Below are 144179 nucleotides of genomic sequence, written 5' to 3'. Positions count from 1 at the left end.
AAAGGTGCATTAATCAGTCTGAGAACCCAGTGGTCCGGTCGGACTTGACATTGCTCAACAATGTCATCATACACTGGTGGTTGCCTGTTGCTCACTCAATCACACTCTCTGGCTCTGAGTAGCAGCATACAAGTCATGACACCTCCCCCTGCTTGCTGCCTGCACCTTGGGGAGCCCCACTGCCCTTCACTTCCCCAGCTCCTGCTCATCTCCCCCACCCCACCCCACTCCTGAGTCAATGTACCCATTCTTGTTTTCTCTTGCACTCCCTGCTTTATGATGCCCCGGTTTCTGTTGCCAGTCCTGGTCTGTTGGTTTCCATTTCTCTCCCCCCAACCACCCCAGGACTCAATACCTCACTCTCAAACCCAGCAGACCTGCTCCTTCCCTCCATCTCTCTTTCATTTGCTTTGATTTGAACCAACTTTGATGCACATAACTGTTTAGGATGTTGCTGGTTTTGAAGTCACAGGCACTGTGATCATGGGGTGGATTATGTGCTGAGACCTCAGTGTAAAAGGTCACTGTGGAGATTACCCATGGTTGACTTGCTTTAGTTCTTCAGTCAATGGGTCTTTATTTAGTGTGAAGTGAAGCCAGCTCAGGAGAAAATCCAGCCTTGTAGAACTAAAGGCTGATCAGACATCAACAGCCCAAGTGTATCAGTGGTCAATGGTAGTACTGCAGTTTGGCCAAGAAGAAGACATGCAGTGATGGAGACAGATTGCCAGTTATTTCTGGGATGATGCTAAGACTGGCCTGAGAAATTTCAATGAGGCGTGTTGGGAGGCATGTTGAACAAAGTGGAAGTGAGGATCCTTTGATAGACTCTGACGTTCGGGAGAGCAGGCACCTCCTTCTCACTGATTAGTAGATCAAACATACCAAGCTGAGATTTGGGCACAGGCTTATCCTGCCACATGTTAAATCTGAGTGCTGGCAGCGTGAGGTCCTTGAATGGGCATTATTTGTCCACTTAAGGGCCTCAGCTCACGACATCCGCATTGCTTGTAAAATCACAATGGGCATGGGTAAATGGGATAGATGTTGGTGTGTTGTCAGTGGCATGGTGCGCTATTTTACAGGTCCACCCACCCGCTGTCCCCCAGTGGGTGATCTGTAAATGTGTGGAGAATGCTCCCTCTGCATTTGTAGCTTCACTAAAGTCAGCTGAATTTTATTCACTTCAATAAAGTCTCATTCCAGGCTTCTCTGCTCTAAAGAAAATAGCTCTACGTTGCCACATAACTAGAATTCCCAATCCAGCTGACGTTCTTGTAAATCACCTTAGAACCGTCTGTTGGTCAATCACGTTCTTCAGATAGTTCAGTGAACAAACGCTGCACACGATTCTCTAGCTGTGGCCTAACTTGTAATTTGGACAGTTCCAGCATTACCTCCTAGTTCTTAAATTCTATACCTCATCTAATAAAGGGACCTTGTCAGTGGATTCACACCATGAATTCCAAATAACTTAAACAGAAATGATGCCTTTGTCATTGGACAGATTTGCCTGCAGTACTTGCTCTGGTACAAGTATAAAATGCCAATTTACGTGGACCAAAAACACTGCTGCGGTGAAAATATCAATATTGAAGTGGCAACTGGAGATGAATCTGCATTTTTATCTCTCAGAAGGCTCTGTAACTATGACAACTCTTGTGAAAATACTAGTTTAAATTAAATAAGAGACATCTGTGGCTGCTAAGCATGATAATAATCAGATTATGAATCAGAAAGATTTTCTTTTGGTGTAGGGAAATCTACTAGCTTTTCATAGCCCTTTTGAAGATTACTCTGCACCCCACCCCCCACCCCAACCCCCCTTACTGTTTATTATGCTTTCAAGTTTTTGTGTCACCTCCAAATTTTAAAGTTGAGCCTGTACCTCCACATTGAAGTGTATCAAAAGTAGGAGTCGTCCCAGTAATGAACACTAAGGGGAATCACTGTATATATCCCTCCCATTCAAACAACACCCATTCATCACAAATCTCTTTTTGTACTCCTGAACATGTTCCCCTCCCCATTCATCAATAAGCTTAACCCTAAACTCTCAACTTTCTCTCATTTCTTTTCTATCTTCACTATGTCATCTTTGATCTCATCTTTGATGAAAACTACCTCAAGCTCTCTGGATTCTATTCCTACCTAACTGGTGACTAGCCAATTACTTTCAATCCTGGCTCCCTTATTAGATGGAATTATTAATGATTTTTTTCTTAGCAGATACTGTCCTTACTCCTTCAAATCTGCCATAATCCTCACTCTTCACAAAAATATATTCTTAACATCTTTGTGAACAAAAGGTTATATAGCAGGGTGGTTTATTTCCAGGAATTAGAACTTTTGAAAGACATTAAAATCAGAGGTAGGTGTTTAACTAAGCCTGGAGATCCTTATTTTTCATGTGTTACAAGCACCAAGAGAAAGTGAAGACTGCAGATAGAAACTGCAGACTTGCTGGTGAGTCAGAGTTGAAAAGTGTGGTGTTGGAAAAGCACAACGGGCCAGGCAGCGTCTGAGGAGCAAGAGAGTCGATGTTTCAGGCATAATCTTTTAGCAAACTGATAAACAAAAGTCAAAGCCGTATAATGAAAGGTGTCCGAACAAACAAGTAGTTGGAGTCATGCATATGATAATGAGATGGTTTCAGTGTTACCTTGTCAGAAACCATTTTCTTTTGTAGCTAACGTTTGAATTATTTGTGCCAATTCAAGCATAGTAGGTCTCTTTAATTCAGAACTAGCTGAGGCAGACATCCCATTTACTAACCCTTTGTGTTGTCTTGGCTGGAATATTTGTGCCATGCAAAGAATGTCACATTCTAGGGGTCGATGAGTTTGCTTTTGTTCTGGATATTTCTGGAAACAGCCATGTTTGATAGCTGCCATTTAAAACAAAAAACACAGCAACAGATTTTGAACAATTTTTTTTGTTTAGAAAGAACAAATCACAGAATCCCTCCTGTGTGGAAACAGGCTATTTGGCCCAACAAGTCCACACCGACCATCTGAAGAGTAACCCACTCAGACCCATTCTCCTACCCTATTACTATACATTTATCCCTAACTAATGCACCTGGACACTATGGGTAATTTAGCATGGCCAATTCACCTAAGCTGCACATCTTTGCATTGTGGGAGGAAACCAGAGCGCCTGGAGAAAACCCATGCAGACATGGGGAGAATGTGCAAACTTCACACAGACAGTCACCCGAGGTGGGAATCGAACCCAGGCCCCTGGTGCTGTGAGGCAGCAATGCGAACCATTGAGCCACCATGCCACCCCAGATCCAGGATCTCTTTCTTCCTGCCCTCTGGGCCTAGCTGTGAAAAGAAAAACAATTCCCCTTTGTCTTTCACAACATGTTTCCAATTTTTGGCATGTCTGACCCACGAAATTCTGCTCCAACACCTCGCCACCGTTGCTGGACTGCGTGGGCCAATGCTCACTCAGTTCAGCTAGAGGATCACCTGTAACCTCTACTCTTACTTTTATTTCTGGTGTCCTCCAAGGATCTATTCTCGGACTGCTTGTATTTCTCATGAGATGTTTTCTGTTAGCAACATCATCTGAACATCACTTTTCGGATATTTGTTGACAGTACCCAACACTCCTGCCTCTCTTGACCCCTCCACTGCTTCTGAACTCTTAGTCTGTTCTTCTACTGCTGGATAAGCAGAAATTTTCTTCAATGAAATATTAGGAAGACAGAACCCACTTACTTCAGTCCCTATCACAACCAAATCCCTCCTTCCGAATAACTGTCTGAGACCAACCTAGAGTTTTTCAATCTTGGTTCGATTTTTCGTATTCAAATGATATTTCTGCAACATATCTTCACTGTTACTAAAATGCCTTATTTCCATCATGCCTGACTCTACCTATGGTTTCAGCTCATTTGTTGCTGAAACCCTCAGCTCTGCATTTGTTACTATCAGATTTGTCTATTTCAAGACACTCCTGGTTGGTCTCCCACATTCTAGCCTCTTGTCAATATGAAGTCATTAAAGACTTGTATGTGTCCTAATTCACATCCAGCTTTGCTCAGTTATTTACCTTGTGCTCACTATGTTGGCTCCAGATTAAGCAACCCCTTGGTTTTAAAGTTCTCATCCCTCCATGGCCCCACTCATCTCAATCTTTAATCTTATTTGGGCATAGAAACCCCCAGAATGACTACAATCCACCAATTTTGGATTCTTGAGAATCTAGAATAATATGGACTCCACAATTACCCATCATGCCTTCTGCTTCCAAGATGCTCAGCTTTAGAATTGTGTAAATCTCTCCAAATTTCAATTTCTCTTTCCTCCTATTAACCTAGCTCTTTGGCTTAACTATTTGACTTAGAAATTCTTTGTGTGGCTCTGTGTTCAAACTCGTTCATCATCACTAGCAAAATACTTAAGGATGTTTTATTTAACTGAAAGCACTGTATAAAAGCAAGTTACTGTTTTTGAAATTAAATGTGTGATCCTCTAGTCCCCATGGTTTCCAGTCCAATTGCCTATAGCACGATACGGGTTAAACTAGTTTGCCAAACCAAGATCAAGAATGAGTATATTAGAAATTTTATTGTTTATTTTTCAAATTCTAACAAAAGCCATAACTGTAGACAATGCAGGTTCTGAGGTGAATGCTCAGAAACAAGCTACTGACTGCTTGTTATTCCAGAAGGAAATGGAGAAACTGATGAGGAATTGCATCTAATGTAAAATAATCTTGTGTCCATTAATGCTGGTCTCAATGGAATTAATTAGTAATTCAGACCTGGTAAAGGGCATGGAAAACAACAAACACTACTTCCTAGATACCATGTACATTTTACATTTTGTTCACTTAACACTTTATACAGATGGTAGAATTTAGAATTTATAGAATCCCTTCAGTTTGGAAACAGGTCCTTCAGGCCAATAAGTCCACACCGACCCTCCGGAGAGTAACCCACCCAGACCCATTCCCTTACCCTATTACTCTACATTAACCCCTGACTAATGCATCTAACCTACACATCCCTGAACACTCTGGGCAATTTAGCATGGCCAATTCACCTAACCTGTGCATGTTTGGATTGGTAATAGAGTAGGGTGCCCTGGGGCTTGTCTGGTCTGATTGCTTTTCTTTTAGTTTCTTTTCCTTTTTTTCTCCCTTTTCTCTTTCTTTTCTTCTCTTTCTGTTTTATTTTACTTGCTGCTTGTTGAAGAGCTTGGTCGTGGTGGTGGCCAGTAAGCCCAGCGTGAACTCATGACAGCAGAGGCGGGTTTGTGTTTCCAGAGGCTTCTGCATCGACTAGGCGCTCCTAGCACTGACTCAAGTTTGCTGCAGCAGAGGTGAGTTTGGGTTCGCAGTGGCTTCTGTGTCCAGCACAGATTCATGGAAGTGAGTTTGGGCCCACTGTGAGACCCTACAGCATTGGCAATGGCTGCATTGACGAGGTGGCCCTGAAGTGGACTTGTGTCGGTAGTGGAGTTAGTTTGGGCTGGTGCAGGACTCAGCAGTATCTGCATTGGCAAGGTACAGCAAGGATTCACAGTGATGAGGATGGAGGTGAGATTGTACTAAAGAGTGATGACAGTCTTTCCAACGGCGGCTGCACGGCAAAGGGAATTGTGGCCCAGCTCCAGATCCATGGCCCATGACTGAGCACTTAACAAGAAGGACTCGAAAGTTGAACACTTTTTCTTTCCTTTTTTGTATTTTTCTGTCTTTATGTTCCATGTTTTGGCTTATTGCTCTCTGTTTAAAATGGCGCCGGAGAGTGGCAACATGATACAGCACAAGGAGAACTAGCCAATTAAATACAGGTCTGGCTTGAAGGTAGAAGTCAGTGGGTGGTGGTGGAATGTTGCTTTTCAGACTGGAGGCATGTGATCAGTGGAGTGCCACAACGATTGATGCTGGGTCCACTGGTTTTTGTCATTTATATACATGATTTGGATGTGAACAAAGTAAGTTTGCAGATGACACCAAAATTGGAGGTGTAGTGAACAACAAAGATGGTTACCGCAGAGTACATCAGGACCTTGATCAGATGGGCCGAGGAGTGGCAGATGGAGTTTAATTTAGATAAGTGTGAGGTGTTGCATTTTGGAAAGGCAAATCAGGGCAGGACTTATACACTGAATGATAAGGGCCTGGGGAGTGTTGCTGAACAAAAGGACCTTAAAGTGCAGGTTCATAGTTTCTTAGAAGTCAAGTCGCAGGTTCGCAGGATAGTGAAGAAGGTATTTGGTACGCTTGCCTTTAATTGTCAGTGTACTGAATATAAGAGTTACTTTATTTTGGATTGGGAATAATCCTCGGCACAACATCATTGGCCAAAGGGCCTGTTCTGTGCTGTACTTTTCTATCTTCTATGTGTTGGGAGGTCATGTTGAGGCTGTACAGGACCTTGAAATACTGTGTACAATTCTATTCTCCCTGCTATAGGAAGGATATTGTGAAACTTGAAAGGGTCCAGAAAAGATTTACAAGAATGTTGCCAGATTTGGAGGGTCTGAGCTATAAGGCGATGTTGAATAGGCTGGGGATGTATTCCCTGGATCATCAGAGGCTGAGGGTCGACCTTATAGAAGTTTATATAATCATGAAGAGCATAGACAGGTTGAATGGCCAGGATCTTTTTTCCCCCAGGGTAGGGGAGTCTAAAACTAGAGTGCATAGGTTTAAGGTGAGAAGGGAAAGAGTTAAAAGCGACTTAAGGGGTAACCTTTTCACGCAGAGGGTGGTGCGTGTGTGGAATGAGGTGCCAGAGGAAGTGGTGGAGGTGAGTCTAATCATAGTATTCAAAGGACACCTGAATGGTTACATGAATAGGAAGGGTTTAGAGGGAAATGGGTCAAATTCTGACAAATAGGACTGATTAATTTAGGACATTTAGTTCGCATAGATGAAGTAGACTGATGGGTCTTTTTGCATGCTGTATAGCTCTATGATTCTATGACTCTAAGACTTTTCACTATATTTTGGAACAAAATACGCATGATAGAAATCGAAACAAATCAAGCACTTTACTTACTTATTTGACGGAAGCCCATCAGGAGAGCATATGATCAATGAACCAGGTTTGGAACCATATGTATAATGTGCTGAAAACCATAAAAAGAAAACGCACTGTTTCTTGGACAGTTTGTGAAAACAGATTCTGAATACAAGTACATAAGCATTTTGGCAGTGTACCTTTGAAGACTTTCATTTATGTAACACCATTCTTGATTGCCAACTTCCCAATGTGACACTTGTTGAAATATAGTCAATGTTATAATGTTTGAAACATATTAATCCGAATTGCCACAATTGGCAATGTGACAATGGCCAGATGATTATGTTTTTATGATATTGCTTGAGAGATAAGTGACGACCAGGGTGCCAGGGACAACTCCTCTGCTTTTCTTTAAAATAGTACCATGGGATCTTTTACATTGACCTCAGAAAGAAGACAGAGCCCCAGTTTAACATCCCAGACTAAAGGTGGTACCCCTGAAAGTCTAGCACTACTTTAGTACTGCATTGAAATGTCAGCCTTAATACTTCTGCTGAAGCCCTGGGTTAAGTCTTGAACTTACAAAGTTATGACTTTGAGAGGACAATGTACCTGTTATATGTAATTTTATGAAGCAAAAAGATCTGATGAAACATAGACACAGGAAGAACATGCAAACTCCATACAGGCATAACTAGCTGTCTCTGTGTACCTAATACACACAGCTAAACTGTCCATCTTAGGTGAGACTCTAATTCAGCACAAGTTAATATTATGTTTACAATGGGGAGACAAGTATAACAGCTCACTGACTTTGTGTAACCCATGCTACGAGACATCCATGAACCTTAGTCTTTCTTTTATAAATATAGTGCTTGCACCCTTGTTGAAAATAGCATTTTGTATTCTTGCTTGGAGAGGATCCCCTGGTGTGGACCATGAATAACCTTTTCAAAATGCAGAAACTGTCACAGGAGAGGCAGGCAGGTTTGTCGGAGACACTCAGCAAACTGGACCAAAGATTGGAAGAATCCATCAAAGTTATCCGTTCATTGCTGGCTGTAGCATGTGTGAATCTGGCTGTTTCAGTGTTTGTTTGGTAACTTCCACAAAGAGCCAGGTCCCGCACACTCCGTGTCTGCTGGATATGTGCAGAGACCTACACTCCATCATTGCAGGCCTTGGTGCTCAGGACCAATGTCAAGGTGACAGGAGAATGAAGGAAGGTGACCTCACTCCAGGTGTCCCTTTCTTACAAACAGTCAGAATGGTACTAATAAGCACCCAGCTAGAGCAGGAAACACATACCCCAGAGACCTCCTCTTGGGATACTCCAGAAATACAATCCCACCTGGCTATGATGCTCACCTCTCTGAAATGTCAAGCTGAGGAGGGTGAATCTGCAGCTAGTCAGGATGTTCTCAGCATATTTGGATCCTCTAGCCACCGTCACTTCGGAGGCTGCCAAAATTCCAAAACTAACCAGCTTCACTATTGGGCAAACTCCTTCCAGTCCAGCTGTGGGCCCTAGGTTACATCTGGATGTAGTGGGAGGGGAGATAAAGAAAACCTTCAGTGGATACCTAAGTGGCATCGGTAAAACTCCAGTTTAGCCGGACACTTTTCATTGTCAGCTGTGCGATCGATTATCATTTTAGGTGCGGCTACAGGAATGAAAGTAGGTAGCTAGCTATCCTTAGAGCCTCACAATTGTACACCTATGTCTGGAGGAAAGGTGTGCCACGAAAGCCCTAGGCAAAACTAAAGGCTAGCATGGAAACCAGTAACAGTGTCCAGTATGAAGATAAAACCAGTGACCAAGGCATTATTAATACCATGCTCTAATCCGGTTTTGTATTCAGTTGCCCTGGTTGCCATATTGACAATGGGGCAGAAGACAAGGTTTTGGGATGTGTAGATGCCCCCTTTGGGCAGGGGGTGGGGGCTGGGGTTAATTTTCCCTATTCAGTGCCATTGGCACTTTGTATTTTGTTTTGTTTTTTTGGTTCTTGTATATAGTTTCTGAAAGTTTTGAAGGTTTGTTAGTTATAGTTGTTTTAGTCTGTGTAGTTTTTATGTTTTGTGATTTGTGATGTGATTTGTGATTCTTCCTCTCTGAAGTCCAATGTTACGACAGAGTGTTATGGCTAATGACATGCTTCAATGGTGTATCTGGAATATCATGATAGTCAAGAGGAAAAAGGTACTTTCCAGTCTTAAAAGGGAGAGGGTGGATATTGCCCTACTGTAGAAGATGCAACTGGATGATACGGAACATTTGAAATTACAACAGAGTGGATTCGATCGCGTTTATTTCTCATCTTTTAATACGAGGAGTAGGGGAGTCAAAGAGTGTGGTGCTGGAAAGGCACAGCTGGTCAAGCAGCATCTGAGGAGCAGGGGAGTCACTGTTTCAGGCATAAGCTCTTCATGGAATGAGGCTTGTGGGCCAAGGGGGCTGAGAGATAAATGTGAGGAGGCTGGGACTGGGGGGGGGGGGGGGGGGGGGGTAGGTAGCTAGGAATCAGATGGGAAGATGAAGGTGGGTGTGGAAGTGATAGGTCAGAGAGGAGGGTGGAGCAGATAGGTGGGACCGCCTCCGTGATTGCTGGCCAGACAACCGCCTCCGCGACCGCTGCAAGATCCACCGCCACCAAAACCAACTCAAGGCCTAATCATCACATCACTTCAGCCCCTGTTGTTGCCACTGCCATAGCCACTTCCACACCACCAATATCACTCACCTAAACACATCCGACGACATAACCCAACGTGGTCTCCTCTACACTGGGGAGACAAGATGCCAAATTGTGGATTGTTTCAGTGGACACACTCACTTAGCAACCCTACCGCCCTGTGGCTGAACACTTTAACTCCCCCTCCCACTCCACCAAGGACATGCAGGTCCTGGGCCTCCTCCATCACCAAACCCTAACCACCTGATGCCTGCATGAAGAACACCTCATCTTTTGCCTTGGGACCCTCCGACCACATGGGATCAATATGGATTTCAACAGGTTCTCCATTTCCCCTTCCCCCACTTTTTCCCAGACCCAACCTTCCAACTCGGCACAGCCCTCTTGAAAGGTCCTGCCTATATTTAGGTATATTTATCACTCCTGTCTTTCATCAGCTATTTAAGGCTAACTTTGTCCATTTATTTAACAAAATCAAACAGAATCTCTGAAGATGGCAGGCGCTTCTAATTGCCTGGCTAGGCTGGATAGCCCTTACTAAAATGAAGATCTTCCTTCGCCTATTATACCCAATGCGAATGCTTCCTTTGATCCTCACTAGACAAACTTTCAGGAGACTGGCTGGTTCAGCTCTTTCAACTTGCACTGCAACCAAGCCCTTATCAAACTAACCAAATTGCAACCGCCTCACAGACTGGTGGGGAATGGGCTTCCCGGATATTAAAAACAACCAATTAAGCTCACTATTATCTTATGTGTGTGACTGGGCCTGCAGGGACTCTGCTTCAATATGGTTAGACATTGAAATTTCTCAGGCAAAGTGCCCCCTCATTAGTTGGCTGTTCCTAGACAAAATGAGGACAGTTAAGGAATATTACCATAATCCAATAAATATCAATACCATTAAGTTGTGGAGGGCAATGCAGCAGAGTGAGGGCAACATAGCCAAAACATCATTTCTTACCCCTATAATTGGTATACTGGGTTTCCAACCAGGTATAATGGATTCTGGGTTTAAACTCTGGGCAGCTAGAGGTGGGTCTTGCTTGGGTGACTTATTTGAGGGGGAAACAATGAATTAACTCGGAAATACGAACTACCTAGCAGAGACCTTTTCCATTTTTTTTCCAAACCAGGAATTTCATTCAAAAATGAACTCCATTGTAACCAACCCTTATAGAGCTGATATAGAGAAGAGGGAGCTTCGCGGTAAGAACACACTGTCTATCAGCACTCTTTATCACTTGTTGGGGGGGCTGGCCCTTCAGACGAGGATGAGCGGCTTTGTAAGGTCTGGAGGAGAGAGCTGGGAGTTGAGATCTCCTCTGAGACATGGGAGAATATTTGGGAAAACTCAAGAAAGATTTTGATTTGTAACAGGACCTATGTCCTACAGCTGAAGATTCTCCACAGGGTCCATCTGGCCCCAGATCACCTCTCAAAATTCAAAGTGGGAGTATCCTCAACATGTCCCAAATGCAAAGCGAGTATGAGCACTCTCACCCATTGTCTTTGCTCCTGCCACAGGCGCCAGACATACTGGAGCGCTGTGGTAAGTGCAATACAGAGGATCTTGGGGACAGAATTGGAGATGGATTCGGTCTCTCTTCTCCTGGGCCTGTTCAGAGTACTTCCTTTTGGTGCACAAAGGAAACAACTTTTCAATATCCTTACTTTTTGTGCAAGGAAAAATATTTTGTTATGTTGGGTGTCTTAAAACCCCCCTGGTGTGTCAGGGTTGTTGTGAGTTAGTCATGAAGTATATCCCTCTGGAGTTTCTTACAAGTACGGTACACCAAGAAACTGAGAATTTTTCCAAGGCATGGCAGCCCTTTGTGGATTACCTGGGCACAGCTTTATCTGCCACATTAATAAGAGCTTTTATATAGCCATAGTCATGTCTCATGAATCTAACAATCTGAGAGGAAGAACTTTGAACATATGAATATGTGCAAGTTAGTGCTCTGGATGATTGAAAGTTATTGTTTTGTCATGCTGAGCTGTATTATTTATTTGTTTGCTTGTTTATCTAGTTGTTTCTTTGTACGTGTATGCACATGAGTGCAATTCTGTTCTTTTTGCATTGTTTTGATTTGTATTTTTTTGGTTTAATGTAATATTTTAAAAATCTCTTTTATAATAAAGACATTTAGATATATACATGAATACGAAAGGTTGGGAGGGATATAGGCCAAGTGCAGGCAGGTAGGGCTAGTTTAGTTTGGGACTATGTTCGGCATGGATTCGTTGGACTGAAGGGTCTTTCTCTGTGCTATATGACCCTATGACTCGATGGCTGTCAAGATCTTTAAAAGTCAGCATAAGCAGCTGATTGCTGTGAAAAGGTGACATGGTTTACCTTCCTCTGTCACTTTCAAATGACAAAAAAACTGTTAAAGTGGAATCACGACCCTGCATTTCTGAGTGAGCCTTGAGCAGAATGGTCTCTTAGATGTGAGGAGCTCCCTCCTTTCATTAAAAAGAATCGAAGCTACTTGGATACTGCCTGAACTGCTGTGCTCTTCCAGCACCACTAATCCAGAATCTGGTTTCCAGCATCTGCAGTCATTGTTTTTACCTCATTAAAAAGAATCACCAGAGTGACAATCTGCATAAGAGTACAACTCTTCAGAAAATCTGACCCAATGTTTCCAGAATATTTGCATGTGGTGTGGCATTTTGATGTATGCCGTGTTAGCAGTTTAGAATCTGGAGTAGAACAAATATGCGGCAGATTTCAGGCTTTGCAAAAACAGATTTACAATTAAGATTAATAACATAGATTTCAAAATAGAAAACCTATCCAAGTTTACTGCTGACACAAAGATAAGGACATTGTAAACAGTACAGCTGGCAGTTCATAATTACCAGGAGATAGCATAGATTAGGTTGAAGGACAAAATTGTTGCAGATGGATTTCAATGCAGCCAAATGTGTCATCATCAGTTTCGGATGTAAAAGGGATAGAACAGAATTTTTTTTTAATTGTTGAAAAGGCAGAAAGTGGGTCCAAAAGAACTTTGGATCCATGTACATATCATGAAAGCATGTGTTTTAATATTTTTTTAACAAAAAAATTAAAGGTGCAAGCTGAATGCCGCCATTATATTGAAAGTTACAAGCGAGCATAAGATGGCTAGAACCTTACAGGGCTCTGGTTGGATCACACCTGGACTAGTGTCTAAAGAAACATCCTTGGCTGGTTTCAGGAGTATTAGACATGGAGAACCAGATACAATACGTGCAAATAGTAAACTTTATGAACTATGTACTGAAGCATAGCTAAACAGGACTTCATGAGAACCTTACTCACTCAGGACTTTGTTTCATATAATCTGTCGTCATCTGGCACCATTGGTCATACAGAGTAGATATTAGCCTATGGATGTTAATCCCACATAATGCAAGGCAAACAATTTGCTGTTAACCCCTATACTACACTGTGAGCAGATCATTGTTAACCCCATATACTGCACTGTGAGCAGACTACTGGTAACCCTAGATACTGTACTGTGAGCAGACTACTGGTAACCCTAGATACTGTACTGTGAGCAGACTACTGGTAACCCCATATACTGCACTGCAAGCAATTCACATATTTTGCACTGCCAGTGGTTCACTGCTAACCCCAGAGACTGAACTGTGAGCAGGTTGCTGTGAACGCCATATACTGCACTGTGAGCAGTTTTGGACACACCTTTGAAAGAACATAAAGTACTGGCTGAGAGTACAATGTGGATTTATTGGAATGATATTTGGATTACAGGTATTTTTTTTAATGTGCATCAGTAAAGTTTAACTTAGCATGTGGGAAATAATTAGATGCAGACTAAGTATGTTGCATTATATAAAATGTAATGTATAGACATGTGTAGTCCATGTCTATTTTTAAAAATGATGCATTCTTGTTCACATATTTTATTCTATGTGATTTGTTAAAAAATAAAAACAACAGCAATTTAGGAAGTAGAGAAGTTGAACAAAGGTAGGAATATTTAAAAATCTGTTCACAGGGTTTTCTGGATCATTATTTGTTACCCAGCTATAATTGTCCTTGAGAATGTGGTGGTGTTGCTTTCTGGAACATTTGTGGTTCATGTAGGTATCTACAATACCATTAGAGAGGGACATTCAGGATTTTACCTGTGACACTGAAGGAATGGCAATGTACTTCCATGTCAGGATGGTGAGTAGCTTGGAGCAGAACGTTTTGGTGGTGGCATTGTTTGACGGTATGTGCTTATGGGCACCTCAAAATCAAAGAGCTACAGCACACTAAAGGCAGCAAGATATATGTTCTAAGTGACAAATTTACAGAGGAGCACATGATAGTTTATAACAGGTTCATTGCCGCAAGATTCTAACAAAGCCCCTAACAAAAGGGAAGAAAGTTTTTCAGTTTTTTTTAGTGCATATAAATGTACACTTTTGAGTATCATATATAGATCTCCCTGGCATTAACTCAGAACAATGTGATGGGAAAGTTGTGAAAGCTAAGGAACACATTTTCCAAGAAATGTGCACTATGTACAAGATTTTAATAAAGTAAAAATACTAATTGACTTCATGTTGTACACTAAATCAGAGAATATAATCATTTAATCTGTCTTCACTGTTATCGTGTTACTATTTCCTTCTGTCTCAACTGTCCGGTTTCTTTTCTTCTGTTTTGCCTTTCCCCTTTTAATTTTCACTTTTCCTTCACTGTCCTCTACTTCTCTCTACCTTGTAATTTTTATACTTTCATGTGGGATGTAACGGGTAATATGGTATGGCATGCCAAGGAAATAGAATCACTAATTGCTGCTGTTGGACTGGCTGTTGTGGAAAGATGTGGCTATAAGTGGCTCCCATTTTATTCTTTCCTGCCCCAATCATGTTTTTTCCTGCTTCTTTGTTCTCAGTGTTTCTCCTACTCATTCCCCTATTACCCCTTACTTTCATCACTACCCCTTTCTCTTGTGCTTTGAACTGCCTGGTTGACCTCTCCGTCTCCAGCTCTGGGGACTGACACAACACAGGCACCTACTTCAAACCCACCGACTCCCACAGCTACATCTCTTCATGACCCATCTCCTGCAAAAACCTTATCCCTTACTCCCAATTCCTCCACCTCCACCGTATCTGCTCCCATGAGGAGTAATTCCACTCCAGGACATCCCAAATGGCCTCCTATTTTAAAGACCACAATTTCTCCTCCCACATGATCAACAATGCCCTTTAGTGCATCTCCTCCACTTCCCACACCTCCACCCTTGAACCCCACCCTTCCAACTACAAGGATGGAGCCCCCCGGTCCTCACCTTCCACCCCACAAATGTTTGGATGTAATGCATTATCTCTGCCATTTCTGTCACCTACAATCAGACCCCACAACTAGAAATATATTTCCCTCCCCACACATATTGGCATTTCGCAGAGATCATTCCCTCCGCGACTCCCTTGTTAGGGCCATGCTCACCAGCAACCCACGCTCCAGTCCCGACATCTTCCCTAGCCACCACAAGAGGTGTAAAACCTGCAGTCACACCGCCCCCTTCACCTCCATCCAAGGCCCCAAAGAATCCTTCCACATCTGGTAGAGATTTTCCTGCACATCCAAACACCTCATCTACTGTGTCCATTGCTCTCGATGTGGTCTCCTCTATACTGGGGAGACAGGATGCCAACTCGCGGAATGTTTCAGGAAACCTCTCTGGGACACACGTACCCGGCAACCCCACTGCCCTGTGGCTAACCCCTTCAACTCCCCCAAGGACATGCACGCCCTGGGCCACCTGCACCACCAAATCCAAGCCACCTGATGTCTAGAGGAAGAATGCCTTATCTTCCGTCTTGGGATCCTCCAACCACTTGGCATCAACGTTGACTTCACCAGCTTCCTCATCTCCCCTCCCCCCACCTCATCCAAGATCCAACCCTCCAACTCGGCACCGCCCTCTTGAACTGTCCCACCTGTCCATCTTCCTTGCCACCTATCCACTCCACCCTCTTCTCTGACCTATCACCATCACCCCTCAGCTACATCTACCTACAACCTCCCCAATCCCATTCCCACACTTCTACTTATCTCTCAGCCCTCTTCGTCACCTCCACCCCCCCACTACATTCCAATACATTCCTGATGAAGTGCTTATGCCCATAACGTTTACTCCCCTGCTCCTCAGATGCTGCCTGTCCTGCTGTGCTTTTCCAGTGCCACATTTTTCAGTAGTAAACATCGGTCTCCTGCACTCTACAATTATTTGTCTTAGCATTAAACCTTCCTTTTATCAGAGCTCAGTGATCTTGAACTCAACCAGATGCTTTCTGTTCCATCAATAGCACACACACACTTCCATCCTATTTTTCTTAATCAAACTGGCTTGCTTTCATAGATCAACTGATTTCTTTTTTAAAATCAAATTAGAATAAGAAATGGAACAGTCCTTTTCCTATGTTTGAAACATTCTCTCTTGGTTATTTTCCCTCACTTTGTTTCCTGACATTTTGTATCATTCTCTCTGTGTATTATTCTCTCCTTATGTTTTCCTCTCAACAAACACTGTTTCTTTTTTTGCGTGTTCGCTCTCTTTTTGTCTCTCACACAAACACACAAAGTGCAAACCATGACTGACGCCACCATTTTCTGTTAATACGATACGGATGGGAAAAATAATTTTCTTCAAAAATTAGCTTGTGTTCTTTTAGATCATTGAATTGTTGTTAATGTTAAAATGCTATTTCTCTCCATCTACCTCCCTGTCTCTCACTATTGAGCATACTTCGTGAGGTTTATAAAAGATAAACAAAAGCCACAAAAGGTGTTGAATTCATCCATGATCAGATTTCTTTCCTCTGTCCCATGAACATCTAGACCCGGTGACTTCCTATTTAGAAACACATTATCCATTTTATAACAAATCATTTAATATGTGTTTTATTCTTCAAAATTATTGAGAAACATTGGCTAGATAATCAGTGACAAATGAACAACACCAGCCTTCCATTACACTTACATTTGTGACAGACTTTCTATCAGCTTTTGCACTACCAGTTGTGCTAATTTGAGAAGCAGCAGACAGCGTGGAACATGCATAAATGGGATAGCTAATATATGTTCCACAGAGCAATGTAAGTTGAAGAATTTTTATCTAAATTTATTTTTAAATTTCCAAGATTACTCAAATGTTGAAGAAATGAGACGCCAGACAATGTTCTGAGGGAGGATCACTTGATCCGAAACCTTAATTCTGACGTCTCTACACAGATGTTACCAGACCTGCTAAGCTTTTCCAGCAATTTCTTTTTTTGTCTCTGAATTACACCATCCATAATTCTTTTGGTTTTTAATTGAAAATAAATGATCATTGCCAGAGTGTTTGTTTTTGCTGGTAATTAACATGCCATTAAAAATTCACATACGAGAATGGGCAAGCCTGATTTTTTTGCATGTGTGTCATGTATTTAACGGTGCATTACAGATCCCTTAGGATGCCCCTGTTTCTGTGGTAACACACTTTTTAAATGCATATTCTAATCTGGAGCTGTGGATATTAATAGTTGAGGCTTCAATTTCTTTCCATCACATGCTTAACCAGCTCTTGCTGCCTGCCATTGTTATGGTGTAGAAGGATTGGTTGGTTGATAATCATCCTGTTTTTCTTTATTTATTAATGTGATATGAGCATCACCGGCTAATTAACCCAACACTAATTGCAATTGCAAAGGTGGAGATGAACTGCCTTCTTGAACTTCTGCCATCTATTCTGGGTGTAGAGACACTCACAGTGCTCTTCAGAAGTGAGTTTCAGGATTTTGACCCAGCAACTGTAAATGAATGGCAATATATTTCCACATCAGGATGGTGAGTGGTTTCAAGGGGAACTTGCAGTTGGTGGTCTTCCCATACATCTACTGCCCTTGTCCTTCTAGGTCATAGACTGCATTTTTTTTGGAAGATGTTGTCTAAGGAGACTTGATGGGTTTTTACACTGCATCTTGTAGATGGCACATGTCATGCGACAGATCGTCAGTGGTGGAGGGTGTGATTATTCAAGCTGTTAGATGGGTACCAAGCAAACAGATTGCTTTGTTCTAGATGGCATTAACTTTCTGGTGTTGCACTAACGCAGGCAAGTGGAAAGTATTCCTCCACATTCCTGACTTGTGCCTTATCGATGGTTGATAGGCTTAAGGATGTCTGGAGATGAGATTTTTTTCATAGATTTCCTAGCCTCTGTCCTGTTCTTGCAGCAACAATATTTATATGGCTAATGCAGTTCAGTTTCTGGTTAATTGTCCCCTAGGTTAATGGTGATGGGGGTTCAGCAGCAATGGCAATAACAGTGAAGGTCAAGTGTGATGGTTAGATTCTCTTCTGAGGAATTGCTCATTGTCTGGATTTGCGTGGCATAACAGTTATTTGCCACTTTCAGCCCAAACCTGAACTTTCTTCAGGTCTGGCTCAATTTAGACCTGAACTACATCAGTATCTGGGAAGGTTGAACATTGCGCAGTCATGAGTGAACATTCCCACTTTGATCGAACAGCTGAAGATGGTTGGGACTAGGGCAGTACCCTGACCAATTCCTGCAGAGTTATTCTGGAGCTGAGATGAAAAATCTCCAACTACCACAAATATCTTCCTTTATTCTAGGAACGATACCAACTGATAGGGATTTACAAAGATGTTGCCAGGATTGGAGGGTTTGAGCTATAGGGAGAGGCTGAACAGGCTGGGGCTGTTTTCTCTGGAGCATCGGAGGCTGAGAGGTGACCTTATAGAGGTTTATAAAATCATGAGGGGCACAGATAGGATAAATAGACAAGGTCTTTTCCCTGGGGTGGGGGAGTCCAGAACTAGAAGGCATAGGTTTAGAGTGAGAGGGGAAAAATTTACAAGGGACCTAAAGGGCAACTTTTTCACACAGAGGATGGTATGTGTATGGAATGAGCTGCTAGAGGAAGTAGTGGACTCTAGTACAATTGCAACATTTAAAAGGATTGGTACATGAATAGGAAAGGTTTGGAGGGATATGGGCCTGGCAAATGGGACTAGATTACTTTAGGATATCTGATCGGCACATATGAGTGGGCTGAAGGGTCTGTTTTAGTGCTGTACATCTCTATGACTCTATGATAGAAGGTTTTCCCCCTGCATACCACTGACTCAATTTTTGTTGGCCACACATCAAATGCTGACTTGATGTAAGGGCAGTCACTCTCATCTCATCTGTGCGGTTTAGCTCTTTTGCTTAAAAATATGTTGCTGGAAAAGTGCAGCAGGTCATGCAGCATCAAAGGAGCAGGAGAATCAACGTTTCGGGCATAAGCCCTTCTTCAGGGATGAGGAGGGTGTGCCAAGCAGGCTAAGATAAAAAGTAGGGAGGAGGGATTGGGGGAGGGGTGTAGGAATATGATAGGTGGAAGGAGGTTAAGGTGAGGGTGATAGGCCGGAGTGGGGGTGGGGGCGGAGAGGTCGGGAAGAAGGCGGTGCTGGTTCTGACGAGGGAAATATATCCCTCCCCACCCCTATCAGTGTTCCGGAAAGACCACTCCCTCCGCGACTCCCTTGTCAGATCCACACCCTCCCACCAACCCAACCTCCATTCCTGGCACCTTCCCCTGCAACCACAAGAAATGCAAAACCTGCGCCCACGCCCCCCTCCTCACTTCCCTCCAAGGCCCCAAGGGATCCTTCCATATCCGTCACAAATTCACCTGCACCTCCACACATATCATTTACTGCATCCGCTGCACCCGATGTGGCCTCCTATACATTGGGGAGGAAGGCCGCCTACTTGCGGAACGTTTCGGAGAACACCTCTGGGACACCCGCACCAACCAACACAACCGCCCCGTGGCTGAACACTTTAACTCCCCCTCCCACTCTGCAAAGGACATGCAGGTCCTTGGCCTCCTCCATTGCTAGACCATGGCAATTCGACGCCTGGAGGAAGAGCGCCTCATCTTCTGCCTAGGAACCCTTCAACCACAAGGGATGAATGCAGATTTCTCCAGCATCCTCATTTCCCCTCCCCCCACCTTTTCTCAGTCCCAATCCTCAGACTCAGCACCGCCTTCTTGACCTGCAATCTTCTTCCCGACCTCTCCACCCCCACCCCCTCTCCGGCCTATCACCCTCACCTTAACCACCTTCCACCTATCGTATTCCCAACGCCCCTCCCCCAAGTCCCTCCTCCCTACCTTTTATCTTAGCCTGCTTGGCACACTTTCCTCATTCCTGAAGAAGGGCTTATGCCCGAAACGTCGATTCTCCTGTTCCTTTGATGCTGCCTGACCTGCTGCGCTTTTCCAGCAACACATTTTTAAGCTCTGATCTCCAGCATCTGTAGTCCTCACTTTCTCCTAGTTGGTTTAGCTCTTTTGTCCACATTGGGACCAAGATTGTAATGAGGTGAGGAGCTGAGAGTAGCCTGTTGGAACATGAACGGAATATGTTAGTGAGCAGGTTTTTGATGAGTAAGTGTTGCTTGATTCCCTGGATGACCTTTTCTATCACCTTCTGGTGATTAAGTGTAGACTGATGGGGTAGTAAATGACTTGGATTGAATTTATCCTGCTTTTTGCAGATAGGACATAACTGAGCAATTTCCGGCATTGCTGGACTGATGCTAATGTTATAACCATTCTGGAACAACTTGGTTAGAGAAGCAAATAGTTCTGGAGTACAAGTCTTCAGCAGTATTGGTGAAATACTGTCATGCCCCACAATCTTTGCAGTATTCAGTGTCTGCGTGGGTTTCCTCTGGATGCTCCGGTTTCCTCCCACAGTCCAAAAATGTGCAGGTTAGGTGATTTGGCCATGCTAAATTGCCTGTAGTGTCAGATGAAGGGGTAAATGTAGGGGAATGGGTCTGGATGGATTGCACTTCAGCGGGTCGATGTTGACATGTTGGGCCAAAGGGCCTGTTTCCACACTGTAAGTAATCTAATCTAAAAACAATTGACATCACATGGAGTGAATCAAATTGATTGAAGACTAGTGAAGAGGGAGATGGCATGGAGCAGGGAGACACGAGGCACACGGACACATAAGATGGCCACAGAGCCATCAGTTGGGCAACTTGACACACAAGATGGCTGCCAGGTAGCAGTATGGAGAGAAACAGCAGAGCAGATACACACACTGTCTGGAGCCACCAGAATGCCAGCACAATGCACTCACAACCCAGTTTTTTAAATTTTTATTTCAAAAATATACTCTATTCATAAAATATTTTGATGATCTGTACAATTGGTCATGCCATACATATGTATACATTCCATTTCTTTACATACAGAGATCGGAATTAATCATTCGTATATACAGGTCTGTACATTTACCATCCATACATTTAGCTGAGGCTTCAGTGGAGGCCACTTACTGAGTGGGCCTCCTGTTCTTCTTTGGCAGGCAGATGTTACACGGTGGTCTTTCCCCACCGTGCCTTGGAAGTAGCTGCCCCAAGCTTCAGCGTGTCCCTCAACACGTAGTCCTGGACCTTGGAATGTGCCAGTCCACAACACTCAGTCGGGGTCAGCTCCTTCAGCTGGAAGATCAACAGGTTTGGGACAGACCAAAGAGCATCTTTGACCGAGTTGATGATCCTCCAGGCACAGCTGATGTTTGTCTCAGTGTGCATCCCGGGGAACAGACCGTAGAGCACGGAGTCCCGCATCACGGCGCTGCTCGCACTCACAACTCAGTTGATTAGTTTAAGGCGGGTGGGGGTGACAATACACATGAGTAACGAACACTGCCCGCCGAAGTGTCTGGGTCCAGCCAACACCTCTTCTAGAAATGCCAACAGCTTGATACAGATTCAATACGAAATGCTAATAGCCAGGGCTGCAGTAATTGTCCTTCTCAGGAAGAGCGATTAGCGGCCATTACTACAGCAATTGACTTCTGTGCAGACATTGAAGCTGACTATGTCTGCACTGAAACTGACAAGAACCATGCGGAAATTCACAAAGGCTGTGCTGGAATTGACAATGACTGTATTGAAACTATCAACGATTCTGCAATGATTGCCATAAACAAACCATGTTAGAAAGACAATAATCTCATCGCTGACCTATTGCATCACAAGATGTATAAAAGTATGTTGACATATGGTCCAGGTCGAGAGAAGACTCACATCTGACCACTGTGCTGCTGCTGCTGTCTCTCTCTCCCCGGAGCTCCAGTATTTTCTTGTGCAATAAACTCTGTTGTTGAACCCCGACTCTGACTCCGAGACTGGTGTTCCTCCCCAAAACAATTGGCGTTGCGAGCAGGGTTCTGATTACTGGTGCCCTGGTCAAAGGCCACGATTGGGGAGCCAGGGTAAGAACCAATTTGTACCTGCAAATGGAAAGAGTCAGACAGGGCGAAGGAGACCGTTTAAAAGGTATACCGATTATAATGTCTAACTTGCCACAGTACTGAGTTAAAATTTTTTAAGTGCATGTCTGTGGAAAATAAGTGTTAACTGCTGTAAGAATCGGCTGTTTGTGTTGAAACAGCCAGAGCATAAGTAAGTGCCTGTCTCAAAAGCCCTGCCCTAAACTGGTTGTTAAGAGAGTAGCCCCCACCCCATTTGAAGGTTGGGATTTGAAGTGGGAATTGAGGCATCAAGGGCATGAGGAGCTGTGAAGCACAAGTGGCAAAGTTAGGTAACATTGGTCTCTGTGGGAGCGAACAACACAGAGTCCAGTTAGAGTTTAAGTTAAAAGTTCGGTTTTGTCTGTTCTTGTAACTTCCAGTGTGGTGAGCAAGAGGAGCTGAGAGCCAAATCTTTGTGGAGCGCATGTAACCAAGGTGGGGAGCATGGACACTGTGAGTAACCATGAAACTCTATCTGTCCATAGTAGAATGATGGAGCTTGAATAGTGGTGATGGCCTGGAGGGTAAAGAGTCCCACCGGTAGAGAGCACACTGGGCTAGAGATAGGTTTGTGGGCCTATCGGAAGGCGTTGAGTCAGTCGAGGTCGTCGGGAGGGTAAAGAGTCCCGCTGGTAGAGAGCACACCCTATTGAGCCAGCATTCCCAGCCAACTGGAAGGTACGACTAGTAGTGGTGGCCGGGAGGGTACAAAAGTCCCACCGCTAGAGAGCACACCTTGCTAGGAGGCTGCTATGGCTGTACGGATGGTGCTGGGACAGCATTTTTGGCTGGAGGTAGAGAAGTCCCTATGGGATTAGGAACTCTTTACTGTTGGTAGTATCTGGGGGTACACAATCTGCTAAATGGCAGATCAAAATTCGAAGGGGGATACTGCAGGTTCCTTTCTTGAGGGGTACAAGGCAGACAGACAAGGGCTGACAGAGCAAATGAAGAAAAGTGGTTGTGATCCATCCCAGACACTAGCACAACAGAGAGTGTGGGTAGATAAGCAGAAACGGAATAAAATTAAAAAGATAGGGGTAATGTTCGTATACCAGCCTAACTGAACAAGTGAGGTCGGTGGAGAAAGGACCAGGAGCAAGTTGGGGAACTGGAGGGCAGAATAAAAAATTTAGACTTCACCTTAGAAAAAATGTGAGAGGACAGAGAAATTGATTGTCTCCCCTCCAATGAAATTGTCCTGCAGGAGCCAACTGCTCCCTCTGTTGGACAAATCGTGCAGGAGTATAACTTAGCGCCCATTACCAGAGGAGGCACAGTCACAACCTAAAGTGAATTATAAACCCTTCACCCCAGGGGAGAGGCAGCAGATTATGGACTCCCTTAACAAATTATAGCCCTGGAGCACAAACAGCAGGTTCTGGGCAGAGCTGGATAGTGTATGGGTAGGACACCAACTATACCTGAGGGACATACAACAGCTGGTCCGGGCAGCTGGCCCAGCAGACAAGGGCAGGCAGGTAGCTGGCGGACCCAATGCCACAGCAGTCTGAGACTTTAGGGGAGGGTGGTGGTCACATGCCATTGCCCTCACCGCTGAGATAGATCCTTAGCAGGCCCCTTCACTGACTTTAAAGAAGAAATCCAGAGGGTGCTAGGAAATGCTCCCATGAACTGGAGCAAGATCATGACCTTTAGGCAACTTAAAGGGGAAGGAGCCTCTGAGTATGGGGAACGATTATTTAGGGTCTATCGGCAATGCTCAGGGCAAGCAAACCCAGATCAGGGGGACCAGGCATTCATCCAAGCTTTTAAAGATAGGTTCTCTAGCACCCACCAAGCCATCCTGAAATTGGGAGTAATAATGTCCAGGATTATGATGACCTAGTCAAGTGGGATAGCAGGGTGCAGGAGGCAGAAGCTGCTGCAATAAGGTAAGACCTGACAAAACAGCCAACTGGAATGGAGGCGAGAGTAAAGTAAAACTATCCTGCTACAACTGTGACCAGCAGGGACACTTTGCTACAGTGTGTAGTCTCCCATGAGCAGGAGATAGAGCAGGGAACAATGTAAAATACTCCAGCCACTGCAAAAGTACAGGACGCACAGAAGCAGTGTGCTGGGAAAAGCATGGGGCACACTGAAATACCACCCGGAACACTGCGGAACTGCGAGAGTCCCAAGGTCAGCAGAGCTGACAACCAGCTGCCCGCATCCGTGAAGGTAAGGGAGAGGGGAGAATTTACATACCTGCAGTAATAGGAGGGAGGAAATGTGAGATGCTAGCGGACACAGGAGCTGCTGTATCCATCACAAACCTACCCTTACTCCACACAAACAAAATGATTCACTTAACTGGGGTAGATGGGGATAAAAACCAGCTTGCTGAAGCGAAACTATCCTTGTAGAAATAAATAGCATATATATCCCCATGAGAATTTACGTATGCCAAAATAACAAGGGCACCATGATGGGTAATGACCTCATGAAAGAATATAATGTTCTAATTGATTGTGCAAAAGGGAAATTGATTTGGCCAAGACAGGACGGTCAGAAGACTGAGATTGGGAAACTTACAAGTCACCTTGAAACTATCAAAGTGGCTTCTGTCACCAGTAGGTACTGGAACCTTAAAAGGGGGGTTTCAAAGCCATTTGCACCTCCGTCCCCGGAGCTTGGGCTGAAACAAAGGTAGGTACACGTCTAGTTAACATAGACCTGATAAGTATAAGCCCCACTGGCAATACCGAATAAAACCCAAAGCAGAACAAGCAGTTGTGGAGATAGTGCATGGATTAGTGAAACAGGGAAACCTGAAAGAAACTGCAAGTACAACTAATTCCCCAACGAGGCCAGGACTAAAGCCTGATGGGAGTTACAGGCTCACCATTAATTATACAAGACTAAATAAGGTCACCCCCAAATTGCACCCCATTGTAGCAGACCCCTCCACCATTTTAAATGACTTGGCCCCAAGACTGTTTTAGACATAGCTAATGGTTTCTGGACTATCCCGTTACACCCTGAGTCCCAGAACAAATTCGCTTTTACAGTAAGGAACAGGCAGTACATGTGGACTCGCCTGTCACAAGGTTCCACAACAGCTCCACTATTTTTCACCGGGTGATGAGCGATATACTAAAGAGAGTAGATTTACCAGAGGGTAGATTAGATTAGATTACTTACAGTGTGGAAACAGGCCCTTCGGCCCAACAAGTCCACACCGCCCCGCCGAAGCGTAACCCACCCTTACCCCTACATCTACATCTACCCCTTACCTAACACTACAGGCAATTTAGTATGGCCAATTCACCTGACCTGCACATCTTTGGAGTGTGGGAGGAAACCGGAGCACCCGGAGGAAACCCACGCAGACACGGGGAGAACGTGCAAACTCCACACAGTCAGTGGCCTGAGGCGGGAATTGAACCCGGGTCCCTGGCGCTGTGAGGCAGCAGTGCTAATCACTGTGCCACCGTGCCGCCCATAGCACTGCCCTCCAACATGTAGATGATATCCTAATTGCCTCAGAGTCCGAGTCAGGACACCAGGAAGCTTTAGGGCTAGTGTTGCAGGAATTGGCAACCACAGGGTTAAAAGTTAGCCCCACAAAGGCACAGATTGGCAAAACACAACATTACCTGAGACACCTTATATCCCATGGACGCAAAGAAATGCCCAATGACCGTAAGAAGACACTCCAACAGATGCCACAATCTGCCTCTGTCAGGGGAGTCAGAAAGGTCTTGGGGCTATTCAACTACAGTCGGAGCTTTATATCCGAGTTCGCAAAATTGGTTGAACTGATCCAGAGATTAATTAAAGGAGGCAAGCCCACCTTAGAACCTGTAACCTGGTGGCCAGAACAGGAGGAGGCATACAGTCAGCTAAAAACTCGACTCATATCGGCCCTTGTGCTAGGGTTGCCAGATCCCAGCAAGGATTTTCACATCCGCTATAATAATGAGGGAGGGTTTTACTCCACAGTGTTCACCCAAGACTGCAGTAGCAGGAGAATGGCCCGTAGGGTACTACACAACTATAGAAGGGCCAGTAATCATCGGGTTTCCCAGATGCTTAGCTGCCTTAGACTGTGCTGCTTGGGCTGTTAGGGTTAGCGAGCCCATAGAAACGCCAGAGACTGTCATCCTCTGCACTAAACACACCCTAGTAGAGATGCTAAACACAGGGAAACTGAGGGCCATTTCCAATATGAGAAGGGCAAAGTGAGAGGCAGTTCTTTTACTCCCAAGTCAGTCCATGGTAATAGTCAGGGATATGGGAGAAAACCCAGCTGAAGGAATTCTAGACATAGGGGATGTAGATGGGGATGAGGATAGGGGGAGAATAAAGGATACCCCCTACATAAAGGAGACGCTCTTCGTGGATGAGTCACAAAAATATGTAGCAGGGTCGCCCCAAACTGGATGGGCTGTGGTAAGTGATAAGTTAGAAACAGTTATGTCCAGGAGGATTGATGGAAGTCAGTCCGCACAGGTAGCAGAACTGGTCGCACTCAGCAATGCACTGGAACTAGCAAAGGGAAAAAAACGTGAATATATATGTGGACAATCAATATGCCTTCAGTGTAGTCCATGACTACATGGTGGCATGGGGCAGAAGAGGGTTCACTACTGCAGGGGGAACCCCCTATCAGACACCAGTTAAGAATTCAGGCACTATTGCGTGCTAGTGAACAGCCAAAAGAGGCTGCAGTAATAAAAATAAAAGTCCATCAAAAGGAGCCAGCAAAAGAGAGCCCAGGTTGGCTAAAATTCAAAGGAAATCAGGCAGCAGACCAAGCTGCTAAGAAAGCCCTTGTACAGGAGTTCATTAACAAGACTGCAATAGCCACTACTGAATTAGGGAAAGACACTATCCAAATTCAGCACCTACAAGAGGACACCCCGCAGGAAGAGAAAGAACAATGGAAACTGCAGGGGGCGTTCAAAGGGGAGGATGGTATCTGGAAGTGAGCAGACAAGGTGGTATTCAGACCAGCATGTATACAGAACACATTGCTTGAACCATACCACAGGCTCTCCCATACAGGTAGAGAGGCCATGATAGCAAGCTGAGGGATAAAGTGGTGGTGGAAGGGAATGGGAGGAGATGCGGCCAAGTACTGCTGTAGGTGCATGATTTGTGCACAACATAACCCAGGGAGACCCATAAAAGTTAGGATGAGACACCAGCCTAGATCTAGGCCTTGGGAACACCTTCAGATAGATTTTACAGGGCCACCAACACCGTCCTATGGGAAAACGTACTGCCTGGTCATCATAGACCAATTCACCCGCTGGGCAGAAGCATTCCCAACCAAAAGCTGCACCACAACCACTGTAGCCAGAATATTAGCGGAGGAGGTAATCCCTAGAAGGGGGGTGCCCCCTCCAGATCGACTGCGATCAAGGGACACATTTTGCAGGAAAAGTCATGAAGACTGTATGCCAATTACTCAGCATTAGACAAAAACCCCACATGCCCTATCACCCCCAGAGCTCAGGGATGGTAGAGAGAATGAATAGAATGTTTAAAACTTCTTCACCCAAGGCTATACAAACCTCAGGCAGAACATGGGCTGAAGTGCTGCCAGCCATACTAATGAGATTAAGAGCCACCACAAATCAGGCAACCGGGCTAACACCATATGAATGAATGACAGTGAGCAATGCAATTGCCAGAGACAATAATCATAGGTGGCACCGTTGTGGGTCCACTAAAAGACAAAATTCGGTGATATGTTATAGAATTAAGTGCCCAATTGAAAGGGATGCAGAAATCTGGAATAGGACAAAAAGGACAAGGCAGGGGAACTCAAAATCTTCGCTGAGGTCTCAGCAGCAGGAAGCCGTGTCCTGGTACGAACACTGCCTGACAAACCAGGCTTTGCTGCAAAATGGAATGGGCCATATGACGTGGTAATAAGTGGGAACACCTGTGCATGCCTAGGCATTAAAGGAAAAGGTACATGGAAGTACAGGAGCCAACTAAAACCGTTTAAAGACTCTTATGACCAAAACAATATCATTGACCATTCCCCAGGTGCAAGCAGCAAAGGCGGATAAGACATTCATCCCGGGGAGAGTACTGAAAACACAACAGAACAAGGCACGACTGCACCTCCCAACCGGAACAAAGACTTGGACTGTTAACTCTATTTTAACTGCAACAGGTATATGCCTATCTTTGTATTTAAATGTCACAACTTGTCGGGAGCATGCCAGCTTTTGAGGATAACCCACCTAAGCTGGCACGGGAACCGAGCTGTCTGCAATCCACTGGCGTGATCAGTGGAATCACTATTTGTGGCTACCCCGGGGTGGACCCCTTGTGACCTGGATACAGTAGACACCTCAGGAGAACCATATATAGGGCAGATAGTAAAATACAAGTGGGGAGTCCAGGGTAGATGTGTGCAGGTGGACAGGATCACCAGCCCATGGGGCGGGGAACCCCAGCCAACGGAAGGGAAAACCCATTTAAAATCCGGTAATTACCCACTCTGTTTCACAGGGCAGGGATGGAGATGCGTTTATGCCCTGGTTCCCCAAAATGACTCATGCGTCCAGACACTTATCAGCACTGCACAGTCACCAGGGGACAGTTTACATGGAACTGCAGTGAGCAGGCAGGTTTGAATGTGACCGCTGGCAGATAGTGCATATGTGGTCAGTGTAATGGCATCCATGTCAGCTCTGCCACATGGACATACCCATTCGATACTTACCAGTGAGGGGGATCAGGGCGACATAGGTGGAGAGACAAACAGAAGAACAGGATAATGTCTGTTACCGAGTGGCAATGGGATTTGTTTTCCTATTTAGGGGATCTTACATGGCAGATACCCCAAACCTCCCAAACCTGTTCGCAGTAGGGACAATTGTGCCCCTTACTGTACCATGCCCCAGTAGGGGATATATTCGGAGAAGGATAGTGACCCACTCCATTAGTCCGGAGTTCTGTGCTAACTGGCAGGCCCCCACCACTTTGGGGTCATCACTGGGATATGGATTTCTGCGATCTCTACCTTTGAGTGGGGGGGGGGGGTGGGGGGAGGGGGGGCGCAGCAGGAGTCGTCAGTGCTAAAAACTGAACTTACCTTGTATGTGGCCTGACTATCTTAGGCAACAGTACCTTGAAAGCTCTGGAAGCAATTAACACAGAGCTGGCTGAACTCAGACCCTACACACAGCAGACACATTACACAGTGTATTATTAATTAGCACAGCCAAGGGGAGTTTGTACAATTATTGATGACGGTTATATTACCCATGTTATTGATGCCTCTTATAATATTACAGAAGCCATCAAGAATATCCGACATTTTTTGACAGGGAGCCACAATTACAGACAGCTGGCTAAATTGGTTGCTAAGTAAATCTTGGGGACTCTATTTGGCACACGGGATAGTTTTACTCATTGCACTCATGCTGGTATTCTGTGTGGGCCTCGGGTGTTTAAAACTCTGCTGTAAGGTGCTACTGATGAGAACTATGCCAGCAGTAAGCGTCACCACGGAAGAGCACCCAATGAAATTGGCACTCCATGATACCCCTCGGGAAGGGGAGATCCTAGAGATGACTTACCTCTACATTTAAATTGGGTGGTCTGTGGGAGATCTCCGAAGTCACTTCCTTGACCACAAAAGGGGGGAGTAAAGAGGGAGATGGCACGGGCAGGGTGACACTAGGCACACGGACACACAAGATGGCCGCTGAGCCATCAGTTGGCCAACTTGACACACAAGATGGCTACCGGATCATAATATGAAAAGAAACAGCAGAGCGGATACAGACACTGCCTGGGGCCACCAGAATGCCAGCACAATGCACTCACAACCCAGTTGATTAGTTTAAGGTGGTTGGGGGAGAAAATACACATGAGTAACATACACTGCCTGCCAAACTGTCTGGATCCAGTTTAAGCAAAGGACTACACCTCTTCCAGATAGAAATGCTAACAGCTTGATACAGACTCAATACGAAATACTAATATCCAGGGCTGCAGTAATTGTCCTTCTCAGAAAGAGCGATTAGCGGCCATTACGACAGCACTGGACTTCCGCACAGACAATTGAAACTGACAATGTCTACACTGAAACTGACAAGGACCACGTGGAAATTAACAAAGGTTGTGCTGGAACTGACAACAACTGTATCAAAACTATCAATGATTCTGCAATGATTGCCATAAACAAACCATGTTACAAAGACAATAACCTCATCACTGACCTGTTGTATCACAAGACGTATAAAAGTTTCTTGACATGTGGTCCAGGTCGAGAGAAGACTCGCAGCTGAGCACTGTGCTGTTGGTGTCTTTCTCTCCCCGGAACTCCAGTATTTCCTTGTACAATAAACTCTGTCATTGAACCCCAATTCTGACTCCGAGACTGGTGTTTTTCCCCACAACACTATCATCCATGATTCTGGGAACTCTGGAGGAGGCTGAGATACATCATCCACTTGGCCCTTCTGGCTGAAGGTAGTTTCAAATGTTTCAGCCTAGTCTTTTGTACTGTTATGCTGCGCTTCACCACAATCAAGGACGGCAATATTTGTGGAGCCTCCTCTTCCAGTAAGTTATTTAATTGCTCACCACTATTGACAACTGGATGTGTCAAGACTCCAGAATTTAGGAGCAGTGTTAGGCCATATTATAATCCCTCCTTCCTTGGCCATTAACATGGAGATGGCTCTCAAAACCAAGAGTTTCTGACTCAGATTCAGGAATGTTATCCAGTGTGCCATAAAATCTCCGGATGTATTGAATGATAAATCTTGCAAATTTACAACTTTTGCTGATATGAATGATGTTTTTCTGACAAGAGATCAATGAGCAGGACAGAGCAATAGTAACTCCTTAGTTTCCACGTCTAACTACACATCTGTAGGTGCTGGAGGTTGCAATGTAATTCTTCTCCTCAGTGCCACTGATAACCTCTCCATTATTTCTCTCTGTTGGCCGATATTGAGTAGAAATTTGAAGAATCAAAGTAAAATTGTTCCACGACTATAGCTGACTGAATAATACCGATGCACCCTGAGAAATTTGGCACACTGCACAGATTCAGATTGCACAGACCAAATCCAGATCAGCACGTCCCAGCTCCAGGCCAAACTATTAATTTCAGTTGCAGAAATCTGGAAGAGGTGTTGTCCTTTGCTTAAACTTTTTACTGCAAGTACATTTTACAATAATATCACAATGTGGAATTTTAAATGAAGGAAAGAAATATTATTATTTTAAATCTGTATTGCAATAGAACAAGAGATTTTTGCGAGGACAAGTACTCATTCTAGTCTTTTTAAAAATCCCTTTGACGTTTAATGAAGCTTGCTGGTTTGGTTGCCTCCAGCTGTTAACAGGAAATGATTGTGTCTCGTGGAAGTGCACAATTCTACATTCTAATAATAGGATGTTTTAAGCAGCCAGTAAGCAAAGCTGGGACACTGCAGGATTACTTACACACCAATGCTGTTTAACTGAGCTGAAAGGTTAGTCAGAGAATTGTAAGTGCATCATGTGACTGTTCCCCTACCAGGTGTCTGACTTTCCCAATTGTGCTTTGTTCATGATGCATTTGTTACTTGGTTACCATTCAATAATAAATAATTTGGTTGGTATTTTTACATTTCTTTAAAGACACATGATTAAATCCTCCCAGCATATTCCCTCATTGACGTAATGCATCCAGTATTCGCCAGGAACAATTTAATTCCTAAGTAGACAAAAAGGAGGCTGGAAGAACATAGCAAGCCAGACAACATCAGGAGGTGGAGAAGTCAATATTTTGGGTTTTAATCCTTCTTCAGGACTAGATATCGGGGTAGGGGGAGCGATGTTAAAGAGAGAGAGTGGGGTGTGGGGTGGGGAGAATAGCGGAATGGTGAGGTAGTGATTGGCGAACACAGGTAGAGGGTACGACCTGGTTGGTCAATGTAAATGATGAATCCGGATGGTAGCTGGAAGAAGGGTCAGTTGGTGAAATGGAAGAGAGGAGGTGGGGCTGGAAAGGGAGTGGAGGATGAGTGGGAAGGTCATTTGAAATTTAAAAACTCAATGTTAAGTCCTCTGGGCCGTCGGCTGCCCAGGCAGAAGATAAGGTGTTGTTCCTCCGATTTACCATCTGACTCACTGCAGCAGTGGAGGAGGCTGAGGACAGACATCTGGGAGTGGGAAGGGGAATCGAAATGGCAGTGACCGGGAGATCAGGCTGGCTGTTTCGTGCCAGACAAAGGTACGCAGTGAAACGGTCACCTGGTGCATGTTTGATCTCACTGATGCAAAGGAGACCACATTGGGAGCACTGGATGCAATGAACTAGATTAGATTAGATTCCCTACAGTGTGGAAACAGGGCCTTCGGCCCAACCAGTCCACACCGACCCTCCAAAGAGTAACCCACCCAGACCCATTTCCCTCTGACTAATGCACCTATCAATATAGGCAATTTAGCATGGTTAATTCATCTGATATGCACATCTTTAGACTGTGGGAGGAAACTGGAGCACCAGAAGGAAACCCACGCAGACACGGGGAGAATGTACAAATTCCACACAGACGGTCGCCTGAGCCTGGAATCGGACCTGAGACCCTGGTGCTGTGAGGCAGCAGTGCTAACCACTGAGCCACCGTGCCACCCAGAATTACTTTATAAACCTCTATAAGATCACCCCTCAACATCCTGCACTCCGGTGTAAAGGTTCCCGGCCTGCCCAGCCTCTCCTTATAACTCAAACCTTCCATTCCTGGCAACATTCTGGTAAATCTCTTCTGAACCCTTTCCTGCTTCATAATATCCTCATTTGACACAGTCCTCCAGAAGGGACCTCACCACTGTCATGTACAGCCTCGAGGTCCCAACTCCGAGGAAGAGGTTGGAGGAGATGCAGGTGAACCTCTGTCTCACCTGGAAAGACTGTTAGGGACCCTGGATGGTGGTGAGAGAAGTGGTGAACAAAGGGTGTAGCATCTTTTTTTGGCTACATGTGAAGGTACTGGGTGGGTTGGAAGGGTTGGTGTGGAGTGTGTGCGAACCAATGAGTTATGAAGGGAATGGTCCTTGTGGAAGGGAGAGAGGGGTAGGGAGACAAAGATGTTTTGGGTGGTAGGGTCTAAATGGAGTTGGCGGAAGTGTTTGAGGATGATATATTGGAAACCAAGGCTGGTGGGGCCCCTATCTTTATTATGTTTGGTGGAGTTGATTTAGAGCAGGGGAGCAGGGAATGGAGGAGGTGTGGTGGAGGCTGTCTGGATGATGGTGGGGGGGATAAACATTGTTTGAAATAGGAGGACATCTGGGATACTTGAGAGTGGAACACCTTCCTGTTCAGCTTTTAATAAATACTCCTGTAGAATCTTGAGGTATTTGAAACTTTTTCTCAGTTTAAACCCAGAAGGATCAGGGCTAAAGGTCACTGCCAACTTCCAATTGCCCCTCACCCTGGTCCATTTGTTTTCATTCACTATTCCTGTTCCTCATCTAAGGACTATCACTGGCAACACAGGTGACCTGAAATTCAGCCCACCTGAAAAATGGGTAGCAAAGTGCCAAAACAGGAATGGAGCATTGAATGAGCGATGCTGGGTCAGAGATAACTGGGAGGAGTGTAAAGCATGCATTCCTACACCACATTGATACATTTAATGAATGCAGTTTACGGCTGTTCAGTGTTTGAAATAAGGGAGTGAAGCATTTAAGGTAATTTGTACCTTGCATTTACAATCGATATCCTATAATTTGTGTATACTGTATATACTCGAACAATAATTGAATTTTTTAGACTACTTTTTAATGTTAATTTTATGTGGTCGCCTATTACATGGATATTACTTTTGAAGGGTTGAAATTCAGGCCCGTCAAAATTCATACCATATCATCAGCAAAGCCCAATTGATCTCTAAATTAATAAAGAAGAAAAAACAACAAATTACGGTAATTACCGAATAAAGACAATAGAAACAAAAATGAATTAACAGTTGTAAGTTTTTATGTGTACATACAAAAAGTGAAGTAGAAATATAATGTGTATTTAAATCACATTCACCAGTATGTTACACCTTAAATTAAACATGTCAAATACAAAAGTTCATTAACATCCTGCAAAGTCACATTGTTCAATATCATCAGCATCGAATAAAGTTTCACAATCATGAGGATGAATGATATTATCATTTGGAATCTCTTCATCCTTGCTGTCAGTAGTCAGCGGTAGCACATCACCTGCTTCTTCATCTATGTCATCCATAGGTGATCGTCATCTGTACCATTCAACGCATTCAAAATTCCACATTTCTTGAATGATTTGGAAATACTGTCGGCTTGTGTTTCCCTCCATGAATCTACAATCGATTCATAGGTCAGTGGCAGTGATGGAGTTTTCATCCTGCCTCCTTTCATACATGTTTTCTCTCCAAATACATCCAGTTATTCCACTTCTTTCTCATCAGGTTCTTGAATGGCTTATTCAATTGGCTGAAAAACACTTGTAAGTCCACCAGGAATTACAGCTGCATCAGTGTTATGTTATTGGGTGTTATCAACAACATTCTTTATTAGATGTGATCTAAACGGATCCCAGATGAGTAAATGTTTTTCCTTGCGTCGTCCACCATATTGTAAATTCCAAAATTCCTTTACCCATGTTTTCCATCCACCTTCATCCATCCAGCCTTGTGAATGCACATGAATAACAATTCCTTTTGGAAATTTCTTCTTTGGCAAAGTTTTTCTCTTAAAAACAGTCATCGGTTTTAACTTGGTGCCATCAGCTATACAAGAAAGACTGAAAGTAAACCTACTTTTCTCATAGTCAGGCAGCATCCGATGATCAAGAAAATCGACGTTTCGGGCAAAAGCTCTTCATCAGGAAGGGAGGCTTCCTGCCTCTATTCCTGATGAAGGGCTTTTGTCCAAAACGTCGATTTTCCTGCTCCTCGGATGTTGCCTGACCGGCTCTGCTTTTCCAGCACCACTCTAATCTAAATTCTGGTTTCCAGTATCTGCAGTCCTCACTTTTGGCCTACTTTTCTCATGGCCAATGGTTCACACCAATATTGTTTTTTCTCTTTTGGGTTCACAGGTCGATTCTCCAGCATGTCTAGAGTAATGGGCATTTCATCCATGTTTCCTATGCATGATAACTTATAGCCTTCCTTCTGCCGATTTCTGATTACAAACTGGTGAAATGTAATATCTTATCTTCGAGTTCAGCCGGCATGTTTTGTGCAATCTTTGTTCTCTGCCAAAGTACTAAGTCATGCCTTCTCATGAATCATGTGCACTATCCAGCACTTGCCTTAAAATCCAAATTTCCATCCTTCTTTGGTTTGTTTCGTGCATGGATTCAGATAGTGTCACGTCTAACACATTTTCTATTTTGACGATTTTTCCAGTCGTGTCCATTTGCTAGGTTTACCTCTGCTGGCACACTTTCATTTTAGCTTTGTCTGAAATTGGTTTGATATCTTTTTCCAGTCTCTCACAAGTTTCTCTGAAACACAAAATTCTCTTGCTCTACACTGTTATTTATCTTCTCTGCAACTTCAATAACTTTCAGTTTAAATGCTGCTGTCTACTTTATTTTTCTGGAGTGCATTTTTACACAAAATGATAAAGAAATTTCAAAACTTCAATTAGGTATATGACTGTATTTCACGAGGTTGGTTGTCACCTGACTCTTTCGCAATTAGTGTGAATTGTATATCAAATCACACAGCAGCATGAGAAAAAAAATCATTTCTTCATCTTAACATTTATGCACAGGATATTATCTTTACTCACAAATGGTGATCTGTTATCTGTGAAAAACTAGGGTCGACATTTACATGAGGTAAATGGAAAATTCCAGAATTTTTGCCAAAAATAGGGGGTTGACTTTGGCACAAGATTGATTATTACTCAAGTATGGAGGGAAGGTAATTTTAATCAACCTGTGTTATAAATTACCACTGGAGCAGTTGGGATTTAAATCAATGCTTTCCGACTCAAAGCTTGGGACATTACCACTGCACTACAACAGCCATCTAAATGACACGATGGATCCTATGTCCTTATCCAAACCCCACACACCAGGCCTTGTTATCACATAGTCTGCTATTACACACAATCCAATACTATACATTAACAGTCCTCACGAATAGCTATTCACCCTCCCAGCAGGTCAGGCAACATCCGAGGAGCAGGAGAGTCGGCATTTGAGGGCATAAGCCCTTCATCAGTTTGGAGTGAAGTACCATCCTTCCCTACAAAGGTAGCTGTTGGAAAAGATTTGCTAATCCATGATAGCCCACAAAACCAAAATTGGCCAAACTGCACCAGAACACCCAGAATTCCCAAGCAGCTCACAAGCCGAATCAGACAGCACGCAGACAAGGGAATACACTTTAAGCTCCCACGGACAATAATAGAGCATCACAAATATCTCAAAGCCCCAAGGGCAGTTTCACAATCCAACAATACCAAAGCCACACAAAGAGCAGGACAAACCGAGAGGCACCAGCAAGGACATGCTCCAGGAACAGGACAATGGAAGCACCTCACCACTTCAGAATATACATTAACACCTACCTGTGAAGAGGATTGGAACCGTGATAGTGTCAGGATGTTGCATGAAGAAACAGGACATTCATCTGATATTTGTTTTCCAATTAGCATCCTTGCAACTAAATTACTCCATTTCCCGGTATACATTGTCGTTTCCCATTTTTTAATCAGTGTCATTGTGCAGCATTACTATAAAACTGGTCTCACCCTCAGCTCTGGGAAGAGAAATTTGACCTACCTGTATAGACTGTCAATTCTGTGTCAGCTGGTCTGCTTTCTCTTCTAGCGATATCACTTGCAATAAACTGTCTATCAATTTCACTTCGAGCTGTGTTTTATGATCTCTAACCTATTGGGCAAATTTCTTCGACAGTAGCTATGCAGTACAGAATCATCAATTGTCATTAAAAACCTCTTTGATTCACAAATGATGTGTATGGCAGCAAGTCTGCCATCCTTATCTGATCTGTCCTGTATGTGACTCCAGGGCCACATTAATGTGGCTGGCACTTAGCTGCCCTCTGGCCAATGGGCAATAAATACTGACCTAGCTAATGATGCCCACATCCTGCGAACAAATAAAAAAAACCCTTGTCAGCACAGCTTTCCATTAATTTGTTACAATGTAATGAGGAAGGGCGATTGGCTCCTTTCTTTTTAACCACCTCTCTGCTCTTAGCAACAAATATGTATTTAAATCAAAACGTAATTAATTCATTCAAAATGAGGGAGTGAGATTACAAGGTTTTCTTGAGTGAATGAGAGAAGAATTTTATTATCTACTAATACTGAGAAAATAATAATTAAACACACACATAAACATAGATAATAAGCTTTTAAAAAGGGGTGGAGTCAAGTACTGGTAGGATGTAAAGCAATTCCAGTTTAAAGTTCTTTAAGTCTTTGAGTTGTGAGAGTGACCTGAATCCTGACTGTTCAACTGTCACTTTGATTCTTCAGTGGTGATGAAGTTTGCAGATTCCTGAATCCATGGTGAGTGAATGTTGCTTCAAGTTGTTTTTTTCACTGGGCACTGAATTTGAGGTTGGAGCAGAGAGAATCTCCCAGTTGTTGCTTACAAGTTTCCTTTTTTCTGCACTGCAACACAGAAGCAGCTGTTACTTTGTGCATGTTGATATCTCACATCATTAATTCTCAAAGCTAGAGAATCTGCAACTTCCATTCCAACGTGTCACTTCCAGAAAGGTGTGAATCAATTGGGAGATACTGATCTGAGGTTCAATGCTTTTCATAACAACATTAATTTTTGCTCAAACTAATCCTTCCTTACAAATGGCTTGATGACATTGGCACAAATACTTCAGGTGATTACAGCAACCATTTTAGGTCAGTATTTGTCATTTTTAAAAATTCATTTTTGACCATGAAAGGTTTCAGGTCTTAAAATCAGCTGATGAACATTGAATATCGATTGTTTATGTTTATCATTAACGTAACTCATTTCTAAAAAGATTTTCCTCATATCTCCTCTGGTCCTTATTCAACCACTTCCAAGTTGTGTTCTCTGGCATTTGCACTTTCAGACATGGAAACAGTTTCTAGTTCTCCACCTAAACCTTCTGTGATTTTAAATGCTTTTAGCAAATCTCCTCTTTGTCTTCTGAGCACTAAATAGAATAATCCCAGTTTCTGTAGCTGTAATCCCTCATCTCTGGAACCATTCCAATAAGTCTCGATGAAAGCCACTCTAAAATCTTCACATCACTCTTGACTTATGGTGCCCAGAATTAAACACAATTCTGCATGTTGGGTGAAATAATGTATATAAATATATAGTTTAAGTAAAGATAGTCCCCAGGTCGCAAATAAGTTATGTTCAGGAGTCCATTTGCAAATCTATTTGTATGCAAATCAGAAGACAATGTAGGGCCATATAATGGAGCCATTCAGAAATATAGGAAAAGTTTGTGTATCAGATTTTTAAAATCCCATCCTTGTACGAGAATATTTTCATAAGTATGAGCATTGCGAAGTCAGGTGTTTGTAAATCGAAGACCCCTGCAGATTTGTTTCAATCTGTCTACAGTAAGGGTCCCTAACTCGTTACAGTTCTGTGCTGACACCCCAAGAGGTCATTTTCCCAGGTGAGAATTAATGAACTCTCTCTACTTCTTTAATTAATCTCTCCCTCTCTTAGTTGTAACAAGATTAAGGTGAAAAAGATTCCTTTCCTTGTGCATACCTGTTCCAAATCCAAATATATTTGTTTTAAAAGGAGCCAATTTAAGGAAAATTTCTTGAGTTCAAGAAAGCCTGAGTCAATCAATTAAAAAGCAGAAAAATGCTAATAAAACATGAAATACATACATACAGATGAGAAAGGAGAAGTGACTCCAAAATGTAAAAGCAATTAAGGTTTGAATCAGCCTTTGGCTTGTCCATGATAAATAGATTGTGAAATTTTTCAGCTATTGAAGTGGGTGATTTCAGTAGCGTTGCCTTTGGCGGTTGGTGATTCTTGATTCTGTAGCGAGCTCATCATGTTCAGAGAAAGGAACAGAACCCACAGGAGATCATAGCCTATCTTTTTGAAGTCTTGCTGTCTGAAGTTGCCTTAATACTTCAGAGGTCTGACATTTTCTCTCATGTCTTAGTGCAATTCCCACCACGATTTCTGCCTGGCAGCATCTGTGGCGAGAAAGCAGAGTTAATGTTTCAAGTCCGGAAAACTTCCTTATTCTCATTTAATTTCCCAGCTTTCTTTTGGCTTTACATCCTTTTTCATAAAAAAAACCACAATGTACTTAAATGTTCAATGTCTGAAAGTAATTTAGGGTTTTAGTCTATGGCCATGACTCACTCCTGAATTGTGCTTTTCAAGTGGTATACAGGGGAGTTAGAAGGTGTGTTATATGCCACATTTGAAGCCTCTCACTTGATCTTGTAGCCACAGTATTTATGTCACTGGTCCAATTCCATTCTGTTCAGTGGTGACGCCTGACGTTGATAGTGGCTCATTGCCAACTGGATTGGTTAGGGCGATAAGCACTGGAGTTTGAAGAATCTCATAGAAACCTGTAAAATTCTAGCAGGAGTAGACTAGGCAAATGCAGGAAGGATGTTCCTGATGACCAGGGAGTTGAGAACCAAGAATCAAAGTCAAAGGATACAGGATAGTCCATATAAGACAGAGATGAGGCAGAGAGTGGTGAGCCTCTGGAATTCTCTGCCACAGGAAGCTGTTGAGGCCAAAATATTGAATGCTTTCAAGAAGGATTTATATATAGTTCCTAGTGCTAAAGGAATCAAAGGGAATGCGAGAAAATGGGAACAGGGTAGGATGATCAGCCATAGAATGGTGGAGCAGGCTCCAAGAACAGAATGACTTACACGTGTTTACTATGCCAATGTTTCCATGTTAATACATTAATATGTCAATGGAGATGGTTTGATTGCTTTTTGCTGGTGGTGGTCTTTGGCTGGCATTCGTGTGGCATGAATATTACTTATCAGCTCAGGCCAAGATGTTTCCCTGGTCTTGCTGCATGTGGACATGGACTGCTGAGGACTTGCAAGTGGTGCTGAAAACTGAGCAATCAACTACAAATATACACACTTTTAACCTTATAATGAATGGAGAGTCATTAATGAAGATGGTTGGGCCCAGGACATTACTCTGAAAACTCCCTGCAGCAAGGTTCTGTAACTGAGGTGATTAACCTCCAATATCCAGAACTATCATTCTCTCTGTTAGGTATAACTCCATTCAGTGGAGAGTTTACAACCAGATTTTCATTGTCTTTAGATTTCCCAGAGTTCCCTGATAACACACTTCATCAATTGCAGCCTCGATGGTAAAGACTGTTGCACCCATCTCACCTCTTAAATCCTGCATTTTTGCTCATATTTGGACCAAAGCATGAAATCAGGAGCTGAGTGGGCCTAGCAGAACCCAAATCCAAACTAAACCTTAGAGAGTAGGTTGTTGCTGTCTCAGTGCTACCTCCACCTCAATCACTTTCCTGATGATGAAGACATAATGGGTGGTAATTAGCTCGGTTGGATTTGTCCAGTGTTTCGTGGGCAGAAGATAACTGGGCAATTTTCTGCATTGCCAAGTAAATGCCAGTGCTGTAGCTGTATTGTGCGAGTTTGGCTATTAGTGCAGCTAGTTCTGGAGCACAGATCATCAGTATTACTGCTGGAATGTTTTCAGGTTCACAGCCTTTGGAATGTCTAGTGCTTTCAGCCATTTATTGGAATCACGTGTAGGGAAGTGAAATGGCAAAAGACTGCACCTAGGAATCTGGGGATTGCTGGACAATACTGGAGATGCATTGAAGGTTACTGAGGGAAGCAAAAATTAAAATAGCAAAGCCTCTGGCCACAATCCTGCAATCCTCCATAAATATAGGGTCAGTGTTAGACAACATTTCTGTTCAACAAATGTGCGAGGAATTAATAGGCAACTATGTACCTGTCAACCTAATGTTAATGATGGAAAACTTTTTACAGTCAATAATTTTGTCAAGGGAAATTAACATTTAGAAAGGTAAGGGCCAGTAAATGAAATTTAACAAGCTATATTAAGAACAAAAAATTCTAGGAAAAACTCCGCATGCCAGGTAGCATCTATGAAGAGAGAAGTGGAGTTAATGCTTCAGGTTATGTCTTTTAATCAGAACTAATGAATCTTCAGATGCTGCTGGGTCTGTTGAGTTTTTCCAGCATTTTCCAGCATCAGCAGTAATTTAATCTTGTTCAAAGAAAATTGTGGTTTTTACTAATTTGACTGAGTTCTATGATGATGAAGTAACTGGAAAGATTGATGATGGTATTAAAGTTGGCATTGTGTACATAGATTTTCAAAAGATATTTGTCAAAAGCACAACATAAACAATGTATTCATAACATTTAAACTCATGAGGTCCACGTGACAATGGAAATTTGGAATGAAAGTTCAGTATGGCAGAGCAAATAGAGAAGAATGATAACAGTTGTTTTCCAGACTGAAGAGCTGTTCTCCAGGGAGCAATATTAGAAAAATAGCTCTTTTGATATGTATTAATGATCCAAACCTGGATACAGAACATCATTTCAAAGTTTGCAGAAGAGACAAAATATATGAATAGGTGATTTCCTCAAATTCCAGAGGCAGCAATTATTGTATTATATGTTGTTGCATTGTTTTGGAACTTTGGGGAAAGGGTCAAAAAAGCAGCACTTCTAAAAGGGAGAAAAACAGATAAAAGGCAGCGACTGCATGGTCACTGAAGGAGAGAGAGAGAAAGAAACCTCCACTGCTAACTTGCACAGCAGTAAATCTGCACAGTTACTGCCTTGGCTGTTTGAGTTCATGTATCTCTGGACATCAAAGTGCACCTGGAATAATGAACAAACAACAAAATTCACAGCTGATCTTGGAGGAACCTGTGGGGGAGAGCTCACAACACAGGAACAGATAAGTGCATAGTTTTTAACGGGTAACCTTGCTGTAAGTCTGCAGTAGTGTGTAAACTGGGTACTTTCTTGATTATATGTTTTATTGAAATATATCTCTTCATTAAATTTTAAAAATATACAGAGGAACTTCAATTATCCGAATGACATGGGCAGGAAGTACTGTGTTTGGATAATTGAATGCTGGATAACACAGTTCAGCCGAGCATTGGGATCTTGCAATCTTGTTCAGATAATCTGAAATTTGGATAATTGAATGCTGGATTATCGAGGTTCCTCTGTAAACCATAATTGCTAAGATGGCCTGGAGCATTATTTTTTAGAGCAAAAAGATGGTGCTATTTTCTGACTCTGTAGATTGTGAGGGAGCAAAGATGGCCTTTAGTAGAGTGAAATGCTCATCCTGTCAGATGTGGGAGTTTAGGGAGAGTTTCCATGTTACTACTGATTATGTCTGCAGGAAGTGTCTTTGGTTGCAAATCCCATCAGATTGAATGGATCAGTTGAAGCAACATTTAGAGGCAATCAGGAATTTACAAGAGCTAGGGGATGTGATGAATGGCAGCTACAGGAAGGGAGAAAAGCTGCAGATATAGTCAGGTAGATTGGTTAACTCCAAAAAAGGTAGGAGGGGTAGGCAGGTAGTGCAGAAGTCTTCTGTGGCTACCCCTATTTCAAAGAAGTATGCTATTTTGGAAAATGTAGAGGGTGATGCACTCTCAGGGGAATGTAGCACGGAACAGCTAAGTGTCTGGTGTTAAGACTGGCTCTAGTGTAATGAGGGGTACGTTGGGTTCCAAGAGATTGGTTGTGATAGTGGATTCTCTAGTCAGAAGCACAGACAGATAGTTCTACAGCCAGCAACAAAAAATCAGAATGGTGTGTTGCCTCCCTGGTGCCAGGATCAAGAATATCTTGGAGAGAATGCAGAATATTCTCAAAGGGGAGAGAGACCAGCAGGGGGTCATTGCATACATTGGAACCAATGACATAGGGAGGGAAAAGGAAGAGATTGTGAAGGGAGAATATGTAAAATTAGGCAGCAATTTAAAAAGGTCTTCAAGGTTAGTAATATCAGGACTACTCCTGCAGCTATGAGCTAGTGAGGGTAGGAATAAGAGGATAGAGCAGATGAATGCGTGGCTGAGGAGATGGTGCAGGGGAGATTTTTAGATCATTGGAATCTCTTCTGGGAAAGACATGACCTGTACAAGAAAGGTAGATTGCACCTGAATTGGAAGAGGACTAATGTACTGGCAGGGAGATTTGCTAGAGTTGCTCGGGAGGATTTAAACTAGTAAGGTGGAGGTTGGTGTTATAGATGAGGGATAGCATTACTGCTGTACTTAGGGAGGATATTCCTGTGAATACATTCAAGGAGACTATTTCGGTGGAATTGAGAAATAAGAAAGGGATGATCACATTACTGGGATTATACTATAGACCCCCTAATAGTCAATGGAAAGAAACACATTTGTCAGGAGATTTCAGTTATCTGTAAAAATAATAGGGTGGTTACGGTACGGGATTTTAACTTTCCAAGCATAGACCGGGACTCCCATAGTGTTAGGGGATTAGATGGAGAGGAAATTACGAAGTGTGTATAAGAAAATTTTCTGATTCAGTCTGCAGATGTTCCTATGAGAGAATGTGCAAAACATGACCTACTCTTGGGAAATAAGGCAGGGCCGGTGACTGAAGTGTCAGTGGGGGAGCACTTTGGGGCCAGTGATGATGGATCCAACGAAAAGTTGAAATTCTAAATTGGAGGAAGGCTAATTTTGATGGAATTAGGCAAGAACTTTCAAAAGCTGATTGGGGGCAGATGTTCACAGATAAAGGGATGGCTGGAAAATGGGAAGCCTTCAGAAATGAGATAATGAGAGTCCAGAGACAGTACATTTCTGTTAGGGTGAAATGTAAGGCTGGTAGGTGTAGGGAATGCTGGATGACTAAAGAAATTGAGGGTTTGATGAAGAAAAAGAAGGAAGCATATGTCAGGTATAGACAGGAGAGATCGAGTGAATCCTTGGAAGAGTATAAAGGCAGTAGGAGTACACTTAAGAGGGAAATCAGGAGGCCAAAAGGAGGACATGAAATAGTTTTAGCAAATAGGGTTAAGGAGAATCCAAAGGGATTTTATAAATACATCAAGGACAAAAGGGTAACTAGGGAGAGAATAGGGCCCCTCAATGATCAGCAAGGCAGCCTACGTGTGGAGCCACAGGAGATGGGGGAGATGCTAAATGAGTATATTTCATCAGTATTTACAGTGGAAAATGACATTGAAGGTATAAAATGTGGGGAAATAGATGGTGGCATCTTGAAAAATGTCCATATTACAGAGGAGGAGGTGCTGGATATCATGAAACGCATGAAAGTGGATAAATCCTCATACCTGATCAGGTGTACCCTCGAACTCTGTGGGAAGCGAGGGAAGTGATTGCTGGGCCCCTTGCTAAGATACTTGTACCATTGTTAGTCACAGGTGAGGTGCTAGAAGACTAGAAGACATGGTGCCACTATTTAAGAAAGGTGGTAAGGAAAAGCCAGGGAATTATAAGTCGTGAGCCTGACTTTCTGAGGGACATGATTTGCAGTACTTGGAAAGGCAAGGACTGATTAGGATTAGTCAACATGGCTTTGTGCGTGAGAAATCATGTCTCACAAACTTGATTGAGTTTTTTGAAGAATTAACAAAGAAGATTGATGAGAGCAGAGCAGTAGATGTGATCTAAATGGACTTCAGTAAGGCATTCAACAAGGTCTGTCATGGGAGACATGGAGCAAGATTAGATCTCATGGAATACAGGGAGAACTAACCATTTGGATGTAGAACTGGCTCAAAGATAGAAGACAGAGGATGGTGGTAGAGGGTTGTTTTTCAGACTGGAGGCTTGTGACCACTGGTGTACCACAAGGAGCAGGCTGGGTCTACCACTTTTCATCATTTGTATAAATGATTTGGATATGAACATAGGAGGCATAGTTAGTGAGATTGCAGATGACAACAAAACTGAAGGTGTAGTGGAAAGCAAAGAACGTTACTTCCGAGTACAATGGGATCTTGATCAGATGGGCAATTGGGCTGAGGAGTGGCAGATGGAGTTTAATTTAGCTAAATGTGAGGTGCTGCATTTTGGAAAAGCAAATCAGAGCAGGATGTATATACTCAATGGTAATGTCTTGGGGAGTGTTGCTGAACAAAGAGACCTTGGTATGCAGGTTTTTAGTTCCTTGAGAATAGAATCGCAGGTAGATAGGATAGTGAAGAAGGCGTTTGGTATGCTTTCCTTCATTGGTCAGAGTATTGAGTACAGGAGTTGGAAGGTCATGTTGCAGCTGTACAGGACATTGGTTTGGCCACTTTTGGAATATTGCATGCAATTCTCACTTCCTTTGTTTCCGAAGGATGTTGTGAAACTTGATTTGGAGATGCCGGTGTTGGACTGGGGTGTACAAAGTTAAAAATCACACAACACCAGGTTATAGTCCAACAGGTTTATTTGGAAGCATTAGCTTTCAGAGTGCTGCTCCTTCATCAGATGGTTGTGGAGTATAAGATCATCAGACACAGAATTTATATCAAATGTTTACAGTGTGATGTAACTGAAATTATATATTGATTGTTTGTGAAGTCTCTCATTGTTTAGAATGGGTATGTTGGTTTCAGTTCTTTCATATGTAAATCACAGAACTTCCTTAAAGTTACACTCTCAAGTGAACTCTAACAATCGGTGCCACCTTGGCCCAGGTAATGCATTGAAGGTGTGAGGCTGTCTGTGCCCCAATGTTCAGACTGATTCTAATCTAAAAAAAGGATTTACAGAATCTTACAAGGATTAATGCAGTTTTTGAGCAAAATAAAATGTAATTCTACAAGCATAAATTCACCCCACAAACTTGCGTGTATGTGTGTGAGCATGAGTGTAAAGGGGTATAGGTTTGTGAGAGGGTGCATGTGTGAGTGTGGGAGTCTATGCATATACGTGTGAGCGTATGAGAGAGAGCTTGTGTATGAAAGAGAGTCTGTGTGAGTGTATGCATCTATAGGAGTGTGTGTGTGTATATATATATATATATATATATATAGGGGTCACCTGTAGTGTGACATGAACCCAAGGTCCCGGTTGAGACCATCCTCATGGGTACCAAACTTGGCTATCAGCCTCTGCTCGCCCACTTTGCATTATTGCCTGTCTCGAAGTCCGCCTTGGAGGATGGATACCCAAAGGTCCGAGGTCGAATGTCCCGGACCGCTGAAGTGTTCTCCGACTGAGAGGGAACATTCCTGTCTGCTGATTGTTGTGCAGTGTCCATTCATCCATTGCCGTAGCCTCTGCTCGGTCTCACCAATGTACCATGTCTCAGGGCATCCTTACCTGCAGTGTATGAGATAGACAACGTTAGCCCAGTCACTTGAGTACCCGCCACGTACATGGTGGGAGGTATCCCCATGCATAATGGTGGTATCCAGGTCGACGCTCTGACACGTCTTGCAGTGTCCACTGTGTCAAGCTTGTCTTGTGTTGTCCTGAAAGCCGGGCAGTTTGCTGTGAACAATGATCTGTTTGAAGTTTGGTGGCTGTTTAAAGGCGAGGAGTGGAGGTGTGGGGAAGGTCTTGGCGAGGTGCTCATCCTCATTGATAATGTGTTGCAGGCTGCAAAGAACATGGTGTAGTTTTTTGGCTCCTGGGAAATACTGAACAACAAAGGGTACCCTGTCAGTTGCAGCTCGTGTCTGTCTCCTGAGGAGGTCATTACGGATTCTCACTGTGGCACATCAGAATTGGCAGAACTTGTGAGAGCATCCATTCTTATGAGAGCATCCTTGAGTACTTCCAGGTGCCTGTCATGTTCCTCCTCATCTGAACAGATCCTGTGTATGCATAGGGCTTGTTCGTAGCAGATGGCTATTTTAATGTGTTTTGGGTAGAAGCTGGAGAAGTGTTGCATTGTGAGGTTATCCGTGTGTTTGTGGTAGAGTGAGGTGCTGAGGTGCCTATCCTTGATGGAGTTGCATGTGTCCAAGAAGGAGCTAGATACTAGAGAGTAGTCCACGGTAAGTCTGAGGGTGGGATGAAACTCGTTCATATCACTGTGTAGTTGTTTCAGTAACTCCTCGCCATGGGTCCAAAGGAAGAAAATATCGTCAATATACCTGGTGTATAGTGTTGGTTGGAGGTCCTGCGTAGAGAAGAAATCTTGTTTGAACCAGTGCATGAAAATGTTGGCATATTGGGGTGCAAATTTGGTCCCCGTGGTTGTTCTGTGTGTCTAGATGAAAACTGGTTGTCAAAGGTGAAAATGTTATGGTCGAGGATAAAGTGGATGAGTTGTAGCATGGTGCTCAGAGATTGGCAGTTGTTGGTATTGAGTACTGAGGCTGTTGCTGCGATGCCGTCATTGTGGGGAATGCTGGTATAGAGTGCTGAAACGTCCATTGTGACGAGGAATGTTCCCGGTTCGACTGCTCCATGGGTGCTAAGTTTCTGTAAGAAATCTGGAGTGTCGTGACAAAAGCTGGGGTTCCTCTGTACAATGGGTTTCAAGATGCCTTCGATACAGCCAAAAAGGTTCTCACACAGGGTCCCACTGCCTATTACGATGGGGTATCCTGGTGTGTTGGCATTGCGTATCTTTGGTAGGCAGTAGAAGTAGAAGCTGACGTGAGAAGTATGTGGGATGAGGGCGCATAGGGAACTCTGAAGGACTAGATCCAAAGTCCTGATTAATGTTTTTAGTTCACGAGTGTGCTCTTTGGTTGGATTGACCAGTCCTTGCCTATGCTGTTCCTGGTTGTTCAGGTGTCGGTACACTTCCTTGCAGTAATCTGTTCTATTCTGAATGATGATGGCTCGTCCTTTATCTGCTGGTTTGATGATTGGTTCGTTTTGTGATTGGTTTTGAGAGCATGGATAGTGTTGCATTGTGGTCGGGTGATGTTTTGCTCTACTTGTTGGTGCAGCTGATGAATCTGGCATTTACATATGCCCTGATGGTTTGAGCATACATGTCAAGCCCAGGGTAATGGCCTTCTGGTGGGGTCTAAGTTGGCTCCTTCTTTGGTTGTCCCTCTATAGATTCCTGATGACTGTTCTGGTTCCTCAGTGCACTCATTGGGATCACTGCTGGGATCTTGAAAGAATTCCCAGAGTCTCATTCATCTGATGAATTCCGCCATGCCTGCCCCAAGACCCATGGGGTCCATTTTGGTGGTGGGGTGAAAATTGAGACCCTTGCTTCAATCTCTTCCTGTTGAAGGGTGTGGTCCAAGGGTTCAGAAAAGACTTACAAGGATGTCGCCAGGTTGGAGGATTTGAGCTACAGGGAGAGGCTGATTAGGCTGGGGCTGTTTTCCCTGGAGGCTGGGGGATGACTTTATAGAGGTTTATAAAATCACGAGGGGCATGGATTGGATAAATAGACAAGGTCTTTCCCCTGGGATGGTCGATCCAGAACTAGAGGGCATAGGTTTAGATTGAGAGGCGAAAGATATAAAAGGGACCTAAGGAGCAACTTTTTCAGAGAGTGGTGTGTGTATGGAATGAGCTGCCAGAGGAAATGGTGGAGGGTGGTACAACTGCAGCTTTTAAAAAGGCATCTAGATGGGTATATGAATAGGAAGGGTTTAGAGAGATATGGGGTCCACGCCCCCAAACAACCCACCCTCCAATCCTGGCACTTTCCCCTGCCACCGCAGGAACTGTAAAACCTGCGCCCACACCTCCTCCCTCATCTCTATCCAAGGCCCTAAAGGAACCTTCTACATCCATCAAAGTTTTACTTGCACATCCACTAATATCATTTATTGTATCCATTGCTCCCAATGCGGTCTCCTCTACATTGGGGAGACTGGGCGCCTCCTAGTAGAGCGCTTTAGGGAACATCTCCGGGACACCCGCACCAATCAACCACACCGCCCCGTGGCCCAACATTTCAACTCCCCCTCCCACTCTGCCGAGGACATGGAGATCCTGGGCCTCCTTCACCGCCGCTCCCTCACCACCAGACGCCTGGAGGAAGAACGCCTCATCTTCCGCCTTGGAACACTTCAACCCCAGGGCATCAATGTGGATTTCAACAGTTTCCTCATTTCCCCTTCCCCCACCTCATCCTAGGTGTAAACTTCCAGCTCAGTAACTGTCCCCATAACTTGTCCGGACTTGTCCTACCTGCCTATCTTCTTTTCCACCTATCCACTCCACCCTCTCCTCCTTGACCTATCACCTTCATCCCCTCCCCCATTCACCCATTGTACTCTATGCTACTTTCTCCCCACCCCCACCCTCCTCTAGCTTATCTCTCCACGCTTCAGGCTCACTGCCTTTATTCCTGATGAAGGGCTTTTGCCCGAAACGTCGATTTCGAAGCTACTTGGATGCTGCCTGAACTGCTGTGCTCTTCCAGCACCACTAATCCTAAATTAGAGAGATATGGGCCAACTGCTGGCAAATGGGACTAGATTAGGTTAGGATATCTGGTCAGCATGGATAAGTTGGACCAAAGGGTCTGTTTCTGTGCTGTAAATCTCTATGACTTTATAATAGATGAGCAGGATCAGAACAAACAGGAGAGATTAGAGTGGAAAATTAAATGTCCTGTAAACATGTAGAAAGACAATAATTCTAGTGGGAGGAATAGGAGATGAAGAATGAATGATGAAATGTTAAAGTGGTTTTGGAACAGAGATTCTTGATGTGTGTTGTACGCAATCTTTAGAAATAGCGGGACAAGTTTAAAACAAATGGGATCCTCAGCTTTATTGATTGAAGTCTAGATTTAAGAAGCAAGAAAGTGATGCTAACCTTAATAAAACATGTCAAAGTGCCAGTTGGAGTATTGTGATCAGTTCCAGGCACCGGAGTTCAAGTATCCATCCCGTTTCCCTAACCCTGTGTTGGTCAAAGCAAAACACTCAGAGACACAGTATAGTTTTACCTCCTTCATCTTTATTCCAGGCCCTGGAGGGAGACAGAACGATCACCCATGTGCACAAGACATTAGTTCTCAGTCTTCTCTCGAACAGCAGTTTCTTAATGAATTATATAGTCATTTACAGGGTGGAGCATCCAGGTAAGGCAACATATGTATTGAATGGGTGACCATTACCATCAGCGAGTGTCAATAGTAAAGATTAAGCCATCTGCTGTTACACAATGAATGCTCTTAACCTTGTTAACTGGATTCACATAATGGATACTTTTCACTTTGTTAACTGACTTTACATATGAATACTTCTTCATATTGTTAAATGGCTTTTGCCTCCAGCACCTCATTGTTTACTGCATGTTCTTATCTGATCTGCGATTACTGGATTAGTGATGCTGGAAGAGCACAGCAGTTCAGGCAGCATCCAACAAGCAGCGAAATCGACGTTTCGGGCAAAAGCCCTTACCTCTTATCTGATCTGCGCTGTGCTAGCCAAACCTTTTGTTTCACAAAAACTCAAAACTTAATTCTTTCTCACTTTCTCACAGGAAGATGCCAAAACATTGGTTGCTGCACCGAATTAATTGGTATACTGAGATTTACATAAATCATGTTAATGTTCCAAGTCCAACATGATTCTTCTTTGGAAATGAAGCGAGCTGAAAAATGACAGCAATAGCATAAAAGCCATCATTTCACAGCCACCATCAGTCTGAAGAAGTTATTTTCAGACTTGAAATATTAACTTCCTTTCTCTCTCCACAGACACTGCCATACCTGCTGAGTTTCTCCAGCCATTTCTACTTTTAATTCAGATCTCCAGCTTTCACAATATTTTGCTTTGACTTCATGTAAATCATGATGAAATGATTAATTATATGAGTAAAAGAGAGAAACCACCAGTCTTTCATGAGCATGGGAAGAGAGGGGTATAGACATTACATTGGACAAAAGGATTATTACCATTCGGCCCACCATACATGCACTGAAATGAAAAGCCTTAGATAAAAGAGACAAGCAGCTCAGAGATTGTGTCCGTATAAACACCCATCACCCAGAGATATTCTCAATATGTATCTCAATATGAAGGGAGCAGTATTGATATTAAGGAAAAGATAAAGCAGATTTAAAGGATGAGGGACTTCAGTTATGCAAAGGGACTGAGAAAAAGCTGATCTTCTCCATTGAGCAGAGAAGATTGAGATGTTATAATGTTCAAAAATATTAACAGCTTTGAAAGACTCCATAAGGAGGAATGATTCTAGTAACAGGAAGATTAAATCCCATTGAACATAGATTTAAGATAATTGATCAAAGAACCTGAGGCGACATGAGAAAACATCTTCGCCAATGAGCTGTTAGGGAAAGTCATTGAGATTTTAGTTGCACAGAAAGAGGTCTTCCAGCCCATCCTGGTCTTATGGTCTTATCGTGTCCACTTTGGTCACTCTGAGTCCATTTTTCACCACTTGGCCTGTAGCCTTGTGAAACAAAAATTATTTTCTGTCAAATCAGTTCAGAGATGTTATTACACACCTCTGGAATGGGTGCACTTAGAGTCATAGAGATGGACAGCACGGAAACAGATCCTTCAGTCCAACTCATCCACACCGACCAGATATCCCGATCTAATCTAGTCCCATTTGCCAGCACCTGGCCCATATCCCTCTAACCCTTCCTATTCATATACCATCCAGATGCCTTTTAAATGTTGCAACTGTACCATACTCCAGTATTCCTCTGGCAGCTCATTCCACACATGTACCACCCTCTGTGTGAAAAAGTTGCTCCTTAGATCCCTTTTATATCTTTCCCTCTCATCTTAAACCTATGCCCACCAGTTCTGGACTCCCCCACCCCAGGGAAAAGACGTTGTCTATTTATCCTATTCAAGTCCCTCATGATTTTATAAACCTCTATAAGGTAACCCCTCAGCCTCTGACACTCCAGGGAAAACAGCCCCAGCCTATTCAGCCTCCACTTCAACCCAGATCTCCTGGTTCAGAGGTAAGGTAACTACCACAGCAACATTATACTTTGCTCACCTAAATAGTTCTTAACTGCCTTGGGAGCTTTCAGCTTTTCCACTGTATAAGCAGTGAAATCCTGATATCCACAACACTCCGTGTGAAAAATATCCTCAGATCCCTCTAAACTTGCTGCTTCTTACCCTAAAACTTTGTCCCATGGTTACTGACTCCTCTATATACCGTCTCCGTGCTCTTCATTACTTTGTATACTTAAATCAGGTACTCCTTCAGCCTTCTCTGCACTAAGGAAAACTACCCTACCTTAAAGAGTAGGTTGAATCGCTGCAGTCCTGGCAACAATCTAGTAAATCTCCTCTGCACCTTCTCTCATCCTTTGATAATCAGGTTCACATTGCCTGAAAGAGTGGACGAAATAAATGCAATACTCATAATCAAAAGAGAACTCAATCCATTCTTGAAGGACTACACCAAATTACCAGTATCAGCCGATCCGATGGACTAAATGGCCTTCTGTTCGGTTGCCTTCTATCCTTGCTAATTTTCGACATCACCCGAAAAGCAAGAGATATTCTTGCTTCAAGCGAAGCCATAAGTCGAAGTGCACAAAACTATTTAATCATAATCAGACGAAAGAGCAAAGGTTTATCAAGTGATTAGTCCAGTGCACGAGTCTGATGCTCCTGGTCATGTAAAAACATGATACAAAACTAGCAGTTCCGTCTTTCTGCATTCGTGCAAAATGGGCGGTTCGGAAATCCATGAATGGAAAGGACTCGAGTGAACGCAATAACCTTGGTATAGTTCACGCCCTGCGAACTGCTGGCGATTCATTGTGAATCAGGTTGACCTCTGACAGATCATGGCTGTTCCAATTGGATGATTGACAGGCTGCTGAAGAGGCGTGTCGGAGTCTGGCATCACTGCGCGTGCGCCATGACGCACAGGCGCTCCCTGGAGTTTGTAGTCGCGCCCAAAGAGTTACTGATATAGGAAGGTGGGAAAGACTATATGTCCCTTAATGCCTCGCGCCAGCATGTTGGGGGTGGGCCGGAGGTGCACGCCTGCGCATTGGTGCTTCGCTCAGCTGTTCATTGCAGCCTCTGGGAGTTTCCAATGTGTCAGATTCTGGGAGGAGGGGTACTCGACTTTGGAATTTACAACCTCCGGACGTTCGATTGGAACGTGGTGTTGGCAGCGCAGAGAATGATACACTGAGGCCGAGTTGCCTCTTCAACCGGGGCGGCTGCAACCTTCCCCCAATCATCCTGCAAGTCGAAGACTTTTTATTTTTCTTCCTATCCTCTTACGATCGCTTTCCATTCTCTGCATTCGCCATGCTGCTGCTGGTCCCTTGCCTGAGGAGAGTTTTGCGACCCGCCCGGACTCTGGCGTGTAGCCTCGGCTCTGGAAGGAGAAGCGAAAGCTGTCCGTTCCTTCTCCCTGCCCCTTCGTTGCTGTCCTGCCGGAGCACCGTCGCCCCAGCCGCTGCTTTTTCCCCGCGCTGCTTCGGCACCCATTCGGCCAAGGAGCCGGTGGAGCCCCTGAACACGGCGCAGGGAGCCCGGGATTTTATCTACAGCCTGCACTCGAAAGAGAGGAAGAGTCTGTTGCAGGAGCTCCAGAGATTCGAGGCCATGGCGATGGCACAAGGTAAGGGAATGGCAGTGTATGTGTGAAAAAGACAAGGACACTGTCTGACTTGTCAGAGCGGCGTTACTGAGTTTCTGCCACGGGAGAAAAGAGCCACTGAAGTCGTGGTTCTGTCCCGGGTGGAGAGGGGGAGTTGTGCCCTGACAGAGGCTGGGCTGGGGAAGGAAGCAAATATGCGGGTACCTGAACACAGGAGCTGTGGACGCAGATGACTGGACAGGGAGGAATGTGGTCCAGCTCGCGTAACTTGGGGAGAGAGAGAACGAGAGAAGTGGAGACTTCCAAGTTATTCAGGCAGGGAAAAGTGCTCGAATCAGCAATGGGGCAATTAAAGTCGTTACTGAACGTACTACACGTAATCATTGTGGAAGAAATGAATTAAAGTAGGTTACTAAAGATTTACAACTAAAATACTGCGGATGCTGCAAATGTTTAAAAAAAAAGCGTCCGAGAAATTCAGCGGCAGTCAATATCCATGTAGAGAGTGTTCATTTTTTTGACACCTCTGTTCTGAACTGAAGCTGGAATGGAAAAGTTGACTTTGCTTCCCTTCCCAAAGACGCTGCCAGAGCTGTTCAGTTTCTCCTGCTCCTTGTGTTTTTATTATTGAAGATTTAATCTCTGACTTTGTCCTTGGAATGCTATTTTTAGAGGATCTGTCTGCGTCTCTTCTACATTTTGTACTTGCATCTCCTGAAGTCAGGCTTTGACAGTGCTGGTATCAGGACCAGAGTTGGTGTCTTCAATTTGTTCTAGAGCGTTGAAATGGCAAAGGGGATGGAATATGTACATTGGACGAGTTTTTGAGTCTCTGCTTGATAACATTGTAAATTGGCTGTCTTCAGATTACTGCTCTTCTAAATGAATTGAGTACAGGTAGAACTTGCACGCGTAAACATGCCTTTATCGGAGTATCAAGCGCTGACGCTTGGTATTTGCAGTTCCTGGTTTGCAGATATACATTTCTCTTGGGTTTCTTTATAAACTGGGAGAGGAAACTTATTTTTCAGCAGCGAATTTAAAATGAAATGGCTCATTCTGAACTGGCTGGAATAACAGCTAGTTTCCCCATCTGTTTGTTTTTCTTCTAGTTCCATTCCAGTTGCATTCTGACTTCAATGATGGAATATCGAAAGTGGATGATTCCTTCGGGTTACATTTCGATATATTGTGTTTTGAGTGCATAGTTTCGATAACAACATTTGATTTTGGTTAAGATCGCAGAGTTCTTAGTGTAATTACAAAGAGAAACAAGTTCCGGGAAATAATCAGGGGGCAATGCTTTTCTGAGGGAAATTCGAGTCAAATTTATCTGCAGGGACATAACCGAAGTGCGACATGGTCCAGTGCGCCTGTTAGCTGTGATTCGAAACTCCGTCAGGTACTAACTTTACACATACTTGGGTGTATGAGTGGTGAGGGAGTGTGGTGGAGGGAGGAGACTGTGAGTTCGATCTTGGGAATGAGTTATATGTGTGACCCTGTTTAGTTCAGTGCTGCCGTGTGAGACTGAGTCGATCACCTGTCGGACATGTGGATGGGTGGTATTGGCGGCGGGGTTACCTACTGCTAGTTATTTTTCTGCTTCAGTGGCTGAGGAGCGGCATCTATGGAGGTACAGCACTCCCAGCAGCCCAAGCGCATCTGAAAGACGCTTATGGACTCCACTGCGCCTTGCTGCTCGATCTGCAGCCGCTGAAAGCACCGGGAGACGTTGGTCCCTTATCACTAACACTCACTTGTGGACAGTTGTACATAGTAATTGGCAGATGGACCTTCAGTTGTGGAAACAGGAGTCAACGTTTCACTGCCATCCTGAATGTTAGGGGAAACCTGTTGCACGGAGAACTGCGCTCTTTGACTTTACTGCACCATACCAGGAGTGGGTGGGAAAGGGGGCTGGAAGGAAGCTGGTTCAGACTAAGGGGTTTCAACTTTTGAAAGTTCTTTTGGGGGCCGAGGACTGCAACAGTGTTCAATTGGAGTGACACAGGATTGTAATTTCTGGGTCACTAGCTAACTGATGTGAGTGTGTGTTTTGGAAGATGTGAATCCTTTTGAGCTGATGATGCAGCACTTCAAAGACATGACAAAATACTTAAAAGGTTCTTTTTGTTGAAAGGCCTTGCACACAGTAATGTTGCACTTTATCAAAATGCTGGCTACAGTCAGTAGCTCTGGATTTGACCAAATGCATCTGGTTGTAGATTCACGTGCAATGCTGTCTGCATATTTTGAATCTGGCCTGAAAATGTCATACAATTACTTTTATTGACTTATATAGTAGCATAATGTAATGGCTAAGTGTCTTCTATCTGTAAACTGAAATGTGGATTTGTTTCCTACCATCAACATTACAAATCTAATAATGCATCATTTCTAAGGGTGTGATTTGCAGGTATCTGAGTAGATGTTGTTTGTATTTAGGTTGCTGGGTTATAGGGCCTGGAGTGAATCCTTCGTTTCTTCACTTGAGCATGTGGTGAGGTCTCCTTTTCCAGTTTTATAAAAGTTTACACCACAACAAGGTTAGAATCCCTGGTTCTCACATTCCACCTGACCAATCTCCAAATCTAATGCATCATCCTCTGCCACTTTTAGCATCTGCAGTCTGCAGATTCCCCAGCGCCAAAGAGATTTATTTCCCCACCCCATCTGCTTTCTGTAGGGACTGTTCTCTCTGCAACTCCCTCGTTAGATCCACACACTCTCCTCCAACCTCTCCTCCACACATGGCACCTCCCCCTACAGCTTCAGGACATGAAATACCTGCCACCACACCTTGCCTCTCATCTCTGTCCAAGGCTCCAAATAATCATTCCTAGTCTGGCAGAGATTTACCTGCATTTCCTCTAATCTGATTTACTGCTTATGTTGCTCCTGATGTGGTCACCTCTACATTGGAGAGACTGAGCTCAAACTTGGGGACCTGTTCAGGGAACATCTATGTTCTGCATGCTCCAATCAACCCCAAACAACTAACTCCCAATTGCCAACCATTTCAACTGCACACCTCCCCCACCATCCCCACCCCCATCCCCACCCCCATCCCCAATAACATGTCCATCCTGGGCTGCCTCCTCCATCGTAATAAGGCTACATGTACATTGGAAGAAGAACACCTCATTTTCTGCCTAGGAAGCCAACAGCCTTATGCCCTCAACGTAGAATACACCAACATCCAAATCTCCCCACCTCATTCCAGGTCTGCCTCCCATCTCCACCCCACCGTTGACCTGACCTATCTGTCCATTTTCCTTCCCACTGGCCAATCCCATTCACCTCCTACCTGCATCCACCTATCATCATCCCACTTACCTTGGTCTAGCCCCACTCATTTCCCTCTATTTACTTCTCAGCCCCCTTACCACCCCGGCCCGATGAAGTGGTCTGCCCAGAACACCAACTCTTCTGCCCTCTTGATGCTACTTGACCTGCCGTGTTTTATCCAGCGCCACGTTTTATTGACTCTGACTTTCCAACATCTGCAATCCCCACTATCTCAAGTTTATAAAGTACAAGTTGACTAAGGCACCTGTCTGCTAGCGTAATGAAATGAGACTTTAATTACTGTGCTTTGTGCTGATGAGACTGGGTGGTAACTTCAATAAGTTGGAAAAAAGAAATTTCAGTTTGAGGAAAACTACTCTGTGCAGCTGTTGGCCTGTAGCCTCTGTGTTTGAAGGGAGTCGAGAGTTGGATGCTGGAAAAGCAAAGCAGGTCAGACAGCATCTGAGGAGCAGGAGAATTGACGTTTCAAGTAAGAGCCCTTCATCAGGAATGAGGCTTGTGAACCGAGGGTGTTAGGTCTTGGGGGGTTGGGGGGTGGTGGAATGTTGCTGAGAGTGCGATGGGTAGATGGCAGTGGAGGTAATCGTGATAGATTGGAGTGGATAGGTGGGAAGGAAGAAGGGCAAGTCATGAAGGCGGTGCCGAGTTGGAAGGTTGAACCTGGGATATGGTGGGAGGAGGAGAAATGAGGAAATTGGTGAAAAGTAGATTGATGCCATGTAGTTGGAGGGTCCCAAGGCAGAAGATGGGGTGTTCTTCCACCAGGTGGTGGGTTGTTAGGGTGTGGTGATGGAGGAGGCGCAGGACCTGCATGTCCTTGGTGGAGTGGGAGGGAAGTTGAAGTGTTCAGACATGGGGCGGCAGGATTGGTTGGTGCAGGTGTCTTGGAGACAGCATCAGCAGTCCTCTCTTTCTGTGTTTGAAGTGAGACTATTCAAACATATTGTTGGGAGTTGCAATAGACTATTATTAATTTGCAAGTTTGAAATCTGTGAAAGTTTGATTTATATCGACTCATTGTATGGCATAGTGATTCTGACCTTGTGAGCCGATCACTTATCTGGTAATGCACTGTCAGGTTCCTGATGAAGCTGTTACTTGTTTAATTGTCATGTAATTTAGGGGACCCTCTTGTGGCACAGTGCTTATGTCCTTACTCCTGTAGTGGGATGCCCAGGTTCAAGTCCCATCTGCTCCAGAGATGTATAATAACATCTCTGAACAGGTCGATTAGAAAAACAGTGGCTATTTATAGATCTATTAAAGCAGAGCACTCTGATTTTTTTTTGCTTCCAGTTGTTGGTACCTTCTATCTTTTTTTTAAAATCCATTTTTAAAAATAAAATTTTTGAATTTTCTTTGTACATTTGTGACTAAATTCTCATTTGTTTATTAAGATTTAGACAGGATCTCTTTTTCAAGCAACTCAAATTCTAGAAAATTAAATGAATTAGTGTCTCTGTCTTCCTGTCTGGTTTCATTATAGATTAAATTCAGAAACACTTGTGATAGGACAATTTGCTTCTGACCCATCGCATATGGTTACATCATAATTTTCAGACGTAAAATGTCCTGGCATAGTAAACATATAGAATAAGAAATGCAATTGCTCCCTGTAGTCTTGGAGACATAATACTTCATGATCCTTTTCAAATTATTTTGCTACATGTTATTGAAGAATGTTTTGTTGAGCCCAAGTCATGTACGTTGCCCTTGCTGTTTAGTCGTGGCATGATGCATGTTATAATAATATCTCATACTCTTCAAAATGCCAGTATTCCTTTGAAAAAAGCACCAGATGCCATCTTGTTTATCATCATGATCTGTTGTCTCGGTTCCTACCTTGAGTGCTTTGACCATCTTTCGTGAATAACAAAAATAAATCAACAGACATGAATCATACACCAAACAATCAGAGCAGAAGCAAAACTGCACAAATTTTGCCCTGGCACATTCATCCTTAAAATTGTCCATTCCAGGTATATGACGATGTAACTGAATTATTCTTTTACCATTTTTAAATAGTGTATCAGGTATTCCAAGTTCATATGTTTTCAGAAATTCAATGTATAGAAATTAGCAGGATAAATTATTTTAATCCACTGCATGTATTTGGGAAGGCCCCAGTAGATTTCATGTAGTTGTCTTAACTGTATATTATGTTATTAAACAATTCCTTGATAACTGAGCAATATATAAATGTAGATTATTTCTTTTTAATCTGTTTCCGGTCTTATGCACAACCTTTCTTAGAATTCCACAGAATTTTTTATGGGTTTAAAATCCAATTGAGGCAAGAGAATCTAAGATGTTTGAGCCCTAACTAAAATAAATGTAAGGGATTTTTATTAGTACGCCAAGAGAGCTGATGCACTGCTCAAAATGATCTATAATGTTTCAGTTAGTAGTAAGAGAGAAATTTGACTCGGAAAACTACCATTATTGCTTGTTTGGAAGATAGTTTACAAATCTCTTATTAAACTCAGACATCATATTTGGGACAGTAGTAAGGAGTTCCCTCTTGGATGTAATAGAGCCTGATTCAGCTAACACCGAAGCAATATCATAAGCAGAGCATCATTTTTCTAGCAACTGGAGGAGTTTTATTCATTCTTGGGATTTGGTTGTCACTGGAATTTATTTTTGATCGTTTCCCTTGAGACTGTAGTGGTCCATCTGGTTTATGTGCTCCTATTGTGCTGTAATGGACGAAATTCCAGGACTTGAACCCATTGATGATAAACAAATGGCATTATATATCCTAATTGTGTGTGTGAGACTACAGAACATTGGTGTTCCTAATCACCATCAGCCATGTCCTTTTGTGGTGGTTGTGGTTTAAGAGGTGGCAATCAAGCAGCCTTGGAGACCTGTAGACTGTATCCACTCTAGCAATCATACACCAATGCTGGAGTGAGTGGATATTTTTAGCTGGTGAATGAGTTGGTCACTTAAATTGATGAGCTTTGTCTCATTTGCTGTAGAGTTTTGTGGTCTTCAACACACCAATCACAATTGACTTGATCGCAGAGTCTCTGATAATTGATCTCACTACCTGCCGACATTCTTTCATTAGCTGCATATCGATTGTCATGTCACTGCACAACCTCTGCTTCTGGAAACTCTGGGCAGAGAAATGCAGTTTTGGTTAAGATGGTACATTCCTTTTGAGCAAGACCCCTTGAACACAATTTGTTTTAAATCCTTATTGAACTTCTATGCTGCTTATGGTGAACAAATTTTTTTTATTTCAGAAATATACTTTATTCATAAAATTATTTTGATCTCTATACAATTGGTCATGCCATTCTTGTGCACACATTACATTGCTTTACATACAGACATTGAAATTTATTTTTCCCATATACAAGTCTGTCCATTTATTATCCAGCTCATCTGCTGAGGTGTCAGCGGAGCCCAAATGACTGAGTGGGCCCCTTGTTCTTCTTAGGCAGGCAGATGTTACACAGTGGTCTTCCCCCACCATGCCTTGGTGGCAGCTGCCCCAAGCTTCAGCACGTCCCACAACACGTAGTCCTGGACCTTGTAATGTGCCAGTCTGCAACACTCAGTCGGGGTCAACTTCTTCAACTGGAAGACCAACAGGTTTGAGACCACCCAAAGAGTGTCTTTGACCGAGTTGATGATCCTCCAGGCACAGTTGACTTTCGTCTCGGTGTGTGTCCTGGGGTACAGACCGTAGAGCATGGAGTTCCACGTCACAGCACTGCTCGGGACAAACCTTGACAAACACCACTGCATTCCTTTCCAGACTTCTTCTGCATAGGCACATTCCAGAAGGAAGTGTGTGACAGTCTTCTCCCCCCACACCCGCAGCTGCTTCAAGGGCAGCATGCGGTGCAGCAGAGAGTCTGGGCAAATCGTCTATGCTGTTGTGGGGTGTTTAATTTGAGGAAAAGTCCTGCAAACAGTTTTATATCTGCCTGAGGTCATTATTTCCCTTAATGTGAAGTGGACTATACAGTGAGCTGTCAGACAACTCAATGTTGCTTGACTTTGGGTTCCTTAAGTGCAACTGAAAACTAAAATCAAACAAGTCAAATTGAGTTGGACTATGAACTGTAAGGATAGGTTAGAGACTTAGTGCAAATGATCAGGGCTGTGAATGCACTCACAGATTGGGTCTGAGTCCTCCCAATTAAAAAGAAAGCATTGGAACACTTCCATATCTGGGGAAAATACCGGGGATAAAGGATCAAAGGCAAAGAAAAATGGTCCCAAACAAAAAAATGTGAGTTGAGAGTGTGGTGTTGGAAAAGCACAGTAGGTCAGGCAGCATCTGAGGAGCAGGAGAACGAAACGTCGATATGCTTTTCCAGCACCACACTCTCAACTCTGATCTCCAGCATCTGCAGTCCTCACTTTCTCCTAGAAAATGTGAGTGCATACCTGAGGACATTAGGAGACAAAGTTAACAGGTGATTTCAGGGATTTGATGTGATGTAACAAAATGTCATGTTTATTTCAAATCTAAACTTCAGGTAGTCATTGGTGAGCTGGTTACCAAACTTTCTGATAATTGAAGGTCGTCTGGAAATTCAGTAATTGACAAAGTTAGATTTGTGTCAAGGATAGACAGTAATTTCTTTGTTTAAACATTTTGTGTAGATATCAGATGTAGCTATGTTGGAACAGACTGGCTGGAGGCAACCACAGCATGATTTACAAATGGACTTAACTTATAGAGGTAACTGCTATGTGAAATGATATTGAGCTGAAAGTCAGATCAGGCGACAGTGCTTTTTGGGGACACAGAAGCAGACATCCTTACGTTTATATGTCATCCTGTGCTTTTGAAGTGAAGTGATTTAAGAAACTAAGTAAAAACAATGAAGACTTAAGCTCAACATGCCTCTGTGAGATAGCATTCTCGCAAATGAAGATGAAGTCCAAGTATTGTACCAGCTTACCCAGTCATTTGATGGATTGTACAGAATGAGCAGATTCAAACTACAGCCCAGAATTTGAGGCACTGCTAAATAATCCACAGTTTATTGGTGTCACCTGGAGACTTGGGTGAGTCGAATAAAATTATTCATTTTCCATACACATGGTTTTGATATACATAGGACTGAAAATAAGCTTTTCTTTCTTAATTTTTTGGGGGTAGATCCTAGGTTGTACTCTAATTCAAAAAGTGATCTTGTTCTTTAAAAGGTGGGAGACAACTGGTGTAGAGTCTTTTGCGTGTTCTTGCACTTGGACCCATCCAAGCACGTGGACAGGATTCCATCACACTTCTCATTTGTAGTTTGTAGGGGGCAGATGTCCTTGGGGAGCCCTTGTAGAATATCTAATCTTTTTAACCAGTTCAAGTTGTATTGGCATTTATGACAGTCCTTGTCACTGATGGAAAAATTATTAAAATCCCGTGAGTTACAAAAAATTCCCTGACTTCTCTTGTATACCTCAAAATAGAGTGCCAGTTCAACCAGTACATTCACTTCCAAGAATACTGTTGTTTTTGTCAACACCCTCTTCCCCCCCCCCCCCCCCCCCCCAATTCCCTCAACCAAAACCCGGGTGGTGACCACCTCTTGACTTGGCAGTGATGAGGATTTGGAAGTTAAGACAAGTGATAGAATTTCTCCTGTTATAGGTAGTCATTGCCCATCTCTTGTGAGATGTGAATGTTAGCAGTAGTGTCATTTGAAGCCTGAATGTTGCCTTGGTCTTGCTACATATGGGCTTAAATTTCTTTGTCATCTAAGGATTATAAATGAATATACTTTTTCCTGAGGATGATACACAGAGGAACTCTTGAGGTTGGGATGATTAGTCTGAAGGAATCACAACCCATCTTTCTTTCAGCAAAGAAAGGGTAGCAGTAATGACTCTTCAAAGAGCCAAGCCATGAAGTTCTGCATTTAAAACTAGTTGCGTTGCTTTGCATTTACCCAGGCTTTTCAGAAACCCTGATGTTCTGTTGAGTGAGCATTATTACTTTCCCCACTGAAGGTGTGATTGATGACTTTTCATTGCGGTGTGGGAAATGTTCTATATCCATTTGGAAAATGAGCCAATAGTCCTGTGTTGTGGTATTGATCATAGGAAAACTAATTACATCAGAAAATACATTATCACCGTCAAAGGACAAGAAGAGCTACTAAGTCCCAAAGGGGAAAAAACAAGGGTTTAATGTAAAGTTATGCCTCTTTGTAGAGATGTTAACTAAAGACATTTCATTGGCTTTCTTCCTGATTTAAAATTTATTCAATTATAAAAATATTAGGATTATTTAAATTAGCTGATGATAGTTGAATCCCAGATTAAATAGATTGAAGCCTGGAAGATGCCCATCTGGTTGTGGATATTGTAGCTCAGAAATACAAAGTGTTTTTATTTGGTCATATGATGTCATTGGATTGGTCAGCATTTATGGCCCATCCCTTTTGCATGGGAGAAGGTAGTAGAAGCCCCCTTGAACCACTGCAGTTATTGGGATATAGGAGCAATGTCAGTGTTGTTAGCAAGAGACTTCCAGGATCTTAACAGTGACACAAAAGCAACAGTAATATATTTCCAAGTCAGGATAGTGGGAGGCTTGGAAAGGAACTTGCAAGTAGTGAGTACCCATGTATCTGCCTACCTTGTCCTTCTAGATGGTAGTGGTTTTGGAGAAGCTTCTGTGAGATATTGGAATGCATCATCTAGATGGTACACACTACTGACTTTGCATTAATGAAGGAGATGTTGTGGATATGGCACTAGTCAAGCAAGGTGCTATGTGTCAAGTTTCTTGAAGATTGTTGGAGCTGCACTCGTCCAGGCAAGTGGGTAGTATTCTATCTTGTAGATAATGGACAGTCTTTGGAATATTGGAGGTGAGTTATTTGCTACAGGATTGTGAACCTCTGACCTATCACATAATATTAGTGTCTGGTTCAGTTCCTAGTGAATGGTAACAACAGGCTTTTGATAGTTAGGATTCAGTGATGGTAACCAGTTATAGCCAGTGAACAACAAGAGGCAATAGTTAATGCCCCTTGTAATGACCATCTCCAACTTGTCACTTGTGTGGCATCAATGATATTTGAGGCTTTTCAGCCCAAGCCTGGTGCTGTCCAGGTCTTGTAACATTTGGACATGAACTGCTTCAGTATCTGAAGCATCATGGAATGACAGTGAACATTATGGACTCATAAACAAACATCTCCACTTGTAATCTTATAACAGAAGGGAGGAATTGATGAAGCAGCTCCAGGACACTACCCAGAGGAACTCCTGCAGAGATATCATGGAGCTGAGATGATTGACTTGCAGTTGTGAAAACTGTGTTCTTTTCTGCCAGGTATGATTCCAACCAGCAGTTTTCTCCCAGTTTCGTTTTGTCCAGACTCCTTGATACCACATTGTAAAATGCTACCTTGATGTCAAGGGCAGTTACTTCTATCTCACCTCTGGATTTCAGCTCCTTTGTTCATATTTGGATCATGACAAAAATGATGTCAGAAGCTGAGTAGTCCTGGTGGAACTCAAAAACTGGTCATCAATGAGCTGGTATTTCATTTGGAAGTGTACTTTTGATATCACTGTCAGTGAGCACTCCCATTACTTTGCTGATGATCAAGTGTAGACTGGGGCAGTATTTGGCCAGGTTGGATTTGTCCTGCTTTTTTTGCACATTACATACCTTGGCAGTTTTCCACATTGAGGGCAAAACCTCAGAGTGAAGACATGACCTTTTAGAACTGAGATGAGAAGGAATTTCTTCAGTGGTCAATCTGTGGAACTCCATGCTGCAGAGGGCTATGGAGGCCAAGTCATTGAGTATATTTAAGATAGAAATAGATCGATTCTTGATTAGTTTGGGGATCAAAGATTATGCAGAGAAGGCAGGACAATAGCATTGAGAACGTTCGCCATCATTTGGTGAAGCAGAGAAAAAGAGAGTTCTGCACATGCTGGAGATCAGAGTCAAAAAGTGTGGTGCTCTTCATTCGTGATGAAGAGTTTATGCTTGAAACATCGATTGTTCTGCTCCTCAGATGCTGTCTGACCAGCTGTCCTTTACCAGCACCACAATATTTTGACCCTGAATGGTGGAGCAGACTTGATTCACCTAATTCCGCTCCTTCATCTTTATGGTCTTACAGACTGACTGTTCGTGTATGGTGGAATTTTGGAGATCAGGTTTGGGAGAATCAGGGAGGTTGAGCAGAGAGTTAGTGAAAATGTAGATAAGGATTCCAGCAGTAGTGTGAATGAAGCAAATACTGTGGAGTCAGCAGTCTGTGATGGTGAGGATAAACGTTTGAATGTTTAAAAGTTACACTGAACCAAATTTAAGCCCTGTTTAGTTTTAAATCCAAGTTGAGATTGGATCTTGAAGGTGAGGGTACAGTGTTTGACAAAAATTACAAAGATGTTTTGGATCTTGGCAGGCTTATGACACATTCATGATTTGCAGCGGGCAAGTGATCAGATGACGGGTTAATTTTGTGCTGTTGAAAGGAACATTTTGTTGGCATTCATACAAAATCACTGAAGTGGCAACATGTAATTGAGGAATGGGTTTATGTTAGTGAAGGATAGAAGTTTGAGATTCTCTCCATGGTGATTGTGCTGCAATCAAGGGACAAAAACATTTTGTTGCCATTGGCTATTTTTGAATGGATTGGAATTCAATGGGATGTCACAGCTATACAGGGTAATGCTAGGGTTGTTGTGATGCACGCACAACAGGGTGTAGCACTGGCATGATATAAATGAAGTGTCTAATCTAGGAGAAGGGTGGTTCACCTGTAAAGCATTGAATCAATTTCTAATTCAAATTTTCTTATCAGCAACATAAGGTTAAACAGGGATTTAGAATCCCCATTACGTGCATTATGCTCAAATGTTTTGACCCTTCTATCAAAATAAATCATTACCTTGGAAAGAAGCAATCCTATTAAGTACCTTTTTTAGTTTATCTATAGGCTGAAGAATTCAGGCAATCATACTTCGGTTGGGTTTTAGTCATGTAAAGGTCTAACTCCCCTTGCTCACTGTTCAGAACCTTGTCATCTTCAATTTAAGAAAAATCCGTGCTGAATTGATACTCTTGTATCTGATACATGCTGTATACCAATGAAAATTGGTATGCCAAAATACGAATAAAAATGAATTGCTGCGATGACACTGCATGAGCATTTGCACGTTCCTTAATTGCCCAGTTTTGCTTAGTTTTATCACAATCTATTGATCAGTTGTTGGCTTCAAGGTATATTAATTACTTTTCGGTTTCTTTTTTTATAGCCATTTGGTATCATGTTCATCCTGCAGATTAACCCAATCTAATTCTGCATTATACTATCAGGTTTATTCACTGCCTTGTTCCTGTACTGATATCAGTTTACTTTATGCTTTGGATCCAGTTGAAATAATGCGAAGCCATTCAGCTCATTATGTCTGTTGCTTTGTCCAATTTAATTCCATTCCATCGCGTATCAGCATTCTTCAAGTCCAAGTCCAACTGCCTTTTAAAATTGCTTAGCAGCTTTCAGTAGCAAAGCAATACAAATTTATTTGGAGCAAGCAGCACTTTAGACATGGGAGGGTTCATGTTTGGATTAAATTCCAACATTAAAGAAAATGGCTATTTCAATCTGTGCAAAAGTAGTGAATTTTTTTGTAAAAATGTTCACCCAGAACTCCGACTTCATGATCACAATATTTAAGGTTGTAAAGATAATAAATAAAAAATTGAAGTTGAAACAAATTATTTGTTTGGTTATGAATACCTTAAACTGTGGATGGAGAAAATCTGAAAATGCACGCCCGAGGACCCATTTGTTTAACCAGGGTTTCAAGAAAAATATTGCAGCAGCTACGGCTTTATTGGCTCAGTATTAAAGCTTTTGTCAACTAACACTTGAGAGAGGATTAGCCTGTGTACAGAGTGGAATGTTGAGTAATGTGCTGGAGGATGCAAGTTAGTGTAACTCTAATGTACCTCATGTTCATGAAGGTTCTTTGGACAAGTTTAAGCCTCTGTATGATGTAAGTGTAAGTCCATGTTAGCATAGTAAATATAGATGAGTGAAGATTGTAGTCCATAAGAACATAAACAATAAGGTCAGGAGTAGATCATTCAGCCCACCGAGCCTGACCCATTATTTAATAAGATTATGGTTAGTTTGTTTGTATCACTTTACATCACTTTCCTGTCTACTCCAATTAATCTCTTCTACCTTTTGTAGATCAAAAAATGGTCTGCTTTATATATTCAATGACCCAAGCACCCCCCACACAACAGGGTGTAGCACCAGCATGATATAAATGAACTATCTAATCCAGGAGAAAGGTGGTTCACATGTAAAGCAATGAGAGAATTCACTGTGAGAGAATTCCAAACACAAAATACCCACTAAGGGAAAAAAAAACCTCTTCTCCATTTAAATTGGGAGGAGCTTAGTCTGACATCAGTTGGGAAAATGCTAGAATCTACTGTAAAGGATGTGATTACTAGATGCATAAAAAATAATGGGAGGATAGAGCCAACATGGATTTATGAAGGGGAGATCATGTTTGGCAAACCTGTTGAAGATTTTTGAGCATGTTACTGAAGAATAGATAAGGGGAGCTGCGAATGTGATGTATTTGGATCTCCAGAAAGCTTCTGATAAAGTCCCAAGCTAGTAAATGGAATTGGAGTGCATGGGATTAGGGTAATACACTGGCATGGATTGAGAATTTGCCAGCAGAGACAACCATAGGAATAAATGGGTCACTCGTAGGTTCACAGGTCATGACTAGTGAAGTACCACAAGGATCAGTACTTGGGGACCATCTATTCAAAAATTTATGATTTGGATAAGTGGATCAAATGTAATGCTCCCAAGGTTGCTGCTGACACAAAGCTCGATAGGAGGATTGTTTGTGAGGAGTCAGAGAGGTTTTGACAGAATTTAGAAATGCTGAGTGAGTGGGCAAGGACAGTGCAAGTGGAATGCAATATGAAAAAAAGTGAATTTTATCTTTTCAGGAGGAAGAACAGGAATGTAGAGTATTTTTTAAATGATGAGCTTTTGGAAAGTGTACAACAGAGTCTGGTTTTCCATCTCCATTAATTGCTCAAAACTACCACACAGATGGAGCAAACAATTAGAGAGGTATATAGTAGATTGACTTTGATTGCTAGGAATGCAGGAACAAGCACATCTTGGTTCAGTTGTATAAAAGGCATAATTTGGTCTCCTTAACTAAAGGAGCATGTACTTGATACAGATGGATCTCATCAAAGGTTTATCAGATGGGTGGGCTATGGTGTTAGGGGAGATTGAAGAGACTGGACTTGTGCTGTCTAGAGTTTGAATAATGAGAAGTAATCTCATTGAAGCAAACAAAAATTCTTACAGCAGTGAACAGGGTGTAATTACACACACGTGTACACACACGTGTACACACACGTGTACACACACGTGTACACACACGTGTACACACACGTGTACACACACGTGTACACACACGTGTACACACACGTGTACACACACGTACACGTTGGAATTTTACTATCCTTTGAATGGCAAATCTTTGGAATTCTCTACTCCAGAGGGCTGTTGAGGTTCAATAATTAGTGGGGGACCATGATGTTGAAGTAGAAGATTAATTATAATCTATTTCAACAACAGAGCAGTTGAGGGGCCAAATGGCCTAACTCCCCCAATCCCAATATTCCACCCCGGCCACCTACATTTTTTGTTTTTGAATTGTGTCCTAGTTTGAGACTCTTCCTGTACTCCTGTAAATAACTCCAAGTTACTGTTTGGTAAGATGAATCCCATCAATCTTTTGTCACAAGACAAACTCCTCTTTCTCTTCCCCTCCCCTGAAATTGGCAGAATGAACCTTTCCTAAACTGCTTCCAATACATACAGGACAGCCATCGCCTGCCCCCCTCAACGTCGCCACCACCACCTCCATCCCAGTAAGTGCATGATTACAATATAGTAATAAATAGGAGCAGTTTATACTTCCTGTTTCCAGACACTCAGGCAGAGGAAAGTTCTATCTGAATATTGACTGTGTCCAACCCTTTCAAGATCTTGCTGAACAAGCTTGGTAGGTCTGGCAGCATCTGTGAAGAGATATCAAAGTTAATGTCTCAGGTCCGGTGACCCCCGTCAAGAGCAGGTTCTGAGGACGGATCATTAGACCCAAAACATTAACTTTGATTTCTCTTTACAGATGCTGTCAGACCTGCTGAGCTTTTTCAGCAACTTCTGTTTTTGTTTCTGAATTTCAGCATTCGCAATTCTCTCAGTTTTTCCTTTCAAAATCTTCTTTGTTTCAATCACCTCTTAATCATTTAAACCCCAGACAATACAGGCCTATCCTACTCACTCTGATAATGGAGTTGATGAATCACATTAATAAACCTCAGCCAATTAGTCTCCAATAATCCTAGAAATTGGGGTAAAGTGGAGGACATTTTGGGAACCATTGTTCCAGACTCATCATTTTCCTCCCGAGCTACCATTTGCTGGCATATGACATGTTTTTATTGCACATTTTTCTAAAACAAAGTATTTAATTCTTACTAATTGTTTCCATTCTTTCCATTGAAATCTGTTCCATGGTTTGACTGCTTGCTCAATGAAATACTCCAATTAGAGATTAATACAATCCTGTTTTCTTTTAACTATGTCCTCTGATTATACTACAGATGCAGTGCAACAGTCAGTCTGTTATCCAATTCCTTAAAATTGCTGTTTGCAGGATTCTAATCACCCTTCAACAATCGCTCTTTCTAATGAAGACATGCACACTTTGCAGAGTCGTTGAATGCAATCCTTCCCTTGCTTTTTTCACATTGCTACATATGATTTCCTTTCAGTAGCTGCAGCATCTCTTTACCTTTGTCACAAAGTGGGGAAATGGGGAAGAAAGGTTATGTTTTTGCCCCACTTTGCTAGTGTGCTTGTAAATAATATACCTCAAAAGCTAATGGACAGACATCAACATAGTTCACAGTTAGGGCATGGTCCAGGGAAGAAATGATTCATTTTTGGTGAAGATGTAAATGCAGACTTTTTGTTTCTTTGTAATTCACTCAAGGGACTGAGCCACGTTATGGAGTAATTGAAAAGATTTGTTAATACTGGGAGATAGATCAAATTGGCTATTTTTTTTTTCAGAATACCATAGATTGACTGTTTTAGAATGTTGTGGATTGTCTTAACTAACGTGTTAGAAGTTTCCTCAGCTGTTAAAATATCAGCAGAGTTTTCAGTGCAGGTTGTTGGCAATGGATTGCCCTGAAACCACCTGAGTGGGATTGAAGCTCTTAATAAATGTGTTTGCTGTTTTTGAACTTTGACATTACAGTACATCCACCAGGTATGAAAAAGCCTTGCAGAGCCTCATAAATAGTGTTGGGCAATACAGCTTGGCAGAGGCATGTTCTTTCCTGAATGCTCGTTTCACTTATTTGTAATGTGGTGACAAGAATATGCACAGCATTAACATCATTGATTTCTGAAATGAGAAGATTACTGTTGTATACAGTTGTATAAGACTTTGGTATGGCCACATTTGGAATACTGCGTATAGTTTTGGTTGCTGCCTTACTAGAAGGATGTGGATGCTTTGGAGAGGGTGCAGAGAAGGGTCACTCAGATATTGCCTGGTATGGAGATGCTATAAAGAGAGATTGAGTAGATGGAGGTTGAGGGAGGAACCTGATTGAGGTCTACAAAATCATGAGAGGTATGGATAGGGTGGATAGCAAGAAGCTTTCTTCCAGTGTGGGGAGGTGGGGTGGGGTCAATTCCTAAGGGTCATGAACTCCAGGTGAGAGGGGAAGAGTTTAAGGGAAATATGCATGGACAGTTCTTTACGCAGAAGTTGGTGGGTACCTGGAACGCGTTGCCAGCGGAGGTGGTAGATAGTGTTATGTAAGATGGATCTGGACAGATACATGAATGGGCAGGGAGCAGGTTTAGATAGAGGATCTGGATCGGCACAGGTTTAGAGGACTGAAGGGCCTATTCCACTGCTGTATTTTTCTTTCAATTTTTTTTTCAAAATTCAGCTTTCCATGTATCTCAACACTTGATTTGTTTATTTGTTGTTGAATGTGGTTGTGACCCTTCAAGTGCTGCATTCAAGTTGTCTAAATTTAAAGAGATTTGTGTAGGAATGCATATGAGGAGCATTCTCATAGAAGGTTCATAGCCAGGCTGCCCAAGTGAGCTGCTGCTTGCCAGGAACCCATGCAGGCTCTGCAATTGTCTCTTTGGCTGCAATTCAGACATTACAACTGTAAGTGGCCTCATTCCCCTTGCCCATTCTGCCCTTGTCAATTTCTAATTTTAAAAATTTTAAAACTTTTTTCACGGGAATAACCTAGAAATTAAATGGACAAAAACAAGGAAAGCACCCAATGCTGTTGTAGGTTTTTCCAAGCATGAAAATATATTTTTCCACTTATTCTACCATTACTCTTGAACATGAGGCACGTGTGGTTGAAAAACTGCAATTGGGCAAACTTTTCAATTTTTCATTGTTGATGTGCAATATGGAAAAGGAAGGCATGGCTTGATATAGATAAAAGGAAACCAGAATAAGATATGAGAGAAAAGGCTTTATTTTAAAACCCTGAGTTAACCACAAGATCTGGTGCTGATTTATTTGAGAGGCTTTGAGTGTGCACAATTTTAGGAAATTCGTTTGAGGCTCACACTAAATCACAATAAGCAATGCCTGAAATTTAAAAATAAAACAAGTGCTGGAAATGTGAGTCAGGTAGATTTGTGGAATGGGAAAAGTGAGTTAATGTTTCATGTCTCCAACCTGTTGTCAGTTTGAGATATGACGGATTTCAAGCAAGGGAAAGGTTGGGGCTGTCAGGTGGTGTTGATATTAAGAACTGCAAAGGATGGAAGGCTGGAGAGATCAAATCATGACACAGGTGATGGGGCAAAGTTGAAGTTTGAACAATTAAAGAAACAGAAGGTTGGTTTGGAGAAGACGGAAATGGCAGAATGAATTGTATTGGTTTTATTTCCTTTTCTTTGTTCTGAACTGGGAAAAATTGAGTTTTGTTTTCAATTTTGTTCCTACCCTCACCTTTATATGGTCCATTTCAGATTCTTCCACATTATGTATATCCCCATTTATAGGGATAATACATTGACGAAAATTCACTGACTCTCACAATCATTTTGGCTCTTTTTTTTAATATGTTGTGGGCTGAAAAGATCAGTTCAATGTTAAGATTTGCTTTTATCTGCAAGGTTCACAAAAAAACTAACTTTACACAGACTTTTTGTCTGTCACAGCAATCAAACCTAAAGGGTCTGCCCATGAGGCTGCACACACCAATAAAAATGAGGACTTGAAGGAGCCATGTCAGGATTGAGCCACAGTTCTGGAATCTTTAGCGCAGTGGAAGTGTCCCTATCTCTTGCATAGAAGATCCATGCTCAAAGTTTGGAATGTAATGGTCACAGAGGTGTGAAGCCTCAGAGCTAGTGACGTGAAAATCGATTTTTGTAATTCCACCAGGGATTGGGGGAGCACCACCTGCAGTTCGAGAAGCCCTGCTTGAAAGAAACATTAATGCAAATATTCTTGTCACTTGTATTTATTTTTAGATAGTGTAACAGAATATTTGCAACCTGAGGTTTATACAAAATAACTTGGCAATGTGAAAAGATCAGTCAGTAAAGCCTTAAATATTTCGGGCAAGGTTGTAATATACAACAGATGGGTTTGTCAGTATGTTTTGCTGCGCCAGTGAGAGAGCTTTCAGATGTAAAACTGAAGGAGGTCAGTCATAAGTCTGTCTTGATCATCACCATTGATGTTGCGGCTGTGAGATAGTTGTTTAAATATCAACCGCAGAATTCAATTGGTAATGCTATTGTTACTGTGCAAGGTTAAACAATCATAGATTTTAATAAAATTGTGAAAGACCTTTTAAAAGAAGTCATCCCTTGTGCAAAATTAAAGCAATGGCAGATTTACATTCTAGATGGCATTCAATTTTCTATGTTTTTGTTAAATGAGATGCTGTGCTGCTTTTGGTAACTTTATCCTCCAGGCAAGGAGGATTTACTCTAAATCTTGCTATGTGCTGTATCAAACCAGTGCTTGCAGTTAGTTTTGAAAATAGACAATGCTGTTCTGGCTGTCAGCTTGGTCTGTTACCCCCTTGCCTGACTTTAGGATGAGCCCAACCTGCTTTTTTATACATTGCCAGCTGCACAATAAAATTGGATAATACATAAACAAGCACCAATAAAACTATGCCAGCAGATTTAACCAAACTGACATTTCCTAGCTATCTGTTGCCAACAGCTCAATAATAATAATAATAACCAAAACACCTTCCTTGGCTGATCACTTAAATATAGCGAAGTGCAAGAATTGCAGAGCAGGTTTCTAATTAACAACTTAGATTAAAAAGAACTTGATCTTTGCAGAATGAATATACATTTTAAGTATTTTCTTGCTTATGAGACAGGCAGATTAAAATCCTGTGTTTTTTAAAACAGCAATACATGGGTTAGCCTGTGACTGTCCTAATTACAATGTATTTAGATTTCTTGGGAAGGTTTTCACCTCCGAAGAAGGAAAAAAAAATCTGGTAGAACATGCTTCTGGACTCTGTGATGGAGTCTCTTCTGTCGGATTCCTTCAGTGCAAATTAAATGTTTAAAAACAGATTTTGATATTGAGGACTTTAACAGTGTTGCTTTGTGATAAAGCAATAGGCAGAAGGACACAGACCTGTAATAACAGTGCTATTAGGGTTCTATGGCCAAAGCCTAGGTAACTGGTCATGTTTCATCAGTGTAATTCTAGCAAATGAACTGCTGCAGGTACAAAAACTAGTGATTTATAGAGTGCTTATATGATGTACAACTTTTTTAGAGTCCTGACAGGATTTCAATGACTTGACATCACGTTATGCAGTGATATTGAAGCAGATAGCAGAAAACCTAGTTGAAGAGTGAATGTATTATAAAGTTTCTGAAAATCTTGAGGGAATTCCGGAGTTTAAGTCCTTGGCAGCTTCAAGTTATAATAAACTCCCTTGTTTAATTCCCATCACACAGGCAAGAATTCAAAGAATATTTACCATTTTTATAAAGTTTGTTCAAAAATGTCAATTTGTAATTTTAATCTTGCCCATTTTGTTACAAAAAAGGTTTGTTCTATCAATCCTGTCCCATTTCTTACTTTTAAACATTCACTCCCTCCTCCACTGGTGCACAGGAGCTGCAATGTATACCATCCACAACTCGCCAAGCCTCCTCCCTTTCCATTCCCACAACCACTTCGGTATAGAAGGACAAGGGCAGCAGAGTGGGCGGCACTGTGGCACAGTGGTTAGCACTGCTGCCTCACAGCACCAGAGACCCGGGTTCAATTCCCAACTCAGGCGACTGACTGTGTGGAGTTTGCACATTCTCCTCGTGTCTGCGTGGGTTTCCTCCGGGTGCTCCGGTTTCCTCCCACAGTCCAAAAATGTGCAGGTCAGGTGAATTGACCATCCTAAATTGCCCGTAGTGTTAGGTGTAGGGGAATGGGTCTGGGTGGGTTGCGCTTCGGCAGGTCGGTGTGGACTTGTTGGGCCGAAGGGCCTGTTTCCACACTGTAAGTAATCTAATCTAATCTTAAAAAAAAACAAGTGGATACGTGGAAGCACAACCAGCTGCAAGTTCAGCTCCAAGCCACTGAACTATCTTGAACTTGGGTCGACATCATTGTTCCTTCAGTGTTGCATGGTCAAAAGTCTGAAATTCTCCTTTTAATAGCACTTTTAATGCTATTTCTCCTTTTAATGAAGCTGCACCACGTAGACTAGATGTTCAAGAAGGTAGCTCCTCCCCACCTTCTCAAAACCACTTTGGGATGGGTGACAAGTGCTGGTCTTGCACATGACATACTCATCCAATGCACAACTTAAAAAAAACATAACTTAAAGTTTGATCTCTCCACTGAATATGTTTAACCAGGACATTGATAACTCCCATGTAAAGTTTTACTGAAGATGTTACAATTACTACATATGCACTAATTGTATGTGGTATAAGCTTAATGTATCCAACTAAGTTATATGGAAATACTTGTCATGTACCAGACCACACCCTCCATCACATGAGACCCACTAAATGTAAATGAAATGAGCCTTTGGTTCAGAGCCTAACATTTGTTTTACTTCGCTGCCAGTCATTGAAGACAGTGCAATAAAGTAACGCCTGTATCTGTCAGTTTTTGTATGCCAAAAGAGTAACAAGTTGAAAAAAGAAAATTCAAAGATGTGCAAGTTACATCTTGTGTTCTGAAACAATGTCAGGCATAAAGTCAGTTAAGAAACTTAAAATGAACTTTTCTATCAAATTCAAATATTTTCGATTTTGAATCAGGAGAGGGCTAGACAATAATGCCAGCAAATGAAGCCACACCACAACAATCTGTGTACCTTAGCCATGAAATGATCTGCTGTAAGCTATTCAGACACTCCATTGTGGCTACAAGAGCAGCTGGGAATGCTGCAGTGACTATTTTCCCACAACCGGCTCACCATCTCCAAGCTATAAGAAGCTTGACACCATCCAGGACAAAGCAGCTCACTTGATTGGCATCACATCCACTTTTTCTACTTTCATTTCCTTCACTAACAAGATGTACTGAAGTAACTCACTCTTTGAAAGTACCTTTAAGCCTGCAACATCAATCATCTGGAAGGACAAGGGCAGTAGATTCATAGGTGCCAGTCTCCTCTCCAAGTCTCACTATCCTGCATTGCTGGATCAAAATCCAGAAACTCCCTTTCTAACAGCCCTTCAGTGGTTCATGAATCAGCTCAACTCCACCTTCTCTTGAATTAGGGATGGGCAATAAATGCTGTCCTAGATGAGGATGCCCACATCCCATGACTGAATTTTAAAAATTCAGGTGCTTCAGGCTTCACTTCAAACTAGAATTTTGCTTTAAAACCTGAATTGGTTCTGTTGAACATTTCAATGAGACATTGATGATTCATAGCTATGCTTAAAACAGTCGTCAGGTTTACAAAACATTCCTATTCTTGGGATAGAAAGAATTCTATAATAGATTAACCTAAGATATATGGCAGAACTAACTTACTTTCTCAGTTTGTTTCCTTTTTTTGTATCTCATCTTATTTGAATCTATTGCAGTGGCATTAGTTCATTACTAATGATTCATTACAGATAAACCTATGTTAATAAATTATATCTTAATTATTCAGGGTTTTATTTCTGAAGTCCCTGAGCAAGGAGGCACTTTCATTGACCAGACAATGTCAATGGATTGCACCAGTGAGTCCAGCAGTGAGAAACCACTTTGAAGAACAAAGCATTGTCATCATCCATGCCTGCTCAGTGTGATGGTAGCTTCCTGAATTGTTCACTTGTCAGGTTTTCCTTGGTTGCTAGTATTCTTAATCCAGGAACAGAATGGTGCAGGATGGGAAGGCCACATTTGTATAAAGTACTGAGTGAGATACTACATTGCCAATTTGCTGTCCTCCAATATATCAATAGATATTAAAAATACCACAATGTTGCTGTTAAATTTGTATGGAGACTTCTTGCTGTTGGCCAGTTTCCCTGCCTGGACCAGTTCCATTTTTAAAAAAAATTCATTGATATTTAATTTCATTGCTTGTGGGAAGGAATGCATTAATCTGCTGCCCAGTTTCTTCCTTACCCTTCAAGATGATTTATTGTGTGAAGTATTTTGACACTTTTGGATCGTATATTGTTTTTGTTCATGTAATATTTTGGGTCATTCTATAAGTGAAACCTTTTCTCTCTGCATTGGAGTGGGTTTGACTTCTCTAGTTTTCTTTGGCCAATACTCTGTTGGGTAGTACTCAGTGAGTATGTTTCAAAATAATAATAAAATCTTAACATGGTGATCTTTAATTACGGGTTTTGAGTTGCTTGTAATGCAATATTTTGCCTCAGTTCTTCAGCAGTCTTGTGATATTTCATTGGTGGCTAATAATATGCAGCAGTGTTCTCTGGTGTAACTTGAAATGGCTGCAATTTTTAGATTAGATTAATGTGGAAACAGGCCCTTCGGCCCAACAATTCCACACTGACACTCCAAAGAGCAACCCACCCAGACCCACTCCCCTACATTTACCCCTTCACCTAACACTACAGGCAATTTAGCATGGCCAATTCACCTAACCTGCACATTTTTGGACTGTGCCTGTAGTGTTAGGTGCAGGGGTAAATGTAGGGGAATGGGTCTGGGTGGGTTGCTCTTGGGAGGGTTGGTGTGGACTTGTTGGGCCAAAGAGCTATTTCCACACTGTAAGTAATCTAATCTAATCTAAAAATTGAAGCCATTTCAAGTTACACCAGATAACAGTGCCGCATAAATTGTCAAATATCCGACAAGTGCAAGTTGACATTGATAAAACCATCAGTGCCAATTTTTTGGTGTGTTTCAGTAATGGCTAATCAAGGTTGTGAACAGTTTTGCGTTGAAGGGAGGTGAATTGCCACAAGTTCACTGGTGCAACAGCCTTGGCAGGGGAGAGCACAAGGCTGAGGAAATTTTGTCCATCTGGTCAGTTAACTTGTTTGGCTAGATAGCTGGTTTGAAATGCAAAGTGATGGCAGCAGTGTGTGTTCAATTCCTGTAATGGCTGAGGTAACCACGATTGCCCTGTCTTCTCAACTTCACCATTTGCCTGAAGTGTGGTGACCCTCAGGTTAAACTCACCACCAGTTGTCTCTCACTAATGAGAAAACCGACTGGATTGTGGTGGCTTGCACTTTTAAATCTCGATATTCATTCATATGAGGCTTGATATCAAATTTTGACTAGTAATGAGCCTATGAAATACATTGGAATGTACAATTTTGTCAGTGCGACCATATCCGTGCAAGTTGGTGATCAGGCATTTTAAATATTTGGAATTCAAAAGGAGTATCACAGCAAAAACAATGCATTTAGCACCTCATTTAAAATCTTGTACTAAGGATGCAATAATAGTATTTAGAGCACATCGAGGATTATAAAAATCATGAAAGACATCTCATACTTGACAAACTTACTGAAAATTTTTGAGGATATAATTAATAAAATGATTGAGAATTAGATGTGTATTTGGGTTTTCAGAAAACTACTGATCAAATCCCACTTAAGAGATTAGTGTGCAAGATTAAAGCACATAGATTTGGGGTTAATATACTGGCATGGATTGAGAATCGGTTAAGAGTGGAAATAGTATGAATAATCTGGTCTTTTTCAGAACGTGAGTCTATGACTACAGGGTTACCATGACGATCAATGCTTAGGTTTCAGCGATTCTCAATGTATATCAGCAATTTAATGAGTAAATCATATGTAATATTTCCATGTTTTATGAAGACAAAACATTGAGGAGTTAACAGCGGTGTGCAGAATGTAAAGAAGATTTAAGGTCATTTAGAGAAGTTGACTGAGCAGATAATGGCAGATGCAGTATAATGTGGTTAAGTGTGAAGTTATCCAATTCATTAGGAAGAAGTAAAAAGACAGGAATATTTAAATGGTGACAGAGTGGGAAGAGTTTATATATAAAAGGATCTGGGTATCCTTATATACTTTTCATTGAAAGTAAGCATACATGTGTAGTAAGAAGTTAGGAGGAGAAATGCTATATTGGCCTTCAGTGCAAGAGGACTTGAAGTGGAGCAAGAATGTCTTGCTGCACCTTGGTGAGACCACAGTTGGAATATTGCATTCAGCTTGGGTCTTCCTGTCTTTGAAAAGATGTACCATAGAGGGAATGCAATGAAGGTTCAGCAGGTACATTCCTGAGATGGCAGGATTGTTGTATAAATGAAAGGTTGGGTCTATTGGGCTTCTACTCACTGGAGTTTAGAAAAATGAAGAGATCTCATTGAAACATTTAAATTCTAACTGGGCTGGACATATTGGATGCAGCAGTGATATTCTCCCTAGCAAGGGGCTCATAAAAAAGAGGTCATGGTCTCAGGATACAGGGTAGGCCATTTAGACCAGAGTGGAGGAGAATAATCATCTTTCCAGAGGCTGGAGTCTGTGAAATTCTCTGCCACGTAGGCAATGGAGGCTAAGTCTCTTAAATATATTGAAGTATTAAATAAGTTTTATTACACAGTAAATGTATTAAGAGGTATGGGACAGAACTGGAGTTTGTGTTAAGTTAGAGGATTAGCCATGATCATGTTGAATGTGGAGCAGACTTGATGGGCTGAATGGCCAACTCTTGCTGCTATTTTTTAAAAAGTTTCCATTATACATACTGTTGCTTAAGTTCACACTGGCCTGCTGAAAATCGTGGAGCTTGATCCTAATAAAAACCCAATTGTGAGTCTTATTTTCTTTACAAATGGTCTGATTTTTTGTTTCTTCCTCCTGTTCCACACATATTAATTGAAAGACTTTCTTCCAGTGGAAGGCTATTTCCCTGCATCCTGGTTTAATATGGAAAGAAGCAACAAGTTCTATTGAAGCCACAGTTTGATGAGATGACTGAGCATGAATTATTGATGGTTTGAAATAGCATCTCCTTCTGACTATTGAACTGTCATCATTGATTTTCAACCCTACATGAAAGCATACCACTTTGTGTAAAACAAGTGCAAATGAACCTAGATAATACTGTGTGTGGGAGCATGGTTACACCTGAATATGATTTGAAATCAGTGGGTTTTTTAATAAAAAATTACACAGGCTCCTATTCAGCGTAGTATCAACAATTTTTTAATCCTGCCTGCAGAATTGTAGAATTGACCAACTGTGGTGAAAAGCTATTGATTCGCATATTTGAGAGGCAGGTGAAAACAATACAGCAAGGAGTATTGGACAATAATATTGTGCCTTTCTTCAAACAGCATGTGTCCTATCAATATTACAGATGGGGGGTGGGGGGTCACTGAATTAGGGGACGATGAGTCCTATATGGAGCTATGTTGTTAAAGTTTGGGAAAGGAATGTCTTGTACTTGCTGAAATAAAGTTAATAAATGTGGTACTTGTATTTGAATTTATAGCATGCCCTGGACACCGCTACCCCAGAGCCCAGATTCCTATAAGCAGCACGTGGAGAGAACAGGCTGCAGCAGGTGACGCAGGTTGCTTTCTTGTGTGTCCATGCTCCTGTTCCTGATAGTCGCCAGATTTCTGTCGTGCTTTGGAATGTGCTCACTGACTAACTTGTCGACCTGTTGTTCAGTTGTCAATTTTATTTTTGCTGCCTTTTGTGTTCGGTGCTTGTGGCTTTGCTGTTGTTTTGATGTGATTTTGTGACCTAGAGCAATGCCAGTTGATGTGCTGTTCACAAATCTAGTTCAGGTATTTTAGAACATAGAACATAGAAAAATACAGCGCAGTACAGGCCCTTTGGCCCTCGATGTTGCACCGATCCAAGCCCACCTAACCTACACTAGCCCACTATCCTCCATATGCCTATCCAATGCCCATAAAGAGGGAGAGTCCACCACTGCTACTGGCAGGGCATTCCATGAACTCACGACTCGCTGACTAAAGAACCTACCCCTAACATCTGTCCTATACCTACCACCCCTTAATTTAAAGCTATGCCCCCTCGTAATAGAGACTCCATACGTGGAAAAAAGGTTCTCATGGTCAACCCTATCTAAACCCCTAATCATCTTGTACATCTCTATCAAGTCACCCCTAAACCTTCTTTTCTCCAATGAAAACAGCCCCAAGTGCCTCAGTCTTTCCTCCTACGATCTTCCTACCATACCAGGCAACATCCTGGTAAACCTCCTCTGCACCCGTTTCAGTGCCTCCACATCCTTCCTATAGTATGGCGACCAAAACTGCACACAATACTCCAGATGCTGCCGCACCAGAGTCTTATACAACTGCAACATGACCTCAGGACTCCGGAACTCAATTCCTCTACCAATAAAAGCCAGTACACCATATGCCTCCTTCACAGCACTATTTACCTGGGTGGCAATTTTCAGAGATCTGTGTACATGGACACCAAGATCCCTCTGCTCATCCACACTACCAAGTATCCAACCATTAGCCCAGTACCCCATCTTTTTGTTACTTATACCAAAGTGAATCACCTCACACTTACCCACATTGAACTCCATTTGCCACCTTTCTGCCTAGCTCTGCAGCTTATCTATATCCCGCTGTAACCTGCCACATTCTTCCTCACTGTCAACAACTCCACTGACTTTCATATCATCCGCAAACTTGCTTACCCTACCTTCTAGCCCCTCCTCCAGGTCATTTTATAAAATTGACAAACAGCAATGGTCCCAAAACAGATCCTTGCGGAACACCGCTAGTAACTGCACTCCAAGATGAACCTTTACCATCAACTACTACCCTCTATCTTCTTCCAGCCAGCCAATTCCTAATCCAAATCTCCAACTCACCCTCAATGCCATACCTCCATATTTTTTGCAGTAGCCTACCATGGGGAACCTTATCAAACTCCTTACTAAAATCCATATACACCACATCTACCAATTTACCCTCGCCTACCTCCTTAGTCACCTTCTCAAAGAACTCAATAAGGTTTGTGAGGCACGATCTGCCCTTCACAAAACCATGCTGACTATCCTTGATCACATTATTCCTATCCAGATGTTCATAAATCCTATCCCTTACAATTCTCTCTAAGACTTTGCCCAAAACAGAAGTGAGGCTCACCGGCCTATAGTTACTAGGGTTATCCCTACTCCCCTTCTTGAACAAGGGAACCACATTTGCTGTCCTCCAGTCTTCTGGCACTATTCCTGTAGACAACGAGGACATAAATATCAAGGCCAATGGCTCTGCATCTCCTCCCTTGCTTCCTAGAGAATCCTAGGATAAATGCCATCAGGCCCAGGGGACTTATCTATTTTCACCCTTTCCAGAATTTCCAACACCTGTTCCCTACATACCTTAATTGTGACTCAGTATTCACATCGGCAACAATGTCCTGTTCCTGAGTGAATACTGACGAAAAGTATTCATTCAGTGTCTCCCTAATCTCTTCAGCCTCCACACGGAACTTCCCACTACTATCCTTGACTGGACCTATTCCTACCCTAGTCATTCTTTTATTCCTGACATACCTATAGAAAGCCTTTGGGTTTTCCCTAATCCTACTAACTAAGGACTTTTCATGTCCCCTCCTTGCTGCTCTTAGCTCTCTCTTCAGATCCTTCCTGGCTACCTTTTGTAACTCTCAATCGCCCCAATTGAACCTTCACACCTCATCTTTACATAGGCCATCCTCTTCCTTTTAACAAGGGATTCCAATTCCTTATTAAACCGTGGCTTCCTCACACGACCTTTTCCTCCCTGATTGACAGGTGCATACTTATCAAGGACACTCAATAGTTGCTCCTTGAACAAACTCCACATATCGATTGTGCCCTTCCCTTGAAGCCTACTTTTCCAAGGTAGGCATCCTAAGTCGTGCCTCACCGCATCATAATTTCACTGCCCCCAGCTATAACTCTTGCCCTGCAGTGCACACTTATCCCTCTCCATCAATAGAGTAAAAGTCACCGAATTGTGGTCACTGTCCCCAAAGTGCTCGCCTACCTCCAATTCTAACACCTGGCGTGGTTTGTTACCCAGAAGCAAATCCAGTATGGCCTCACCTCTTAGTGGCCTGTCTACATATTGTGTCAGGAAACCCTCCTGCATATATTGGACAAACACTGACCCATCTAACAAACTCGAGCTATAGCTTTCCCAGTCAATATCAGGAAAGTTAAAATCCCCCATAACAATCACCCTATTACTTTCACTCTTCTCCTGAATCATCCTCGCAATTCTTTCTTCTACGTCTCTAGGACTATTAGGAGGCCTGTAGAAAACTCCTAACAGGGTGACCTCACCTTTCGTATTCCTAACCTCAGCCCAAACTACCTCAGATGGCGAGTCTTCATCCATCGTCCTTTCCACCGCTGTAATACTATCTTTGACAAGCAATGCCACACCTCCCCCTCTTTTACCCCCACCTCTGACCCTACTAAAACATTTAAATCCTGGAACCTGCAACAGCCAATCCTGTCCCTGTTCTACCCATGTCTCCGTAATAGCCACAACATCGAAATCCCAGGTACCAACCCACGCTGCAAGTTCACCTACCTTATTTCGTATACTTCTCGCATTGAAGTATACACACTTCAAGCCACTTTCCTGTTTATAGGCACTCTCCTTTGAGATTGATGCTATGTTCCTAACCTTCCTACACTCCAGGTCCTGCACCCTAAAGCTACAGTCCAGGTTCCCATGCTCCTGCAGAGTTAGTTTAACCCCCCCCCTCAAAGAGCACTAGCATCCTCCCCCCAAGGACACTGGTGCTCCTCAGGTTCAGGTGCAGACCATCCTGTTTATAGAGGTCCCACCTTCCCCAGAAAGAGCCCCAGTTATCCAGATACCGGAATCCCTCCCTCCTGCACCATCCCTGTAGCCACGCATTTAGGGAAGTAGTAACTCCAAAGATGTGTGCGCTTTTATAGGCGGATAAAAACCTACCCAGGTAAGCTTGCACTACACCAGCTTCCGGGTCCGCTCCACGCTTTTTTAAAAAAAAACTTTCAAATTTAAACCGTTAAAACAAATGTCACCGAGCCTTCAAGCAGCCACTGCCAAACAGCCCTTACCTGCTCCGCTGAGAGAGTGAGTTTTGTTTTTCTTATCTGCCAGCTGCTTATTGCAATCATCATTGGCCAATGATTGCAGCCTTAACTGGTTAGAGCTGTCTTAGTTTTGTAATTTAAAAAATGCCCCTCGAATACTGTGAATCATTTATTTTCAGTCAAGAACATTTTTTTTGGTTTTGGAAATGGTATTGAAAGCATAAGGAAAAATTAGATTTTTTCAAGTTTGAACACATGCCTTCTTTCAAGTAGCAATGCCTAAGAACTTAGCCTCATATCTAAAGTGCCAAACTGCCACTTGGCATTTGCACTTTATCAGGAATAAAAGCAAAGGAAGGTTTGTTTTAACCTTCAGAGCAGGGTGGCATGAGATAGGAATACGACAAATTGTAAGAAACATTATTCTGCAGAAGTCACTTTGTCCCTTCGCTGCCCATTAAATAGACACAGTATAAACAACACACATAATCGATTTATAGGCTTTTACTGTTCCTTTTCTGCTTCATATCTTTTGCTGTTACTGTGCCTTTTTCTATTATCTTGGATTTTAATGCCAATGACAGTTGTTATGCTGCAGATGCTTCATCACTTGTTCACTCATGGCCAATACATCAGATTACTGCATAATGTATCAAAAGAGGGAAGAATAAATGAATCAGCTAGGATAATTAGAAAATTAAAATTTTGTTAATTTTGCTACAAAATATTTAGTTCTGGGATTCACAGCAGTCAGTCCAATTCAGATGACTAACTTGTCGGTAATGCAAAATTGAAAAGACACATATTACTTTTCTTCACGTCAAATGCAGCAATCATTTGGCCTTTACTGCTAGATAGTAAGAGATGCATCAAAACCAAATTCTCACTGCAATACTTGAGCAAAAGCGTGAATTTAAACAAGAAATCATTCGATTTTGCCTCACAAAACGCTCGGACAGAATGAGGCCATTTGACCGACTGTCGTGCTGCTGGCTCTTTTGAAAGAGCTATTCAGTTAATTCCATTCTTGTTTCCCTGCTGCTCTGCAAAAAAAAAAATCATTCAACCATTCTTTTCATAACTCCAGTACTAATCCTACATTTATACAGATATGTTCAGTCAATGGAACGAATCTTTCAGCAATCATCCTCCTTTGATAATTTTGAATACTGACTTACCCTCTTATGATTTTCAGCAGCTGGAAATATCCTCTTTAACTTGCATTGCTTCAGTAAACTGGAATACATTTCTATGTTCTCATAGTCAATTGCATCCTGAGACCGAGGTTGATTTTTGTCCAATTTTTAAGACTTTTCCTGTTATTACTAGGCAGCGTAGAAAGGATGTTAATGATCTATATGCAATGCAGCATTTCCTGGAGTGGGTAATTTGAAATAGTGTCAACCTATTTAATTTCACCTTCAGGATTATTTGTAGTAAGTTTTCTATACTAACTTAGATCCAGCCCGCAAGTTTCATTGAGATGCTGGACTCTGTTTAACAACAGCATTATGTGCAGATTTGACCTAAGTCAGTAATTGCAGTACTGCTTTTTAAAAAAATGTACTTAATCTTTCTCGTGTCCTTTTTTGTTTTAAAGTGAATATAAAATTAAAGGAGCGTACAGATGTCTTGGGAGATTACTTACTATGTAAATACTCTTTTCTGTATCTATCATTTCCTTCCCTTTCCCTGCCCCTTACACTGGCTGTAAAAGGGAGTGTACCAGCTCAGTTCTGTGGTATTCCCTGTTCTGCATGGTTGGTTCCACTGTTCCAGTTTCCGCAGTGTCCTGTAACAAAACACAAATGGAACAGAATCAAATCTTCCATTTTGGTTTGATGAGGGTGGTGTTTTTAGAGAATAGGTTAATTGTAGAGCATAGGAGAGAATAGGTAAATCACTCATTTGAAGGTAAGGATCCTGTGGCATTTCAAGCTGTTCTGTTTTTTTGTTTAAAAATCAATAAGTCAATGAAAATGGGTGCTTAGGAATCTTTTGCAACAATGACTCCTCAGTTCCATTCATGGTTAGAAACGCTATTTTCAACCTCAGTGCTTTAAGAGGTTTAAAATAACCCACTTGCCTTTAACAGCACAGAGGCCTCCTGTTATGAACCTGCCTGGGAATCCACACATCCAGCAACAAAATAATCTTTGTAGAAACTAGGCCATCTTTTGCAGCAGTCAGTGAGCAATGTTCTGTGGTTTTAAAAGTTAACACCATAGCTAGTCCCTTTGACCGCTCCTGTGTAAAGGTTGATGTGTAAGTTTAATATGGGGGGGGGGGGGGGGGGATGGGGATGATAGGATCCAGTTAAGTGAATATGCTTGGGTAGGGTGGGTACAGTTGGTCCAGAGTCAGGATGAAGGTGTGGTACAAGCTGAACTAACTTCTAATGATTGAATTGTTTAATTACATTTTTCAGATTGTGGTGGTGAAATTGTGGTAAAGTTCGATTCTGACTGCTAAAATACAATCAATCCTCGTAACACGACTTAAGCTGAATGTGCTATCAAATTTGAAAGAAAATAGCACATCAACATCTGACAATTGTCTGAGAATTAATTACTCACAACTGAATGGAGCTGCAAAGTTTTGGGTTAGGTCTTTCTACTCGCAGTCATATTCCTGCCTCTTCAGCTAAATATCTTCATTGTTGAGCAGTTTAAGAAGCAAAGTCACGCGAGCACTTGGCATCAACCTTGCCTTCCTTATTATGTTGAGTCGAGGGGACGTGGGGTCGGATTGAGTTGAGTTGTTGGGGTGTCAGGTTGGTGATTGGCTGGGGTCAGGGTGTAAGTTGAATTTGGCAGGCCAGGGTGTGATGTCAGGCCTGTTCGGTTGGTCAGGTTAAAGAGTATTGGTGGGGAAAATGGGGGCAGTTGGAGGGACATTGAGGTTGGGGGGTGGGGGCATTCAGTTTAATAGTTACACAGAAGTACAGACAAATTCTCACTTTCCCTGGGTAACTATTAAGCTTAACTGAGTCAGTGACCTCTAAACTCTAACTTTTAATGGCTTTGTTTTGAAGGGTTCCAGATACTGGGCAATCATCCATCAGAAAATTCAATTTCTTGGGTAGTTGTAGTCAGATGTATAGCACGGAAACAGACCCTTCAGTCCATCCTAAATTAATCTAGTCCCATTTGCCAGCACTTGGCACACATCCCTCTAAACCCTTCCTACTCATATACCCATCCAGATGCCTTTTAGATGTTGTAACTGTATCAGCCTCCACCCTCTGGCGGCTCATTCTAGACATGCAACATCTTCTGTGTGAAAAAGTTGCCCCTTCGCTCCGTTTTAAATCTTTCCCTTTTCACCTTAAACCTATACCCTCTAGTTTGGACTACCCTACCCTGGGAAAAAAGACTTTGGCTATTCACCCTGTGCATACCCTCGTGATTTAAAAAAAAACCTGTCAGATCACCCCTCAGCTTCTGATGTTCCAGGGAAAATAACCCCAGCACATTCAACCTCTTCCTGTAGCTCCAACCCTCCATGTTAGCCTGTTTGGTTCTCATTCTCAGCAATTTAAAAAAAGTCAGTTCTTTTCAAGATCCTGGGGTACCCTAGGGTTGCACACAGCATCATAGACACTGATTTTCAATTCCCAGAGATTCCATGGACAACCCTAACTGATTGAGCCATTTGCTTAAGTTTTGCCAATAAAGCCCAATCAAATAAGAACTCTTGAAAGAAAATGTTGATTACAGGGTCTTTGACTCAAAAAAATTACATTGAGCATTTGCAGCAACACTCTAAAACATTTACAAGCAAAGACATGAAAGCTATTGTGTTTTCATGCACCTCCTAGCTGTTGCCATATCCAGTGATTGAATAGTTCGATTATATTTGTCAGATAGCAGCAGTAAAATTGAGATGAAGCTTTCATTCTGTCTGACATTTAAAACACAAACAATCCTTCAAAGCATTACTTGAGAATGAGTGATTTAGAATGTGAAGAAAATTGCATATTAATGTCTGGCTTTTGACTGAGGATTAATGACTCCTCTATTATTCACAACTGAATGGTGCTGCAAAGTTTTGGGTTAAATCTTACTGGTCTCATTCTAGTCTCCTTAAATGTCTCAATTTTTTGAACATTTTAAGAAGCAAAATCATGCATGCAATTTGCGTTGACATTACTATATATGTATTCTGTAATCTATTGGGGTGATGGTGGAAGAGAGGAAAGGGGAGACGGTTGAAATATAGAAGACTGCAGAATGAAGCTGAACATATGAAACAAAAGTTGAAGTGAGAATTGAATGTCATTGAAAGGTGTTATCTTCCAACAAGAAAATGCCAACTACCTGTCCTTAATATCCAATAACATTCCGCCCACCACCCCCCCCTCCACAATGAACATTGTTTTTTGCACAAAACATAGCATCCATGTACTCAAATCAATCAATCAATTGGTTAAAGGTTTGTGGGGAGCAGAAAATGGAGTTGTGGTTGAGTTGAATTCAGCCGTGATAGTACTAAATTGCAGAGTTGATGAGTAAATTGCCGTCTCCCGCGCCCAGTTCATATTCTTATTGAATAAAAGCAATGTTGTTTTGCATTTCATTGTTTGCCTCTGGGGACTTTGTATTGATCATCATTGTTGCCAGTTGGTTAATTCTAAAATTAATTTATACCTTCTCGTTTGAGTTTTCATGAATTGTAAATCTCTTAGATTGTTTCATAAATTGCCTCATGAATCCAAAGATTTAGAGCCTTAACTACTTTGCATCATGTAAATCTAATTCTCAGAAATGGTGCTTTCCATTCCTGTCTTTTTTTTTTGTGCTTGTGGTCTTTATCAAGAATTGTTTTGACATCTTCATTTATTAGTTTGTATTTTTTTTAAATTCATTATTGGTATATGGGCATGCATTTATTGCCATCCCTAGTTGCACTTGAGAAAACTGAATTGAGTTGCCTTCCTGAACTGCTGTGTTCATTTCGCATACATATACCTGTTAGTATTGTCGTTTGAACTATACCTATCCAGGCAACTGGGGAGTTTTCCATGCTTATTTGTTGCCTTGAAGGTGGTAGACAGACTTTGGGGAATTTGGAGGTGGGCTACCCGCTGCAGGATTCCCATCCTCTGAACTGCTTATTTAACCACTGTGTGTGTACAACTAGTCCAGGTCAATTTTTGGTTAATGGTAACCTCCTGGTTATTGATATTGGGGATTCAGTATGATAGGAATGATTCAAACCAATGGTGAGTTTTCCCTGATCGCCTAACCTAGTAAACTCTTAAATTCTAGCTCCTAATTTATATTGTGATCCCTTTAAATATTCTTGAATATCTTCAGTTAGGTCTGTTTTCCCCTGTTTGGTCTAACACCTAGAATTTACAGATATCTATTGTACCAACCATAGAACTGGGACTTTGACAAGCTCATATTGCACAAAATCCAACTTGAGTGCTCTGGCAAATAATTCTCCATTGTTTCCATATGATTATTTCTTTGACTAGGTTTCTGTTTTACTACAAGAGCTTAAGCCATGTGTGTTCTGCATGACTCCAGTGTACAATGGTTTACTCTACCCTTAATTTTACTTTGGATTTTCTATAATCCGTGCTTATACTTACCAAATTAGAGTACACTAACTGACATGCAATGAGACATCATACACACGTGGAGGGAGAGAGATACAATTTCTTATTGTTGGTCTCTTCTTTTCATTCTGTTACCATGGCCTTATGTTGACTTAAACTGTTCAACCATTTTGCTAGTAAACCTTGGAAAGGAAAGCTTCCCCTAAGGTCCTCGAGACCTCGGACAAATGATCTTTTAGGAGTGCTTAAATCCTCATCCTAATGTTGGAAGTTGTACATAAAATATTCTTGTTCAGCCAAAGTTGAATGCTTTTTTAAGACACTGTGCACCAAATGCTGGAATACATAGGTAAAATGAACTCTCATTTCTACATATTTCATCTGTTGATTTTCTTCCAATTATTCAGGAAGGGTATTTTGCTGCATCATTGACCTGTTCTTTATAAATCTAGTGAACTTTGATTCTACCCTGCCCAACAATTAAATATTATCGCATCACACGGTTTGTCTTGATTGATCTTGTTTATTCTTTATTTTACAATCTGTGAAAGTACTCTCACTTTGCTTAGTATTCTATCCATGTACTTTTTTTTCTTTGATTTCAGACTTCTTTATCTTCAATCTGGATTAAAACATTTTCCTGTTTCTGTTTTTATGGAATTTATAATCCTTTTTGGCTATTGTTGTCATCTAGTACATTTACTCACCACAATCTCTAATCCAACCTTAAATGATTTTGTTTCTCCCTCCTGTCTTTCCCTATTTTGTACAATTTTTCATTATTGTCTTTTTAAAATCAGTCTTACATAGCTTTTCCTGATTGATTCATTTCATCTTTCTTTTGTTGTAGGATCAGATTTGATGGTCCTTTTGACCATTGCTGAAATGTTCCCAAGTTCTCAATTTTACCCACTCAAAAACATTATTAAGTAACAGCAGAATAGTTTGCCACCTTCCTTTACTCATTGTTGCTGTGTATGTATCAAGAAACATTTTGCATTAGTTGTATGAATTGAGCTGGTAAGTCTCCCAAGTATATCTTTTTAGATTAAAATTTACAATTATTGTTCCCTTCTCTTCAACCCCTCACCTTTTGTCTCTTGTTCAGTGTAAACTAATCTCTTTTTTCATTCCGGCTTACTTTCATTTTTCTGTCATTTGTTGCTTCCAAGTAATTTATTGTCAAGAGTTTTTGTGGTTCTACTGTGAATGATATTTAAAGTTGATCTTTTTTAAAAAAAGTCTAGAAGTCAATGAAATTTGCTTTCTAATACTGTTCAAGTGAAATTGATCCATTTTAAAGATTTGTGCTCAAAGTGCTGACTTCTTTCTTGGCTTAAATACAAAGATCTAACTTTAGCACTGTTAGAAATTCCAGGTCTTGACTTGAGTATTCTGTTGAGGACACGGGGATACTGGTCCACCAGTAATACTTTGAGCATCTTGGGTTTAGAATATTGTGCTGTACACTAAAATTTAAATCTCTTAGACAAAGACCAAGGATAAACTTTGTAGTTCGAGTTTTACTTCAACCAAGCATACAAAGAATATTGCAAGCGTTCAGAGTGTTGCCCCTTCGTCAGGTGAATTGTCTTGACCTGACGAAGAGTCTATGATCTGAAAGTTTGTGATTTCAAATAAACCTGTTGGACTATAATCTGGTTTCATGTGATTCCAGACTTTGTCCATCCAAGTCCAATGCTGGCAACTCCGCATCACAGATTGAACAGATTCATCTTGATCCAGAGATTTTACTTCTGGAACAATAAACTTGGATCTCCTGACCAAGGAAATGGCTGTGGAACTGAATAATTACTTTGCATCAGTCTTCACGGTGGAAGACACCAATAGTATCCCAAACATGTAAGAGAGTCAGGGGGCAGAGCTGAGTATGGTGGCCATCACCAAGGAGAAGGTGCTAGAAAAAGTGAATGGCCTGAAGATGGATAAATCACCCGGACCAAATGGTCTACACCCCAGAGTTCTAAGGGAGATAGTGCAGGTATTAGTGGTGATCTTTCAGCAATCACTGGAGTCCGGGAGGGTCCTGGAGGACTGGAAAATTGCTAACGTGACACCCCTGCTTAAAAAGGGAGTAAGGCAAAAGACGGCAAAAGCCAATTAGCCTAACTTCAGTCATGGGAAAGGCTTTGGAGTCCATTGTGAAGGTTGAAATTTCTGAATACTTAGAAATGTATATAAAATAGGGCAAAGTGAGCATGGTTTCATCAAGGGGAGGTCATGCCCGACAAATCTGCCAGAATTTTGAAGTAACCAGCAGGTTAAACCTAGGAGAGTCAATGAATGTTATCTATCTGGACTTTAAGAAGGCCTTTGACAAGGTGCAACACAGGAGGTTGCTGAATAAGATAAGGGCCCATGGTGTTAGAGGCAAGATGCTAACATGGATAGAAGATTGGCTGTCTGGCAAAATGTACAGAGAGTGGGGATAAAAGGGTCCTTGTCAGGATGGCAGCCAGTGACAAGTGGTGTTCCGCAAGGTTCAGTGTTAGGACCACAACTTTTCACTCTGTACATTTAATGATCTAGATGAAGGAACTGAGGGCATTCTGCTGAAGTTTGCAGATGATACAAAGATAGGTAAAGGAACAGGTAGTATTGAGTAAGTGGGGAGGCTGCAAAAGGATTTGGACAGACTAGGAGAGTGGGCAAAGAGGTGGCAGATGGAGTACAATGTGGCAAAGTATAAAGTCATGCACTTTGGTAAGAAGAATAGAAGCATGGACTATTTTCTAAATGGGAAGCAAATTCAGAAGTCTGAAGTGCAAAGAGATTTGGGAGTTCAAGTCTAGGATTCTTGCAAGGTAAACTTGCAGGTTGGATCAGTAGTGAGGAAGGCAAATGCGATATTGGTAGTTATTTTGAGAGGATTTGAATATAAAAGCAGGGATGTATTTCTGAGGTTCTAGAAGACTCTAGACATTCCACATTTGGAGTATTCTGCACAGTTTTGGACCCCATGTCTCAGGAAGGATGTACTGGCCCTGCAGTGTGTTCAGAGGAGATTCATGCAATTGGTTCCAGCACAACATATGAAGAACATTTGACAACTCTGGGTCTATACTTGATGGAGTTTGGAAGGGTGGGGAGGGGATCTAATTGAAATTTACAGACTACCGAATGGCCTGTTGAGAGTGGATGTTGGGAAGATGTTTCCATTGGTAGGACTTAAGGACACAGCCTTGGAGTAAAGGGAAGACATTTTAGAACAGAAATAAGGAGAAACTTCTTCAGCCAGAGAGTGGTGAATGTATGGAATTCACTACCACAAAAGGCTGTGGAGACCAGGTCATTTGAGTATATTAAGACCGAGATTCTTGATTGTCGAGGGTATCGAGGGTTACAGGGAGAAAGCAGGAGAATGGGGACAAGAAACTTATCAGCCATGATTGAATGGCAAAACAGACATGATGGGCTGAATGGCCTAATTTCTGTTCTTATGGTGTTAGAAGTGTGACAATCGGATAGAGAACATCCCCATTGACAGGCTAATCAGCCAATGATTGCTGTTCAGGTGAGCATCAGTAATCATTGGTCCATTAGAACATGCCATAATCAGGAATGTTCCTCTGACAATTATTACCTGTTACGTGTCCTGGGTAATTCTGTTGGAGATAGCTGGAACCTGCATTGCCAGGTGAGTTCAACATCATATGGTTGCTCATATTTTCTCCTTTTCTGAATTGAATATAGAAGTAAATAATTGTTTATGGACTTTTGTATAATTATATACAATACATTAACACATTTCTGCAATGACTAATTCATCATGTGATGAATTAATTAGTTTCAGACATAATGAGTCATGTAGATGAAACACGGGAGCAATTGGTTGTTACACTGTTCACCATCAGCACCTCTGACTCTCTCTGCTGAACTGGAGCATTTGTCCAGCAGCTCCTTTCTTGGACTCTTGCTTTATGATCCAGAACTCGTTAATGAGCTTCATTATTAAATGTTCAGCACAATGGATATAATCTTCAAATTATTCGCTCGTGTTTCACATTTTTCTCATGGTGATGAAAATGTAGAATTTCAAGACCAATGTTGCTACTTGTGTCATTTGTTTTTAAAACTGCTGACACAGGGCACTCTTGAACTGGCTGCGATCATCTTCGGAGGCTTGGATTTTATGCAGCCTGTCGAGCTGGGCAATGACTTCACGGTCCACTTGATTGTACAGAAGCTTTGTATAGGATTCGTAGCAATAAGGAAACCTCACTTGATGGAGCTGGAGGGTGGAAGCAGCTGACATGGGATTTTGAGCTGCCAGTGGTCAGTTGACAATTGGGTTCCTTCATGAGCCCACTAGCACTCATTATTCCACTACAATTTACTAGTGGCTTAGGGATCAAATGAAGGTGGCAAACATCTCCTGAGATTCTCTGAGGGTTGCCCAATAAAGCCTGTCTAGTTTACCTACAGCTTCCCAGAAGTAGTGTCCCTTCACTGTTAAGGACTCTGACCCGCACTGAAAGCTATTTCTTCGTCTCCAACCCCTCCCCTGTGACTCCTGTCCTGCCTTTGTTTACCGGTGGCCTAGGCTTGCTCCAGGATCCTGGACCTTAGTTCGAGGGAATATCATCAGTAGCCATGGCTCCTGTTGGCGAGGTCTGTGGACCCCAGTTGATTTTTCCTGGCAAGTGGAAACTACCACCATTAGTAGTCTTAACTGTGAGGCATTTACCAACAGCCAACTACTCAGTTCCTGAAGGGAACTTTAGTCTCCCCCACTAAACTGATGATTAAAGCCACCCCTGTCGATTCACCAAAATCCAGATCATAGATGCTTGAAACAGTATTGAGTATTATTGCATGTGTGGTGTAGCCCTCCTCAAATGCCTGTGTCACTGCTCATTCAGTTAGGGGAACAGAGGGCACATTATTCACTTCTGTCCTTCACCGAGAGAATAATGTTTTGTATCATTAACATAAGCTGAAGTTCCATTAAATCTGTTGCTATTGTTTAAAAATCTGTTCGTCCTTTCAGCTATTGTGCCCTGGGGTAAAAAAAGCAGGCTGTGTTAACCCTGTAAAATTTAATGTCAGTGCATTCTGTCTGAGTGAGGATTAACTCCCACATGGTGCATTCTGTGAACAAGCAAAGCTCTCATGTTTCTGATCTGATCACTGGGGAGAGTAAAGACACTGGTTCTTTTTAATTAATCTTCTCCCAGGGCCTTCATTCAGCAACAGATACATTTGATGTTTTTTTTGTACAGATTTACTAATCAGAAGAATTGTCTTTATTCCTTGATTTGATTAGAAGTGCTTTTTAAAAAAAAAATCAAATAGCACTTGTAAGCTCTGAGGTACGCAATTTAACTTGACTTGTAAGGCTTGAGTCAATTACAATTACTATATTTTCTTAAGTAGTTGTGGAGGTCTAAAAGTTCCCAGTCCTGTTTAGCTACAAGAGCATTCTGGACATATGATTTCTGTGAAACCTGTGAAAATATCAGGTTTATCACAATAAGTATGAAAGACTAACTTCATGTGGGGAATGGGATGAATTGGGATATCAACTCATTAATTCTGGTGAACTGGGTACTTGTCCCCTGTTATGTTCTTTTGACTGATCTTGGTCTTCTGCTTCTCCTTCTACACACCCATCCACAGAGGTATTGCTTATGAACCCTTGCTAATTGCTGCTCCTTTGCATGGTCAGTGGCATCCCTGAACACTGGTATATGAACACATGAAAGCATATGATCTCTCTGGTTGGGTGTTATGTATCCAGTTTCTTCAGGCTGATAGCTATCTTACTGATATCACTTCTTGTCATCTTCTGACTAGAGTCACAGAGGTGTACTGTACAGCACGGAAACAGACCCTTTGGTCCAACTCATCCATACTGACCAGATATCCTAAATTAAACTAGTCCCATTTCTCTCTCAACCCTTCCTATTCATGTGCCCATCCAGATGCTTTTTAAATGCTGTAATTGTACCAGCCCCCAGCAGCTCATTCCATACACATACCGCCTTCTGCATGAAAATGTTGTCCTTTCGGCCCCTTTTAAATTTTTTTTCCCCCCCTCACCCTAAACCTATGCCCTCTAGTTCTGGACACCCTCAATAGATCTTGTCTATTTACCACATCCATGTTCCTCATGATTTTATAAAATAATATAGACAGGTCTCAGCAAAACATATAATCAAAAATGAACCCAGTTGACTCATTGTTGTAGATTTACAGCAAGGTTATACTTAAAAACTATGCACTTAGCTTCTCTTGTGCTGTGAGCTCTCCCATGCAGGTTCCTCCAAGGTCAGCTGTGAATTTCGCTGTCTGTAAATTTTTCTTAGAGGCACTATGATATCCAGAGATACTTGAACTCAAATAGCAAAGGCAGTAGCTGTGCAGATTCACTGCTGGGTCAGTGTAGGTTTCTTTCTCTGACCATGTGGTCTCTGTCTTTGTCCCTCTTCCTCCTTTTAAAGTGCTGTTGTTTGACTTTCCTCAAAGTTCTAAAACAACGGAACAGCTCATAGAATAGTAATTACTGTTCTTGGAATTTGAGGAAATCACCTCCAACACCTAAAATACCTCAAAAGGAGCAGCTCTTAAGAGCACACTTTTTTCCTGTCCTCCATCTTGGATTACCCATGATCCTAGTTCCCTAAGAAGACAGCTTTGTGGATAAATCACTTGAATTAAAGGTAACTTCAGCAAATATTAAGAAATCTCACAGACTATCAAATACTGAAACAATTATTTAAACTGTAAGAACAAATTACTGCAGATGCTGGAATCTGTACCAAAAACAAAGAATGCTGGAGACTCCAGCAGGTCAGGCAGCATGAAGAGAAAGCAAGTTAATGTTTTAAGCTGAAGTGTGGAAGGGACAGCATTTATGCTATAGTTTGTTGTGGAGGAAGGCGGTGTGCAGGTAATGGATGGGGTGGGGTACAGGGAATAAGGATGTTGATAGTTCAGAATAAGTCTTTGTCATGTGAGAATGGCGGAATATTGCCAGACTGCAAAGAACAAGCAGTCACACTGGGGTAAAGGGGAGGTGGGAGAGGATATGATGACAGAATGTAATAAGTACAGTTAAAAGAAAGGTAAGGAATGGAAGTGGGTTCACAATCTTAAGGTGTTGAACTCAATATTAAGTCCAGAAAGCTATAAAGTACCTCATCTGAAGATGGGATGTTGTTCCTCCAGTTTTCACTCTGATTTACTGGGGCATTGCAGCATGCTGAGGACAGACACGTGAGTATGTGAGCAGGATGCTGTGTTAAAATGACCAGCTGTGGGAAGGATGGTGTTATGCTTGTGCACAGACCGGAGGTGTTCTGCAAAGTGGTCACCCAGCCTGCATTTGGCTTCTCCAATATAGAGTAGATCACATTGGGTGCAACAAATACAATACACAAGATTGGACGAGATAGAGGTGAAATGCTGCTACACTTGGAAAGACTGTTTAGGCCTTTGATGGTGAGTAGGGAGGAGGTGAAGGGGCAGGTGTTGCGCCTTCTGTGGTTACATGGGATGATGCTGTGTGAAGCGGGATCGTGTTAGTGATTAGGGTGGACTAGGGTGTGCCAGAGAGAACAATCCCTGCAAAATGCAGATGGGGGCATGTGGAGAAGATGTGCTGGTCGTGGCATTCTGCCGGAGTTGTCTGAAATGGTGGAGAATAATCTTTTTGAATGCAGAGGCTGGTGGGATGAAAAGTTAGGGCAAGGGGTTCTGATCCCACTGTTGAGTGATGGAAAGGGGTGAGTGCAGAAGTATGGGTGATAGGTCTGACACAGTTGAGGACCACCTTAACCACGTGAGCGAAAACCATTGTTATGGAAGAAGGAAGCCATGTCAGCAGCATTGTTTTGAAAGGTGTGGCATCATCTGAACACTGTGTGTGGCATGTAGCAACCAAAATATGACCCCCTCAAGTAAACAAGTTAAGCCTTAACTCAACTTGGCTATGACCTGATTAATGGTAGAATTTAGCTATGATTTTGACCAGTATCTGTCTCTGGAAGTGTCCAGGGTTTAATCCTTGTGCAGTTTTGTTCTTTTAAGTTCCGCTGCTGAATTGTTCAGATGTTGGTTTCTTCAGATTTTTATCCTTGGGGTCTGTGATGTCATATTCATGATGATTCTTTAGATTATTTCATCCAAAATATTGCAAGTCTGCAGCTTGCCTTCTTATTAGAAGTAGCTTCTTTGTTCCTGTTTACGTTTAGCCTTAAATTGTCTGTTTGAAGACACTGCTTTCCTGCAGATCCTTAAACTGATTGCCCTGCAAAAGAACTTATCTTTGTAGTGTAAAGCAGCCAGTTATCAATTTGATGTCAACCAGTTTTGTTCATGTAGCTTTAAACTCCCTTTTTTCCCCAGACATGGCTGATTTGCTTTCAATCCTTGTATAGACTTGTCCTTAATAGCTTATTCCAGACAGAATTATTGCTGATTTCTTCCATATGGAAAAGTTTATCTTTAAATCCTTTCAATCCATGAACAGTTATGAGAGCAACCTTTTCATTATAGCTTTTCCTTGTTAGTATACCAAGCTTATAGGTTTCAACTAAGGTAATGAGGCACTGCAAGGTAATTTCTGTTTATGTCTAATGGTTACATCTGAAGGTTCTGCAGAGTTCCAGATCCTATCAATAAATTTCAGTTAAAAGAAACATTTGCTAACGTGTGACTTTGCAGTAACTCTTGCTTCCTGTAACAAGCTAATTTAAAAAGTCACTTTTTGTTTTCCAGAGAAATAAGAATCTCATTTCCAGAAATCAAAACCTTTCACTGAACTAATCTTAATTTCAAAGTGTTGCATGTACTTTGGCATATTACATATTAATAATTGTTTCACTTTAAAGCACCACAAGTTTAAAAATTAAGCCAATCAATGGCATAAAACTATTTCTTCTGAGTAATGTCAACCAGAATTTTGTGTAGTATATGTCTATTGACTTGATTACGCAGATTATTACCACTGGAGTAATTTAACTCTTGTAGGTACTAGAAATTTGGGTTTCTGACTGTATAAGGACAGACTGTGTGTGGGCACAATTGTTGAAAGAAAAAGTTCCTGTAAATCTGTAACTTTAATGTGTGGCATCTGGAATACAGTTTTATTTTGAATACATCTGCAATATCTTGTGACAAGTAACATTACATAATCCATCTGGCCCATATTTGTATAATCCTCAAGAAGCTGCAAACAGCTCTTTGAAAGTAATGCTTCATGTTCTTCAAGATGATGAATAATTTGCACTCTGTCATGAAAGAACACCAAGCAAATTCATCTGTCTATTTAACTTTCCTTTACCAGAATCCAATTTTGTTTCTCTTCAGGATGCTAGGCATATTTAGCTTAAACTTAGTAATGCCTGTGTTCAAGAATTTATAATAAAAATATAATTGACACCATCTAAATGGAGAGTCTTTTGCTGCAAATTTTACAAGGGCTAATTATAATAGGACAAACTCAAGGAATTGAGTATTTCAGATATTTCTTGGCTACACCAAACCTACAATGTAATCACACCTTAGTAAAAATCAAGTAAAGGTTTTAAGACCATGATTCAGTTTGTGCTGTTAGATTGCAGACTCTAACAATCCAGCTTTGAATTCCATTTAAGTCACAAGAGGCATCTTTACTCATGCATATTTGGTCTTGTTGAGTGACAAGAAAACTAACTAAAATTAAGTCAATTCAATATAATAGGCATACAGCCCTTTCCATGTCGGTAATAAGAATGAAAACGATTGTACTTTGAACGGTGAAGAGGCGGTATTGCAAGCCTCACTAAACAGTGCTTTAGCTGTGAGTGCAATTCAACTCCTTCACACCGTTGAGATCATCAACTTCAAATTGTGTCAATTTGTTTTCTCTGACATTAGAGACTGATGTCCTTTTACTTTCAACATCCATGGTGAACATGAGAGCATTATCTGATACAATCAATAGAAGAAAATGAAAAACTAGGAAATGCTGTCTCAGAAATCTTGATCAGTCTTGGCATTGGTTAACCATAATCTAGTTGAATGGTGAAAGATGTTCAAGGGGATAAATGACCTAATCGTCTTCCCTTTTCTTGTGGTTTAGTAGTGAAAGCATGTTTACGAGTCAGAAGGTTGTAGATTCAAGTTATCTAGGCTGACACTTCCATTCAAAGCTGAAGGATGGCTGTACTGTTGGAGGTTTCTGAAACATTGAACCAAAACTCTCATGCCACCCTCTTAGTTAGACGTAAACTATCTCCAGCACTATTTTAAGCAAACCGACATAATGTTACCAATATTAGATATGTGAATCATCATTGAAGCATATGGGGTGAAACGTATAACCAGAAGTTAATATTTAACTACACTCAATAACAAAGTCAAATATAAGAACTATTTTCAGATCAAGGCCTGAAATTAATCATGCTTGCATTAATGATTTGAATTAATATGAAGATGTTGAAGTTATTCTGTTAAATTATTTCTTGAAGCATTGTAAAGGTGTTTTATGATTAAAGAGGATTGGTTGTGCAAAATTATAGTCTTGGTTGTTGACTTTGTATGTCAGTTTTCCCTGGATGCTATTTGTATGATTAAATATCTTAAATGAAATATGTGACTCCTAAAAGTAAGCACTATAAAATGAACAACCAGCCTCAGCAATACAGGTATGATCTCCACCCCATGTTTGCCTCTGGTACTAATAGGCCTTGGAAAATTAACATTACCTTTTAGTTCTAATGATACAGGCAAGAACATAATCATTTTGAGATTTAAATTATTGAATTTAGTATAGAGATTCGATCTGAGCTTTAGACTTCACCCTATTTGTGGTGGAATCTTAGTTATGTTGAAACATTTTAGGTAGGCTCAACAGAATCTTTCACTCAATTCCTTTCATGATGGGTTCAATTTAGAGAGTGTCACAAACTATGGTGATAAATGAGACATGTTCAAGATAGGGAAAGTGTCTCAGAACATTTTTTAAGCCAAGGCTTTAAGGTGGGTGACATATTGAAATTCTGCAACATGGGAATACAGTGATAGATGATGTTAGCATCTTCTGAAATTTGGGCATTGTGCAAAATGGCTTGAGGACTGATGATTGATTTTGCCCTCAGCAACATTAGAGGTTGGGTACCTTATCATCTTTGTCAATTTCATTAATGCCTTAGTGTCCTGTGCTACATGCTGGTGTAGTGTTCTGGTGGTGTGCTATTTTTGACGTGTAATTTAGAAGAAGCAGTTATTTATTCAGGTCTAAACATTTCACTTTTCTCTTTGCAGAAGAAATGGAAGTTAAGCCTCCGTCATCAGCACAGCACAGATATGGTAATGCATCTCTGCTTTATAACCACTTTTCTTCAGCTAGCTGCAACAAAGCAATCACTATACATTTACAAACTTATTTTTACTTGAGTTAAGCTGGAAAAAACAAACTTCAAATCTTATAGTTGATATTCTTTTGGATTTGGTGAAGTTACTATAATCTATAATCAGACACTGTCCATGTTGGGCACCAATTCAACTTTACCTAATAGTTACTGATCAATGACATAAGATTGTGGGTCTCGGGAAGTGAGTGATATTATTGAAATTCTTTGTGAACTGGACACTGTAATTTTTCTGATGCTCTAATATCTCATTCTTAGCTTCTAGGATATGAACAAACTATTGAGACCAGGCCATTGACAAACTAGCAATTAGCTTTATTTTCAAAGTGCTTAATCTGAGAATAAGGTGCATAAGGAATTGCAGTCCATTTGAAATACTTCATTTAATATAATAAGTATAAAACATATTCCATTGGGATAAACATATCGATCAAAATAATAAATTCTTCACCTTTTTAAGACACCACTAAACATTTGCAGAACCTTGCTCCATTCTGCCTCACTAACCAGATCTCTGCGAGCATTATTTCTGAACTCTTTTTTTTGCTCAGCTGGGCCAGAAGCCAGAGGCTGGACATCGCTAATGTCTGCTTGGTTGAGAGGCTGGTCAAACCAGGATATAAACTTCCAACCATTGAGCCAAATTGAAAGAGCCTGAAAGTGTGTGAATGTCAATCGGAAAGATGTTAACTAACCTCCCATTACCTCAGGCAGATTTTAATGCAGGACACCATTCCTTCTGTTAGTTGAGCTGGATCCAATTCTTTGTACTGACTTGTAATTCTCATTCCCAAAAGCTGTATGCGTACTGAGTTCAGTTTACTGGCATGATCTTAATGAAAATTGATCTGAAATCTCCTCTTTGTTCTGGACATACACAATAATTCCCAAAGGCACCAAAAATTATTAAATGGGTATCAATGTCTTAAACAAGTTCTATTCAAATTTCCTCTGACTGTAGGAACACAATGTGATTCAATCACAGCGTCTTGATGTTGAGGTCAGGCCATTACTCTGCCATGTCACAATTTTCGTCACAGAATTACCAAATTAGAGATGCAAGAGGAGAAAAGAAAATGTCTAAGAAAATTGTTCAGCAAAATGCTAATTGTAGAAAATAAAATTTTATTTTCCCCCATAGCTTTCTGTAAACTCCTTTGAAAGCCACATTTAAGTGACGAATAATCTGACTGGTGATAATTTGGACTTGACAGGGATTGCTGAAATTACAATTCTGATATTTTTGTATGTCTTGAGCATAAAATGTGTAAATCAATATAGTTTTGATAACTTTAAGTGAAAATATATTGATTTTAAGCTGACTGTTAGAATTCTGTTGTGGTCATAAATTGTAATGTTTAATTATAGTGAGTTTCTATTTAATTTCTTACTTGGGGAAAACATCTTTCATTCAATTATGTTTATGTCTTACAGTTTTTCTTCATAGTGCGATACCTTTCATTGGGTTTGGTTTCCTGGACAATGCTATAATGATTGTCGCAGTAAGTACTTCACCTATGTCCTTTGTTTCATTGTTTATCATAGACACTAATCTTAAAGGGAACATTTTAAGAAATGTGACTAGACCCTAATTGACATTTGGAAAGATTGGAAAGGAAATTCTTATTGGATTTGATTTGGGGTGGGAAGATACCTGTGTGGAGCACAAAATTATTAACATTAGACTCTGAATAGCTAACTTCCATGCTGTGATTCAGGGGTAAGTCCACTGTATAGGTTTTGTAGAGAAGCAAAATTTATCTGTACAGTGCTTCACTGCAGGGCAGTATAATGTCAGTTTGAACAAGGGGAAAAGAAATCCTTTTTGTTTGACTTGAGTCAGGTGACATCTGAAAGAGTGGCAACAGGGGACTATTTAGACTTTTGGAATCCCTAGAGTGTGGAAGAAGGCCATTTGGCCCAATAAGTCCACATGGACTCTCTGGAGAACATCCCTTCCAGACCCACCACCCTACTCTATCCCCATAACCCTGCATTTCCAATGGCTAATCCATAATGGCCTGCATATCACTGACACTACGGGTAGTTTAATATGACCGATCCATCTAACCTGCGCATCCTTGGACTGTTGGAGGAAACTGGACTACCTGGAGAAACCCACGCAGTGCGAGAATGTTTTCAGACTCCACACAGTCACTTGCCCATGGGTGGAATTGTACCCGGGTCCCTGGAGCTGTGAGACAGCAGTGCTAACCACTGAAAACTGGCATGGTGGATTGCACCTAACTGTGTCTGTGTACCTTCCAGTAATTAGATACATTAAGCATTCCTTGGAAATGGTATACTTGCATAACCTAAGGATGTAGGCAGTTTTTGTTTCTCTCATGTTTGAATGGTTTTGTCTGATAAACCAAGCACCTGATGCTCATAGGTAGAATTAAAGAGTGGCAGTTTTTTTCCGGATGGGCTGAATGGCTTTTTTCTGTGCCATAACGTTTCTTTGATTTTAGTTTTGGAAGGTGATTTCTAGAACTAAAGGCAGTCTAAAATAGTCACAGAAGGACAGAAACAGTTGTTTAAGTGATATGTTGAAAGTGGCATTCTAATTATCAATTTGCTTTTCAATCCATCTTCCCGATTAACCTTTATTGTTAGCACTGACTGCAGAAAGAAGACAGGAGCCTCATTATGGCATGAAGTCCTTAAGCACAACTAAGGCTAAACAGTTGCAAAGGACATTGTAGAAAAAATGCCATATTGTTCCTTGAGATTGTAGTTGACTTCACTGGGACAGTGCAGAAGACAAAGATTGGGACATCAGAATGAGAGCTAGTGGGTGATGAAATTGGCAAGTAAGGGGAAGATCAGGCTTACAAGTAGAACATTTTTGTGAAATCTTCTCCATGTAATGAAGCTTAGAGTAGTTATTAGATACGGGCCCAGGATAATGGTATGGGAAATGTGTAGGGAAATATTGCATCCCTTATGCTTATAGAGGAAAGCGTGTGGGAGAGGAAAACAGGAGCTGTAAGGATGAACCAAGGTGTCATGGAGGGATTGGTTACTCTATAAAGCTTAGAGGAAAGGGATGGGCATATTTTATGGGATTGGGGTGACAGAAGATCATCCAGGTGAAAGGGAAACAAGATAATAGGCACCAAATGGTGGACTTGCCAAAGACGGCCACATCCAATGAAATTATTTTTCAAGTTGCCCATTACAGTTCTGAAAATGGAAAAAAAAAGGGACAATTGGGTGGACTCCATTGCAGAATTACTTGCAGGAGAATGTGCTTACTTAAGGAATTAAAAAGGAACCATATTTTGAGCACACTTTCAATTGTTGTCTGCAGCAAGAAACTCTAATTTCTTGTTCCAGTTGTTTAAAGAACTCCCTGTAATTTGAGTTTTTTTTTCAAAAATTACCGTAGGAGAAATTCAGTGGAAATAAATTTCTAACAAACTAAAGTAAACAGGATCCTCAAGACAATCCATGAGTTAAATAGTTATCAAACCTCCCTATTTTCTCCTGTTATTATTTTGCCATCCATTGTTGAAATGACCCTATTATAATATATCTCTGCCAGGTATTCGGGAAATTACACTAATTCTAAGTGAGAATTGTTGGAGATACTATATATTTAAAAAAAAAGGAGAAGCTGATTGGATTGTACCAGAAAAAGGGAAAGTGTTTTTAGTCTGATAGTAGATGCCACACTGATTTTTCATTATTTTCATTTTTATTGTTTTATCAATTTTGATTTGGAGCAGTGAACTGGGAACTGTTGGCTAAATATGACTTTGGACTTTTGTTAGCAGCTTGTGTTAAAAGGTAAACAGACCAAACAAACGTTTTTGTTTATTTGTGAGACCAGGCCTGAAAGTTAATTGCAGGTTGGTTCCTCATCAAAAGATTCTGTAGACCCTTCGATACCAGGGGAGGTCATTATGTTTAAGCAGGTAGCAGAGTATGGCTGTTAATGAGGTCAGTACCTTTGGAATGGGTTCCAGTATGTCTAGAAGGTACTTTATTCTCCAACAGATGGCAGATGTTGTGTAGTAACTGGGGCTTATGCTGGAGATGGTCAGTCTGTCAAGGAGTGGTTAGTGTGTGAATTAGGTTTTGGACTCATACGCCTAAAGTCCAAAACTTTTCTGTGAGAAGGAATTTGGCTGTTGGTGCTACAGCATAAAAATTTGAAAGCTTTCTGCCTAACTTAACACAAGCAGCTCTTGGAAGCTCAAACAATAGAAAGCTAAGTTAAAAGCATGACTGCCTTTATTTGAGTGAACTGTCAAGGTGACCCCAATCAACATCTTAAAAAAAATCAATCAAGAAACAATCATCTATGCTGGTCAAACAACACATTGTGAAAATCACTTCAGTAATCTGCCTAGTTTTATTTTCTTTTATCTATTTATTTGTGTTTTTGTCTTTTGTATGAATGGAGCTGAAACCAAAGATTTTTGGGTTTATGGAACAGCTAAATTAGATTAGATCGTTTAACTTTGCTCTACTGAAGTTATTGCATTGTTTAAAAAATTGCTAAATCTTTCACTTAAACAACAAGCTGGTGTTGAGAATTGATTGTTCACATAATCTAGGATTGAACATTAAAAAAAAGTCTGGTTAAGAATCTTTTTGTGGTCAATTTTGTGCAATTTTTGAAGTTTTTAATTTTACTCGGTTGTGAATACAGAAGGAGGGAGTCTGATTTGGTTCAGCTGTCTGACTCCATGTCATAATTCAATTGAGAAGACAGGACATTGGTTAGGCTACTTTTGGAATACTGTGTTCAATTCTAGTCTTCCTACCATAGGAATAATGTTGTGAAAGGATTCAGAAAAGATTTGCAAAGTTGTTGCCAAAGTTGGAGGGTTTGAGCTCGTGGGAAAGCCTAAATAGGTTGGGGCTATTTTCCCTAGAGTATGGAGGCTGAGGGATGACCTTGCACAAGTTTATAAATTCATGATGGGCATGTACAGGATGAATAATCATAGTCTTTTTCCCAGGGGAGGGGGCGTCCAAAACTGGAGGGCATTGGTTTAGGGTGAGAGAGAAAAGATTTAGAAGGGATCAAAGGGGCAATTTTATCAAGCGGAGGATAGTGCATGTATGGAATGAACTGCTAGAGGAAGTGATGGGGACTGGTACAATTACAACATTCAAAAGACATCTGGATGGGTACATGAGTAGGAAAGGTTTAGAAGGATTCGGGCCAAATATTGGCAAATGGAATGAGATTAATTTGGGATATCTGGTTGCCATGGACAAGTTGGATTGATGGATCTGTGATGAACAGTTCTATGACTCTGAGCTTGGGATCAAATGGTGTGCAGCATTAGTCCTTAAACTGACCCGGTAATATAAAGTTAAATATTTTATTATATTGTACTTGCTACCTTTTAGAGTAGCACTTTGAAATGAGCCAGACCTTACATGTGCTTGGCTTAAAGTAGTGAAACATTTTATTACAATATTAATTTTTGCTCTTTTTCATAGGGGACACAGATTGAGTTATCCATTGGAGTTATTTTTGGCATTTCCACAATGGCAGGTGAGCATTTTTAAAATAATTTTTGTCCATTCAAGAAATCTTTGAATTGCTTCTGGGTTGTTGTCAATTTTATGTACTTGGGAATGTTTTTTCCCACCTCACCACAATTTTGAAATTGGTCAATTCCGAAAGAATTGGCTGTCACCCTGTATAGCAAATTGTGGGTGTAACACTTCGATGGAAGTTAGGTTTCTGACCGAATCATGCAGCACAAAAGAGACCCTTCAGCCCATCAACTCTGCACCAATTTGTCCACACGAATCCCACTTGCCAGCACTTGGGCTATAGCCTTAAACGTTATGACATTTCAATTACTGCTCAGAACAGGACATGTTTACACGGCAGCAACCGGATGCTTAGATTGCTGAAGCAGCAGCATGACAGACTTGGTTCCCATTATTGTGTATCTGTAAGCAGTTCACAAAGTATCTAACTTTCAAACAAATATCCACTGGGCTTCAATTACCTCTTAATGTTTTTCAGTTTCAACTTACTCAAGCACATGTTTGTGTTGGCTGCCATATTACAAGAAGATGTTACACCATTAACCTGGGGTCATGAAGACAGCCAGTATGCTTTAGTTATCATTACCTTCAGTTTCTAGCTGTAAGTGTGCACGTCTGTGTCCTTAGAAAATGTATGCCTGCCAGCTCCTAATTGTCACCATCTCAATTTCTTTTCTTTGGAAGATCTACTGGGTTTTTTTATTCATTCATGGGATGTGAGCATTGCTGGCTTGCCAGTATTTATTGCCCACCCTTAGTTGCCCTTGAGAAGGTAGTGGTGAGCTGCCCAGCTTAGTGGTATTATTGCTGGATTATTAATTTAAGACACTTGGGTACCTGGGTTCTAATCCTGCCACGGCAGAATTTAAATTGTATAAAAATCTAGAATTCACAGTCTGGTGAAACTATGAAACCATTGTCGATTGTTGGAAAAACCCATCTAGTCCAATAATGTCCTTCAGGGAAGGAAACTGCCAACCTTATCTGGACTGGACTACATGTGACTCCAAATCCATAGGAAAATGGATGACCCTTAATTGCCCTATAGGTAATTAGGGATAGCAGTAAATGCTGGCTGAGACAGTGATGTCCTCATCCTGTGAATGATTGATTTTTTTAAAAAATCCACTGCAGTCCATGTGCTCTGGGTGACCCACAGTGCTGCTAGGGAGTGAATTCTAGTATTTTGACCTGGCAAAGTGAAGGAATGGTAATGTATTTCCAAGTCAGAATGGTGAGTAGCTTGGAGGGTAACTTGCAATTAGTGGTGTTCCTATATATCTGCTGCCCTTGTCCTTCTAGATGGAAGTGGTCGTGGGTTAGGAAGGATTGGTCTAAGAAACTTTGGTAAATTTCTGCAGTGCATCTTGATATCCATAAGGAAGTAATCCTTCACTACGTATTCATTTTCTTCAAATAACTCTCAGAACATATAGGTCAATTACAGTGCAAAATGATTTACATTTGTGCTCGGTATTTTGTTCAGGTTTAGCAAAGTCAACTCTTACAATTGTATATTAATAAATTATTTCCCCAGAATGAGAAATAGCTTTTGAGAAGCCCATTAATTCTTATAGGTGCTGCTAATAAGAAAACATCATTAGTGCATGTTGTTGTCTTGGGTTTTATTCAGCATGAAGCAGTCTTTTTACAAGCCAGTGAAATGAGAGAAACTGTGTATTGTCATGTAACCCAATAAATCCACTAGTTATTTTTAGGATTTTCACACCTGACATTCCATTTCTGACTGTGGCTTAAAGAACTGCTAAAAACACAAAGCAAGTGATATAGCCTGATGTGGCTCTGTAAGATTTACACCCAAGAAAACTGGTTACATTGCATTTGTTGAAGGGCAGAAATATGGACATCAGTAAAACTTTGCTCCCTTGTCACCCACCCACAATTTATCTCCCACCTGATCCTCCCTCTCCCCTCCCTTCCTCGGTCTCCCACCCCCCACTCCCCCACTTCTCGGTCTCTTCTCTTCTTCTCTTTCTCTTTCCCCCCCCCCCACTTCTCGGTTTCCCTCCCACCCACTCACTACTTCTCAGTTTCCTCTCTCCTCTTCCCCCCCCCCCCCCCCCCCACTACTTCTCGGTCTCCTCTTCCCCCATCAACCTCTCACTCTCACCCCAAATCCCCACTCTCCTCTCCCTTTCCCCACCTCCCTGCTCTTTCCTTCCTCCCCCAATTCCCTGCCCTCCCCACTCTTCCCTCCCTTTCATGTTGAACACTTAACAGTATTTTCAGTCATGGAAGACGTTGCCACTTAAGAAATTCCAAGCAGGTACAGGGAGTCACCAAAATAATCCGAGCATAAAAACGGTAATGAAGAAAATAAGGATTTTAAAAAGGCCCCATGTTCAGATTAATTCCCTTCTGAAGGTTTAAAAGAAGTTGATGAGAAGATTTTAACTGCCCTAAACCGAGTACAGCCTACACTCCAGGCACACAGTGCATGGTAACCGCCGGGTTTCAGACACAATGTTTTCGACATTCACTGTTTTGAAGTATCAGACCACATCTATTTGTGTCCAAGAGTGATCATCTGCCGGGTGTTTTTAATGTGACAAAGACCACATCATTTCCTGGTCCTGAATTGTGTTGAATACAGCAATTGATGAGCTCGAACCATGTCCACCACCAATGGGCTCCCACGTGTTCGCAAATCCATTAAAGAAATCACAGGTTCAATTCCCAGTGTGTGCCGAGTTTACTAATCACGGCAGGCAGTGGTAAAGATCCTAAAATTACTCTTATCATTTTGGGATTATTGAGGGAAGAAGTCAGCCGGAATCTGTTGTAATTGCTTTCCAATGAGTCCTGCTGCGTAGTTTGTACCTATTTGACTGTCGGGGGAGAGCGGAATTGACGATGTTCATCTCTAATGTCCCTCGGGCAACTCACATAATCAAGAATCTCCTCTCTAAATTAACTGTACTTCAGCATTGTGCCTTCAGCAGAGGGAAATAAATAAAATTGTGCCGTCTAATTATTTATGAAACAGACCCAATTTGTTGACCTTCTGTCTACAATTTGACTAATTCTATCCTTTCTTTATAAACAAAACAGCTGCAGCGCTCGGCAACCTTGTGTCTGACGTAGCTGGCCTGGGGTAAGTATAATTTATGAATTTGAATAATTATAAACACGAGGACTTCAGATTAAGTTTTGTCATATTTCTAGCACTTCCCCAATTTCCTACAAGCGAGCGGTTCCTTGTTGGGCACTGTATTCAGCTGAAGGATGTTATGTTTTTAATGTAACTAACATTGCTGTTGAACTGTATAACTTCTGACAAATACTTACGGCCATATTTTTACTTTATCAGCTTCTATCAACTTTAACTGTTCATCTTAGATTTTGGTAACAAAGACAGAAGGTGCTGGAGAAGCTCAGCAGGTCTGGCAGCATCTGTGCAGAGAAATCAGAGTTAATGTTTCAGGTCCCGTGACCCTTCCTCAGAACTGACGGTAGCTAGGAAAGTGTCAGTTTTTAAATGCAGAAATTAGGGTCGGAAGAGGAGGTGAGGAGTACACGATAGATGGGGATGAATTCCATGGGGAGAGAAGAACAGTTGGACAGACAAAAGAGTGGATAACCATCTGCCAGGGAGGGTGAACAGCTGTTAATGTAGACTATCAATAGGTAGTGAGTCATGGCAGACTATGTAATAACAAGTCCTGTTGTGGGAGTTGCACACCTACAAGGCCATGACACACTACGTATTGTTAGCCACTAACCGTCTCCATTAACATCTATTCCCTGCCCTCCCCCCCCCCCCCGATAGAATGTTATCTACCCCTTTGTCTGTCATTTACTACTTACCCCCTCCTCCTACTCTATCTTCTGCATGGTAAAACAACATTTTCCTAGCTACCATCAGTCTGAGGATGGGTCACTGGACTGAAAACTTAACTCTGATTTCTCTGCTCAGGTGCTGCCAGACCTGAGCCTTTCAAGCAACTTCTGGTTTTGCTTCTGATTTACAGCAACCACAGTTCGTTCAGTTTTTATTTAGATTTTGGTCAATTCATTCTTTGATCTACATATTTTTGCTGTGCCAGTTATTTCAGGATTTTGGCTCAGAAAATTGGTAGGCAGTGAAGAAACAAATTAGATAAAAACTGTAGGTCCTGACAGTATTCTGGCTAGAGTTTTTGGAAAAAATGTATTTACAGGATGAGGGTGTTGCTGGCTAGGCCAGCATTTATTACCTACCCCTGGTGTCCTAAAGGAGGTGATGGTGAGCTCTGTTCTTGAATCTGTTGGTGCAGGGATACCCAAAATGCTGTTAGGAAGGGAGCTCCAAGATTTTGACATGAAACACCCCCTGTCAGGACCGTTTGTGTGCTCTAGAATGAGCAGTGTCCCAGCCAAACTGCTCCAGTACAGCTACAAGATTTATATATACTTGACAGTGGAAAATTGCTCTGATCTATTCTGTCCATGAAAGTTGGACAAATGTAGCCTAATCTAGCCTTTTATTGTCTTTTTTAAAGTGTGGGGTTTCATTAGGACCACCAGCTCTGGACTTCATTACAACCTTGGCAAACATGGGTAAGAGGTTATTTGAAGAATGGTGGTATGCTGGTCATATCATTGTACTAGCAATCCAGAGGCCTAAAATAATGCTCTGGAGACTTGGGTAAGGATGTCACCAGTGCAACTGATGAAGTTTAATATAATCTGGAATATAAAGTTTATCCCTGTGATTTTGACCATGAAACTATCATCAATTGTTGTAAACTAACTTCCTTCAGGGAAGGAAATGGTGTCCTAACATGATCTGGCCTACATGTGACTCCAGACCCACAGCAATATGGTTGGCTGTGCAATTGCCATGGCAAGTCACTCAGTTCAAAAACAATTGTGACGAGCAACAAATACCGACCTTGCCAGTGACACCTGCATCCATGAATGAATAATGAACATCTCAGATGAGATGAGGATTACTGCCCTTGATATATGTGCAGCATTTGACCCAAGAGAGAGATCAACAGCCTTAGCAAAACTGAAGTCAATGGTCTTAGGGAAAAGCTCCACAGGTTGTAGTCATACCTTGCTCAAAGGAAGATGCTTTTGGATGTTGGAGGTTCGTACTGGATGTGACAGGATTTTCCTGAGGTAAACATGGTATCAGAATGGAGCTCTTCACTGATAATTCCAGTACTCAGCCCCATTCACAATTTCTCACCTACCGAAGCGATCCACATGCAACAAGACCTGGTGGAGGCTTGACTTGATCGTTGACAAGTAACATTTGTGCCACACAAGTGCCAGGGCAAGACCATCACCAACAAGAATGTGTAATCATCTCCCCTTGAGCTTCAGTGGCACCATCGCCACTGCATTCTCCATCAACTTCCTGAGGGTCATCATTGACCAGAAATGAATTGGCTCATCTGTGTAAATATTTCAGCCACAACAGGTGGTCAGAATCTGGAAGTTCTGCAAGTAACTTGCTTCTTGACTACTCAAAGCCTAACTGCCCACTACAAGTGAGGAATGTGATGGAATGCTGTCCATTTGCTGGATGCGTGCACCTCCAAACCGAAAGGCTGGTAATCTTTGAGGCAAAGGCAGTAATCAGGTTTGAAAACATCTGTAGTAAAAGAAGCCATTAATATTTTAAGTTGTAAGTGACTCTAATTTAGAAGGAACCTTTTGAATATTCACTCCTTCCATCACTGGCATGTACCATCTGCACGGTGTTTTATAGCAGTTTGCCCATGCTGCTGCTTCGTCACCTTCTAGACCTGTATCCTCTGCCACTGAGATGTGTAAGGGCAGCAAATGTATAGGAACATTACGAAGAACATGTTCCACTCAGTCTCTCTCACGATCCTGATTTGGAGCGACTACATTGTTGGGTCTAAAATCCTGGAGCTCTACAACTGTATTGTGGGTGTACTGACACTGCACAGATTATAGTGGATTAAAAAGGCAGCTCACGAACACTTTCTTGAAGAGAATTAAGGATGTGAGCCATCACTATTTTGCTATATTTTCCAGCAGTACCAACATCCCTTGAATATTTAAAAAATTATATTCTCAGTTATCTATGCTCTTAAGGACAAGAAATATACTTGAGGTACTTTCTCTGTATAACTGTGTTTTACAAAAGTCGTTTCTGTTGGACAGATATCTAAGAGCATTGACTGATTGGTGTACAAGATATATGCTAACTTATTCTTAAATGGAAATTTTGCAATCTATTAACCCATTCCACATTATATACAGATTGTTAGGCAAAGAATTAGTTTTAAAAGAAGCACATAAAGTCATTGGATATTGTGTACTTTTTCACCCCTTGGACTAATGAATATCATCTTTGGGTGGAGAGCCATCAGTTTCAGTGTCTGTTAGACAGTGGATAAACTGTTTTTGGAATGTTGGATATTTTGTACGAGATCTTTGGATTTGTTGAGACTGTAATGCATTAGCATATTTCATAGATCTTACACAAATGAAAAATTAATCAACATTTTTGTCCTGCTCTATTCTGATTAAAGCAATTTAATTATTGAATGAAAACAGTTTTGAAGAGTGTTTATTAGAATTTTAATGTGATGAATCACATCCGTTTAGAGCAATGTTTTGACCCCTTGAATGAGGTCTTCACTTGCCTGTTATTGGAAATAGGACAGCAGTTCAGGCAGCATCCAAGTTTCGAAGCTACTTTTGGATGCTGCCTGAACTGCTGTGCTCTTCCAGCACCACTAATCCAGAATCTGGTTTCCAGCATCTGCAGTCATTGTTTTTGCCTCTGTTATTGGAAATACACATTCCTTTGTGCTGTGTTATGTATCTTGTGCCTATGTCATGCTGGCGCAAAAACAAATTGCTGGAAAAGCTCAGCAGGCCTCACATCTATGGAAAGAATTCAGAATTAATGTTTTGGGTTGAGTGGTCCTTCAGTGCAGTCTGTTGGATAAATTTTTCCCCAAGAGAATTTAAGATTTCAGAGGAAGGGAATGCTGGGTACGCGCTCGGGAAGAAATCTGTAAACCATCCACTAATTTACATGCTGATTATGTCCCTCAGGGATTGCTCATGTTTTTGAAAAAAAGATAAAACTGCCTTCTGTTTTCACTGTTTACTTATTCATTTACATAATCTAAATTATACTGTGAAAAGTCTTTCTCACTTTTCAAACTTATAATTTTTTTACTTTGCAACCCTATTTACCAACTGTTGTGGTGTGCAAGAAATAGACTATGATTGTGAACTGAACTGAAGCTTGCAAATACATTCAATTCAGACAGATGGTTGGACTAAACATTAGTTGAGATGGAAAGCAATATGCTTTTGTGATGTTAGTTCAATACCAACTTGTCTGTGTTAAAGTCTGTCCCAATCAGATTGGTTGGAGTGAACATTCTTTTGAACATGGAAGTATTTGTAACATTCTTCCCATCTTGAAATATTATACAGTACACCATTTTTTAAAAAAGGCTATAAAACTACCCTGCTGTCAGGGGCACAGCAGTTTTTCTTATTCGCTTATGGGACGTGGGCATTGGCTGGCCAGCATTTATTGCCCATCCCTATACATACACCTGCATACATGAGCCTACTTTAAAGAGGTCTGGGAGCTGACTGCCTGTTGCATTCCCTCTCTAGGAATATGTGATTGTGACTTAATATGTGATTAATCTAATGAAGCTTAATACTATTTTTGACTGCTTCAGACTTGCAGGGTATGTGGAGGCTCTTGCATCAAGACTGGGTCTACCAAGTCCTGATCTAAACCCAAAACAGGCTGATATGTGGCAAACACGACTTAGCTCGCAGCTGGTGAGTGCTTAAATTTTCAGCTACTCCTATGCTATATTCCCTTTCTCTTTTCTTTCTTTCCTGATTACAAATATCTCAGCAGCCTGCCTTGTATGTTGGAAAATATTATATCGGAAGCCAGGCAAACTCCTGTCCGTTCACATCAATTTACAGACTCATCTTACAGGCTCCTTGCTGCAGCTTACACAACGCAGTTTGGTTAAGCTGCCTGCCATGAAAATTAGATTATGTTGGAATGAATTAGATTTTACTAAATGACTTTGGAGCTGGTAAAATTAATTAACAGGTTCCCATTGAATCTGTTAATCATCTGTATTGCATAACGAGTAACCCTTCTTTGGAAAAATAGGGGAAACTAGCACAGTTAACCTTCATGTTTAAATTATTTAAACTTCTCTGATCAGGTGTTTGTCATCTTTTCCTCCAAAGGTAAAAAAAAAGAGACACTAGGTGTCATGCCATTAGTGTCATGGTAGAATCTGAGTGCTCACAAGCTATTTTCATGTTTGTCTGGATGTGAAAGTCAGCTGAGAGATTGATAGGAACAGGAAAAGATGAATCAATCTCTTGAGTCTGTTCCATCATTCAATAAAATAATGGCTGTCTGTATCTCCAATCAAAACCCTCCCTTATATCATAACCATTTAAAATTTGAATTGATCTCACCTCAACAGCTTTTTCTGGGCAGAGGAAGTTCCAGATTTCCATTATCCCCTTGTATGAAAAAAATGCTTCCTGTCATCACCCTGTATGTACTCACTATAATTTCGAGGTTCTGCTCTTGACTGCTGCCAGAGGAAATAGTTTCCAGCTGTTAACTTGATCAAATGTTGAACCACTTTAAACGTTTCAATTAGATCTTCCTTTAAGTTTCTACCCAAATATTTTCTATGGGTGTACTGTACAAATTATTATCGTGAGTAACTCATTTTACTCTGGTGGGTACAGGCAGATCCAATCAAAGACTGTTGTGACCCTTTCTTACAAAGATAGGCCAGTCTTCAGATGTGTTAGTTTGTCTAGATTGCCTCTGACCTTAAGTAATACAAGAGTGTACCTCAAGCATGGAAATTTTCGTGAATGTTGGTGGATACATCATTATCCAGTGACAATAATATGGCTGCTGGAAGGGCTATATTTATACCTGGGTCTGGTTTGATTTTCTCTTGTTTTGTTTTGAAGATTATGTGATGAATTGTAATCGTACCCGCATGGTGTTTCTATTTTGACAAAATGTGGCCATATTTTGAACTAGATGGAGACTGCTTGAGAACATGATATCTTTGGATCTCTGATTTGTATTTGACTACTGTGATATGATAGGCCAATGGCATTCTAATATTTGTCTTCAGTATAAGATGCAGTCTTTGAGTACAGATTTGTGTTAAATAAGGCTGGACTCAGTTTTCTCTTAACTCAACTGAAGTTTGATGCTTTCTTTTAAGGTGCTGAAGTGTTGCTGGTGATATCATGAGAACCATTCTATAAGGTCATTTCATATACTGTTCCAGGTAGCCACTATTCTGCTTTTAACATCTTCAACAGAAGATGTTGTGGAAGAGACTAGGGAAAGAATGCAAATGAATTAGTTCAGAATTGGAAATTTATTTTGTAAAGGTGGAGTAGAAAAATGGGGAGGTTATTGAATGAATGTGATAACCCTCAATAATGGGAGAATACCAACTCCTTTTTTTTTAAGGTGCTTAACTGTCCAACTTACCAGACACCAGGAAGGATTCTAAATGAAAAACTTCAGTCCCTTTTTTAATCCACATTGTACTTGGGGGACTTATGTGCAGAAGATGGATTTGTTGTGTGGATCATGGGTGTAAAGGTGAGAGGGACTCCTGCTTTGTTAGAAAATGGCCATTAAGCAGAAGGAAATCGGTTGGAGTCCCCTATTTTTTGACTGTTGTCTAGCTACATCTGGACTACGTCTGCTAGAAATCTGGAGTCAGAAAACAGAGTCATGGTTACTATACTCTGTCACATCAGCAAATATCCTGTTGAGATCCTAACTCTACTGTCCCAGTAAAAGTGACAGCTTTGAGACGAACAACTGGAAAAGTGAACTTCTGTTTGCAAAGAGATTCAGGTACCAACTAAAAGGCCAAAATTAAATCAAGGACCATTATCACACTCATCACCCAAATACCTTTCTTTAAATCCTGGATTACGTCATCTAGACTGCTTCGTTCTTTGTTCTTTTCCTTTACCCCTTGTCCTGATAATATAGCTTCCATGAAATGGTCTGCTTGCTATAGTAGCCTAGTGCTATGGTAGCATTGAAGCTCTCGTGTACTGTTGGCATTGCTGAACTTGGCTGAAGTCTAGATCACAGTTGAAATGTTCCTCATTCCACAAGGATGTGTTGGCAGAACATTAAGATATTTACTGACAAGGTAACGCAGTTATTATTTGTAGATTGACAGGGGCTGAATTCTCTTCAAGAAGTTCAAAATCGATTTGGATTAGCATATCATCTCTTGAAATTTCATGAATCATGAAGTCTGTTTCAGCTTTAAGGTTTTGTTTTGTGATATTTCATTATAGTATGCCATCTAAATATTTATTTTCAGGGAAAGGTTAGATCCTTCTGAGGAGCTGATTTTTCTGATTTGCTGGTTAAGCTATGCTGTGCACGTAGACAATTTTCTGAACATGACTCATTCATTCCACCCTGACTTGCCAAAAAAATTCAGTGAGCCATTTTGGATGACCACCTTGACCCCAGTGCCTGAGGATGTACAGATTTCAGGATGGGTGATTATATGCTCAATGATCTTTGTTGTGTTGGATTTTTACTTTTTAAAAAAAATCCTAGTGAGCTTATCCAGTTTTTAAACCTGCTCAAAGCTGAGTTTAAATCAATTTAGACTTCAGAATTTTTCAAGGAATTAGCATAACTTTAAGATGAATTTAAGGTAACATAAATTGCTATGAAAATGATAGCAAGAAAAGATGCATAGTTTATCCAGCTTACCCCCCCCCCCCGCCTCACTATTGCAATGTATTGTATATTATAAATCAATCCACACTCACCCAGAGCCATTGTAATCTCCTGGGGGAGATCACTAATCAAATAAATGAAAACAAAGGTTAATTGGAAAAGGTGGCAATAACTGGAAAATTGACCTTTGAACCAACTGGGGCAGCCATCCAACATTAGACTAGGAGACCACCCTAGCCCTGATTAGTGTTATCATTGCAAGGTAACTCCCTTTTCCATGAGATGGTCTCTGCCTAAGCCTGAGATAGGTTCAGTCCTCGTGAATCAGTGTTCACCACATAATTAAACCGGTTCCAGAGGTGCATTGTTCTGTGAAAAAAGCCATAGTTTCCCCCTTTGCATAAATTGTAAGAGCAATTCCTGCTCCTTGGCTAACTTGGTCAGTTCGTTAAATTGGTCTACACAGTGACAATACAGTGCCATCATTATCATTTAAACTGAAATTAAACCATTCCTAATTCTTTGCTTGTGTAATTGCAGTAATCCTGCTCCTGTTGCTAATTTTGGTAATTAAACTGGGGAGTTACACTCATGGCCCTTCTATATCCAACATTGTATGCAATGAAGACCAGGCTTAAAAGGTGGTTTTTTTTGGTGAGAGTAACATTTCCTTCAGTGGCTATAATTTTAATTTAAAATACTTGGAACTCCAAGAACCCTTGTACAACAAGTAAATCAATGAACGTAGTATTGAGTCAGTGATGGAATTTGTACCTCTTTTTATAATTAAGTATGATGTATCTTTGGAGATGATACTTAATGTGCACGTGTGTTTGAAAGGATTTAGGTTCTCGAGAACTTTACTGATCCCTTCCAGGAAATTGGACAATTTTGTGTTGTGAGGATTCCACTCTTTAATTTCAGTTTTAATTTTGGATGGCTTTTTAGCTTTCTCCTTTTAATATTAATATGTTCCTATGAACTGGAGTCAGCATATATTTGAATTGAGAAACTGTTATATTGCAGGCATCATTAATTTCAGCAGGTAGGTTTTCATATCAGAAAGAAAAGAATCTGGTTACCACAATACCTAATGTAAATGGGCCATGTCAATTCTTTGTGGATAGCTGACTAGGCTCTAGGGTCTAGAATTGCTTCCCTTAAACCCCTCTGCATTGTTACATTCTTTACCTCCTTTTTAAGTTGCTCCCTGTATCCTACCAGTTGTCTGAAAATCTTTTCATAAGGTTGTGTAAAATTTTGTTTGAATACATTCCTGTTAAGACCCCTAGGGTATTTTAGTACAATAAAGGCACTGTATGAATTTAAGCGATAAGAGTACCTCACAAGTCAGACTTTTTATTTCCCTTGGGCACACCTTGCAGTATTTTTAAGGCTGCCTAATTCAGTTGAATAATTTTGTCCAGTACAAATGTAATTGAATTTTAAGATTGCCTGAACTTGCACTCAGAACTTGTCCGTCTAGATGGCGTGAAATGTTAAATTTCTCATTTGCATTCAACCTTCATTCCAACCCAAGACTCAGAGGTTTTGGATGATTAAAAGCATCACAGTTGCCTTTAACTATCATCGTCTGACAAATGACCCTAAACCCTTAAAAAGCCTGAATTGGCATTTAAACAAGGTATTACCATGTCATTTATATTTGATCTGCTTGAACAAATAAATTACTGGCTTAAAAAACTACATTATTTACATGTTTGGCAAAAGTGCATTGTGTTTGTGTATTTTAATTTATTCGTCTCCTGTGTTTGAAGTAATTCAGGATGGTATGAGCCACAGCAACAGGAAGTCTTGACTCAGAGGAGGAATTTGTGTGGGTTTAAATTATAACTGGGAACAGGATTTGGGTAATGTGAAGTATGGCTGGCATTGAAAACTTGATAATCAGCCATAGCTGCAATTGGACCTACAGGGTATTAACAGCAGAGGGTGGCCTCATGGATAAGTCTGACTTCAGTGTGATTGAAGATTCTATGTTCAAGTCCAGCTGCAATTGCTTAGGCTGCAAGCGTTTGACAATAAAGATCTAAAGGGATGCTTCACATTCTGTGGTTAACTAAATAAGGAAAGCATCAAACTTCAGGGAAAAGCATACACCTGCACAAAAGTGAATGGCAGATCATGTAATTGGTGAGAATATGAAGAACTGCAGAGAATGACTAAAGGTTCAATTGGGGAAAGAAATTGGAGTACGGGAGGAATACAGCTAGGAATTTTGAAAAAGATAGCCAGAGTTTTTGCATGCATTTTAAAAAAGCAATAGGATATTGGTCCTTTCGAAGGTGAGAATGGAGAATATTAATAAAGATACAAAGAGCACTCCAGTACTTGCTGTAAATTATGAGGTAGAAAGGAGCTAGAATGATGAAGGAAGTGGACCAATAAATTATGGAGCTGTGGGTTGATTGTCTTTGGATTCCAGGAAGACTACATCCTAGGCTCGAAGACTTTTCTACTGAGATAATTGTGACATTGGTGTTAAATTTACAGAATTATCTAAATTCAGGATATGCTCAATCAGATTGGAGAATTATAAATCTAATCCTTCTATTGAAGAAGGAAGGATGACAGAGAACAGGGAACAGGTTGATTAGCTTAGCTTGATGTCTATTGTGAGGAACATTTAGTCAAGGTCATTTAAGAGATTATAACTTGGTACACAGAAAAATTCATAAGAGTCAGCATGGTTTCATCAACAGGAAATCATGTTGAGTTTAATTAGATCTTTTTTTTTGTTGAAAGAGTAAACTTTTGAAGTGTACAAGATTCTTTGGAGGTATGACTTCCAGGGGAGTCTAGGACCAGAGGGCACAATCTCAGAATTGGGGGTCACCAAATTCGGACAGATGAGCAGGAGTTTCCTCTCAGGGTAGTGAATCTGTACAATGTTTTACCACAGAGGACTACAGAGCTGGATCATTAAGTATATTCAAGGCTTGATAGACTTTAAATAAGTAAGGGAAGTGAGGGTTAATGGGATTAGGCAGGAAGGTGTAATTGAGGATTGTCAACCACGATCTCATTGAATGGTGAAACAACAGTCTCAATAAACTGAATGGCCTACTTTTTCTCCTGTGTTTTATGGTCTGAGAGTAAAGTACTGTGGATAGAAAGGAGCCTGGAAGCATATTTGAATTTCCAGAAAACACTTGAAAAGGTGCCACACCAAAGATTATTATGGTAAATGAAAGCTCATGATGGGGTGGGGAAGTAACATTGATAAAAGGTTGGCTGGCTGACAGTACGGTATGTAGAAATGGATTTTTTTTCCCCCTGGTGTAGGATGTCATAAGTGGGCTTTAACAATTTACATCAATTACTTAGTTTCGCGGAACAAAAACATGGGAGATAAATTTGTTAACAATATATTGAAAAGCATGTTGTGAAGAAAAATAGGTTGAGTTTTGGGGCAAAACTCTGCAGATAAAATATAATGTGGGAAAATGTGAAGTTGTTCTCAGGCAGGCAAAATGGTAAAGCAGAAGAATGATTGAGTGTAAATTCAGAGGTGCAGAGAGAGTTTAGGTGTGCAGGAGTCACAAATTGTTCATATGTAGGTGCAGCATGTAATTGAGAAAGTTAATGGGATGCTAAACTTTAAGAGGAATTGAACATAAGTAAGGATTTTATGCTTCAGTTATATAGAACATGAGAAATGGAATTAGATTTTATTGTCATGTGTACTGTAGTTCAGATTACACTGAAAAGTGTATAAAATCACCATTCCTGGCACCATCTTAGGCATAAAGTTACCTAGGTACGGATTCTTATGTACAAAGTAGAAAAAGAGGAAAAAAAGTTACAAGTTCAACATTACAGTCCTTCTCACAGGCCTCGCAATCCTCAGAAGGGCTTGATCTCCTTCGTGCTGGGCACTTGTATCGCAATGGGCTCTCTCTCCCCATGCTGGCTAGATCTCCCTGCTCTTGATGGTGCTGCAGATGCTGGGAGACCTCGTGTTGTGTGTTCACGCCACCACCTCCAGCTGCCTGCTCACGCCATATCTTGAATGCAGTGCGTAGTTGTGGTCTCCATAATTAAGGAAGGATGAACACAATTCAACCTCAAGAGGTTGACTAGATTGATACATGAAAGAAGTGTATGGTCGTATGTGGATACATTTGTCAGGCTGGACTGGGCTTGTTTGCACTGGAGTTTAGAAGAATGAAAGATGACTTTTGTTGAAGTGTATAAAATCCTGAAGGGTCTTGTCCAAGTGACTATAGAGAGAATGTTTCCTCTTATGTGTCAGTCCAGAACCAGGGAACACAGTTTTGAAATTTGAGGTTGTCCTTTCAGGACAGGCGAGGAGAATTTTTTTTTTCTGAATGTAGTGCAGCTTTAGGTGACGGAAGCAAAGAGGTCTAGTTAGTGGCACCTTGATTCTTGTTGGGCAAGTGGATTAAAAACTTTCTGGGGTAAATGGGAATGTGGAATACAAAATCCAAACAAATCAGCCATGATCTTCCTGAATACTGGAGCAGGCTTGAGGGGCAGAATGGTCTACTTTTACACCTTTTTCATATGTTTGAGCAGGTTAGTTGGGCTGAATGGCAGCCTTCAGTTCCTTTTTTCTTCATAACCTTCTTTATTTATTAATGATTTGGACAAAGTTATAGACAAGTTTGTAGATGATATCAAGATAGGAGACCTAATAAGTTGTACTGAACAGATGGCAGGTAGTTAAAAAAGGAACATATATAGTTTGAGTGGGCAGTAACATGACAGATGGAATTCAATGTGTGCGGTCATCAGCTTTGAATCCAGAAAAGAGATATTGGAATATTTACCAAAAAACAAGAGGCTAAGCACTTCAGAAGAGGAAATAAGCACAAATTATTCAAAATTTTCTGTGCACTCTCTCAAAATAAACAACCAGCAAAGCAGATGGATGTTAGCTTTTATTTCAAGAGATCAAAGGGAGGAAATTGTTGTTCAGTTGGACAGAGCTCTGATTAAACTCCATCTGGAATCTTGCTTTGGTTTTAGACACCATTCCTCAGCATCAAATTGATCTCAAGAGGCTCTTCCTCACTACATGTTACATCCTCTTCACTTGCAAGTTGCTAAACATAGTTCTGCACATGTGTGAATTTGATAATATCAGTATTGTACAAAGAAATATGATAAGCCCCAAAAACTATCTTACAGGGACTGAACTCACATTATCACTGACATCAGAGTATGTTGTGGCAAACTGACTTGGTCTTCTACATCTGAGAAAAGCTACAGTACAAGTTTAAAAAGTTGTGAAATCAAGTTTCAAAAACCTTGACTTGTATTCATTTAGCTGAGAATATTGAGATATTTAAGATAAATAAGGTAGTATACTTGATGTAGTCTATATGGATTTTAGTAAAAGCCAGTTCAGTTGGATTTGTTGGACCCAGTTTCAAGTGGGAATTGAGGCCAGTTTGTTATCAGTTTCTAGATTTCCAATTGACACCTGTTGGTATTTACTACTTGTCCCAGTTGTAATCAGTTGAATGAGCAGCAGAGCATTTTCACTCACTAATTGCTCAAAGTGGCATTAGCATGATGTGTACCGTACTCAGTTGTGGGAGAAACATCAATGAAAAAATGCAGCCAGCTTGCTCACTGCAAATTTCAAATGTTATGTGAAAAAGCAGAAAGATGAAATTTAGAGAAAAATAACATATAAAGCATAGATTTGCTCTGAAATGAGACATTACTTATATTTAGATGTTTCACTGGATTTCGAAGTTAATGTTTCAGGATGGTGTCCCTATTTCAAAACCTTAACTCTGCCTTCCCTCAGTTTCTTCTCCTCATCCCCCTGCATCTCTTCACCCCAGGCTCCCCCCTCGGTTTTCTGATGAAAAACCATCATTGACTCAATCTTAACTCTGCTTTGATTTGTTTCTCTAATCTTCAGTTAACTTGATTCTCTTTAAACACCTTTAATATTTTCAGCTTAATGTTGTCAGACCTGCTAAGTATTTTGAGCAATTTTTGTTTTAATTATAAAGATGATGCAGGCTGAGAGTTGGCTCCTCACAGAAACAAGGTTCCACGTGGGCACCCAGCTGGAAATTAAAGAGCATGTGTTCCAAGACAAGTTAGTGTGCTGGATCTAAAATTAGCTCAGCAACAGGAAGCAAAATATTGTCGTGGATGAGTGTTTGTGCCTGGAAGGTTATTTGCACTGAGGTTCTACAGGAGCTTAGTGGCTCTCTGTCCCTAGATGGTCATAGTGTCTAGTAAAGAATTTAACGTGACTGTAGGGGTATGATGAAGAAATTCAAAAATGATTGATGTGGTTTATGATGAATAAATCTATAGACTGGAAGACTAACATTTTTAAAAAACCTCAAAAGACCTGATCAGGTGCACTCTAGAACTCAGGGATGCTAGGGGAGTTATTGCTGGGCCCTTTGCTGAGATATTTGTGTCATCGATAGTCACAGGTGAGGTGCCAGAAGACTGGAGGTTGACTAATGTGGTGTCCTTACTTAAGAAAGGTGGTAAAGAAAAGCCAGGGAACTATAGACCAGTGAGTCTGACATTGGTGGTGGGCAAGTTGTTGGAGGGAATCCTGAGGGACAGAATTTACAGGTTTGGAAAGGCGAGGACTGGCTAGGGATATTAAACATGGCTTTGTGCGTGGGAAATCATGTTTCACTAACGACTGAATTTTCAGAAGAAGTAACAATGAAGATTGATGAGGGCAGAGCGGTGGACGTGATCTATATGAATTTCAGTAAGACATTCGACAAGGTTCCCCATGGGAGACTGGTTAGCAAGGTTAGATCTCATGGAATACAGGGAGAGCTAGCCATTTGGATGCAGAACTGGCTCAAAGGTCGAAGACAGAGGGTGGTGGTGAAGGGCTGTTTTTCAGATTGGAGGCCTGTGATCAGTGGTGTGTCACAAGTATCTGTGCTGGGTCCACTACTTTTCATCATTTGTATAAATGATTTGGATATGAACATAGGTGTTATAGTTAGTAATTTTACAGATGACATCAAAATTGGAGATGTAGAGGACAGTGAAGACAGTCACCTAAGATTACGAGAGGATCTTGATCAGTTGGGCCAATGGGCTCAGGAGTGACGGATGGAGTTTCATTTAGATAAATGAGGTGCTACATTTTGGAAAAACCAATCAGAGCAGGACTTATACACTTAATGGTAAGGTCTTAGGGAGTGTTGCTGAACAAAAAGACTTTGGAGTGCAGGTTCATAGCTCCTTGAAAGTAGAATCACAGGTAGATAGGATAGTGAAGAAGGTTTTTGGTATGCTTTCTTTTATTGGTCAGGATATTGACCACAAGAGTTGGGAGGTCATGTTGCGGCTGTACAGGACATTGGTTAGGCCATTTTTGGAATATTGCATGCAATTCTGGTCTCCTTCCAATCAGAAGGATGTTGTGAAACTTGAAAAGGTTCAGAAAAGATTTACAAGGATGTTGCCAGGGTTGGAGGATTCGAGCTGTAGGGAAAGGCTGAACAGGCTGGGGCTGTTTTCCCTGGAGCATCGGAGACTGAGAGGTGACCTTAAAGAGGTTTATAAAATCATGAGGGACATGAATAGGATAAATAGACAAAGTCTTTTCTCTGGGGTGGGGGAGTCCAGAACTAGAGGGCATAGGTTTAGGGTGAGAGGGGAAAGATATAAAAGAGACCTAAGGAGCAACATTTTCAGAGGCTGGTGCGTGTATGAAATGAGCTGCCAGAGGAAGTCTTGGAGGCTAGTACAATCGCAACATTTAAAAGGCATTTAAGATGGGTATATGAATAGGAAGCGTTTAGAGGGATATGGGCCAAGTGGTGGCAAATGGGATGAGATTAGATTAGGATATCTGGTTGGCATGGATGAGTTGGACTAAAGTCTCTTTCTGTGCTGTACATCTCAATGACTCTGTGATTATGACAATGGATTGACCCTGTGGGCAGAAAAGAAGCAGAAAAGGAAGTGTGAGCTAATGGATTTTTGGGAGGGTAAAGGAGGTGAGGAATAAATGTAAGGTACAGAGAGATTTAGAGAGCAGAGGACTGTGGTGTGTGCCTTTATGCAGAACCCTTGAGGTAATAGGTCTGGAAGGTAAGATGATTTAAGATCTGAAATATTTTCCTTCATTGGCAAATGCAGGAATTTTGTGCTAGAACTGTATAAAATGCTAATTAGATTGCAGCTGGGATACTGTACACTTCTAGTTACCACATCACAAGACAGATTCGGTTGTACTTGAGCAGGTTCAGAGGAGATCTACAAGGATGTTGCCTCAAATGGAGAATTGTCGCAATGAGGAAAGATTGGTTATGCTAGATTCATTCTTTGGGGAAAAACGAGATTGAGGGGTGATTCAATTAAGGTCTACAAAATATTGAGAGGCTTTGAGTTTTTGGACCTATTTCCCTTAGAGAAATCTATAATGAAGATGCATAGATATAAAGTAAATGCAGCGTGATTGGAAGGGAGTTGAGTACATTTTGTTATCCACAGGGTGATGGGGTTATGAAACCCAAGTACTTATCTAACTTCCCTGAAATGTGTCTTCACCATTTGCTTTAGTTACCCCATGTGATAGTGAATTCTCTATTTTCATCCCCCTGTGTAAGTTAAGAACAAAATCTCCTTGACATTTCTCCTGAATTCATCGTGGATATCATTATGTCCATCCTACACTTGGGACCTCATAGATTTGAGCTTCTCCATGTTTCAAAACATTTTTTTTTGTAAGACAAACCACTTTTTGGTTTCTTTTGCACTAATTGGGTCATCTCTCAATCTTCTGTTTATTGGAAAAACTATATTCAGGATTATCTAGTGGGAAAACCAGATCACAGGGGACACGATCTTAAAATAAAAGCAAGGTCATTCAGGAGTGAAATCAGGAATGTATGTGCTGTGGAATTCTGTTCCACAAAAGGCTGTAGTCGCTGGGTCAGTTGAAATTTTCAATCTTGAGGTCTGTGGATTTTCATTAGGAAAGGGTTGTATGTAGATATGGCTACAGGAATGTATCCTTCCTGATTCCCCCTTGACTTGTCTACAGTCTTAGATGTGATTGATCACATCACTGCCATTCACTTTCTTTCTGCCATCCAACTGATCTTGCCTGTTTTTATCCTTGTCTATCTAGTCCTAGACAGGGGAACATCTGCAGTGCCTTCCTTGTGGAACCTTGTACCATTGCCTTGGACTTCTGCCAAGGATCAAACCTTTGCCCCATTCTTTTATTTCTCATCCACATGATGCCCAATCAACATCACCCAGAAACATGTCAGATTCCACATGACCGGGAACCAGACCCCAGCGCTCTTGACTCCTCTACATTTTCTAGAATGTCATAATGGGGTGAACAACCATTTCTTCCATTTGAAATTCTGACAGGGGACAATCTTGGCCTAGTGGTATTATCATTGGACTGTTAATCTGGGGACCCAAGTTTGAATCCCACCACAGCAAATAGTGGTATTTGAATTAAATAAAAATCTGGAATTAAGAGTCTAATGATGAGCATGAATTGACTATTATTTGTTAGAAAATACTTCACTAATGTCCTTGAGAGAAGGAAATTGCCATCCTTACCCGGTCTGGTCTACATGTTACTCCAGACCCACAACAATGTGGTTGACTCTTACTTTCCCTTTGGGCAACTAGGATGGTCAATAAATGCTGGCCTCGCCAGCGGCGTCCTCATCCGAACGAATAATTAATTAAAAAATTTAACAAGTCTTCAATCCCTGATGCATCTCCTCACCAACAACTCCATTCTTATGCTCAACCAGACTGTTTGCACATTTTTGTTTAACTATAAATGCTATATAGAGTTAAGTGGATCGACAGCACATAAATAGAGTCCAAATACAGTGCAGCAATGATCTAATGGAAATGCAGTGATATCTCAAGGACTATATGGCCGCCTCCTGTTCCTACGAGGAATTACCTGGCCACGGCAAGGTCTCATTAATGTAATTTGGTATTCTCAGGTTTAACTTATGTTTGTTTGGGACCTTGTTAAGAAGAGATTTAATGGTAAAGGTGGAGGACTGAGATTTAGCTGAACCCATGCTGCATGACTAATAGGGTCAGAGTTGGGTAATATGAGATCTGATTGGTGCAATGGGTAATGTTGTGATAAGTGAAGTTGGGTCTCAGTCATGGGTTGCGCAATTAGGATCAGCAGACCCTGTGAAGGGTAACTGGGATCAGGGAATGGGTATATATTTCTGATCAATCTATTCAGATATTTATTACACACCTGGAGCAGGTGGGACTTGAGCCTGGGCACCCTGGCTCAGATGTAGGGACACAACCACTACACTGCAAGAGTCAAGGACTGAGAATGGGTACTATCCTGTTACGTTGGGGCAGATGCTAGATTTGGAAGGTTTGAAGTAGGTTTGACCCTGGGTCCGACACGATGACACCAGAGTGGGGAAATGACTCCAGCGTGGAGCTGGACAACTACCTCAGCCCTGGGAAGGTCCAGCAGTTTGCCGTCACCACGGGGATGCACGCAGCTACCCCACTGGAGCAAGACCAGAAAAAAAATGGACACTGGTAACCCCGTAAACTGGTAAAATGGGGTTTAAAATTGCCAGCATAAATGTGCGTAGCATTAAATCGGCTACGCGATGTGTCTCAACGCTGACCTTCCTGGCCAACGTCAAAGCCGATGTCCTGTTTCTGCAGGAGTGTGGGATACAGCACCTCAGCAGTTACAGGAGATTGTCGAGCTTGTGGGCCCACGGGCCGTCAGTGTGGTCGGGGGGCAACGATAGTCGCGCCTCCGGCCTGGGTATCCTGTTGCGGGGAGGCAACTTCACCATCTCCGAGGTTAAGGAGGTGGTGGGCGGGCGCCTCCTCGTCGCGGACGTTAAATACAGAAACGCTTCCGTGAGACTAATCAACGTGTACGCCCCAGTGGGTAAGAGTGAACGGTTGGCCGTCCTGCAACAGCTTCCACTGCTGCTGGCTACGTCCAGGCCGGTCATTCTGGCCAGAGACTTCAACTGCATCATTGATGCAGATGGACGATCCGGCGGGGGGGGACAGTAAACCGGACGCTACGTCCAGAGCCCTGATGGAAACGGTCAAAGACGCCAAGCTGCACGACGTCTTCAGCACCCCTGCAGATGGAGCGCAGCGTAGATACACCTGGTCACGGGCAGACGGGTCTATCCGCTCAAGGATAGATTACCTGTTTGTGTCCTGAACGCTCTCGGTCAGATCCACCGACGTCAAGCCGGTGTTCTTCTCTGACCACTGCCTCCTGCTGGCCGACTGTCACCTACAGGATGAACAGCGGGCGGGCAAGGGAACGTGGAAACTGAACACTAAGCTGTTGACCCCGGGAAACATCGAAGAGCTCAAGAGGGATTACGCAGGTTGGAGAACCGTGAAGCCCCTCTTTGAGTCTCCAGCGGACTGGTGGGAAACGGTAAAAGGGAACATCAAGAGGTTCTTTATTCTCAAAGGTGTCCAGGAGGCGAGAGAGAGGCGGGGGAAAAATGTCCCAGCTCCAGGAAAGTATGCAGAACCTGCTCCTGCTGCAGACGATGGGGGTCGATGTCACGGAGGACCTCAAGGAGGTGAAGGGCCAGCAGCCTCGCTCTTTGCCTCGGAGGCCTCCAGGATAATCTTCCGGTCCAGGGTCCGCTCGGTGGAGCAGGACGAGACGTGCTCACGTTTCTTCTTCCAGAAGGTGCACAAAGAGAGCTCCGTGCTCAGCAGCCTGAAGAAAGAAGATGGCTCGGTAACGTCATCTCAGGCTGACGTCATGAGGATCAGCAAATCCTTCTACGCCAGCCTGTATGACTCGAAGCCAACCGACAGCGCGGCCTCCCAGTCGTTCCTGCCCTCTATCACGGAGGTCCTAGATGACGGAACACGAGAGAGGCTGGACCAGCCGCTATCTCTGGATGAGCTGACCAAGGCCCTCGAGTCCTTCGAAAAGAATAAAACTCCCGGAAGCAACGGCTTACCGGTCGAGATTTATTCCGCTCTTTGGGACTTGATCGGCCAGGACCTGCTGGAGGTGTATGTCAGTATGCTTCGGGCAGGTACCATGAGTGAATCCATGAGGAAAGGCATCATCACCCTCATCTACAAGCGGAAGAGGGAGAGGGAGGAAATTAGAAATTGGAGACCGATCTCACTGTTAAATGCAGACTACAAAATCTTGTCAAAGGTCATCGCCAACCGGGTCAGGTCTGCTCTGGGATCGGTGATCCACCCGGACCAAACCTGTGCTGTACCGGGCAGGAAAATCTCTGAGAGTCTCGCACTCATCAGGGATACGATCGCCTACGTGCAGGACAGAGGGGTGGACACCTGCCTCATCAGCCTGGACCAGGAGAAAGCCTTTGACAGGATATCGCATACATATATGAGGGATGTCCTCTCCAAAATGGACTTTGGGGAGGGAATCGGAAATTGGATCAGACTGCTCTACACCAACATTGTCAGTGCAGTCTCAATCAATGGGTGGGAATCAGATAGCTTCCCTGTAAGATCTGGAGTCAGGCAGGGATGCCCCCTCTCACCCGCCTTGTTTGTGTGTTGCATAGAGCCATTTGCCGAATCCATCAGGAAGGATGCGAGCCTGAGAGGGGTGACTATTCCTGGCAGCGGGGGCCTGCAGGTTAAGGCCTCTCTGTACATGGATGACGTTGCTGTTTTCTGCTCGGATCCGCTGTCCGTGCACAGACTCGTGTGCATCTGTGACCAGTTCGAACGGGCCTCGGGGGCCAAGGTAAACCGAGGCAAGAGCGAGGCCATGCTCTTCGGGAACTGGGCCGACTAATCCTCTATCCCCTTCACTGTCAGAACTGACCACCTGAAGGTGCTGGGTATTTGGTTCGGGGGGGGCTGGGGCGTGCGCCAAGACCTGGGAGGAGCGGATCAGGAAGATGAGACAGAAACTAGGCAGATGGGGGCAACGGTCGCTCTCCATCGCGGGAAAAAACCTGGTCATCGGGTGTGAGGTACTCTCAGTATTGCTATATGTGGCACAGGTCTGGCCTATCCCCAGGACCTGTGCCGCCGCAGTCACCCGGGCCATCTTCCAATTCATTTGGAGATCAAAGATGGACCAGGTCCGAAGAGACTCAATGTACAAAGACCGGTGCAATGGGGGAAAAAACATGCCCAATGCCACCCTCACCCTGATGGCCACCTTTGTGTGTGGCTGCATCAAGCTGTGCGTGGATCCCCGGTACGCAAACACCAAGTGTCACTACGTACTGAGGTTCTACCTGTCCCCGGTGTTGCGAAGGATGGGCCTGGCCTCGCTGCCGCGGAACGCTCCGAGTAGTTGGACCGTTCCGTATCACCTGTCCTTCGTGGAGAAATTTATGAGGAAAAACACCTTTGACCACAAGTCCATCAGGAAGTGGTCAGCACGTAGCGTCCTTGAGACCCTTTGGGAAAAGGAGAGGGCGGATCCTGTTGAGCGGTTCCCTGAGCAGACTGTCAAAGCCATTTGGCAGAATGCCTCATCGCCAGAACTTTCCAACAAGCACCAAGACGTGGCTTGGCTGGTGGTGAGAAGGGCTCTGCCTGTGAGATCCTTCATGCACGCCCAGACTCTCTGCCGCACCGCACGCTGCCCTCGAAGTGGCTGCGGGGGGGACGAGACTGTCACACACCTCCTTCTGGAATGTGCCTATGCAGAGGAAGTCTGGAGAGGAATGCAGTGGTGTTTGTCGAGGTTCGTCCCGAGCAGCGCCGTGACGCGGGACTCCGTGCTCTACGGACTGTTCCCCGGGACTCACACCGAGACGAACATTAACTGCGCCTGGAGGATCATCAACTCGGTGAAGGACGCTCTCTGGGCGGTCCGAAACCTGTTGATCTTCCAGCTGAAGGAGTTGACCCCGACCGAGTGTTGCAGACTGGCACATTCCAAGGTCCAAGACTACGTGCTGAGGGATGCGCTGAAGCTTGGGGTAGCTGCCGCCAAGGCGTGGTGGGGAAAGACCACCGTGTAAGATCGGCCTGCCTAAAGAAGAACAGGGGGCCCATGCGGACGTTTTTTATGGGCTCTGCTGATGCCTCAGCCAAATATATGTACAAGATTGAAAAATGCACAGGCCTGTATATGACAAGGATAAATTCGAATCTGTGTTTGTAAATGTGGACATATGTATGGCATGATCAAATGTACAGACCATCAAATCATTTTATGAATAAAGTATATTTTTGAAATAAAAAAAAGGTTTGAAGTAGGTTTAGTGGGTGAGTGTTCTGATTTGTAATTGGGGTCATGGCAGAGTGTTGAGCATTTTAATGAAGGCTGACCCTGGGCCCTGAGAGAAAACTGGATGTGGGCATGGATGTGTGCATTTCCCTATCCAAACTGATTTCAATTTAATTCCTTCCCAAGACTCCCTCACATTGCCTCACATTTGTTATTGATGTGCTGCCCCCTGTTGGCTGTGTTTATAAATTATTTTACTTAGTCACATGGGAGATTTGGTGGCAGTTAAAATAAAAATATTCTGCAGTGTGTAATAATATAAAACTGGATGTGGATCTGGGAACTGAGGTGTAATAGGGCCAGTGTTGTTCTAAAGTTCACCTACTGAGTTTCTTGTGGCTAATTTAAATGTGTACAACACTGCCATCTGTGTAATGATCAGCCTTTTGAAATGTGAATTACTTCGTGTTTTAAGTGGATATTCCATCTATTTTTAAAAAAAATCCTGACACTTCTCTTGATTTCTTTTTAGGGCAAGGTTATAGGTGTGACCATTGGCTGCATCCTAGGAATGTTTCCACTGCTTTTCTTTAAAACAGAAGAAGAAGAAAAGCTAGAAGAAAGCAAGAAGTAATTTAATGTGCCAATTGATGAACTATTTCAGCGTGTTGAATCTGATGTTTGCATTGTAAAATAATCCTGGAAATATAACAGCAGCATTTTGATGGACAGAAGTGAAATCTGGACTGTGATGTAGTGGAATACTTGCAAACATATTTTTCATGAACTCAGTGCAGCGAAACTGGTCTATTGACGCCTTATGGAACTTCTGTTCCACGTTTGGGGGAAAACAAAACGCACGTACACACTAAATGGTTGGCTAAGTGGTCTTTGAAATCAGTTTCGTTGCATGTCATACTGCCTTGTTTTCCTTGATATATGATTATTTGTTTCAAAATAAATTAATTTTGTTGAGTTGTGACTGCTAATATTTTTATCCAAGGATGTAACTTTAAAACCAATCATAAACATTAATAATACTACCAATTGAAGGGAAATTTGTTTTGTGTTGCAATGTTGTCTCTAATTCGGTTTATGAAGTCTTATTATTTTTTGGGAAATATGACTGAACTATAGTATCAAAGCAGTGTATGTGTTCACATAATTTAGTTTCGATTTTTGTGCACTTGATCTTTGTATTTGAAACATACGTCACTCTCTTAAATGGTATAACCAATGCTCAACTTAAAAGCATTGTGCTGTAAGGTTAAAAACCATCCCAAAGGCATGTAGAAAAATAACTCCAATCTCAATATCTTTAGGAAATACTTGGTGCTAAGTTTAGGATTTAAACTGCATTGAATTTATTCTGAGAGAAAGCATGTGAAAAGTTAAATATTTTGTTCCAACTAAACATCTATTATCTTTGTTTAGATATTACATCTGTTAATGACTGGGTTTTAATACCTGCTCGTTAGGGTTTAAGTGTCTTAATTTTTCAATAGAATTAGCTGGCGTTGAGATTATATCAAGGTTAGCAACCAAAACATAAGCATGGGCGTCTTTGGAGGAATATGATGTGGTGCTTTTGTAGTTAAACAATTAAAAGTTCATGTAATAATATAATTGTCCATGAGGTGTGAGCTGAATCAAATCATTTTACTCCAGTCTATGAATGATGGTTAGTGAGTGAAGATGACTTTATTCTCAGTGCAGTGAGCTGGCTTTTTGAAAAGTTAATGAGACACAGAAAGATGGAGGGTCAAGTAGTGTTGAGGAAGCAGGGAGCCTGCAGAAGGACTTGAACAGTCTAGGAGTGTGGGCAAAGAAGTGGCAGACGGGTTACAATGTGGAAAACTGTGAGGTTATACATTTTGGAACGAATAGAGCTGAGGACTACAGGTTGTTCTGCTATAACGCAACGGTTGTATTCCTCTATACTATGGAATGCTAAGTTATGCTATGGAAAACCGCCATAGGAAATCCTGCTGTAGAAGATCACTAATGGAAAATCATTACACCTGTTCAGTATAAAGGTCCCATTATCCAAACAATGTTCACAATTCGTTAATCATGTTATAACCAATTTGTGCTGATGAAATGCATGTTTAGCAGAACGACTTGTATTTCTGAATGGGAAAAGGCTTCAGAAATCTGAAACGCAAAGGGACTTTGGAGTACTTGTTCAGGATTCTTTAATGGTAAACATATATTTTCATTTGACAGTTAGGAAGGTAAACGTGATGTCAGCATTCATTTCCAGAAGGTTAGAATCCAAAGCAGGGATGTACTGCTGATGCTGTGGAAGAGTCAGATTTCATTTGGGATATTGTGAGCAGCTTTGGGCTCTGTATCTAAGGAAGGATGTGCTGGCATTGGAGTGGGTCCAGATGTAGTTTATAGCAATAATCCTGGGGATGGAGAACTTATCGTATGAGGAATGATTGGGGACTCTAAGTCTGTACTTGATGGAATTTTAGTAGCGTTGGGATGGTGGAAATCTTGGTGATGCTTAGAGAATACTGAGGGGACACTGAGAAGATGCCTCCACTTGTAGGAGAGACTAGGTTCTGGGGACACAGCCTCAGTATGAAAGGACAGTCCTTTAGAACTGAGTAAAGGAATTCCTTCAGTCAGAAGATGGTAAATCTGTGGATCTTATTGCCATAGAAGGCAGTGGAGGCCTAGTCAATGAATGTGTTTAAAACCCGAGATGGATTGGTTTTTGATTAGTAAGAAGATGAAAGGTTATGGGGAAAAATGTAGGAAAATGGGGTTGAGAAACATATCAGCTATGATTGAATAGTGGAGCAGACTCAATGGGTCGAATGGCCTAATTCTGCTCTTGCTTCTTATGACCTTGTAATGTGGACTTGAATACAATGCCTACATTGATTTTATCCTGATAACTCTGAAGTAAAGAGCAAATGAAAAATATTGAAGAATTTGAAATCAAACTGAAACATACAGAAACGGAGCTACGGTTGCAAGTTGACTTCAACAAAACCTAACAAAAAGTAGATCCAAATGGTTGAGAGCAGGTTGAGCTGTTTGTCACTGGTGCAATCAATCAGATTGCAAAAAGTGGCAATTTTTATAAACATTTAGCCAGTGTAGAATATCAAAGGCAATGAACTCCCATTTATTGAAGAACTGTTTTCCGATGCATACAATACCAGACGAGCTGATAATCAAATTGTGAACACTTGTTTAACAGTGGCCTCGAATCTTATTTACACACAGATGCCAATTAGTGACAAAGCTGGTGTTTAATAGTTCTGAAATGATCACCTCTCAGTGTTAGATAGCACTGATGCATGTTTATATATACAGAATATGAGATAACCTGTGAGATTACCGAAGATATTAATTTATTGGAATTTTGCTGCTTATTTTTATTTGATTTATTATTATCACGCATACTGAATACAGTGAAAAGTGTTCATGTGCTTTACAAGCCGATCATAATTATACAAGTGCATCAGACTAACAGAATAGAGTACGGGATACAGCTGCTCAGAAGATGCAGACAGAGATCAATACTAACGTTAAAGATGTCCATTCAGAAGTCTGATAACAGCTGTTCTTGAATCTGTTTGAAAGTTTGTACAAACTTCTATATCTTCTGCTTGACAGAAGAGGATGAAAGGGAATATAATGAAGGTGGGAGGGATCTTTGATTATGTTGGTTGCTTTCCTAAGGCAACAGGAAGAATAGATGGAGTCAATGCTATTTCTTCTTAAACTCAGAATAGCAGCCTAGAAACCAATACCAATTAGTTAAGAAATAAGAAATATTATAATTTGATTTAATTTCCAGGCTGCAAGACTAAAATTAATTCTCTGTAGAATTATACAGAACTTTTACCTTCACATGTATTCAAGCTCTGAAATTCAACAGCTGAAGTTCGTGTTTCATGATGATGATTGCCTCATGAAAGATTTAGCATTAAAATAATAAATTAGTGCATATAGCTGAGAGGTAGTTTAGAGGAATTAATGTATTTACTGGATGTTGTAGGTGGGTTTAATATTGATGCCTTGTGCATAGCCCCTAATGAGTGGAAAACATGATTAGAAGTGTCCACCGTTGTAGTACTTGAGCAAATGTCCTATACGTAAACAACCAGAATTTAAAAGTCCTAAAATGTTTGAATACAGAGAGACTGTTCAAGTCATGTCACACTATTTGCTGCAGTTCTTTTTGCCGTTAGCACTTTTAAAAGCACAAGACTCTAACTTGATGTATTTCTATAATGAAATTAGATTATCTTCTCAGACTGCAAAATAATGCAGAGGGACCAAAAATAAGAATGATGTCTTTAAGCTTAAGTTACCTGTGTCGTGTTTTGTTGGTGGTGCAAGTGAAATTAAGTGTAGTGCTCTTGAGATTAGGTTTGATGATAGCTTGAATAATGGAAAGGATTTTAGCATTTCTATTAACTATAGAAATTCACTTGCAAATATTAAATATAAAAGAGCATTCCATTCTCCTGCAGTTGCTTGTAATGTATATTGATTACCTGTTTAAAAATCAATTGAATCCAGTCAGGCTTTATTTGCTGATAAGAGCTTTATATCTTGACTTCAGGAGAAAAGAACAGCAAAGAAAAGACACTTTTATAATTCACGTGAACATGAGTATATAGGACCGAACAGGAGTAAATCATTTGGCCCTGGCAATGTCTCCCTGCTATTGAGTGAGATCCCAGCTAATCTGATTGTGGTCCTGGCTCAAATTTTCTGCCTTCACCCCATTACCCTTGCCTTGTTTCCTGTCAAAAATCTCAAACTCAGCCTTGAATAACTTTAAAGATCCAGCCTCCAATATCCTCTGGAAAAGAGAATGACTTTGAGAGAAAAGTGTTCACCTTGTTTATGTCTTAAATATGCAGCCTCATTGTATACATGTTGCACCAATCTAAGCTTAAACTGGAATCAAGTTGAAAACCTGGCTGTTTAAGATGGTTGTATTTTCAGATGAATGTAATGGAACAATTTTTTTAACCAGGAGAGCACTGAATCACATGGTACCCTTTAATCAGCTACAATATGACCTCCAAAAACAATTGGAAATAAAAAACCAGTTTGAATCCTCAGGGGAAAATGAAAGATCACACTTTAATATGATTGAGTAACTCATTGACTGTTGATCTTGGTTATTCATGTAATTTCTTCCTAGAACTTTCTAGGCTAAGGTTTCCAAGTTTTTAATGAACATCTTCAATACTTCAATAATCGGCTTGTCCACGTTTTTAATAAAGTTAACTTTGTTTATAAATGCATGCATTCTTTGTGTTGTGTGAATAGTCAAACAGTACATTGCATGTAGTTTTCAACTTAATATTAATTACATTTGGAACTGATCGTAAATATTACAAGTGTTAAACATTTTTTGATGTTGAAATGTGTAAATAAACTGTTTCAGTTCAGGAATACTTGTTACTTTGCACTTTGATTTACTGAAGACCTTGTATGGTCTGCAATGCTCTAAATAATATCGGCCCAGGTTTTACAATAGCCAGATAATTGTTGTTCCGGTGTAGATGGGAATTGTGCATAGGGACCCAGCAGAATCCCAAAAGGCAACACACCCTGAAATTGAATTTTCCTCTCGGCATTTCCTCTACACTTGGAACCCTCTGATAAAAGTCAGACTTCAGAGGGTTCTGACGCAAATAAATAAAATAATACTTGGGAGATATTAGACTATTGAATAAGTAATTTACATCTGAAATAACTATTCAAATGATCCTGTACATATCTTACACCCCTAACAACACACTTACCACCCTTAAACAAGTCCCCTTCCTCAGGCTGCCAGCTGTAGAAGTGTTTTTTGATAGTCATCAGTAATTAGGAAATATAGCCCTCGATACCTGGCACTACAGCAATATTGAAATTCTCTAACATATTACTCATTTCTGTGGCAGCAATGCTGTCTGTTTGACTTGTCACAAAACTAAATCATAAACGTGAGAGCCATTCTTCCTATCACAAGGCATGTGAGAGATTTATTCACTCAACATGAGGTTGAATAGCATTGAGTACTTTGGACCCTCTGTTTGGAAGCCCATAGACCTCTCTCTAAGTGAATTCCATTGCTATAGATGAATGAGAATGCTTGTCATAGGCATTATTTAAAAGAAAATTGCAGTTAAACAACCTATCAGATGTCTCATTATTTTACAGCCAATCGGTAATTTTGAAGTGTAGTTACCATTGCAGTGTAGGAAGCACAGCAGTGAATTTGCCTACAGATGGCTCTGACAAAATGTGATGTAATAATGACCTGATAATCAGCTTACGTGATGTTGATTGAGAAAAGAAAGACAGACCTATATTTCGGGTTATTTATGACCACCAGACGTTTTTGACTTTGTAACTGTGATTTTGAGAACTATAATTTGGGAGTGATTGAGAGCAAAACCTCTATGGTGCAAAGCTGTTAGCCACAAGGTATTAAGACCACAAGGTATAAGAGCAGAAATAGGCCATTCTGTCCATCGAGTCTGCTGCCATTCGATAATGGCTGATATCCCATTCTCCTGCCTTCTCCCTGTAACCCTTGATCCCCTTGCTAATCAAGAACCTTTCTATCCAAATCTTAAATACATACATTGACCTGGCCTCTACAATCCTCTGTCCAACGAGTTCCAAAAATTCACCACCCTCTGGCTGAAGGAATTCCTTCTCATCTCTGTTTTAAAGGATCGCCCCCTTCACCCTGAGGTTGTGGATGGTAGTCTCTCCGACCAGTGGATTAAAAACAATGGCCCATCTTTGTGATTTCACTGCAGCAAACCTACTGTTCATTACACGTGACGTTTACATTAGTGGTTCATTTGGAGTTAAAGTAAAAAGTTTAGAATGGAAGAGCTTGGGAAAAAATAGTGAAGCTAAGCAAAAAGAACAAAAGCACAGAAATAGGCCAAAGTATTGCGACAAGAGAAAATAAGTACAATGCATCTAAGATTGGGAATAAAATCAAGACAAATTTTTCTTTGCATCAATGAAATCATTCAATTTATTTTTCATATCACATTGACCAACGATATAGTGAAATCTCCTTCAGTCTTTATGGGACTGGGTGGAGCTAGGGCTGTGGACTGCATCAGACCAGACACAAACCAACCAATCTCCCTAACCCCACCCCCAAAGTATATTATAGTGATAGCCTAGACACTAACTTTTATCTCCTCTTTTTAAAACGAAAGTGTAAGGCACTATATTTCAGATATGATTCGATTGGTCCATCATTAAAATTTAATCAAAACATACTTTATTCCTGCAACACGGTTAAAATAGAACCGAAAGAAGAATGGCATACCTTTACTGTATTGAAATACTTAACAAGATAATGTATTATTTAATCACTAGGTTTCAACTGTTCCAATATAGGCCACATCCCATAAACACAGCCAAAATCAAATGCAGGGAGGAAAGCAGATTAGTTTGTTTGGGGGCAGAGCAGAGCTGGAGGGAATATTCTTCTTCCTGGCTCGTTGTTGGAAAAATTGTGAACCCCTCACATACACCAGCTCTTGTTTGGATTATGTTCCACAGTCAGTATATCAGCGTATTACAAGGAGACATTGTCGTTAAATATCTCTGTATCACAGCTTGTGACCTGACAACATAACAATCTCATACTCCTTCTGTCAGATCACTTAAAACATAACACTCTACTGAACTATGTTGTTCTATTTAACCTTATAGGTTAACATTAACCCAGACCCCTTGTCCCTGCAGAATATAATATTTATGCAAAATGTTTACTACAATGCCTGATTGATTCTTCAATGTTGATATCCACACAGCTTATGTTATGAGACATAAGAATTGCCACATCAGTTAAAGACACCCTGCTGGAGATCAAATCCATTCCAGCCCTCAGCTCCCTTTAGCTGCTGGGTTTCCTTGGCTGAGGTTAAATCTGGAATGCATAAAATCTGAGACAGCCGGGATTATTAAAATGTTTAAACCAATGATTCAAATCCTGTGAACTGACTGATCACCTGTCTCTTTGTCCTACCTATATTAAATTCAGCAATGAATAGATTTCCTTCTGGTTTAAGAATTTAAAACAGTTTACGTCCCACCCCACCCAACCCAACCCAAACCAACCTATTATGCAAGTTCAAAATTCCTGCCATTGTACCATCGCTGCACCTATAGGCATTTTCTGATACAGAAGCACCTAACAAGAGAAATGAAGTCTAGTATGGTATAAATGTGATGGTTCAGCATTGCAATACATTATAGAAGTATATGAATATTTCACAACTTTGCTTGCTTCTTGAAATGCCATCTTTGTGACAACTGACTGACTTTGCATTTCTGCTGTCAGTGTTACACTGAAGTTATAGATTCTCTGTCGATAACCTTGTCAATACCAGAATGCATATCAAGCAGAGTACTAATGCTGGGATGACTGCTATCTACTGTTATACAACACAAACTCATCTTCATGCCCAACTTATCCCAAATTTACTTGAAGGTAGCTGTTGAGTTCTGAATAATAATCAAGGCAACATGAATGTTAATTGGTACAACAGCAGCTAGTTGATGGGCTGGAGGTGAGAGGAGATTTTCCTTGTTCTGGACTAGTTTGCCTGATCACAACAGCTATCAGAAACTAGAAAATGCCCTTCATAGATATATGCTTCAGTGGTTGAATCAGAATTTTCTGTCCAATATTCATTGTAGCCAAGAGTTACAATGCTCCTTGCTGAGGCCCTGAGATTACCTCCCCAGTGACCATCACATGGATTGGCCCCTTGTCACCTCTTCAGAACAATTTGAATTGACAAAGGATTCTTAACCATCTGAGGCTTTATTTTAACATTTCATTACCAGAGAATGTAATTTTAATAGCTGATAGAAACAAAGTAACCGCTGATCTTCTTGGGATCACTGATCGTATAACATCCTGACCAGTCTGAAGATTAAAGTCTGACTGTGGTTTCAGATAGTGTCTAAATACATGGCACATAGCCCTGTAAGTGACAGGCCATAATAAAAACAGACATGCTCCTGTTGAGAATTAGTGGAGTTCTGTTGCTGTTATTGTGCATTCTATGAGAATTACTGATATTTGTATAAATGATCCTCTCTCTACAGAGACACTCTAAGAAAAGGTAAAGATTATGCTGACTTTTGTGTTTTTTAAAAAATGTATGAGTATAAATAAAATGAATTATATTTTTTTTTATGAGTAATGTGAAAGAGGAGAAGCAATAAACACTTTTTTATGTATTAATGGCTGGAGCCTGAGCTCATCCTGTGCAGTTTTACCTTGTTTGAAATATTCGCTCTCATTTCTGCAGAACTGTCAGAGAAAATAAATCACTTCACTAGAACAAGCTGAAATATGGTAATTCTTTAATCTGCAGGTGACTGTCTCATCTTTATGTCTGGTAACGTCTTCATAGCGAAACTTACTATCATTATATTCTGCACATATTAGAGACTTTGTTGTTATCATGTCAGACTATTTATAGGGTCTATAATCTGTAAAGTTTTAATTATCTCAAACTTGATGAAACATGTTTTAAGGAGTGTTTAATTAGAATGAATTCGTTTATTTAATGTTAGGAAAATCCATCATTTGCACAGTGGAACAAAATGGAATTTTATGAATAAAATAGAGTGGGTTAATACATCTATAAAATACAGTATGGATTAATACATTCATAAAATAGTCTATGAATTGATAAATGATTCCCTCTATTTTAAAAATGATGCATGGCATTTTCTAAAAATACAGCTTCAGTTTTTGGACAGTGTAATTTACTGCATTAAATGCAAGATGAGGAAAATACTAAATCTTGAAATGTCTTCTCTCGGATTTTGAAGCATTTCTTATGAGCCTGGGCTACAGCCTGTACTCATTAATAACAGTGAAAGGGACTGTTAGTTGAATGGTTAAAAAGTTGCAGCGTGCTGCTATGCACAGGGACCTGGGTGTTCTTGTGCGTGAATCACAGAAGGTTGGTCTGCAGGTACAACAGGTAATTAGGAAGGCAAATAGAATTTTGTCCTTCATTGCTAAAGGGATTGAGTTTAAAAGCAGGAAAGTTATGTTGCAGCTGTATAGACTCCTATGAGGCCAAACCTGAAGTACAACATGCAGATTTGGTCTCCTTACTTGAGAAAGGATGTAATGGCATGAGAGGGAGTGCAGAGGATGTTCACTAGGTTGATTGTGGAGTTGAGGGGGTTGGCTTATGAGGAGAGACTGAGCTGACTAGGATTATATTCATTGGAATTTAGAAGAATGAGGGAGATCTTATATGGAAACATACAAACTTATGAAGGGAATAGATAAGATAGACGTAGAGAGGATGCTTCCACTGGCAGGTGAAATTAGGACAAGAGGACATAGCCTTAAAATTAGGGGAAGCAGCTTTAGGACTGAATTGAGAAGGAACTTCTTCACCCAGAAGGTTGTAAATCTATGGAATTCCCTGCCCAGTGAAGTAGTTGACGCTACGTCAGTAAAATGTTTTTAAAGCTAAGATAGATTTTTTTCAAACAATAAAAGATTAAGGATTATGGGCGGGTAAGTGGACCTGAAGCCACCAAAATATCAAACATTATCTTCTTAATTGGTGGAGCAGGCTCGAAGGGCCAGGTGGCTTACTCCTGCTCCTAGTTCTTATGTTTTTATGTATTTTCTTATCCATTATGAATTTTAATGGAAATAATGGGTGATGTGTAAGTAAACCACTTTAAGAAGACCTGAAAACAAAGGTGGATAGGGTGGAACTTCCCATTGTCTTGAGTGCTGTGGGCAATAACAAGCAAATTGGGAAATGCAATGACAATGAAAACGTCTAATTTCTGAGCAACGCTTTCTAATGTTCCAATCAAAATTTGAAAAGCGAGCTCAGAATCTCACTAAAGAGCAATGAATATCCTATTTCCATGTATTTGCATCTCATTATTAGCCAATTTCTCCTCATTTCTGTGCAGCTTCCAATTATTCCCTCCTTCCTTGAGAAAGGAAATGGCATCAGAGAAAGGTGAGGGTGGTTACATGTTGTAATGGCTCACTGCTTGCTTCTCGGGTTTTTATCCAGCTCCACCATCACTGCCATTTCCCCTTTGGCTCTATGAACACTGCCATCTTTCACCCTTCATCTACGTAACTTGGTATCACCAAATCACCAGCCACACCATCTCTTCATGGCTGCTTTTGGACCAATTCATTTGCCACATCAGAACTTCACTTTCGAGCTCAAAGACAATTTTGATCTGCATGTTTCTGCCAGATCACTTTGTGAGCAGAGGCATGCACACATCTCATGTATCAACAAGAGATACCACTTATAGCTCTTCATTTGCTTTCTTCGTGCTCACTCGTTTTGTGCTGACACTGAGTCTTCTGATTTGCATTGCTGTTTCGTTCAGAGAAGTAGACACAGCCATCTTCTCACAGTTGGGAGTAATGAACATTCTTGGGTCGGACACGTCAATGTAGAGCACAGTATTACATTACTGGCAAACTTACAGTGTGTGTCTGTGATACAAATGGCAAACACACTACACGTGATTTAAACAATGGCCATGTCTGAAATTCAAAGATGACAAGTCCTTAGTGCCATGAAAGAGCCTCTGTTCAGTCAAGAAGTGTCACAACATTTCAAGGGGCTCATTTAATCTCAGTGCAGGAGATTGGCCCTAGTCAGTCAGAGGCTTGGTTGACCAGAGTCTGGGGATCTCCATCCTTGCAGACCAGGGAGCGGGCCATGATCAGTCCTGCAGGTTTAGTACATCCAGCCTGGGGATTACGAGTAGATCATCAGGAGTCTGTGGAGATAACAGGCTAGGGACTGGGTCCTTTTCAGCCAGGACTGATCTCACAAGTCAGTCTGGAGGGTGGGCCACAGTCACATCTTGAGGGCGACTCAAAAATGAGACCATATCAGGAGGTAATCTGTGTAATCCGAGGGAAAATGGGATGCTCAAGTCTGGGATTGGGTTCATTGGACTGGGTTGCTGAGGGAATGATGGTGGTGAAAAGACACACTTCAGGACAGACGGGTAGGATTTCATAGAGCATAGCAGGAGTGAGGAAGGGATGGAGGGGGTGCGATTTGGTGCGGTGTTGACCTTACAAGTGGCAATTACTGAGATCTTAATATGAGGATAACAAATGGCCAGCAAAGATATGGCAACTCACAGCCATAGCTCTCAGAGTATGTGGGGAATTTAAACAGAAGTACAAAGAAGCAGAATGGGATGTGGAGTGGCTGTATGATCATCGGGTATAGAAACATAAAAGGGAAGATAAATGATGGGGAAATCAATGTTGGTCACGGGCAGAACCTGTGAAAAACCTTGCCATTTTCATATGAAATTCAACTGCACAATAAGAAGGAAGGTGGCTGCCACTTCATGCAGAGTGGGTAGAGTAAGTTACTGTGTCCTCCTCAGGAGAGGGGGCACAATAATTTCCATGTGAGGCCCTTCTCAGAGCAATTATATCAATCACACATCCACCGCTTATATAATGTACCCCACCTGCCATCAAATTAGATGTAATTGAAAGGTCACCCTTTTGTCAGCAATTAACATCATAAAGTATGGCCTCAAGCAAACATGACTATTACATACTTTGCTTCCTGATATCTCAAATGCATGCAGCCAAGCAGGTGCACGCTGAAAAAGTTAACTTATCTTTGCCATTTCTGCATCACTTTTCATACTTCACACTGGAACACAATGATCTGGTGCTGGCACATTCCACAGTTAATTGTAAGTATATGATGACATGACCTGAGACATTCAAGGAAGGATAGGTTTTTTTAAATCAGAGAGAGTGCTATCACAGTGGAGTAGTGTCTGCATTAAATTTTCTCAATATAGCGTGTGTACTTTGGTTCTGCAATATACATTGATGGAATGGTACAGAGCTCAAAACATTTTTGTAAGAAACACATTGGCCTCTCACTGACAGTAGACCCTTCATGCCACATTGACTGAAGCCACAATATGTTGCTTCATACTGCTGAATGTGAAGAATCAGAATGACGGCTACAAGCAATCTGGCCCAATATATTGTGCTCACTAACTACATACTTGTCATGTCAGCTAAGTTAATATAATTATACAAAAGTACTTACAAGTGTCATCTGAGCTTTCCATTTCGGAAACACATTCCATAGCTAGACTGGAAAACAACACAGTGCCATATTTGCGCACTAAACTATACGTATATGAGGACATTGTGTGTGATGTGTAAGGCTGGTTTTCCTTCAGGGGAGAGGTTTGCTATCATGTTGGCTTAATGGTGGAATTCTATACCTAGTTTTGTAGGAAAACTTTGGTTA

General features: G+C 41.5%; 1 protein-coding gene across 2 annotated transcripts; it reads left to right on the top strand.

Moving 5' to 3' along the window:
- The first annotated feature begins 52990 nt into the window (after positions 1-52990).
- Positions 52991-133777, top strand: tmem65 (transmembrane protein 65). Of its 2 annotated transcripts, XM_072570740.1 has the most exons (8): positions 52991-53541; positions 79853-79924; positions 100269-100313; positions 101810-101877; positions 105839-105893; positions 108971-109013; positions 113593-113698; positions 131375-133777. In XM_072570740.1, the coding sequence occupies exons 1-8, from the start codon at positions 53226-53228 to the stop codon at positions 131474-131476; spliced, it is 807 nt and encodes a 268-aa protein (XP_072426841.1). In that variant the 5' UTR covers positions 52991-53225; the 3' UTR covers positions 131477-133777. The 2 variants fall into 2 exon arrangements, with proteins under 2 accessions (XP_072426841.1, XP_072426842.1); XM_072570741.1 differs by lacking the exon at positions 79853-79924.
- The last annotated feature ends 10402 nt before the right edge of the window (positions 133778-144179 follow it).

This window comes from Chiloscyllium punctatum, chromosome 5 (genome assembly GCF_047496795.1).
Source record: "Chiloscyllium punctatum isolate Juve2018m chromosome 5, sChiPun1.3, whole genome shotgun sequence".
NCBI lineage: Eukaryota > Metazoa > Chordata > Chondrichthyes > Orectolobiformes > Hemiscylliidae > Chiloscyllium > Chiloscyllium punctatum.
This window is presented reverse-complemented; position numbering and strand designations above follow the sequence as displayed.

Excerpts from the sequence above, each read along its gene's own strand:
- tmem65 (XM_072570740.1), top strand. The coding sequence starts at position 53,226 with ATGCTGCTGCTGGTCCCTTGCCTGAGGAGAGTTTTGCGACCCGCCCGG. Across the intron at positions 53,542-79,852 it reads GGCCATGGCGATGGCACAAG|CATGCCCTGGACACCGCTAC; the intron begins GTAAGGGAATGG and ends TTGAATTTATAG. Across the intron at positions 100,314-101,809 it reads ATCAGCACAGCACAGATATG|TTTTTCTTCATAGTGCGATA; the intron begins GTAATGCATCTC and ends TATGTCTTACAG.